The 144,179-nt window shown below is 38.2% G+C and overlaps 1 protein-coding gene across 4 annotated transcripts; it reads right to left on the bottom strand.

Annotated features, from left to right (window-relative positions):
* Positions 1 to 9,840: 9,840 nt before the first annotated feature.
* LOC121320410 (T-lymphoma invasion and metastasis-inducing protein 1-like) lies at positions 9,841 to 114,118 on the bottom strand. 4 transcript variants are annotated; one of them, XM_041258711.1, is made up of 27 exons: positions 113,999 to 114,118; positions 54,543 to 54,615; positions 52,021 to 52,993; positions 50,481 to 50,931; positions 49,806 to 49,978; positions 48,266 to 48,490; positions 46,089 to 46,274; positions 37,618 to 37,764; positions 36,451 to 36,525; positions 35,152 to 35,322; positions 31,375 to 31,479; positions 30,566 to 30,647; positions 30,366 to 30,452; positions 28,030 to 28,242; positions 26,647 to 26,747; positions 18,982 to 19,161; positions 18,315 to 18,383; positions 17,756 to 17,881; positions 16,629 to 16,737; positions 15,851 to 16,030; positions 15,297 to 15,415; positions 15,028 to 15,136; positions 14,182 to 14,240; positions 13,871 to 13,973; positions 13,374 to 13,461; positions 12,032 to 12,204; positions 9,841 to 11,362 (listed from the first exon to the last, which is right to left on the bottom strand). In XM_041258711.1, exons 3-27 carry the CDS (start codon positions 52,981 to 52,983, stop codon positions 10,881 to 10,883), a joined length of 4,776 nt encoding a protein of 1,591 aa, XP_041114645.1. In that variant the 5' UTR covers positions 52,984 to 52,993; positions 54,543 to 54,615; positions 113,999 to 114,118; the 3' UTR covers positions 9,841 to 10,880. The 4 variants fall into 4 exon arrangements, with proteins under 4 accessions (XP_041114645.1, XP_041114646.1, XP_041114648.1 ...); XM_041258712.1 differs by lacking the exon at positions 113,999 to 114,118 and adding an exon at positions 72,814 to 72,944; XM_041258714.1 differs by lacking the exons at positions 26,647 to 26,747; positions 28,030 to 28,242; positions 30,366 to 30,452; ... (10 more) ...; positions 54,543 to 54,615; positions 113,999 to 114,118 and adding an exon at positions 23,049 to 23,078.
* Positions 114,119 to 144,179: the final 30,061 nt, after the last annotated feature.

Below are 144,179 nucleotides of genomic sequence, written 5' to 3' on the forward strand. Positions count from 1 at the left end.
TTTAAATTGAGCTGCATGGACTTTTGTTCAACCTTTTCCATTCTCTTTCATTAGATCTGCATGTACCCCTCTAATCGTTGTAATGACATAGGGTCCCAAAAATTATTGATTTATATTTTACAGGGGTTTCTTACCTCTCCTAAAGCAGTACTCTTAAGTTAAGGACCATCAGGTTGAGACAAACCCTAATAATTCTTTGGCCTGATGCTGTGCGATATCAGTTTTTTTCTTGGTCTAAATCTTCAGTAATTTATGACATGTAATTTGAATGTAAACATAGAATGCGGCCTATCTACAAAAGAAAAACAAGAATTTTCATAATTTTCACAAAGATGGTGTGTATCTTAAAGCTTGCTTTTATAACATTGAAATGTTTATCACTTTATATTATGTCAGCAAAATATGTTATTATGAAAAAAGGTGTAAACTTTGGTGAGGGGTTGGTTTTAATAAATCATTTTTAACCTAATTTTTTTAAATACTAGCAAAAACAGCAGCAATTTTCTTTTGGCATGTATCATTTATTTTGTACCAGGGAGCCTGCTAGGTTCCAGTCCATACATGTATTATTGTATTCACTCAAGTGCAGTAATTGGTTATTGATAACAAAAGCACAACAGCTGAAACAGTTTTTTTTTTTTGTGGAGTGCTCTGTAAATCATTAAATATGCATTATGCATATAACATTCAACAAGATTGTCAGTTGATAAATACTGCAATGCATTAAAAAATATTACATGGTCTTGCTTGGCACACAATATATTGAAATGCCCTTTCTGCCAAAACAATACAGTACGTTAGTTCATTTTCTCCACTATACCATTTGTTTGTGAATGATATGGTGCAGATAGACTCTTATATTTAACAAGATCCACAGTCTTGTGTTGATCTGCAGAAAACAAAGTACACACAATGATGTAATAAAATGTATGTATACTCATACTGCCCACTATGAAGTGTTACAGTGTAGCATAGTCAGCTAGTAACCTTACTTAAGATTACAAAATAGTATTTATACATACAATGAGTGAAATTCTAAAAGCTATCTCACTTTTGTGTTTAATGTTAGTCTTCATGGTAAAATAATGCATTCAAACTTGAAAAAGAATTTCCAAGTTTTACCTTGTTGACAAATTCTCTCCCCTGGTCAGTCAAAATGCATTTTGGTGCTCCAAATTTATAGAATAATAGTACTATGCAATCTTCAAACTCTGCAGGAGATTTTGTCTTCAAATGGAAAGCTTTTGTCCATTTTGTGCAGTAATCAATTACCACACAAATATACCGATGTTCCCTCTGTGTGTTTGACAGCTTGCCAACTACGTCCATGCCTGCTAACACCCATGGTTCATTTACCAAAACAGAAAACAGTTTGAACCTTCAAGTAGTCAGTCATATGTTTAACCGAGTAGCATGCACAGGTTTACTGATTGAAAGTGACTTAATAAAATAATCTATTCAACCATAAAACAAAATCCATTCAACTGCACTGTAAGACTTTGCACAATAATTACTCTGTAGATTAAATTATATTCTTCAAATAATTGTAACGGTTATTCTATCTTAACCATGATTAGATAAATCTGGCTTCAAAAAATTAGACATGATCTCAACAATACAGACATTCATTAGATTACATGCAAACAGGAATATTTATTTGCTACATCAGTGCAATATATTGTTATACCTGTCTTGTCACTAACTATTTAGCTTTTTAAAAAATGTTTAACAAAATAAATATCGTTTAGTATTTTTTAATTTTCTTATTATAGGAATTGCTATGCTTTAGTACCATACACACACTCACTGTGTAGGGCTGACACTAGCGCTTGGCTGCACCCCACTGGACTCACAAACACTCTGTATATGTGTGCTGGTAGTTCTGGGCAGGCTTGGGATCGCTTGTGGTGGGCTGATCCTCTTTCCCTTTTGTTAATTCTAACTTCAACTTTCTCTCTGTGCTTGAGACTGCTTTGTGGACCACTTTGAGACCGTATTGTCACCCTGTATATGAATTTAGTTAATACACTAGAACATTACGTGTTAGGAAGAATTAACGGTTTATAATCTTAGAAGAGGTTTATGAACAAATACATATACTGTTGTTTAACAAGCTAATAATCAAAAGTAATAAATCAATAAATTATTGTCACCCTTTAAATAAAACAAATTACAGTATCTGACAATAATTGTCAATAATTGAAAGCCTTGTGACAATAATTAAAAGACAATCTAAAAGTAATTGCAAAAAAATGAACTACTGAACTGGTGAATAAAAACCTGCAGCTCTTTGCACTCTGGGTGGGGAGTACAGAGGAGAGTATGGGAGAGCGAGAGGAGAAAGGAAATAACAAATAAAGCAAAGAGTCTAGGAACAGTGACAGCAGCTGCCCTAATAATAGCATCGTATTATTGTTTGTGTTCGTGATTATTTTGTATAAAACTTTTATTTAGTTCTGTGAGCAGTGTTTTTGTTAAAATAGTTTATTTATTTTTGTTGTTGTAATAAATGGTGCAGGCCACGCCTTTTGCACTGCAGTTACCTTGTCTTTGTTTTCTTCCTGCATCTGGCGTGACGTCACCACCCAGCTGCCCCACCGTTGCATTTTATTTAAACACGTTTTGCTGACAGAAGGTCACATTGTCAGGATCGAAAATGCATGACATATGCAAAAAGTGAAGGCTTCTCTGCTTGCATGTCTTATTGGTGTTCACTGCAGACACATTTGAAGTTATGCCTAGACTTACCGAGGCTCAAAGGAATAATGCTATTGTACGCTTGAAGCCGGCGAATCTCAATACACCATGGTAATGAATGTCTCCCAAAGCACTATAGGATAACTTGGGCACTGATACCAGCAAGGAGGAACAACACTTGACCGCCCAATATCCGGTAGACCAAGTGTGACGATGGCAGCCCAAGACAGATTTATATGCTTACATCATTTACATGTCAGGTTCACCACTGCAACCTCTACAACATCTGCAGTACCAGGAATATGTAGAATTTCTGACTAGACTATCAGAAACCACCTATGGGAGGCAGGTGTCCGAGCAGGAAGACCAGTTAGAGAAGTGATTCTTACACCACAACATCATCAACTATGACTTCAGTGGTGTCATAATCACAGAGTATGGCCCATACAAAGATGGAGAAATATGGTGTTCAGTGATGAATCCAGATTTCTGCTTCGATGTGCAGATGGAAGAGCCCGGGTATACAGTGTGCCACAGTTGACAGATTTGGTGGTGGGAGTGTCATGGAGTGGGCAGCAATCTCAAACAGTGGCAGAACCAACCTTTGTCATCTTCAATGCAATCCGACATCCGATCATTTGGCCTCATGTGATCCCATTCATGAACCATCGTAATGTAACTTTCCAGCATGACTATGCACAACCGCAAACAACCTGGGCCACCACAGCTTTCCTCACTCAGAACAATGTTCAGGCGCTTCCTTGGCCGTCTCAATCACCAGATCTGAACTCCATTGAGCATTTGTGTGACAAGCTTGATTGACGTGTGTGACAACACCTTGAGTCACAGACGTTACAAGGACTTTCCAGGCACTTGAGCAAGAGTGGGTTGTGGAGATGTCAGGCCGTTATCGATGCCAATGGTGGGCATACCAGTTACTGATTTCCGTTGGCCTTGAACTTTGTTTGACCTTTGAAAGAGACTTTATTGAATGTCTTAATGATGTATGTGTACAGGTTGAGGGTCTTTGGAAATGTCTATTTTACTATGCAAAGTGCCATACTAATGCTATAAGAAGTACATGCAAAACACCTATGCATTTATTTTTTTTTGAAGAGCTTATATACAGTGCCTTGCAAAAGTATTCAGACCCCTGACCAATTCTCTCATATTACTGAATTACAAATGGTACACTGAAATTTCATTCTGTACAATATTTTATTTTAAAACACTTAAACTCAAAATCAATTATTGTAAGGTGACATTGGTTTTATGTTGGAAAATATTTTTAAGAAAAATAAAAAACTGAAATATCATGCTTGCATAAGTATTCACCCCCCCACACATTAATATTTGGTAGAGCCACCTTTTGCTGCAATAACAGCTTTAAGTCTTTTGGGGTAAGTATATACCAGCTTTGCACACAGTGTCGGAGTGATTTTGGCCCATTCTTCTTGGCAGATTTGCTCCAGATTGTTCAGGTTGGTTGGACGCTTGTGGACCGCAATTTTCAAATAGTGCCACAGATTCTCAATGGGATTGAGATCAAGACTTTGACTGGGCCACTGTAGGACATTCACCTTTTTGTTCTTGAGCCACTCCAATGTTGCTTTGGCCTTGTGCTTGGGATCATTGTCCTTCTGAAAGGTGAATTTCCTCCCAAGCTTCAAATTTTTAGCGGACTGAAGCAGATTCTCTTGCAGTATTTTCCTGTGTTTTGCGCCATCCATTCTTCCTTCAATTGCAACAAGATGCCCAGTCCCTGCTGATGAGAAGCATCCCCACAGCATGATGCTGCCATGGGCAGTGTTAGGTTTGCACCATACATAGCACTTTGAGTTTTGGCCAAAAAACTCTATCTTGGTCTCATCTGACCACAAAACCTTTTCTTCCAGGACAACCTTGTACTTGGCTCGATTCATGCCAAAGCTGCCCAATTCCAGCCTTGCTGAAGCACCCCCAGATCATCACCGATCCTCCACCACATTTCACAGTGGGTGCGAGACACTGTGGCTTGTAGGCCTCTCCAGGTCTCCGTCTAACCATTAGACGACCAGGTGTTGGGCAAAGCTGAAAATTGGACTCATCTGGGGGTGTTTCAGCAAGGCTGGAATCGGGCAGATTTGTCTTTGTGAAGGATGCATGAATCAAGCCAAGTACAAGGTTGTCCTGGAAGAAAACTTGCTTCCTTCTGCTCTGACAATGTTCCCCAACTCTGAGGATTGGTTTTTCCAGCAGGACAATGCTCTATGCCACACAGCCAGGTCAATCAAGGTGTGGATGGAGGACCACCAAATCAAGACCTTGTCATGGCCAGCCCAATCTCCAGACCTGAACCCCATTGAATACCTCTGGAATGTGATCAAGAGGAAGATGGATGGTTACAAGCCATCAAACAAAGCCGAGCTGTTTGAATTTTTGCGCCAGGAGTGGCATAAAGTCACCCAACATCAATGTGAAAGACTGGTGGAGAGCATGCCAAGATGCATGAACGCTGTGCTTGAAAATCAGGGTTATTCAACCAAATATTGATTTCTGAACTCTTCCTAAATTAAAACATTAGTATTGTGTTGTTTAAAAATGAATCTGAACTTATTTTCTTTGCATTATTCGAGGTCTGACAACACTGTATCTTTTTTATTATTTTGACCAGTTGTCATTTGTCCATTTTGCTATTTTGACCAGTTGTCCCAAACACATACCTATAAATAATAAAACCAGAGAAACTGATAATTTTGCAGTGTTCTCTTAATTGTTTCCAGAGCTATATATATATATATATATATATATATATATATATATATATATATATATATATATACACACACACACACACACACAGTGCCTATAGAAAGTCTACACCCCTTTTAAAAATGTTCACTTTTTGTTGCCTTATAAACTGGAATTATTATTTTCCCATTTATCTACTCATCCTACCCCACACCTTCCAAGTGAAAAAAACATTCTAGACATTTGTAGAAAATTTATTAAAAATAAAAACTGAAATAGTTTGGTTGGATACGTGTCCACCCCCCTTTGTAACAGCAACCCTGAATTAGCTCAATTGCCTTCAAAATCACACACCAAGTTAAGTAGCCTCCACCTGTGTTAAACTGTAGTGATTCACATGATTTCAGGATAAGTTCAGCAGTTCCTGTAGGTTCCCTCTGCTGGGTAGTGAATTTCAAAGCAAAGACCATGAGCACCAAGTTGCTTTCAAAATAACTCTGGGACAAAGTTGTTGAAAGGCACAGATCAGGGGGTGGGTATAAAAAAAATATCAAAGACCTTGAATATCCCTTGGAACACAGTCAAGATGATTATTAAGAAGTGGAAGATGTATGGCACCACCACGACCCTGCCAAGATCAGGCCGTCCCTCCAAACTGGATGACTGAGCAAGAAGGAGACTGATCAGAGGAGCTACTAAGAGGCCAATGGCAACTTTGCAAGAGCTACAGGCTTTTAAGGCCAAGACTGTTTAAAGTGTGCATGTGACAACAATATCCCAAGCACTCCACAAATCTTGCCTGTATGGTTGGGTGGCAAGAAGGAAGTCATTACTCAGGAAAGCCCACCTTCAAAGCCATTTGAAGTAAGAAGAAAAAACCACTCAGGAGAATCTGTAGCCATGTTGCAAAAAGTTTTGTGGTTTGACGAAACTCAAATGTAACTTTTTGGCCTAAATGCAAAGCGTTATGTTTGGTACAAAGTATGGTGGTGGCAACATCATGTTACGGGGATGTTTCTCATCGGCAGGGACTGGGGCACTCGTCACGATAGAAGGGAAATTGAATGGAGCAAAGTACAGAGAAGTCATTGAGGAAAACCTGCTGCCCTCTCAAAGAAAGCTGAAACTAGGATGAAGTTTACCTTTCAGCACGACAACGACCCAAAGCACACAGCCAAAGCTACACTGGAGTGGCTAAGAAAGAAAAAAGGTAAATGTCCTTGAGTGGCCCAGTCAGAGCCCAGACCTAAATCCAATCAAAAATCTGTGGCATTGAAGATTTCTGTCCATCAGCGCTCCCCAAGGAACTTGGCAGAGCTTGAACAGTTTTATAAAGAAGAATGGTCAAATATTGTCAAATCTAGGTGTGCAAAGTTGGTAGATCCCAACAGACTCACAGCTGTAATTGCTGCCAAAGGTGCTTCCACCAAGTATTAACTCAGCGGGGTGGAGTCTTTTCCAATTATGATCTTTCTGTTTTGTATTTTTAATCTATAACTTTTTTCCCTTTACAGTGTGGAGTATGGTGTGTAGATAAGTGGAAAAAAATGGTATTATTATTATTACTTTAATCACCTGTTTTTCTATGTCATGACATTCCAGGCTAATACCACCGAGTGGATATGACATCCTTGCTTTTTGATATGTCACAATGAACACCAATAACACTGCCATGCAGTTCTTTGAAGATGTCATTGCCTTCTTGAGCTGACCTGACAACTTTTGCGAATATTCTGTTGACATTCTTTGGATGCCTTCTGATAATAAAACTATCTGAAAAAAAACAGAATATGTAGTAGATATTACATATCATAAATGTAAGTGGAGTTCATAATGTCTGTCATAGCTCAATGACCAATACATTGGCACAGTTTTAGTTTTCTTAAATTGGAGAAAATAAAAATAACAGGGAGAATTGTTGCATTGGGGGAAACATCGGAGGAAATGGAGGGATTTTATGTCCTCTGTTGTGAGCTCCTTAGTACTTTTCCACAATGTTCTCATGATCTGTTGAAAACATAAACCCTGCCTTCTGACAGTGATGGACTACTGCAATAGCCAATAGTATTCCTTTTACCATAAGTCCTGCCATACACTTGACTCCTCCACCATCCATCCATCCACACACACACGTCCAGCATTTAACCTGTTTAAGAAGTGGATGTTGCTTTTACGGTGTTTAATATTTATAAGTATAATCACAAATAATGTACTAGCAATTCATTCAATCCATAGATTTTCAGCATTTTCTATGGAATACATAATCGAATCAGAGTGATGTGCATAGTAATGAATAATTTACATTGTTTTGAACAGTTCTATACTTTCTAAATGAGGTTGGCAAGAACACATGCTCTCTACCCCCATTACCAATACTATCTATGCAACTCCCCCTTTTTGATAAAGGTATTGTGCAAATGGGGACCAATATAGGGGGATTTTATGAGTAACCCTGTACTTGACTCAGTATTACCAATCATGATGTATTCATCAAGACATGATCACTGTTGTCTTGCTGTTAATCAATTGTAACCTTAAAATAGAAAAGTTAATTTGATATAAAAAAAAGCACAGCGAAATGTAAGTACAGCAGCATGTGCACAATTGATCGGACTCGAGCAGCAGCAAAATCAGCTGTACCTGTGGGCTGATCTCATGGTACACATGCGCGTTGTGCCAGGGGTTACAGGATTCCGAAGGGAATCTGAATTGGTTACAACACTGGTGTCCAATAGGCAACGGGGCTACTGGCTAATATTGTAAATAAACGCTGGCCGTTTGAAAGGAGTACGGTAATAATTTTTAGTTGTATATAGCGCCTTTCATAGTGGACAACCATCACAAAGTGCTTCACAAGATACAAGACTAAGGTGTGTGAATTATACATCAGCTGCAGAGTTATTTACAAGAACATCTCACCCAAGGAGGTTAAATGACTTGCTCAGGTACCTGCTGGTTTCAAGCCTGTTTTTTAACCACTTGACCACACAGCCTCCTTGTATATACAGAATATCAATCATTATGTTTGTACCCTTGAATAGCTTGATACATTCAAAGTTTCAGTTCCCAGGGTCACCTTTTCTGCCACTCTTCTGGTTAAGCAGCAGATAATCTTGTGAAGGCGTTGTTTATATATTGGGTCATTTTAAAGATTAAAAAAAAATGTCCACTTGAGTTGCAAGGATGTACACAATACCCTTAATTTTTCAATTAACATCACTCTTGCAATTTCAGACTACTCTAAAAATAATAGAGGGTGACAGTCTTCAGGCGTCATTTTCCAGGCTACTCACTCATACCACTGTTGGGTTGATAAAGGCATACCTAATAATCTAATTGAATCAGGAATGATGTCCACATCTTTCTGATTTGATCAATTTTGCTGCCCAGATTATAAAGTACTGCATAATAAAAAAGCTTATCTGTAAGTTGAAGTAAGTGGGCCATTACCCACGACTGTCTGACTGTACTGGAAATAATGGAGCCTGATAGTAAGGATCATATTTGTCTTGGGGAATAGAAGTTCTCCTTACTGTGTTTCTGTAAACAGGAATAAATTCTAAATCATTTTTGCAGCAGTACAACTGTGTGGACATTCAAGAAGAGAGGCTCCTCAAATAGGTTTGTCTCTTTCTTTCTGAACCATGAGTATTGACTCTGTCAACTGCTTATGAATCAGAAATACCTTTTATCCTAGTGATATTTCACAGTGATATTTCAAAATAAACATATGAATCCAAATTAACATGCATTTATACTAAAGTAACACAAAAATGACTACAAAAGATTTAGAAGTGAGTAGTTTTTCGTTAATCTACGATTATACTGTAATATTGGAAATAGTGATATTTTGAAATATCACTGTCCTGGTCACAAAAGCAAAGTTTGTGGGGAATAATAGCCATTTTCTATACTGCATAAGCAATTAGGAAATAACACTTACTACCCAGGAACAAAAAAATAAAAAATAATTGTTACACGGTGTAATTCAAAATACAGTAGTTTTGTTTTCCATCACATACCATGTTCAATTGAGAGTGAAAGTAGGAACAGTCTGTAGGAACAGGTAACTGCTGGAACTTTTTATTCTGGTTTGTTTATCTTCTTTAGTGTTGTGTTGGAACTGAAGTTTTATTCAAGCTTCATTTAGTTCTCAGAAAGGTGTGCTCTTGATTCATTAGGTTGGCGCGCCTGTACATTTCTAGCTAATAAAAATAGACATTCCTGTCATGTCAGGATTCTTTCTCTAACTCGTGTTTTTCGCAAGAAAGGAAATGCACCTCATTTTGAAGAGAAGAATATTCGAGTCAATTTTTTAAATCACTGCTGTACTAGTGGAAGAAATGCAGCCTGAAACAAAACGCAACATTAAATGTCAGTCTGTTAAAAAAGCAACATTGCAAATCACCATGCTTCTTTCCATCATTTTTATTACATGTTTTGAGAAGCATTTACAACTTTTCAGAACCATATTCCTAAAAACATAAAAATAGACCTTCTTTCAGCTTATAAAAAGAAATATATTAAAGAACCCTTCTGACGTGTGCGTTATAGAATGACATTATGTACAGACAGCTATGGCAGCATGCATCAGCAGACGAATTAAACAAAGAACGTCGTCTTGTGGAAATAGTTGTCCAGATTCTACTCTTTTTGGACACTTACTTCCTATACATGGACTAAGAGGACTAAGCAAAAAAAAAAAAAAAAGGAGTTAAATGCAGAAAGCAAAAAGTACTATTAAAATTACTAGCAATAGCAGCAATGCAACTGACAAAAGGAGTCTTAACTGTCTGACCAAAATATACACATCACAGGATGAATTCAGAAATGTTTACATTTAGAAACATATTCCTTTCATACAGTGTCATTGTGTGTCTTCGGGACAGGACTTTAAATCCTTTCATTATTTAACTATTATGATTTCATCTGCGGTTACCTCACCCAGCACCCCAAATTAACCTCTCGGCAGCCACAATTTGTGTTCTAGTTTCAACTGAAGCTTAATAAAATTAAATAAAGTTTAATCTCATTCTTGGTTTAAATTGACCAAGATATGTTTAGTAAAGAAAGCATTCCCCAAGTGACTTTTGAATGACATTAAATAAAACAAACTGTTTATTGTGCTAGAACTCCCCTTTTACTGCAGAACAGTTGTACAGCATATAGGTACAGTAACTGTGCCAATACAGCTGCAAACATGTCCCACCTTATTATTTAATTAGAACCCCTGATCAACAGAATAAATAACTTACCCTTGGTATAATACTACTCCAAAAGCCATTATTTATTAAAATATCCACCATCTCAAGTTCTAAGCCTAAATTTGGCAAAAATGCGCTCAGAGTGATATAGCTGCCTGAAGCCATGTGCAAACTTCGCCCAACCACAGGTCTATGGCAAATTGACATTTTGCCTTGATAAGAATAGTATGTATTGTTTTATTTGGAACCTTAAATGTCACTGTTTCGAACAGGTATAAAATCTTCCCGTCTCACCCAGATCACCTCTTCGGCATTGTTTTCTATGGTGCAATTGAGTCCTGATACGGCAGATTGTTTCTTAAGGTGGGCCATTTTGATTGCACGGGAATCCCCAGTCTTATGATTATTCCCCCACTCAGGTTTTGTGTTGTCCGTGAGAGAGACTGCTTTTACCTGGGCTGGCAGGTCATACTCCACAGTAGGCTCCTTGACTGATTCGCAGTACTCATCATCGTCGCTCAGAATGTCAGTCTCCTTGACATCCTCCTGATCCTCGTATTGATCCAGATCAAACTGCTCTTCCACCCAGCGGTCAGTGTCAGCGCTAATGGCAGCTTGGGGTTGCTGCTGAGTCTCTGTAGAAGGACTACACTCAAACACACTGTCTGTATCAATGGTAAACCTGTTCCTCACAAGCTTTCTCTTCCCAAGAGTCCTAGACGGCGCAGAAACTTGAGAGAAAAAGGTTTGTTAAATAAAAAAATAAAAAAAAACTTTCAGAATTAGGTAACCCTATAAAATGTTGTCAAATTGCTTGGCATGTTAACTGAAGCTAGTTGGTGGTTACTTCTGTAGCTACTCTTGTTTTAAATATGCTGGTTTTCACTTGGATGCTCCAAATCTATTCAATCTGAATGTAATTATAAAAGAAGCAGGCTTAGTTAATAGCTAAACATTACATATTTCAGTCTTACCCATTGAGAGGGATCCAGCAACCTTTCTGAAGGACACTTTAGCTAACCTTTACAAGATGACCATCAACACTTTACATTCAGTAAAAAACCTTATCATATAACTTAGCAAATCCTTTGGACAAAAACAAACAATTACAGGAACATTTAATTGTGTACAATAATCTATATACACAGCCAAAGATTTTCCATTTTCTTATTTTTGTAGTTTTTCAGAACCTGTGTTTTATATTTAGTTTTTGTATGTTGCCAGTCTACTTTACCAGAGGGCAGGTCTTTCTGGCAGTCCATCTGCTTTGCTAAGGTGGGTTTAACTAGAATACATGCTTCTCTTCCTGTCATTTGGAAAAAGTCTGCCTATTTTGTTTTATGACATTTTCACATTCCAACAACCCACTCTACAGACTGTATTAAAGAAATGTTTTGTACCTGCTCTGTTCATTACAGGTCTTGCTCCCTTCAGGGCACAAAGCCGCTTCCCTCCAAAAGGCACATACTGCTGATTAGGTGGTAAACTTTCAGTTTTGAGAAGCTGCCTCCGCTGTTTATCCCGAAGAACAGAGTGGATTGTCTTTAAAAAGTCTTTCTTACTCTCTGGAGAGCTGAAAAAAAAATGAACACAACTTTAAGAATGCTGCACCAGTGCATTTTAGAAAATGGATCGGAGATCTTCTTTAAGCTGATTGGTCAATGTGGGGTCCTTAAATTGCTAATAAAGGACCTTGAATGTTATCCTTCAAAATATGTTTGATCTCTGTTGCAAATCAGTCCACTGGAAAATATATAAATAAATATTCCTGTTTGTAATTTACCTTTTTCTGCTCTGTTCCAGTACACGCACCCTGCATGTCTTTCTAATCATATAGACTAAAGGCTGTGTCATACACATCTAATCTATCTATCTGAATTCAGTTTAGCAAATAAAGCATTAAAAATAAAAAAAGAAGGAGAATAGTGTTTGGTGAGTCAGCAGTAATACAGTAACTACAACAGCAATAGCAACCAGTATCTGATTTGAATGACAACTTGAAGGAATCAAAACAACTGGATACAGACTGATTACAACACAGACGATGTGCCCTCTTCTCTAAAACACAATAGGCTTTGAATTAATTTTATGAGTAAGTTACTGAACAAACAACATGATCTACATCTATAGATCACTAGATATTTAATTCAACTTTATTTTTGCTAATAAATTTGCATTAGAACTTAGTGGTAACAACCTGCACTCAGATTAAAAAATAAAGCTGCCTGAACTGAGCAGCTGATTGTATGTAGAAGATGTTTTTGGTGTTCATTATTTAGGCTATTGGGAATACCCATGACGCGACATTATCCACCGCTGATACAGCCCACGACCCAGAGATTAACCGTTTCTGTAAATATAGAAACAATACTGAAGAACTCGATTTTAACATTGTAAATGCTCTGAATGAACCATTTCAAAATAGGATATCAACACCCGAGAGCAACCAGACCACACATGGAAACGGCAGTATTCACTGAAAACTGAGGAAAACGTTTGTATTCATTAGCAACTAAAACTAGGGCTGCAGAAAAATCCAGAAAAAGAGAAAAGAAAAACTTGACGCCAGGATCTATACGTTGACATATTTTGATTCTAAATAGCTCCTGCTTCAAAAACTCAGCATGTTGGATATCTAACTGTACGTTGATTTTTTTTTATTATTTATTATTTTCCTGCATTAAGTGTTCAGTGCAACTGGTTTAGTATGTAGAATCTGAAACAAGAGTGTTTACTGCTTACCTGCAACACAGGTGGAATGTTCTTTCTGGTCTTCCTTCAGACTCAGATTTTACATGCACAACTTCACACACAGCACCTCCCTCCGCATCTGATGTGCAATAAAAACATGAACTTCTACATTAATAGCACATTAGGTATTCATTTGATTCTCATAAGACAGAACAATTGTCTCTGCTTCACTCCAAGCAACTACGTTGCTGAAGAACTCATGGCTACAGCAATCACTAACATTAGTGGTGGGTCCCTGCCTGTAAAAACACATCTGTACTAGACAAAGCAACCTAAATCTGAAAAGCTGCTGCACGTTCAGGGTATTCTCAGGTTTACTGCAAGGGGCTTGAAGCACTCCTGCAGTATTGAGTGGAACATTAATGTGTGGCTGCCTCCAAATATCTAAAAGTTGGAATATAATTTCTGGCTGAACTGTGATCTCCCAATCAATTGCAGTCCAGTGAACATTTAACATCAAACATTTACAGGCTGTTGAAGTAGTTTACCTGAACTGGCAAGTGCACGAACTTGAAGAGCATCAGTAGAAATCATGTGGCGGAACCGAAATGGATCTCTCTCGTCTGAGACTGAAGCTCTATGAGACGCCCCCTTTAAGAAAAATAAAACAGTTAGTCTTGCTTTAAAATATTTACAATTCTACACACATGGGTTTCTTTTAAATCAAATTATCTACAGTAAGTATAAATAAATGGTGCAGTTTAGTTCTCTAAATGTAATAATTAAGCTCAGAACTGTAACAGATGTGAATACTGCTTTACTAGATTATATAAATACACATGAAGAATGTAATACTTGCCATTTTTTTCTTCTGCTTTGAGCAATCTTTGTAAACAAATACAACGGCATTTTTAAAAACTGAAATAGGAAAAAATAAATAAAACAAGGTTTATGCACCAGTAGTTTACGTTAACATTGATTATTCATCATCATATAATCACAAGTACAACCATTTACATAACTGCAAAATAATTCAAATACACTAATTGTATATTTGAGTACCACTAGGTGTCACTGTGAACCATTTCATGTTACAAAGGCAGACCCATTTAGAGTCAGCAACAGCTAGATTGCTATTATCTGCAGATTGCTATATTTCCTTTGAATATTTAATGGCAGCATAAAAAGTTTAAGTGGTACTTTGACTATTATGGCTTTAGCTTCACCATCACCTAACTTTACCACTGCAGCTCGAGATTACAGAAATAATTCGACTGCATTCTGTGTTTGTCCACATTAAGTGTCATACATCTTTAAATTGAATAACACTGTCTTTTAAAAAGCATTTTTTTTGCAAAAGCAAATATATTTTAGTTTCTTGCTATATTTTAACACACTAAATGATTTACATAACTTCTAAATAATGCATTGCTTTTCATAAATATATAAAATAAAAATTTCTAAGTGAAAGTTGTTTTAAAATATCAAATTGCAGTTTACATTAAAGTCTTTAAAATGTAACTATTAATTATGTATATTGCTTAAAAGCCTTCGATACCTTGCAGTAATATACAAGCTGTGGGCTGTATTAATCTTTTTCACAAAGTAACCTGAATGAATGCACATTTAAAAAAAGCTTCTATTCTTGAACTCCTCCAGGGATGTTTTAATATTTCAGCTATTTTGTCCTGATAACTTGACGTACCAAACGCTGCTAACTCTGGTTCTTTTTTCCATTTTCCAAAAGAGGAAGGGGGGTTAAGCCAAACAACTGTTGTGTGAAGCAGCAAGTCCCCCATCGACAGATCTGCAACCTGCACAACGGAATCAGAGTTATTTAACTACGCAAACAGTGGTCAATCCTTTTTATTTTTTTTGTAAACAAAAATGTACTCTCTCTTTCTATTTTGGATTTCAATTCAATAAAAATAAAGATAAAATGCATATAAAAATGTATATTGAACAGATACTCGCCTCTTTTTTCTCTCCAATTTGTTCAGCTATCAGTTGGTCAAATACGGCACCATACTCTTCGTGGATTTTTTGCATTTCATTAATGTGGCTCGCTACTTTGTTCATTGCTTTCATTGCAACTAAAGAAACAAAAAGAGGGTGCAGTAGTTAAATAAACGGGCTTGTAACCAGGAGGTCCCTGGTTCAAATCCCAGCTCAACCACTAGCTCATTGTGTGACCCTGAGCAAGTCACTTAACTTCCTTGTGCTCTGTCTTTCAGATGAGACTTTGTTGTAAGTGACTCTGCAACTGATGCATAATTCACACACCCTAGTCTCCTATCTTGTAAAGTGCTTTGTGATGGTGGTCTACTAAGAAAGGTGCTATATAATAATAAAGATTATTATTATTAAATCTAAATGTATGATTTCACCTTAATACCATTTTCATGGGAATTGCTTCAAGTTATCTATACTTTATGAACAGCAGTTTCATGCTGTTGGCTGGAGAATTACTTGCCGTGGCTCTCACTGGAAATTAAGTTGATATCTGCCAGTAGATGTTCATTTCTTACCATCAAGATGATAATGTTCTTCACTTTCAGGGTCTGTTAAGGAATATAGCTCCCTCAGCAGCAAAGGGTACTTAAGCACCCGCTGGATAGGTTTAATCAGGTAGGATTCCAGAGTGGAGGAGTGCTGCTGTTTGGGATTCTGAGCATCAAGGAAGGCCTTGAAAGCAGGGTCAGTTTTAGCTAATACACAAAGACAATAAAAGAGAGTATGATTTTTAAAACACATGGTTTACAACTTTGCATTTACAAATCTTAAAAAAGATTAACAAGCAGAACTGCTAGTAATACAGATTTTTAGAAATTTGAATGAGAAAGGACCCAACGTTTCAATATGCACCATAAAAAGTAAATCTTGTCTCATTCCCATATCAAATTTGGACTGTTGCTGGTTACAACAGGATCAAAAAAATTACAAATGCAGGTTAGCCATCTACCTATGTGTCACTCTTATTTATGTTAATTTGGTTAATTCCTCTATCGGAGTAATATGGAGAAAATGTTTTCTACCAGCACACAACCCTAACTGGGAGTGACAAGCCCCAGTTTAAAACTGCTTGTTCTCAATCTCCTAAAAATTGAAACAGACTGAAACAACTTAAAATTTTATTGGTTGATTTGTTTAAAATGCTTTGGTCTTCATTTAAACGTTCCATTTTTCATAAAGTTCTGAAAAGGTTCAGTTTTGTACACTATTTGGTCTCTGTCCAGCTTTACTAATTAAGAGGAAGAGGTAAATGCTTTAGAATAATGGGATCTTAATATAAATTTAAAAAATTACCTTTTACAAACACCTTTGGAACTTTTGTATGGCTGGCACAAAACGCACTGTAGATCTTGAAGCGGTCTGCGTAGTATAGAAAAGAGCCACCCAGGGAGAACAGCACCTTCTGCAGACAGGACACGTGCAAATAATATCAGGACTAGCCAGCTTTCAGTTTCTTCTGGTCTGGATTTCAGTTAAATGCCCATTAATGAAATTGCACCTCAAAATCTGCAGGCTTCATCTATTTCAAAATCATTTACAGACCATGCATAAGAGTTTAAAGCATGAAATCACATTAGATTGGAATTAATTTGAAGTGACTGGAAAATCCAACTGTGGATCGCATAACATTTTGCATTTAACCAACTACTGGGTTAGACTGTATTTTCTGAACATTACTAATAGGTATTTTAGGACTGTAGATACTGAAATACTTGGTGCATGGAAAACAAAATATGAGAGACAGGACTGTTGTACATAACGCTGAATTTAATACAAATTTTCACAATTACACCAAAGCAGTCCACTGTAAAGCTGGCACCAAAACTGACTTGTCAATAGCATTTGGAAAATGTTGTCTTGCAATGTAGAGTTAACACGTACAGCGATATCTGCAATATTATCTTACACATTTATATTTAAATATTAAAGTTGTCTTGAATTCTGTTATAAAAGCAATTGTAAGATTCTGTGTAAGGAGTCTTAATCCCCTTCTTACTAGTTCAGTCGCAGACAAAAGTATTGGACCTTACACTTACCACGAATGAAAAAAAAAAGTTTAATACAAGCATTTAGTGAACATTAGACACCAATTAATACGATAAACCAAAATATACACATTTCTGTTAGTTTAACAAACTACCTTTTAAAACAATTTTAAAAAAGCACTGAATAATGCAACTTAATTACTGTGAAATGGTTTTCAATCAATGAATATATTTATTTATTTATTTATTTTTACGGAAAATGTAAAAGGTGCCAATACATTTGTCATGAACAAATATCTGAAATTGCTTAAGTGATTTATTTCAAATTTGTATAAAGAATTTGTTAAACAACCAGCAATTGTGTATGTTGGTCTTTGTCAATAATTAGTGTCTAATGTTCAGCAACATGTTTTCTTGAATTTTTTCCAGTTTTACCTTGAACTGATCAACTTTTTCAAGTTTTTCCAAGTCAGGCACCAGCCTTGTTCCATCTTCAAGTGTTTGAAGAAATTCATTTTGGAACTCCAACATTTCTGCCAGGTTTCCAAAAAGCACATCAAGCTATGACAAAGAGAGAAATGCAGCAAGTTAAAATGACTGCTGTGCAATACAAATACTATCTATAAGAAAAATAAGTTTCCATAAGTAATATTTTACTGTACGTAGATAAACACCGTAGTAAAGTGGTCAAAAGTTAAAGAAATTAGGTTGTATAAACTTTTTCAAATACAGGTGTATTCAACCCCCTGCTTTTAATTACATATGTGCTTGTTCCAACAAATCAACAATTGTAAAATATGAGTAAACATATTAAATAGACTACATGAAGAGCAATTAGGGACAACCAACATCAGTCAAGTATATGACGTGTTAAAAACTGGGTCTTCTTAAAGTACAGACATCACTTGAACATCAACACTACACTGAAGACAAAATACTACAACACTTGCCATTTCAACAACATTTTATTTACACAACATTTACATCAACATACCTCATCTTGAGTAAGAAAGGTTTCTTTCTGTAAAGGTGTTAAATACCTATCAATAAGACATTTTAAATCCTAAAAGAGAAAAAAAAAATCCTTTATAACATCCAGACTCAATGTTTATACCAATCAAAACAAAGTTTAAATCTCTAATGTATTATTCATATTGTACATCCTAAGGCAATTTACAATGGTCATTAGGCCCCAGTGTTAAAGCCAGGCTTCCTAATCGAGAATATTGCCAACTATCAATTGACAGCAACATTGGGCAAGACTGTCGTGGGGCAAAAAAAGTCTGTTTGGCAGGTAATATTGTATTTAAATGTTAATAAAAAATACCTGCAATTCATATGAAGCCTTACAAAATGGTAAAAATTATCACTGCAAAGATGTAAACAGAATTACTACTACCAAATATTCAACTACTGAAACGGTGTGCCAGCCAAAAGTCCAGTCATTATAAAACTGATGGTTACCCATGGTGAATCAGACTACAATAAATGTTAGTCCTTTCCACAGACCAGGACTGCCAGACAACAATTATTCCCACAAATAAAAAAAGATATATATAAAATGTGGCATCTGAACTGCAGTGAATGTGTGACAAATAATGGATCTACAATATACCTTATCCAATAAGCACACAACAGTAAAGGCTAAATAAAACACTGACTTTAACATAGGTTCTTTCAGTTTCCACCAGCTCACAGATGACTTTGCGCAGTTTATCTGCATCGGTCAGCTGCCGCAGTATTGCAGGTTGAGGTCCAGAGGAGTCTGGAGCCTGGGAAGAGAGCTCGGAGGGATTCATGTCATGAAGACTACGACAGAAAGCTGCAACCTGCTCGGTACTCTGGGGAGAAGAAAAAAAAATAAAAATGTACCAGATCGTTATCAGAACTTTAAGCTTTTCTCCCTGCAGCACATCTATCCAGAGCAAAACAACTACTGAACCTGACTAATTAGGACTAGAAATTGCTCAGTCATCACTTACATAAGCAGTATGTAGATTTCTATACGTACCATCACCACCTCACTCACTGTTTAATTAGAATGAATAAAACCTTGCTTAATGAGGATTAAAGAATAAAATCAGTTGCACTCTTTGTTCTATTTTCAGCTCTTCCAAGAACAGTCTTTCTTTTCCCTGCTGTGGTGCATTGATCCTTCTGGCAGACTGGTCCAAAATCAAAAGATTTTTTTTCAAGTGAATTTCCATCTATGGATGCCGTTACCTTGGTAACAAGTTTTATGCAGCAGAGGCTCATTTTAATCTTTTCAAGGCTGAACCTGACAGCCACTGAAAACCACTTGATGTAAATATATATTTCGGTAATACTCTGCTCTGATAATTAAAAAAATAATGAGAAAGAATTTGGTATAGGTTTGTTGCTACCATTGCATCTATCTAAACTTTCTCTATGTTTTTGTTCATAGAGAAACAGCGAGGATTGTGACATGTTTTCATTGTGCAAGATGCTATAAAAAGATATTTAAAATTAGGTCAGCAAAGAACAGATCCCCAATTCAGTGATCGTTCTTTGTTTTTCAATAGTTGCTCTGTGCCTTTTATAAAAACACCCAGATAAATTTAGCCATGTGAAGACAGTTCAGCATCAGACTTTCTTAAAATTGTTCTGCAGTGACTTTTGCTACTCCCGTAGGTTTTTAAATACATTATAGGTGAATTTTCAGAAAAGGTGTGGGTGGGGAATAACTAAGGTCAGTATCTTACCCCCCCACCCCCACCCCCCACATACATATTGACAAGCATTTTTTTTTTTTAAATGAAATAATTAAAAACAATAACATCTTTTATCTCAAACACTGTACATCATAAAAATAGGCAACTGCAAATTCAAAAACAGTCCAGGTGGGTAATTTTTGCTTCTGACTATAATGACAAATAAAAGCTGGATGCAAGAATTCTTAAATTAATTTAAGCTTTGCAGCCTGTGTCATTTTAAATGTGTTTCTTTTACTGTATACTGGGATAATCCTCTTAAACCTCATGACATTTAGCATGAATGCACGAGCAGACTCCCATTTTCAGTCGTATCAAAAGAGCTCTGTGACAGGGAGATCATGTCGCTGGTTCTTGGATGAATGCATGCCTTTATGGAAGCAGCTGGGATGCACAACAGAAGATGCATTGCTAAGGAAGGATTGCCCAGCGCCGAGCTGATCGAGAGGTATAGATTGGCTGGGGGTCGTGCCCACTGAGGCTGCGTGGAGCTCGAAAAGTGTCTGTCACAGCTGAAGGCTACTGCACAGTGACAGCCTTACCAATGGATGCTAAGCGAAAGATTGCTGTGTTTTGTTTCTTGTTGTGTTATAGACTTGGGTATTAACCCAGGAGCTGAAGCTATGGAGCCAGCACTAACCCAAGGAACACCTACCCCAGCACACAACCACAACCAAGGAGAGCGCCTGTGCTGCAGGATTAACTACTACAGAACCCTTCAACTGCAAGACTGTGCTCATGAAGGCATTGCCCAGCTGAGGCCGTACTAAGTTGCAGGAGTCACCATGAGAAGGCCAGAAGTAGGTTAGATAAAGAGGTTAATCCCAAACAGTGTATACAGAGTTTGCATAGAGCAGTAGGGGGACCTTCCTTTTAAGTCCATTAAGTCAACTCAAACTCTAAAGATAATTTAAGATAATTAATAAAACATACAATACTATAGGGAAAACCATAAGTCTCAGGCAAGTGAACTTGTCACCTGACTCCTAAGCATCTGCCAAACTTCAAATGTGTCTTTCAAACACACAGTGCAATTTACCCAACCCTAACATGCCCTAAGCAGTGGAGCTCAGACCCTAAAATAGTCAGTCCACTACATATAACATACCAAGACTTAAAAGTTTGTGTGTCTGAACTTGGGGATGGGCTGCTCTAAAAAAAAAAAAAAAAAAAAAAAAAAAAAAGACTATTTAATGTCGATCTTTATAAAGTTTCAATGGTGCTTAACAATGGAAAACAACAACAAATCACAGCCACTCGACAAACTCAAACGCTATATGCAATGGCATATTTTCTTCTGTTATCTGAAAGGAGGTCCTAATTAATACTGATGCAAAATCCTAGGTCAGCTATCAAGAACAGCTGCAGGATTATATAAACACGTTCATTTGACTTAAGATCTTAAGCTCATTAAACTATCAAATACTCTTTTCTGAAAGCCAGAAGTCAGCTAAAAAGGGCGTAAAACCTTATGAAGCATTGCGACAAGGTTGCTCTTAAAAATGCAGACTTTAGACTAGCTTCCTTTGTAACATATTATTGGCATTTTCTTGTGCACAAATCACACTGTCTAGAAACAAAAAAAAGAAAAAGGCTCACCAGGTGAAGCATCTCATAAAAAGATTCAGAGGACCGTTTCACATTCTGAGAACTCGCTCTCTGTTTGCCTTTCCTGAGAATAGACATGATCAAAACAGACCAACAGCACAGACAACAGATCTCCGGATCAACATAAGTACAAAACACGGCTTATCTTCATATCACTTAAGTCACAGACTGAAGCATTTCCTCAGAACTTTAAACTTTTCTAGGACAGCAAATGGGTCCCAATTTGCTCTCCACTATTATGGTACCACTGAAATTAGATTTGCAGGATTAATGGTAAATAATGACAAAAAAAGAACAGCTGCTGCTCCCTGCTTGTCCATTGACATATCCAGTTTCTGTAAACAAGGAATAATCACACCCAGCAGCCGCATTGTGATATGAAAGAAACTGGAAGGGGGAGGCAGTTGTAACTGACAATGGAGTATCACTTGCTGTTCTCTTGGGCTACATTTCAGGCGATTGGCCAAGCACAAACCACAGCAGAATATTAAATATAATGCAGGCACTGCAACCTGAACTTGCATAATAGATGAGCTCAGCTTTATACTATTTCATTATTTATTTATTAACTTTTAGTTACATTCTAAATAATAAAAGAAGTGTTATATTCATCATCTAGGATAATTAAAAAAAATACATTATATTTAAACTATAACAGTTTTAACAGCCTGAAGCCAGATTTTTTGGGGGGATAGACATTATATCACAGGCAATACAACTACATTTCGTCATTAAATATTATACTTGAAACAAACAAAATCAGTTGCCATGTCATCAAAAATATACCACTAGGATTTATTTTCGCACACACATTCCTTTGAGAAAGGTATGTTAACCATGTTGAACGGCTGGGAGTTAGCTTTTCTGGATCAACCATAATATTGTTAAAAAGTATTTGTATGGAAAGTACTTTTTTCTGTATCTACCTTGTGAATACAAAGAAGTTGATTTAAAATTATTTTAAAAAGGTATATTTATATAGGAATACATTTTACATATAATGTCAACAATTTTGATTAAGTATTAACACATTCATCATATCCTCCATTCTTTGTTCCAATAACTTTAGGCACCAACTTTAACTATTAGAAGACTGGCTCATTACTGTACACAATATATATATATATCTCACTGTACAAACAAAAAAGTACATTAACTATTTGACATTTTTGTAGATTTAGCTTTTTTTATTATTACTATTGTTGCACATTTAGATTAAAAGGTTTGTTTAAAAGTTTTTTAATTAGGCAAAGCAATATGTCACAGCAAAGTAGAAGTCAAACCAAAAAGTACCGGATAAATTCAAATCACCATTAAACAATGTATATGTAACATTATCAGTATTTCAGACACTCATTTAATATTTAAAATTAAGACCACCACTATACCTTTTCCATACCTCCAAAGGACAGTGAACATTTGTACAGCTGCACCAAATGCTTAAAGGGTGGAGAGAGCAAGCTCAAACCTGCACCAAAGTGACAGGAATTCTTCAGAAAAACATTCCAAGTAGAGACAATCATTTCTATTCAGATCCTCACCTTTAATTAAAACTTTTACTGTGCACGTTGAAACCTTTGTGTAGCATACATGTACTGAAATCTGAAGCCAAAACTAAAGATTAAAAAACAGGACAACAAAGTTTTGCTACATATTCTTGGCTCTCTTCTAACAAACTCTATAATAATTTGAAATAAGGAGGCACATTACAACTGCTTAGTACAATACTTCAAAACCAAATATGAGATCAGGCATACTTTCAAAAACTGTACTGTTCTTACCAGCTTAAAAATGTCCTGCTGAAAAACAAACAATTTCATGCTGAAGTATTTTGAGAAGACCAACTGCAGTCCCATTGCTTATCAGAGGAAAAGGCAGGGTGCTTACATCACATGTACAACAGGAACAACTGGATGTTTCCTCCAGTATAGGATAACAATCACTATCAGTTAACTAAAGCCTAAAACTACACTTTGCAAACTACGCACATTTAAAAAAACAAAACAAAACAAAAAAAAACAACCACTGGAATGATTGTTTCAAAGAGCTTTCACAGCACAGTTTAATTCAACTTATGTTGAGTTGTAAATATTTAAATGCACATTGATTGTACCTTTTCCTTCCAAAATCACATAAAACTATTTTACAACAAACATTTATTTTTAAGTAATGTCGTTGCTACTGGGCTCCCTCACCACAGCAGATGTGTTGTTCTGGCTCAACTAGCTTCATTATTTACAAAATCAAATTGAAATAAATTGTCAAAGAAAGAACAGTCTTACAAGAGATCCAGATTCCTTCTCACTATAACCCCATGTGGTTTGATTTCAGGAAATTGGTTAACTGACTAAAACATCCTTAAATCAGAAACAATAAAATAAGGTGTGGCATGTGCAACCAAATAATCACTTGGCAATTAACTCAACTGGCAAATAACTGCTTTCAATGAACTGCTTTTTCTTTCACACCTAATCACATGAAGATTTTAAATATACAGATTTTCTCTGAAACACAGGGCATACTTTTCTTACCATAAGTCAGTTTATTTGTCCTCTTTGGAAATGTATAATTTCAATAGTGATGACATAACATCTTACTGCTTTTTTAAAGAATGAAATGGACATACAGGACAAGTTTTCGCTTAAGCATATGACAAAAAAGCAAGAGTGTTTGCAAAGGTTAAACTGTACTGAGCACCCTTTAATGTTTACGACAAACGCACGATTTACCATTGCTGCCTCCTGTGCTGTACTGTATGTAGGTCTATTACTGAAAATGTCACCATAATGATTGTTTTGATATTTTTTATTCATTCACATACTCTGGGTCATAAATTTACTGAAGAATGAAACCAAACAAATGCATCAAATCTTTGCTGTGAATTTTCTGAGGTTGGCAAAGAAACACTGACTTTGTACTCAAAACTAAGCTTGTCCATGCTCTGGCTCCATAGCCCTGGCGCCAGCTCCGAGGCCTGGATGTGGAGCGGAGATTGACAGTGTTCTGCATATTATAGTAATATGTATCATAAGACATATTAGATACTGTACTTTCTAGAACACTGACTCTACCCATGTAACATATATTTATTATACTGCTGGAATGAACATGGTATTTTCATGTTCAGATATCTGTTCAGGATTCAGACATGTATTTTAATATTTGCACATTTGCAAAACGCTATCAAAGTAATTATATGTAAGACTAATAAAGTTGAAAAGTAAGAAAGGCCTTACTTTACCTTTGTGAATTAACTACAAAATATAGGATGCCATATGGTAGTTATGGTTAAAAAATAAATAAATTGCGTGCATTTCAGGTAAAAACAAAGGAGACAACACATATTTTTTAATAATCCCTGCCATTTCAACTTCATGTGTGTGTAGAGATAACTATTTGGTAGTTAGTGCTGCATGCGTAACCTAATCTGGACTTTACTGACAGTCATAAGAAGTAAATAGGGGAAAGAGAGTGGCTGTGTTGATCTTCTGGTTTATTTTGTTTGTTCGTTTTATTACTGGTTGTTTCCCAAAGGCTCTGTAACAAAAATAAAATCAACACCGATTTTAAACTGTAAATCAAGACTCCAACCTGATCATTTATTTACACTGCCCTCAACCATGTCACATTACAATTAGCAAAAGAGCCTCTGCGTATCAGCAGTTTAAACACAGTATACAGATATCAATGGTCTTTGAGTACAATACATCAAAACAAGTCCTCGTGGGTAAACAACTTGTTATATGATCACAGTTATGTTCACTCAAGGCTGCAGATTCCTATTTTACTACAGTATACTTGAGAAGCGATCATCTTGTGAGGCTGCCTTCCTCTAACAGGAGGAAATTAAAAAAAAAAAAAAACGCCATTGACAGCCTCTTTACTCCAAACTCTATGCGGTTTGCGCACAGGCACCCTTTATTTTAAGAGAATGGCATACTGAAACCGGAAATTCTGAAAGTATGTAGGGTGCACATATGGAAGTTTAAATCAGTCATAATAGATTAAATTAATGCTTGCTTTCTTTTTAGGAAATGGAACATTTTTAGATGCCCGATTTGGGCATGTAAGCTATATTTTTACATGCTCTGCCAAAAGCTTTACGTGCCCCGGGGCATTACGGGCAATATACATTTTGAACTGTGTTAGACTATAAGATAATGTAACTTATTTTACATTAGGGGTGAAATTTGGATTCTTGAGGATGGCTAGAAAACAAACCCTTGCTCAAGACACAGACTTTAAAGTCTCCATGATGTATTTCTGTGGTTGTAAACTTTGATTATTGAACCGGTTCAAGGACTTTTCTTCCTGAATAGCTCTGCCTTTGTCCTTGACCAGCATCCTATTCTGTCACTCTCCAATTAACTTTCCATTTCTCTGGACCCTAGAGGGATTCCTTTGAGGACCTGCTGGTTTGTCCTTTAGCATCTGCCATGGCCTTGAGATGCTTATCAAGTGGCTTAATTTACACTCCTGCACATCAACTCTCAGAAGAATTCTTTTTGCATTGTCCTCATGAAGGTACATTACCTGGAGCTTTTCTGTCAACTTCATCATTATTTCACATGCTGATGGAGTGCAACATTCTCTATACTTTGTTTGAAGTTCCTCAAGAAAATTTCTGTTATTTGCCCTGCTTACCACCAAATGACACTGACATGAGTCTATATTTCTCCAAGTTGGCAATCCTCCCAGAAGACTAATGTTATAATATAATACATTAATAGATAACTGTATTGTCTACATTGTCTGTGTGGTGGATACTACCAGGACTTGTGAATGAGACTTCCAAGTATAGGGTTTTTTTTGGTGAGAATTAGTGTTCTGAACCTTAGTTTAACTTTTACCAATTTTCAGGTTGTTTTTCTGAAAACTGACATCTACTGCACAGCTTTCTTTAAATAGGTATACATCATTTGTTAGGTGCATCTTTCATAAAACATCAACCTGTGCATATGAAGGTAAAACAATTTAAGTGATTACCTTGTTTGAATCATCTGTCTCAAGAGAAGTTTCTAACTGCATTTCGATTTCATCTATAGTGCTCTCAAGACCAATGCCTCCCACGTCATCTAGAATATTTTCTGCAATGTAAAAAAAAATGAAAATAATAAATCACAAACTACTCAAATGATGAAATGATATGTGTTTGTTTTACACTTAAATAGTGTAGTACTTAGTGAGGAATTCCGAATTGGACTTAATGTCAAGACAATTTGCAGTGTAAATAACATTTGGGTTTTTCATTCCTCAGCTTTTGAAGTTAAAAAACAGAATTGAAAAAACAGAAATGTACTGTAGACAAATGGAAGGTTTCACAGTCCCCAGTTAGCACCCATTTTGGACAACCTAATGTTAGCTTGGGCAAGGTAGTCTGTGATTAGTGTTAATAGGGATATTTCAAACCAGTTGAAAACAAAAATGAGTAAAACAATTTGTTAGCACTTCTAATCCCAAAATTATTATTATTATTTTAAATTTAATTTTCCATTCATGTTGTTGCCTTGTCTCCAGGTCTCTTAATTATGCCTGCTTATGATAAATGCATCTTATTTGACCTTATCGGTACCAAAATGTATGTTTTCTATTGGAAATGTTGCAAATGTCTAGTAATTTCCTTGCACAGGCATGCATGGCTGCTTTTGCTTCTGTATAATCAAAACGTGTTTGAGCTGTAAAAAGTAGTGTAAAAATACAGATTTATCACCAGATGCAGAGCCAATTTTGCCCAAAACAGCTCTCTAATAAGTGAATTAGAATTTCTCACCAATATTAAGTTTTCCAATGTATTAAGTAAGAGAAGCTGAGGACTGGGATAGATGGTTATGAATTATACTCGATAAATGAACTGTGCCACATTTTTCAATATGCTTCTAAATTGAAATAAAAAAAAAACAATACTGAAAAAGCCAGGACTCATTTTCCAATACCCAGTTGCAACAGTGGCTGATGTTCAATAGTCATAGATTTAGCACTTGACATTTACATTGACCAATCTTCTTTTGATACCCTTTACATCATTCAGGTAAAAAAAAAAAAATGTACCAATGTTGTAAATTGTAGTCAAGTAAGGTATTGCAGTAAAAACAATGGTGACACTATCATCTGTAGCACAGATAAAAGAAAAACAACTACCTATTCCAATATTTGGGAATTGTTTAAAATAAACTGTTTAAATTAACTTCTGTACCTGCTCTCTATTGTGAAGACAACAAGCAGCTATTGAATATTAGCTAGGCTGCATCGAGAAATGAATACTGAATTGCAACCTTGGGAGTAAAAAGGTAATCTATATGCCAAGATCACATAAGGCAAATCCTGGCCAAATTCTGACAGTGAGAAGTCCAATTCAACAATTCAGCATACCTTGGCTTTGAGAAAATATGTCACTATACAGTTGTTCCTCTCCATCTGAGCGAAGAGGTGGCATTGAGCAGTACTTCTTATTCTTATCCATAGGGACTGTGCTTATGACCAAGGAAAGCGAGGGCTGAGAGAAGGCAGATTTCATGTCTGAAACATTCCAATGACTAGCATCTTTGCTATTAAGCTGCAGAATTTCATCACCTGCTTTTAGACCTAACAGAAGAAAAAAGCATTTGAATTTTATTAATTATATACCCATCTTATCCAACAATATTTCAAGTCAAAACTGAAATATAAGCCATGAGATGCCAAATGTTAAGAAGAATAAATAGCCAACTTTATGAGCAAGTAATGTTAACTTGGGCTCCCAAGTGGCGCATCTGGTAAATGCACTCCACTTGGAGTGAAGGATGCGCCCTATAGCTTGGAGCTCGCTGGTTCAAATCCAAGCTATGCCACTGCCGACTGTAGACGGGAGTTCACAGGGGGTGGCACACAATTGGCCAAGTGCAGGTTATCCTGTATGCACCTGCAGGCTATCCTGTATGCAATTAAGTAATGTGTGGTTCTCCGACACTAAGTTCTGGATATGGCTGCACGGCAGGCTTTCAGAATGAAAAAAAGCAGACAGCTGACGGCATTCGTCTCAGAGGATGTGGAGTGCTTGTCTTCGTCTCTCTCAAGTTAGTTCATGGGTTGCTGTGGTGACTAATAACACTATGTAACACAATTTTGGTTCCTGGGTAGTAAGTGTTATTTCCTAATTGCTTATGCCTCAAAAGTATAGAAAATGTCTATTATTCCCCACAAACTTTGCTTTTGTGACTAGGACAGGTAAATTTCAAAATATCACTGTTTCCAATGAGAAAACGGGCGCTTTTGTGTCTTTTCGTTCACATAAAGTCAGAAAAAAACAACATATGAATCCAAATTAACATGTATTTATACGAAAGTAATACAAAAATGACTACAAAAGATTTAGAAGTGAGTAGTTTTTCGAGATTTACGATTATACTGTAAATCACTTTTACAAATCAGCCCCCAAATGTAGTCTCCCATCATGTTCTCGTTATACTGTCCTTGGTAGCGGCGTTCAAAGTCCAGTATATCCTGGTGGAAGCGCTCGCCTTGCTCCTCCGAGTAGGCTCCCATGTTCTCCTTGAATTTATCAAGATGAGTATCAAGGATATGGACTTTGAGGGACATCCTACAGCCCATTGTGCCGTAGTTCTTCACCAGAGTCTCAACCAGCTCCACACAGTTTTTGGCCTTGTGATTGCCCAGGAAGCCCCGAACCACTGCGACAAAGCTGTTCCAAGCCGCTTTCTCCTTACTAGTGAGCTTCTTGGGGAATTCATTGCACTCCAGGATCTTCTTTATCTGTGGTCCGACGAAGACACCGGCTTTGACCTTTGCCTCAGACAGCTTAGGGAAGAAGTCTTGAAGGTACTTGAAGGCTGTCGACTCCTTATCTAGAGCTCTGACAAATTGTTTCACAAAGCCCAGTTTGATGTGCAGTGGTGGCATCAGCACCTTCCGGGGGTCCACCAGTGGCTCCCACTTGACGTTGTTCCTCCCCACAGAGAACTCGGTCCACTGTGGCCAGTCCCGCCTGTGGTAGTGCGCCTTGGTGTCCCTGCTGTCCCAAAAGCAAAGATAGCAGGGAAACTTGGTAAAACTGCCTTGGAGACCCATCAGGAATGCCACCATTGCAGCCTCTTGATGCCATCTCAGAAAAATGCAGATATGTATCCACTTAGGCAGCTGGAACTAAACTGAACTGGTGGGCTTAAGGCCCCTGTATTTATACTACTATTTATATTACTGGAAAGTTCTAGAATGTTCTAGAAGTTACTCCAAGTTTACTCAGCACTGAATCTATCTGGAATGTTCTGGAAAATAGGTACATTTCAAAATATCACTGTCCTGGTCACAAAAGCAAAGTTTGTGGGGAATAATAGCCATTTTCTATACTTTTGAGGCATAAGCAATTAGGAAATAACACTTACCACCCAGGAACCAAAAAAAATAAATAATTGTTACACGGTGTAATTGGACGTTCCAAATTAGGAGAAAATTGGAAAATGAATGAAAATAATTATTCCAAAAAAAAAAAAAAAAAAGTAATGTTAACTTGAAATCATCAGCGACCATAATCAAGCTTACAGAAATACAATATTTCTGTTACAAAATATACTATAATGTGGCACAAAACGAAGAAAGAAATATGATTGTGCTGTGTGGCTCTTTTGAACTGGACATTATATGTAAAATATATGAATGAAACAGCAAATATTATGTGTGTGTGAGCAATATTGACTATTGCATATAATTACCTTTAGCAAAAGCTAGACCCCCTTCCTTTACATCTGTGATGTATATTCGCTGCACCCGATCCTCTTCCAGCACCGAGACTGAAAAACCTACAATTGGGTAAAACAGTGTAAGTAAGTTTAGTTTTCACCTGTAAGTTTGTTGTTTATGGAGTGAAACACTATATATTTTTTTAACTCAACAAAAAATAAATTCTGCTTACCATAACCAGTAGCAGATGAATCATTCTTGTCAAACTGAATGAGACTTGTAACTTTTGGACAAATTTCAATCTCCTTGTAGAACTGAAATTATAAACATTATGATTAAACTCTCATTTATGAAAGCAGTTTAACAAGGAGTCACAATAATTCATATATGAGCTGAGTAGGCACAGTGAGAAAGAGGTTTTCATCATCTTGTTTATTGGTCCTGGGAGCTGTATAAACTTCAGAGGCTTATTTCCTGGGTTAAACATTTGTCTAGGAAAGCCAATTGATATCAGTTATTCTAACAGTGCTTAGATCAATGTTAAAAGCACAGTACTGGCAAATAATAAAAACTGTTGTTGGCTAGTTTACAAAAGTGGATTGTTTAGGCACAAAGTAACCCTAGAATAACAAATTATTTAATTTGTTGTACTGAAAAATATATATATATATATATATATATATATATATATATATATATATATATATATATATATATATATATATATATATATATGAATGAGAAAGAGAGAGAGAGAGAGAGAGAGAGAGAGAGAGAGAGAGAGAGAGAGAGAGAGAGAGAGAGAGAGAGAGAGCGCACAAGAGATTATTTTGGTGTGGAATTCTTTTTCCTGCATACAGGTCTATAGCAATATAAAAAATGTGTTGTCTTAAGAACACGAAACACCTAGAAAGTAGTTCAGTTTATGTCCATTTTCTCTCTCGTCCACATTCACATTTACAAAATCGTGCTGAAAGACTACAGAGGGATTGACTATCCTTTGTAAATATACCCATCAGCTTTCAAATGTCTGGTGCTTACCATATCATGAAGATGTTCTTCTGGCTTGGGTATATAGAATTGTACTTGGTTTTCAACTAAAAACTTTAGGCACACGTAGTATTTGGCAGGATCTAGTTGGTGAATCTACAATAAAATATTGCAAAAAAATGTAAGAGCTTCAGTTCCATTCCCCAAATGTTTTCTTGTACATGTCTTTATAAAGGCTATGAAATAAAAACTATGCTGGATTCTATTAAGAAATATTACAAATGAGTTGGTTTTAAATACTAGTATGAGTAAAAGTGCCGATACTGCATTATGTCTACTTTCTACTATCTTCTATTTGTTTCTGCTAGTATTTTACCAGAACAGTCACACAGATCAAATATCTAGCAAACTAGCATTCATTCCAGATGTATGCTTTATAAATACACACAAGCAGCAAGTAAGCTAAGGATTCACACACTTGGGATTTAGGCTGAAACTAGAGAAACCTGTAAGAAACCCCATGTTGCTTGATATTTGATCATTCACTTAAGAGAATTACTATACCAGATTTGACAGGTTCTTAATTCTGATGGTGATTTGAGGTAACATGATGTTGATCAACAAAACAAACAAATAAAGAAGCAAATTAACTGATATAAAAAAGAAAGAAAGAGAACAAGGTATAAGATGTTATATAAAAGAATGAGAAGACAACAATAACAAAGTCTCATCATACAGCAGTACTAATACTAATACTAATACACTACTTACACTATGAATGGGGTTGCCCTCCATCTACACAAAGAGGAGGCTACATACGTACATAGTATTTCAAATCTGAACAATTCTTAGCACAAACGTTGAGAGCTAGTCGATAACAATATGGATTTTGCACGGCAGGCAGCCGCATCAGCCGTATCTATGTAGTGGATACATACCTTTGCTATTCATACAGTGGCTTGCAAAAGCATTCAGACCCCTGACCAATTCTCTCATATTACCGAATTACAAATGGTACATTGAAATTTCGTTCTGTTTGATATTTTATTTTTGAACACTGAAACTCAGAATCAATTATTGTAAGGTAACATTGGTTTTATGTTGGGAAATATTTTTAAGAAAAATAAAAAACTGAAATATCTTGCTTGCATAAGTATTCAACCCCTGTGCTGTCGAAGCTCCCAGTTTGCACCAATGAAAGAAATTGCCCTAACGGGGACACAATTACCTTACCATTGGCCTCCACCATTAAAGTTGCTGTCACATTTTCTGGATAAAAACCCCACTGTTGAAGGATCATTGGTAAGGCTGTGAATCTGAAGGAAAATGAAGACCAAAGAGCATTCTACAGAAGTTAGAGATAAAGTAATACAAATGCATAGATTAGGGAAAGGGTACAAAATAATAGCCAAGTGTTTGGATATCCCAGTGAGCACAGTTGGATCAATAATCAGGAAGTGGAAGCTGCATCACACCACCCAGGCACTGCCAAGAAAAGGCCGTCCCTCAAAACTCAGCACTCAAACAAGAAGGAGACTTGTGAGAGAAACCACAGAGAGGCCAACAATCACTTTGAAGGAGCTACAGAGTTCAATGGCTGGGAGTGGAGTAATGGTGCACCAGTCAGCCATATCAAGAGCTCTGCATAACACTGGCCTGTATGGGTGGGTGGCAAGAAAGAAGCCGTTACTCAAAAAGTACCATCTGAAAGTACGTCTGGAGTTTGCCAGAAAGCATGAGAGTGACCCAGCTGCGATGTGGGAAAAGGTTTTGTGGTCAGATGAGACCAAGATAGAGCTTTTTGGCCAAAACTCAAAGTGCTATGTGTGGCGCAGACCTAACACTGCCCATGCCTCAAGACACACCATCCCTACAGTGAAGTATGGTGGTGGCAGCATCATGCTGTGGGGATGCTTCTCATAAGCAGGGTCTGGGCATCTTGTTACAATTGAAGGAAGAATGGATGGAGCAAAATACAGGAAAATACTGCAAGAGAATCTGCTTTAGTCCACTAAAAAACTGAAGCTTGGGAGGAAATTCACCTTTCAGCAGGCCAATGATCCCAAACACAAGGCCAAAGCAACATTGGAGTGGCTCAAGAACAAAAATGTGACTGTCCTACAGTGGCCCAGTCAAAGTCCTGATCTCAATCCCATTTAGAATCTGTGGCTGTATTTGAAAATTGCGATCCACAAGCGTCGCCCAACCAACCTGAACAACCTGGAGCAAATCTGCCAAGAAGAATGGGCCAAAATCACTCCGACACTGTGTGCAAAGCTGGTACATACTTACCCCAAAAGACTTAAAGCTGTTATTGCAGCGAAAGGTGGCTCTACCAAATATGAATTTGTGGGGGTTGAATATTTATGCAAGAAAGATATTTCAGTTTTTTATTTTTCTTAAATATTTCCCATCATAAAACCAATGTCATCTTACAATAATTGATTTTGAGTTTCAGTGTTTGAAAATCAAATATCGAACAGAACGAAATTTCAATGTACCATTTGTAATTCAGTAATATGAGAGAATTGGTCAGGGGTCTGAATACTTTTGCAAGGCACTGTATGTATGTGTATATATATATATATATATATATATATATATATATATATATATATATATATATATATATATATATATATATATATACACACACACACACACACACACACACACACACACACACACACACTTTTTTTTATTTTTTTTATTTTTTTATGTTTTTACTTACAAGGCAAGGCAGACAGTTACCAAAATGTCACACTGTACTGCTTCTCATGCCTATCGCCAAACACCGGCATCTTTACTTGAGTGTCCTTGCTTTCATAGAACTAATACTACAGCATTACTAGCCCTAATTTGGAAACTAGTTTAAATGGTATTTGCTTTACTGTAGAAGGTGCCAACATGAGTGAGTTGTTGCTGGTCACTACTTGCTCTGCTAATGCAACATGAATGCTGCTCATCTGTTACTGAAACTTGATATAGCCTACAGTATAATCGTAAATCTCAAAAAACTACTCACTTCTAAATCTTTTGTAGTCATTTTTGTACTACTTTAGGATAAATACATGTTAATTTGGATTCATATGTTGTTTTTTTCTGACTTTATGTGAACGAAAAGACACAAAAGCGCCTGTTTTCTCACTGGAAACAGTGATATCTTGAAATATCATTGTCCTGGTCACAAAAGCTAAGTTTGTGGGGAATAATAGCCATTTTCTATACTTTTGAGGCATAAGCAATTAGGAAAAAACACTTACTACCCAGGAACAAAAATTGTGTTACATAGTGTTATTCTGTGCAGTAGATTCTATACAGTGCTCCACCTTTAAAAAACTGTTGTCAGAATCCATAGTTATAAGACCATGCTATTTGTGTTCTGTCTGAGAACAAGAAAAAAACTGCAAGTACAAAGGAGCACCTTATAAAGGAGGAACACTGCATTTTCTTAGAAGTTCTTAAAACTGTCCTGATACCTTGTGCACTTTCAAAATATACTGAGGATTAGCATGTTCAAAGCCAGCTTTACAATGTGTATGTTCTGCATGCTACTGATAACTTATCTTTAATTGTTTATTCTGTACATGAAGGTTTCTGATCATTTTACAAGTGTTTCTAATAATCTGAATATAATAGATGACCAATTATAAAAAGCCAAACAATGACTGAAAATTCCTTTTTTTATTGGTTAGTAAAACTGTAAACAACATCCTCATTATGCATTCAACACGCACTAATAAGAGCATCTTTATTCTGGCAGCACTTACAGTAATTATATAAAAAGGCAAAGAAAAACAAACTGCAGGCCATTTGTTTAATTCCTACCTTGCAGATCATTTGAAGAATGTCCATTGGTAAATCTTCAGGCTGAATTATTGCCAGCACTGGCTGGTCATTTGGGAGACAAACCCAGGATGGGGTGAGGTGTTCAGGAACCCAAATATCACTGTCTTGGTTGTGCTGTTCGACAGTGTTCAGTGCTGCTTCAGTCTCCTTCTGTATATAAATACAATATGCTATTTCTAGATTGTTTCACTACACAGTTATGTAAATTGTGAATCTAAAACTTCAAATACTCAATATAAAAACCTTAAAGCAAGTCATGTTAGTTTTGGCTAATGACTTCAACATAGTTTTTCTTAATTGGGACAGTTGCTACTCTTTTAACTAAAAATAGAAGTTGATTTTGGCTAATAGCAAAGGTATCTCTGGGTACTATTCAGAAACTCTACTACTAAGGGTAGCAGAAACTACTCAGACTGTCTATTTCGTAGGTCATATTTCTTACACATTACCTTAATACCTGCTCACCCCCTACCTCATGTTGCACATATACGTTCTTGCTCCTACATTCTTTTATTTGAGAAAATTCAAAAAAAGGAGGGACCACGGAACATGATTCCTGATAGGCAGTGAGCACTAATAAGTGTCTACAAGCCAGGGAATATACCTTATCAGTTGCTACAGTAATGAACATATGCATTTAAACTAATTGACATAATGATTAAGAACCCTATTAGAAATGAAGCGTGCGGCTGAAATCCTTAGCTCTTGAAATGAGACAGGACTTACATAATGCATATAATTATGTTAATTCTCTTTAGAAACATATATTGTTTGAAATGTATTATTGCAAAGTGTGGCAGAGCAGAGCTCTGCCCTGTATAAATTGGCAGGGATCGGGTTAAATTCCCCTACTTGCCTGGGTTTATTGTGCTCATGTGGCTGGGGATTGATTGGGGTAATTAACGATTAATCAGCACCCAGCCACCTGACATGAAAGGAGGCCTCAGCTTCCCATTAGAGAGAGGAGGGAGCTGAGGAAGCAAGCTGATAGTTGTGCTTGCAGTTTTTTGGTTTGCTGTTTTGTTTTTGGTATTTTTTGTCCAGTGAAGGCATCGCCCAGCCTGGAAACCTTTATTTTGTAAGTTTTGCTTTGTGTTTTGTTATTTATGTTTAAATACCTTTGTTTTGGACCTTGTGCCCTTTTATTTGTGTTGATTTGATAATAAAATTATTATTTTTTCAACTGCAGGCTGTCTCTGGGCCTCTGTCCACTCGCTAGCCTGTCACACAAAGCTAATGCATTAATTTAGGGTATTAATTATAAACTAACGAGCTTACGGTGCTAACTCCTACAGGGTCATCAAACATTCCATCTAATGATTTCTTCACTGTGTCTTCACCATCAGCAAAAACCTGAGAATAAAATGGTATTGTAAACAAGCAGCCTTAAATAAAATCCTATTATCTGCAAGTACCTGCTCTTCAACTGCTAAATGAGCACTAGGATTTACATAGATTACATACAGTCTGTGGCATTTCATTTTGACTATCCTGAAACCACTGTCTGTGCAGCAACTCCAGTCGGGCATCAGGGTAGCTTCCTCACAGCCACTGGGTTCCAATTCAATAAACTTAACTTGGAAAAAGCCTTTCACAGAAAATATAAATTCACATTGTCTCTTAAACCTAATTTAGGATTTTCCTAAAAACACTTTTTCCAAGCTAAAAGTGAATTTATTTGGACCCTTTAGCAGTGATCATTTCAACATAAACATGAAATCTACCTCATGTCTCCAGGGTAAGTTTTGAACACAGTTCACCACACAAACAGGTTTCATTTCCTCGATTTATAAACACCTCAAAGAAAATGAGTTCACAGAAGTGAACACAAAAAAAATGATTTCAAGCTCCCACAGTGCAACTGGAGCTCTAAAACACTAGACGGCACTCTTAAAGCTCATGTTAATCTACAGTGCTGTGACGGTGAAGCCAACACTACCCTACACTACACATACATATTAATAGAGGATAATTCCACTCTGAACTCTCATCACAGTCATCTTAAACACTATATATCGAATCACACAAGTGTCTGGCTTTAGAGACCTTATCAGCACTAACATGTGACTACCTATTCTAAGACAACATTAGGTTTTCTAAGATTAGTGCTTAACTAGGTCTGTGAACCAGTAAAGAGGGAAATACAGTTATTAATCTTACACACTTCAACTGTAAGTTAGTTTCTGTTTTTTGTTTTTCAAAACATTCAACACTAACAGTATTTATTTTCTTACAAACAATGGTTTGTTCCATTGTTGAACTTCTTCAAAAAGTTCTCTATTAAAAGACCAGTTAACCACTTTTTCGTGGACCTAAAAAAGGGATTCCCCTGTACTAAATTTAAGAAATAAAATTCTACAGTGCATTATACTTCACGACCAAAGACTTAACATTCTCATTGTTCCAAAGTATTGTGCCTTGTGTAGTTTTTTCAAACATGCAAACCTGGCTTATGCTGGGCCTTCCCTTCGTCTTTTTCTTTGAGGTAGTGTCTAGCCCCCAGAGAGATGAGAACCTGCTTTTGCGTTTGCTGGCTGACCGAGACATCACCTGTGTCCTCCGTCTCACCCCAGACTCTGTCCGCGCTGCCACCTGGCACGAAAACAATAAAATTCATTGAAACCAGTGAGTGAAACCAATCATTATTTTTCAAATAAATATAATTAGAAAGAGTCCCCTATATAAAGGCATAATAACTTTTACAAAGTTATTAATAGGCTTGCTTCTTTTCAATTTTAAATTGGTAAAGCTTGTTAAACATCAAAATTCCCCAAAAACATGAGTTCAACAAATAAATTTACACAGGATAAATGTCAGTAAAACCACTTGCTATTTTCTTTTTTCTTACAAAAAATAATAATTTGGAAATCGTCTCTAGTTTGTGTAGTTTTTATACTTGCTGTCTGTCCCGTCACCGTTCCACTCTGAATGGCTAGGGGTTGCTGTCAGTCATCTCAGTAATCCCTTAGTAGGCTACTGTAGTTTCGCTGTTAGTCATTTCATCCTTTTCTGACAGATCTCACTGACTGAAGCAGCGCTAGAATACTCTTTCGCTGTGACCAAACATTATTTCAATTAGAATGCTGGTAACCATGGTTTTGTTGCATATATATATATATATATATATATATATATATATATATATATATATATATATATATATATATATATATATATATATATATATATATACACACACACACACACACACACACACACACACACATACACAGTACCAGTCAAAAGTTTGAGTACACTTGCTGGAAACTAGTTTTTTTTCATAACTGACAATGTTTTACGTCGTATATGTTTCTGTAAATACTTGAAAATGAAAACACATGTTACATATATACAAAACATAAGGAGTATCAAAGCAATGTTCAAGAAAATTAATAATAGCCTCACAAACATGAGGCATTCGGTTAACAAGTTTCAGCAGGAAATTGCCCAACATGTCTTCTCAGCTCTTCAGTAGCAATTCCCAGAGATGTAGGAAACTTGTGGGTAGCTTTGCTTTTACTGTTCTGTCCAGTTTGTTCCATACAAGTTCTATGGGATTGAGGTCTGGAGACTGGGCAGGCTAGGTCATTAGACTGAGTTGTCCTTCACTTTCCTTCTTCGCCAGATAGTTCCTGCACAACTTTGAGGTGTGTTTCGGGTCATTATCTTGCTGAAGAATTAAGGACTGCCCAACTAGCTGTAATCCTGATGGTATGGCATGCCTCTGAAGTGATACGATAGCCATGCTGGTTGAGCTTGCCATGGACTTGGTAAAGATCACCAACTCTGTCACCAGCAAAGCAACCCCAGACCATGACACTGCCTCCTCCATGCTTGACAGTGGGAACCACACATGCAGAAGTCATGCGCTCACCCTCTCTGCGTCTTACAAATACTTGGCGGTTGGACACAAATATTTCAAATTTTGACTCATCGTTCCATAAGACCACTCCTCAAACATCCAGTTTCTGTGTTTTTTGGCCCAGGCAAATCTCTTCCTCTTATTCTGCATGCTTAACAATGGTTTCTTTGCAGCAATTCTTCCAGTTAGGCCAGCTTCACGCAATCTCCTTTGAACAGTTGATGTTGAAACATCTGTACTTCTAGTAGCATTTAGCTGAGCTTGTATTTCAGGAGCAGTTAATCGCCGGTTTCGCAGATTTGTAACTCAAATGAACTTGTTCTCCGATTCTGAAGTAACCCTTGGCCTGCCTGACCTTGTTCGGTCCTCATGAGTGCCAGTTTCTTCAAATCGTTTGATGGTCTTGGCCACAGCAGTTACAGACACTTGCAAAGTTCTTGCGATTTGTCTTAGACTGACCTTCATTTCTTAAAGTAATTACAGACTGTCTTTTTTCTTTGCTTAACTGAGCGTATTTTGTCATTTTCTGCTCCCTTACATTCAGGAATGACAAACCTGTGCTTATGCTACCTATATTTATAGTAATCACGGACCCTCACCTGTTAACAATAATTGGTAACAAAAGGTTAATTAGGTAACATGCTAGTTAACTCAGAGAACATCTAACAAAGACACTTTTATACTTAGGCCAGTGTTCTAACACTGTGTTATACACATTTCAGACTTTTAACTGACTTGGGCTTCAGACTGAAATCCAATTGCTTTGGGTGACCATTTCATTGAAATTGACAAGATTTACATTTTCATTTACAAATACAATTTTTTAATGCAATTCATTTATGATTATCAGCTTATATAAGTACATGTATCATATAATGAAATATTAAGTGTTTATAGACGAGTTTATACAGTTAAAAGCATAGATAATCATGAAAAATCTGGTTTTAAGCAGGTGTACTGAAACTTTTGACTGGTACTGTGTACTGTAAACTACTGACAACATTTCTCCCAAAGTTCAAATAAAAATATTGTCATTTAGAGCATTTATTTGCAAAAAATGACAACTGATCAAAATAACAAAAAAGATGCAGTGTTGGCAGACCTCGAATAATAAAAAGAAAAGCTCGGCTTTGTTTGATGGCTTGTGACCATCCGTCTTCCTCTGATCACATTCCAGAGGTTTTCAGTGGGGTTCAGGTTTGGAGATTGGGCTGGCCATGACAGGGTCTTGATCTGGTGGTCCTCCATCCACACCTTGATTGACCTGGCTGTGTGGCATGGAGCATTGTCCTGCTGGAAAAACCAATCCTCAGAGTTGGGGAACATTGTCAGAGCAGAAGGAAGCAAGTTTTCTTCCAGGACAACCTTGTACTTGGCTTGATTCATGCATTCTTCACAAAGACAAATCTGCCCGATTCCAGCCTTGCTGAAGCACCCCCAGATGAGTCCAATTTTCAGCTTTGCCCAACACCTGGTTGTCTAATGGTTAGACAGAGACCTCGAGAGGCCTACAAGCCACAGTGTCTCGCACCCACTGTGAAATGTGGTAGGCGATCTGTGATTATCTGGGGGTGCTTCAGCAAGGCTGGAATCGGGCAGATTTGGCATGAATCAAACCAGGTACAAGGTTGTCCTGGAAGAAAACTTGCTTCCTTCTGCTCTGACAATGTTCCCCAACTCTGAGGATTGGTTTTTCCAGCAGGACAATGCTCCATGCCACACAGCCAGGTCAATCAAGGTGTGGATGGAGGACCACCAGATCAAGACCCTGTCATGGCCAGCCCAATCTCCAGACCTGAACCCCATTGAAAACCTCTGGAATGTGATCAGAGGAAGATGGATGGTCACAAGCCATCAAACAAAGCCGAGCTGCTTGAATTTTTGCGCCAGGAGTGGCATAAAGTCACCCAACATCAATGTGAAAGACTGGTGGAAAGCATGCCAAGACGCATGAAAGCTGTGCTTGAAAATCAGGGTTATTCCACCAAATATTGATTTCTGAACTCTTCCTAAGTTAAAACATTAGTATTGTGTTGTTTAAAAATGAATATGAACTTATTTTCTTTGCATTATTCGAGGTCTGCATCTTTTTTGTTATTTTGACCAGTTGTCATTTTCTGCAAATAAATGCTCTAAATGACAATATTTTTATTTGGAATTTGGGAGAAATGTTGTCAGTAGTTTATAGAATAAAACAAAAATGTTCATTTTACCCAAACACATACCTATAAATAGTAAAACCAGAGAAACTGATAATTTTGCAGTGATCTCTTAAATTTTTCCAGAGTGTGTATGTGTGTGTGTGTGTGTGTGTGTGTGTGTGTGTGTGTGTGTGTATATATATATATATATATATATATATATATATATATATATATATGTTACGGCCAAAGACTGAAAATCGGCCAATGCTGTCACTGGCCGTTGCTCTTGTGCTCTGACAGCACTGCCCAGTCATTCACGTCAACAACCGCTCATTTTGGGCAATGTTGTTTTCTTAACATAAATGTAGAGTACTTCGGACATTAACCGGCCATTGTCAACAATTCCCAGTGAATCTTGTGCAATGTGTGTAACTATGCCGATCTGTAGCAAATGTTATTAATTCATTAATTAATTAATTCAGGGAATTAACCCATTGAGGCCGAGCCCTCATTTACAAGGGGGTCCTGTCATACACAGACACAATCATACAACACAATTCATATGTGTGTGGTCCAGCCTTAGACAGCAACAACCAATAAACAAAGGAGCAGTAATACAGCATTTTTTTTTGTTTCAATGTGGACTAAAAGAAAAGCAATAGCAAGGAGTTTTAAGCCAATCCCTAATACGCTCTTTAGAACCAAAAAATGACAGGTTATCAAATTCCATTCCAACCCAACTGAAAAAGTGTTTCAGGTTTTTGGGAGTCAATAAGAAAAAGCCAATTCTCCTAATTGTGTCCGTATCCTTGGGACTACCAAATTACCAGAACCATGAGATCGCAAACTAGAGCCAGTATTGACCTTTTTCACCAAAGTAATGAGATAATCAGGAACCATGCCTTTAATAACTTTAAAAAACAAAGCAATACCAGTTATAAAGCCTTGGATTTGTCAATGAGAACCATCCTAGCTTTCAATATATCTGGCAATGATGTATCAAAAAATGCCAATCTAAAACAAAACGGCAGCATGAATTATATATTACATCCAATTTTTGAAAAGACTGCTTGGAAGCAAACTGATAGATAAAATCACCTTTGTCCAAAACCAGTAGAATAATAACTAACTTTAATCTGCCAGCCCGAGAGAAAAAAAAACAAACAAACAAAAAAAACCTTATTCCTAAAAAGGAAAAACTACTTTTAGTCCTAATTTTGAAAGCAGTTTATCAATGTGATAATTAAAAGTAAGATGCTCATCGATCCATTTTTCTTTTTAGAACAATATAACATGGTTTGAGTCTTACTCGCATTTAGCGGTAGCAGTAATAACTATACATACATACATACATACATACATATATATATATATATATATATATATATATATATAGTGAGCGATTGGTTAAAAAAAACAAACAATGTAAAAGGACAATGTAAGCTAACTGTAAACTAAATAAGTTTGGTTTAAAATAAATATTAGGGGACAAGAATAATACCTCTAAGCTTAAGGACCCTGGGGAATTAGGAGGGAACACTCCACTTTGGGAAAGCTGAAGTTATCAGGTGGCCATCTTGGTAGAGGCCTCCTAAACTGGACAATTTATGGGATAATGAATGATAACTGAGAAAATACTAAATCAGCTGTGACTGATCATGGTGGTGAATAAAAAGGCCACACGTTGTGTGTTCTGCTGGTTGGAGACAGAGTTTGGGTGTGGTGTATTTGAACAAAGGAAATGAGGTAAATTAAAATAGAGTTGTTTGGTTGGAGACCAGTAAAACGCACTAGCTGTCCGGTGGTTAGTCAGGTCAGTGGGAAAAGTTTAGTTAGAGCTCTGAAAAGTTTAGTTAGAGCTCTGAAACGTTTAGTTCGGCTTTTTGTTTTAGTTTATTTTTTGGAAATAAACAAAAACACAGGCCCTGTCCTGTTTCACGGAAAGCAATTGTGCGAGTGCCTTATTTACCTACAAGAAGGGGCTGGTGAGAGCAGACACCTGTAACAATACATATAATTTATAAAAAACTAAACAAAAGCTCTTGAGCCTCTATTTAAAAGTTTCAGGCAACAAAAAAGTAAACAAACTAAATCGTGTGTGCATGCATAGTGATCTCTATGGAATGCCATCTGGGTCAAAAATGCTCTGAAGACACTGCGAGTCAGAATCTCGTGGGACAGAAAAAAGGCAAGTATGTTATTCTGAAATGCCCAACTTGCTGGAAATGTTTAGTGATTTTTAAATAGCTTTTATATATTGTATATTTTGTGTCTCATGTAATAAATGAATCAAAAACTGTGAGTTTTTCCCTTCATTTTACAATGCCACTTAAACATTTGTTTTATTTGAAGTGTTTAAGGTAAAATTTCAGTTTTCGTTTGCTTGTTCAGCTATATATGGATTCTGTTCAGATATAAACTGGATTATGCAGCAGTCTGCTAACCAGACAGAGACCGAGAAAAACTGCTAATTATACAGTATGAACATTTTCTGTTTATTTATTTACGTATGCTATATCGACTATATTTAAATAAAATACATAATGTCGTATTTACTATCCTAGTAGCACCACTTTTTTTTTGACTGCCTTTTATATTAAATATGTACTGCAGACTCCGCCATAGTGGAAAGACTATTTTTACCTGCAGCGGCTTCAGGCATTATAGCCCTGTGTCGATAATAATAGTCTTACCTGCTTGGGGCAATCATTTTCTTCTATAGCCCTCCTCTCCAGTCCATATTTACTTTATATTGGTTTACTTGGTTTACAGTCGATTTGGTTTTAAATCAAAGTTTCAAGAAGAGCTTTCTCAGAAATAACCGAACTGACACAGGAAGGGAAGCGATATACTCACCACCTCCAACATTCAAATTATGAAAGGTATCCGTGGCTTACCAGTAGCTGCATTTTGTTCAGTACAAAAAAGGCGACATGGAACAGCACTGGCTACAGCAATCTAGGGAGTCAGCACAAAAAAGTAGTGTTCCCAAAGTCATTTGCAAGACACTGTAAAACTCAAAACTTTGACAACCCGATTCATGGAGAACTGGATGAACTGATGCGTAGGGATACAATACATCACAATAAGCAAGTAAGAAACAATGGTGTGGAATTTACTTTCTCTGATTTCTGCCTACAACAGTATGTTAAGAAACAACTTGTCAATAGTCACAGTATTCTCGGGTATCTGTAACAAGATTCGAAAGGCTTAATATCTTTGGCGCCTCAGGGTCTGCTAGAAACATTAGTGAAAATGGGTTACATTTACTAAAATAATAATAAAAATGCTTTTAAAAAGACCAAATTACCATTAGGCTTATTTTTATTTATTTTTTTAGATTCTACTGATTTTTTTTTTAGTATTACTATGCAGGCCAGCTGCTATAACTCCTTGAACAGAAACAAAGCTATACACAGATTGTAAACATTTCATGGCAAACCATTGGGTGTCCAAACAGAGCAACGACCCACAATTGAGTCTGTATGCAGCCCTGCAAGAAAAAGCACAACATAAGGTGACCTCACATTCTTTTGTGATAGCCACATACTTTTTTTGTGTCGGACATCTATCCAAAAAAAAAAGTGCAAATCCCATTACAATGGGGGATGAAAATGTGAATATGTTTTGAACGGATTTATATTTTTACACAAAACAAAATGCAGGTACACTCAGTCACCCTAGCGACTGGAATGCTACTGTCCACATCTACCCCAGGGGTCAGTGCATACTGAATTTCAAGCAAATCCGTCAAATAACTCAAAAGGGCATTTTTGAAATCCCTTTTGAATGTGATAACATGAGGGGGATAACATGCTTACCGGCACTAGTTTTGAATGTCTTTGTTTAGATTCCAATCCAGCGATGTGCTGCTGAAATTCAGGATGGAGCTGTGCTTCGGCAGCTCAAAAGAATACAGCCACCAAGAAGTGTTTATAGAAACTTTAAAATGTCTGAAATAATTTCAGATTGCTATTATTTTAATTTGGACCCTGATTTCCTTGCAAATGAGTTTAGTCAAGAAATGCCTGTTACCGATCTGCCTGCACCCGATTTATCCGAACAGCCTGTAGCCCCTTCATTAACACTGGTGAGAGGCTGAAAATCTAAAAACACAGTTATGAAGCATAGTCTGTTGACAATTAAGGTAAAGAGCCACCTGGTAAAATAATCCCTGAATGAACTGATCTAATAGAAAATATGTACATGGAGGTCATGGCATTGTCTGTAATGTTACAGAATATTTAGTTTAAAAAATTGTTCGCAATCAATTCAGAATTTGTTACTGAAAATATATATTTGTTTTCTTCCAGAAAGTTTACATTTCTATTTTTTGTTGTATTTTTTTTGTTTGTTTGTTTTTAGCCTTGCTTGTGCTATACTGATGTTATGGGTTTGTTTGCACTTTGGGTTTGTTTGCATATAAACTTTGTAATGCCTTGTTTATGCTTTATACTTTTAGATGCATAATTAAAAGATGGTACACAGCCAAACACTACAATTTTCACAAATCAAAAATGCATTTGTCCCAAAGGAACATTGTTCCTTTGGGACAAATGAACACACAAACATTAAAATACTAGTTTACTGTAAACAATTAATTTAATTAAAACATATAAGCAGTGACATGATAGTTTGCAAGGTATCCAGGAAGTAACCAACCAGCCTAGGTTACCATTGCTTCAGGGTCCACACTGTGCTAATAAATGTCCATAAAACGTGTCATTACAACTGGATGATTGGTTCAAGAAAGAACTCAAAATGTAATGGTAACAAATTGTACATATGTACAGTCGCCTCAACTATATTCCTAACCTCTGGGATCAGCACACCTGCAAAGTATGATATACCAGCAGTAAATGTGTGTAAAATAAAAGCAATTACTACTAAGATACCAACAGCAAACTTACCAGAGCATGAAAGGAGGACACCGAAAAAATCCTGAGGCGTCCCATGGCATGTTTGGTCGGGCGACTAGCAAATGCAAGAAGCCTTTTTGGGTTTGGTAACTCTCCTCCTTGAAGACTTGATAAATAACAGCGAAAGCGAAAAAGGTCCATCTGGAACTGTTCAAGGTTTTGCTCCCATAAAAATATCTATCAATGAACACAAACAAACAAAAAACAGAATTTATTGCTGGTAATTACTGGGACAGGTGCTTTAAAAAAGTGTAAAAACAGCCGGCATAATAACAATGAATCTCTTTAATAGCTCGTTTTAGGTTGAAAAAATATTAGGAAAAGAACATAATGAAATGTATTTTGCATGATTTGGAAAAAATAATAAAATCACACCAGGAATGACCGTTGACAAACGTTGTGTTAGATTGTATTTAATACTTTCACTAGGAAAAGTGCCCTCTGCCAGGGATCTCAGTTTAACATGGAACAGTATGTGAAACACCACAGCAGAATTCTGAAGTGGTGTGCAGATAGTAAATGCTGAGTTCAAGTTACGATTATTATGATTATGAGTTATTAGGATCCTCACATAGCTTGTTAGATCTAATTTGATAGTACGGTATATCTTTGTGTGCCTATACATGTACAAGTAAACAAGATAAAACTGAAGAGAAAGTCTTTCAACCTCAATTATGGCTTTACAACTATTTACAAAATAACCTGGAAACTCTGCTGTTCAGTTAGAGGTGACTTTCAAGATCTTAAATGATTTATTTTGTAACTGACAAATACGATGGACAGCTTCAATGCCTGACCCCTCAAATGAAACAGCAACAGATGATTGAAAGCCCAGCTTTCAAAAGTAATGGAAGTGCTCAAATCCCTAGCACCACTTGGCAAGCAAAATGTTATTTTACATTATTTAACCATTTAGATACTGTAGTTGGAGATTACAGTATTACAAAAATTGCTATAGTGGTACTTTCATATTTAAAACCAGTTCTAACAGAAAGAAAGTTAAAGCATACATCTCACCTCACTAAGGGTATACATATATTAGAGGCAAAGTAACCAGGGATAGTTTTGTCAGAATGGACAAGTGGTTCCCAAAGATAAAGCCTGCCACGTACAGAACATGTACAATTTACTGTACATAGGGCCTAACTGCAAATGAACCAGATTGCTACAATTAACTAACCAAAACTCTTAAAATACTAAAATAATGTTAGTTTTTTTTTCAAGGAAACATTTCACCTGGAATATTTGTAAAAACCCTTTAATCTTTCAGGATGCATTTGTTAGACCATCATTTTCTTGTTTACTGAAAGCTTCAACCACACCTTGGTTATAAAAACAGCAGGACAGGCGGTATAACTGTTGTTTCGTCCTCTAAGATTGAGCTTTTACCTCTATTTCACACATATGTTATTGTGCAGATAATTGAAACTTGTCCCAGTGGTTGATGGTTTCCTTCCTGGCAAACATTTGCTTTGGTCTTTCATTATGATCTGAACTCTTTGATAAAGAAGGGTATGCTGATGGAGTTGTTTCTTTGTTTGTTGTTAATTTGTTGTTACTCTCATTATTTTTATTAAATCAATACTTTCTGCATTTAGACAGAACCATGTGAAAGGTTTGCAGCAATGTATCAGTATTGTATAAGGCAACCATGACCAGCCAGGGCAGCCCTGATTAGACTTGACAAGCCTGCAAGGTTTTTAAATTGATCTTGGAGGATACGTGATCATTTCTCAATGATTATTGACTGATCTCTAGAACCGAGGGTCAGCAGTAATTTGTGCAGTCTTGGATACAGAAGCACCTGCCAACAGAGTGCCTAATCTCTGAGCTATTACATAATTGTCACCAATACAGACTTGCAACAAGGAGAATGAATATTGATACAATACTTGTCAAGGATGTCATTTTCCAAACTAAAACAGACATACGAGGTACAACTCAGTTACACAAAAGTGCATGCTTGCTTTTTTTTTTTTTTAGATATTTGTAAAAATAAATAAATAAATAAATAAAAACAACTATACCTATATATTAAGAATTCCCACAAAAGAAATGTATAGAATGATTAACATTTTTCAGTACTGACTATATTATTTTACTCCCTGTAGTGAGTTAGACAGAAAAATGTGTTCTGATATTATAGAAGCCTTTGATCTCTCTGTTACCTGCTCTAGAATGGTTTTTCTTTTCTTGGTGTCTTTTACAGATGACAGCTGCATCTCCCCCATCTTCTTCATCTTCTCATCCATGTCAATTTTTTGTTCCAGCTTTTTTATCTCCGTCTTGAGTAACTTGACCGTATCATCTTTGTGATGCTGTCTCGCTACAGCAGTTGCGCAGGCAGAGTGAATCGCGGTTATCCAGTTCTCTAGTTCAGTCTGACTACAAGTCTGATGATTATAAATAAAATGAAACAACATTTTGACATTGTCTAAACCCTTTTTGATCACCTTTATTAGGATTTTATTTTGAAATAATGTATACAGGGTCTTCAGTAGTCTGGAAACACAGGAGAATTGGATGACACCTACCATGCTCCAATGTGTCTTTTGTGTCTGGAATTACTACAGTATTTAGGCAAAAACATGACATTAGTATGGTGACCCTGAAGTGTAAAACACAAACACAAAAAGAAAAGCAGAAATACAAAAAGAAAAACACAACGATATTAAGGAAAACACAACAGCATTAACCGGAATGGGTAGGTACATAGGAAAAGGGGTTCCACACCACTGATTGCAGGAGCAACCTGTCAATCACTGTACTACTCGGGAATAGGTAAAAGCATTTAACCTATTTCGATCATCTTTAAACAGGCATCAATTGATTCCTCCTTGCCAGCTTAGAAACAAGAACCATCTTCTTAGCACTTATTATTATTTATTTATTTATTAAATGCAACCGAACCGCTGGATGTGTCAAAAAGGGATGTGATCGTCTCAAATCTTACACGAATCGATTCCTCCTTGTCCACAGCACACATAGCACTTACAGTTTTTTCTTTGTATGTATATATATATATATATATACACACACACACACACACACACACACACACACCTTACATGAGATTAAGGACAAAGCGTTGGGAAATTATATTGTATTAATATAGACTGTTCGTCACACAGTTCCACAGCACAATGATTGACAGGTTGTTCCTCCAATCAGTAATGTGGAACCCCTTTTCCTATGTTGTTGTCTTTTCTTAATGCTCTTGTGGTTATCTAACGTCGTGTTTTTCTTTTTGTGTTTCTGCTTTTCTTTTTGTGTTTGTGTTTTGCACTTCTGGGCCACTGTACATTAGGGATGTATTGGTTATGTAATTCCAAATGCATGCATACTGGACACAGCCTTGTAATACAGTATATAATGACATTAAATACCAGGCTTCTTCCCTCAATTCCACAGATTTATTTTGGTATGTTTTGCAAATTGATTTAAATCTGCCCGTCTTATCCCTTATGCACACTTTCCAAGTAAACACAACAGTTGCTATTTGGAAGCAAATACAATTTTCTGAGAAGATCCAATTAGCAAGAAACAACATTGTTTCAGGGAAGACCAGTTACATTACGGTTCTTACTGGTAATAAGCTGATTAAATTGCTTTTACACAAAACAGAGCTCAATGATAGATTCAAGTAAGAGTCTTATTTAATCACAATTAAACAAACAAAAAGGAAAAGGAAAATAAAAAGGTACAGACCTGGAAAAGGAAAGCATCCCCAAGTGAATTACTGAGACAGAAAACAAAGTCTTTCTTTGGATGCTCGGGCACTGCTTGAACAATGCTGTTCTCTACCCAAACTGCATGCTTTGGGATGCTGTTATGGTCTATTCCCAACTGACCATCTGCCTCATAAAAGAACAATGTACAACCTAGAAAAGAAGAAACACAATGTTACAGAAACATGTAATCCTGTGAACCAGCTTTTATAACCCTTGGGAATGATTAAGAAGCTCAGTTGTCCATTTAAAAAAAAAAATGCACCTTAATGCTGAGAATTCAAGAGCTGAAAAACAATAAAATTCCCATGAAACTGAAGACATACTGGTTGAATTCAATGTCTTTGAAGTCAGTTGATATGAATAAAAATGAACAAAAGACAGGTAAAAGCAATTTGCTGTATCACTAAATCATTCATATTTGAAACATCTGAATCACACATAGTCCTACAGCATCGAATATACAAAAGACCTTGAAAAAACATTATTGATATGGTATACTGTAAACCCCCCAATTATTACTGCCCTCCATTTTAGCTAATTACACATCCATTTAATCACTACTGTATACAATGCAATTTATCACTAATGAAACCAAGTAAGTAATGTCAACATAACCTCAAAGACATGGTTAAAAAAAATAAAAAATGTCCACCTTTTAAAGAGACCCAATAACGTTTCCACTTCCGTCGTGTGGCCAATTCCACCTTCTTGTTCTTCTTGTGCACGAGGAAGTTTTTCACAGCAAGCGCCCCTGCCTTACGTACCGTCCCCTGTGCTGCAGTAAGTAAGATATCAGACTTCCCAGGCGAGCTCATAGTGCCACTGCTCTGCTCATCACTCACTGCAGACGCTTCTTCCAGGCTCCCTGTGTTAGTGGAGCTCATTTCCAACTCGCGCCTAAAGTTCTCATAGACCCCTTGAAAGAGGGCATCTCCGACATTGCTGCCACTGTCACTTCCAATAAAAACACTGCTCCCGGTACATGTTGATGGAGAGTATGTGGCTGACATAGCTTTTGAGCGTCTTGTTTTGAGATCTGAATCAGTTGTTGTCCCATCAATCCCACTATCTGCATATTCACTTCCTTCCCATGTTGTAACATCCTATGAGTAAAAAGAAAATATTCTAATACATAAAACATAATATCTTCCTTACTGTATGCTGCGTCGCAATATACCGTGGACAGTCTCAATAAAAATTTGAACAGTTTTCCTAATAGTAACCTTTTTTTCTATCTTTCTTATACAGATATGCACCAGAAAATTCATCATTTTTGCAGCTCTGGCCTCAAAGATTTGCACATTTACATCCGTAAACCACAGGAGGTAGACCTAAACGCCACATAAATGTGCCATGTGCAACTAGATCTTCATCCCATATATCACTGAAGTAGCACCTCCCTGATGACTGTAAACTATTTGATCAAGGAAGTCAAATAAATATCTGTTCATTATTTCATTTATAATTACATTCAGGTTAGGTTATATAGAAAAGACCTAGAATGAAGAGCAGTTATAAATGGAAAAAAACAATTCACATTTATTTAGCACTTGGATGATATCTCTGCAAAGACACAAGCTAGTAGTAAAGCTATTCTTCAGACAAAAAGAGGCAAGTTCAAAACTATGAACATCCCCAAACTGCAAAATACAGAAATTGCTGAGCAACCCCCCGGCAGCTTGGGAAAAAGAGACTGAAAGACGTGTTCTACGAAACGTGTTCCTGCTAAGCAGTCATTTTTCACACTGTGGATCCACAGTGAAGCCACCAGACCCATAGTGCCAGAGGACAACACAGATCTGAATGGCTCCACAGCGGACCTGCAGGTGCCCTATCAGCCACAGGGATCGCTGGTGCATGGTGAACTGTGCAATGATTGCTCTGCCAACCTAAGCCCTCCCTACACGGGCGGTGCTCGGCCAATTGTGTGCTGCCCCTGGGAACTCCTGGTCATGGTTGACAATGACAGCCTGGATTTGAACCTGGGATCTCCAGGATGTAGGGCGCATCCTGCACTCAATGTGGAGCGCCTTTACTGTATGTGCCACTTGGGGGGGCCACTGAAACTTGCTTTTAAAAACAGTTGTATTTCGAATCTGGAAATAGGCTTTATTACATGTTTATTAAATGTTCTTTTTTTTTTTTTTTAATTAAAAATAAAGGAAAAAGAGGTCTTTGTCATGCCTAATTACCTGTGTGGTTTTAGCTCTTCTTCCTTGCATGCTGTTTGAATGGGTCACCTGCTGGCTGGGAGCTCCTTCAGAAAGACAGTGAGATCTCCTGCAGGGAAGAGTGTAAGCGCCGTAAGAGGCAGCATCATCTTCTGAAGGAGACAGCACCTTATCATCACTGGTTTCTTCAGAGGTTTCAACCTCCTGTGAGTGAGACACCAGGTTCCGACAGTATTTTACAGACCTGTTCCTGGGAGCACCATTAATTACACTTGGGCTGCTTTGGCCATACAGTTCATCAAGTGAGTTGGCTCGATGGCTGGAATCCAGTGTCTCCATACCTTTTGGACTGCTGTTAGCTTTTAACCTTTCACACTTGTGATAGTCCTTCTCTGTCGTGTCAATGATTTCTTCTGTGCTTGTTAAGTGTTCTTGGCTAAGATCAGAAAGGGAAAACTCTAGGCTGTCTTCCCGCCACATATCTGCAGATTTGGATCTCTTTTTCTTGAAGTTTACACTTTCGTTTCCACATGATCCATTGCGTGTTCTTTGCAAGTAGATAACCTCTCCTTGAAACAACCTACTGTCTTTGGTTTCCTGCATGCTTGGCACAGAAGCTGCTGTTTGTACTGTGTTATTATCCATGCTGGAGTCAACTAATGACTCTGTATGGAATGAAACTGGCCTTAAATTCATAGCCACCCTGTCTACCCAAATGGGTCTGCCAAAGTCCTCTAGGACGTTAGTTTCATTAAAGAGTTCAAGGCCGTTTTCTGCCAAGGACTGAGGGATGCTGGGGGTGCTGCTGGATCGAGTGCTCGTTTCTGAGTTTCTGTGTTCAACTTTTCCTGAGGAAGCATGTCTGGACCGCCGGGATTGTTTATTTGAGATCCGAAGCGATCGGGACATATGCTTGCGGGACAACTGTCCCTGGTTCTCTCCATAAAAAGCATGGTCCCCATTCTGACTTTCTACATTTCCCATGACTAAAAATCTGTCAAAACAACAACAAAAAAGCATTAAATATAAGAAAATCACAACACAAACAAAATATGCCATGACGTAAAAGCAGAGGGCCCTGAATATTCAACTTTTTTATTTTTTATTTTTTTTAACACGTTTATTTCATGTTTATGAATTAGGCCATGTTAGCAGTACATTGTACTTGTACTATACTTTTTTATATATGCAAGTCAGATAGTGAGATAACAAGGCAGCCTGTAAAAATGCACAGACCTAGATTCTATTGTTCTGAAAATATTAGTTTAAAATAGGAACTATTCTATTAACCCCTGCAGCAGGATTCAGGGTGTCAGTTGCACAGGATGAACTTCATACTGTAGTTAATCTCAGCAACTGTAAATTAATAAAATATGAATTTGAAGTAGTAACCAATAATATCAAAGTGTTTAAGAGTTCTACAATATAGACCAAGATTAATCCAGATGCTCTGGTGCACTGAAAACTATCAAATAGGAAAAAACACAAGTTAAAAAGGGGGGATAGGTAAATTCAGCAGATTTAAATATTCTTCCTGCAGTTTCCCAGTGGAAGAAATGAACACAAATCATACCCCCGGTTTTGTTTAGGTGTGTAAAAAGATGAATGCATTGTTTCAATTTGCACATTATTACACTGTGATCACTTCTATTAATAACAGAAGTTCTGAACTGAATAAATGTTTACCTAAATGGAGAAGCGATCAGCTTGGTTTTAAAGATAATGTCATGAGAGAACTTATAATCTGTGCAATTGGGATTTCTACACTGAGCAATATATTTGTTGTAAAAGTATTTTCCAGGAGCTCACGTAAGACTGCTAAAATGAAACTACCTGAACTGTCAAATGATTCTAACATCGACATTCAAATCCATTATTAATAACAAAATTAGTCATCTCCAAATTGACTCATTTCATTTTTAAAGCCACATGACATAAAACCACAACTAAGAGTTTATATTTAAATTTGGCCTACTTTAGGTTAGTAAATATATTATACTTGTACACTGTAGTACTGAATATACAGCATTTCTTGGAATTTTTTTAACAAACTACTGGCACGGTTTGTTCAAATAAGAGGGCACCTTCCAGTCTGAAATACAAGGTATTTTCAAAGGTTTAAATTTTAATGTGATTAAAAATCTGGGAATTAGTTGATTTAAAAGTAAAGGTGTGCTATATTTTTGAAAGTGATAGGAAGTTTTTCTGGACTTGAATTTATCATTGCACTGTAACTTTTCTCAATTCGTATTAAATGAACAAGTTGAAGTAACCCATGGTCATGAAACTAGTTTGAGGTTTTTATAGGCGATTTATTTATCATGTTTTGATGTGTGGGGGAAACCTCTAACCACAGCCATCCAAGCCAAAGAATGACATAACATATTTTGCATGTTAAAGTCAGTAGTAGTAACAGCAGTAGTATACCATACAACACTGCAGAAATACAACTTTTATATATATATATATATATATATATATATATATATATATATATATATATATATATATATATATATAATATCACAAATACCGTACAGTACCTGATGATTCTGTCTGTCAATCCTTCCCATTACTCTCTACGGCACCTTCACTCAGTAGGCTGCAGCATTGAACCTAGGAACAAAATATACAGAATGGGTAAGAATGGTATACTGAGTCACGTCATTAAATTAGAAAACACAAAATACAAAACACTGAAATCAACAACAAATACTGAAAAAACATTTGGATTTTAAGAAATATATTTATATTACACTTATAAAAAGTGAAGCAAATGCTTAATAATCTAACAATATAGCTTTAAACGTGTAATGTATTGTACATCAGCAGCCCATAATGTTTTTAATTTGTAAACTTTTGAAACTATACTGTACAGTAGATTACTCTGGAGGGAGAGCATGGGGCTAGAAAAATGCAAAAGGGAGCTTTCAAAACAAACTTAATACAAAATTACATATACAGTATGACTGTGTTACTGTATATGAATATTTTAATATCCTGTACCTCTCCATGAGTACCCAGTAATGTCACAGAATGGAGCAATCCACTAGAACTGCATGGATGAAGATCTACCAAGTCCACTTCACCGAAAAATGATTTAAGCACTAAACATAAATTGTATATGATTACAAATATTTCATTGGTTGTCTTTATCTCAATGTTACAGTGAGACCAACAGGCACTACAGTAAAACCTGGGTTGAGAGACGCTTGTGTTAGATCTAAATAAACAAAACACATTTTCAAATTGTTTATGTAGATTTAAAGCTATAGAGCAAGATTAGAAAGAAGCAGGGCAATCTCAAGCATCACTGTGGACATCAGAGTTACTGAAACACTAATATTGTGCATTTACTTCAACCAGCTTTGATTCGTTTCACCTTTACTGGAATAATGATGTTATTACTTTATGGGATTAGTATTGCTTCTTAACAATAAACACATTTTAAAACAATGAAGGTTGTCCATCATGATTTAGCTCATTCATAAACAATGAAAAATCAGGCAAGATAAAACACGAGTAAATGGATTTATTTGAAGATTAGCCTACAGTAGATATTAACAACCCTTTGAAAATTCCTACCCATTAGCAATGAGGTGTTGGCTCCATGCTGGAATAAAATAATGATTCATCTGGATACTCTGGCAAGGGCACAAGATCAATACCTTTCTAGTTCAAAATAGTTATGAGAGAAAAGCTTGCTAGCAATTTATGTAGAATTTCTAAATTGTGGTGCACGTCATTATTCTCTTCACTGTGTATTACAACTTATTTTACACTACTTTCCTAAATTTAGCCTCCTTTCTACTGTACCTCCATCATGAGCCAGAAATCTCCACATGTGCTGTACAGGGCAGCAATACATTTCAATCACATTGTTGACCTACTGTAACCATGAGTGTTCTGTTTATTACAGGAACAATACAATCGCTGCAGAGGTTAATCAAGAACACCATTGTAAATGAGATGGCATCCTTTTTAAAGGGATTATCCTTGTAAAACTTAATAAAAAAAAATAGAAATACAAAAATACAATGTACTATAACTACTGTACTGCAGGAGAATAGAAGAGGTTACTATCTTCCTTGTAAATTAAACTAAAACATTATGATGACACTTGAATGCTGTATATAACCTGCCCTGGCTTGTAGCCCCCCGAAAGAATACACCTTCTTATTGTCAGCTCCTCAACCCAAACCAAACCTTAACTCCACCCAAGCACTCTCATTTTCATATATTTTTAATTCTCCTTCCAAATGCAATTGATATTAAAAGTAGTAAGGGTCTATATAAATAATTCTACCCAAGTTGCAATTTGGGCTTGCGTGACCATGATATCATACAAGTGCAGTCTGCCTCATTTGGCAACCACAAAAATGTAATAAAAAATATAAATAAATCCGATATAGCATTACACAAAAAAAAACACACACACACACACACACATTCCATAAGCAAGAGCTGTGTAGCTTGTATTTAGCTTGTATTTGCTAAACATTTTTTCACTGCATAGATATTATAAAACGTACATATAAAATATACTGTATACAAGATTTCCTACACAACCGTAGCTTCAGCAATTCTGATCCTTAGTCTACGAACACAGTTAAAATACCAGCACTTCAGGTTAATGATATAAAAAAGATATTGTCAAAATGTTTAGTACTGTACATTTTTACAATACTGGCAGTGAATCTACCCTACTCGCCCACAGTTCCCAATACATAATATTATAATACTACTACTATATCACAAGTTTCATTGTCTTCATGATTTGTAGCTCCTCTAGAGCTCTGTTAAACATATAACCACACAAACATACTTAAAACATTTTAGGACCGATGTGTAGCAAACAAAGAAATATATTAAAATGTGTTTTACGATTGATGATTACTGGAATAATCTTACATCGATTTTAAAACTGCTTAATTGATGATACGCACACACTGTCCTCTTAGGGGATGAACCGCGCTGTTTAACTATGAAGAAGAAGAAGAAGATCTCAATACAAATTCCACAGGGACAGAGCAAGGCTCTCGCCGGTAGAATGTGGTTCTATAGATGCTAATTAAAGACTGTGTACAATGAATTGCATCTTATTGATAAGGGACAGAAAAATATAGGCTAAAGAAAATCAACTATCTGATGACCAATCACGAACATAACAAAAGTGTAAAGGACAAATAAATATCTTTCTGTGCTTTGCAAATTATTACTATTTATTTATTGCAAAGGGTCATTTTTTTTTTTTTTTTTTTTTTTTTTTTTACCACAAAGGGTAGTAGCTTCAGTACTTTTTTATAACCTTGCTTATAAAACAACTTCAATATAAAGCCCTACAGCCCAACAGATCTCACATAATAAAGGAGCTTGGTACCAGTGTTGCCAGATCTGAACAATGAAAATATCGTACTGCAGCCTCAATATTATAGTATTTCACCAAAAATTGCCATACATCCCAAAAATGTAAGAATACAAATGTAAAAGCTGTTTTCGTCCTTATATGATCCTATTGCTGTAAATAGCCGTTAACCTTGAGTTATGTATGATAAATATTGTGCAAAGAGATGCATTTATTAAGTATATCTGTATATGTAGTTAGCTAGGATTATTGCTATTGTGATATACAATTTACAAACACATTTAATTCACAATAAATTCTGCCTACACAAACATATTGGCTTGACTCAAGGTCTGCACCGTGGCTAATGTTAAACAGTGAGCTTTGCAGGCAGCCAGGAGAGACTTTTTTTTATTACTCCCAAAAAATAAAAGGAAGAGGGAGCATCAGACCATCATTAGAAGAAATGTAAGTAAGAGAGAGTATCATACCATTATGTTGCCATGGGGCCAGGAACAAGTACAAGTTAAATTCCCTCCAAAATATTTTATTTAACTCCAATCAAGATTAAATTATCTTTATTTTTATACAGTGCCTTTCATAGCAGACCACCACCACAAAGTATTTTACAAGATACAAGACTAAGGTGTGTGAACTTTGCATCAGCTGCAGTCACTTACAAGAAAGTCTCATCTGAAAGACGGAGCACAAGGAGGTTAAGTGACTTTCTTTAACCACTGGACCACACAGCCTTCTATAGGCTCTAATAAGTTTTTTTTTAGTTTTTTATTAATGTTTCATACCGGTAGTAGTCGTCCACATCGGTACAAACAACATTGGAAGAGACAGACCAAAATCCCTGCAAAACAAATTCAGAGAGCTAGGAAGGAAATTAAAAGAGAAAACCAAAACTGTGGTATTTTCTGGTATACTACCCGCACCTTGCAAAGGACCATATGGACAGCTGGAAATAATTAATCAAAACGAATGGCTGAAGACGTGGTGCACACGGGAAGGCTTCACCTATCTTGATCATTGGACCACTTTCTACAACGAGGACTATTTGTATATGGGATGGACTGCACTTAAATAACATATATAGTATACTTAGAAATATCCTATCGGAAGCATTATATATATCAACAAAAAAACAGAAGGGAGACGCATCAAAACAAGAACAACAACTATAAGACAACCATTAAATGTATTTATCTTCTAGAAGTATCAGAAACAAAATTTAGAACTTGAAGATACTGCACTAACAGGTAAATATGATGTGATAGGTGTTACAGAAACATGGTATCTGAGAGTGATGGGGACGAATATAATATTTGTGGGTATACACTAATGTGGAGGGGTAGGGCTATACATAAGAAACAGTCTGGAAGCCCAGGTGGTTGACCACCCTTGCCTTCAAAATAAAACCGAATCATGGGTCAGAATAACAGACAAAAATTCAAAAGGCATAATAATAGGAGCAGGTATTTATACAATGACATTAGAAATGTGTGTAGCAGCCAACTAATGGGGGATTTCGAAGGATGAAATAGAAATGGTGGGATTTTGTAGGCATATAGTCATGCCTTGTATGATTAAACAATTATACCAAACAGGTGCTAGTGATCATCAACAATTTTCAATATGTAGAGTTGATGTAACACAATCATTAACTAAATGAAAAGCTATGTTGCCAAAATGGATTAAAATCAATTAAAAAAAAATATTCAGCGAAAAAAGGCTGTACTTTACAGAATAAAAAAGGACCAAAAAGAAAGTACGTGCGTCTAGAAAGAGTAAACAGGGTGACGCAACAGCCAAACTCAAAACTGCTAAAGTCAAAAATGTTATTAAACTAAGAGATGGCAAAACAGCACAAGTTTTTACAAAGCAAGACTGACAACATGCCCCCACATGTCATCCAGTTCCTATCCAGTTTTAAAAAGTCATAGGTGACATGAGCAAGAACTCCCGGTGAGCTAACAAGATCATTCTCTTGACACACAGGTGGTTTACAGACTGATTGCAAGCGTAATACCATCCACAAAAAAGGTCTACAGACCAGGGACTTCTATTATATGCAAACTTATGATGGGTAACAGGGTACTGGGAGAGCAACATGGTTTTAGGAAAGGGAGACTAACTTGCTTGATTTTTTTGAGGATGGTGCAAAGCATATGCATAAACATGGTTTATTTCAGAAAGCTTTTTGACAAAAGAGGGCGGGTGTTTTCCATTAATAGTCTTTCCTTGCGGTCAACCCTAAGTTCCTTTTGGACGATTGGCCTAAACCTGCTCACGGTTTTAACATCTTTTGTCTTGCATGACGTAATCTCAGTAAAAGATGAAGAAGTGGAGTACACATAGGCAGCTTAGGAGGAGTGGCAAACACTTGCAGCAGCAAAAGTCATTCAAAATGATCTAGACAAGATTCAACAAGGCAACCCTGGAGTTTTTGTTGACCGTCTAGACAATGTGGGGAAGCTATAAAAAAGCAGATGCTCTGATACATTGTGAAAAGTGTTGAATTTAAATCAAGGGAAAAAGTTAAAACTGTACAAAACTGTAAGACCTCATCTTGAAAATGTCAGTTCTGGTCACCTTGCTATAAAAAGGTTAAGTTCTGGCTCAGACCAGAACGTGGAACAGTGTCGACAAAAGGGACTTTTTCAGCCTGAAAAAAAGAAACAAGGACCAGGGGTCACAGATGGAGTTTAGAAAAAGGGGCATTCACTTTTTTACCACAGAGAACTGCTGGGATCCTTCAAGATGAAAGACACTTATGTATAATATTTATAAGATAAATATATCAAATATATTAGTTCGATTGTTTTACGTTTACTACACTCAATTTTACTGTCCATGGTTGAAGTCAAAACAGCAACAAAGAGGTACACTTATCCAGCAATTATACCATCAGCTCATTGAGGTTGGCAGAAAACTTATAAAACCGAACACAAACAAGGTTGCTGAAGCAGTTTACTGTCAAAAGTCATACACCAGCAAGACTGAGCACAGCAACAAGACAAATGGTAGTTATACTGCATCAGCAAGGTCTCTCCCAGGCAGAAATTTCAAGGCTCAGGGGTTTCCAGATGTGCTGTCCAAGCTCTTTTGAAGAAGCACAAAGAAACGGGCAAGTTGAGGACCGTAGACCTGGTCGGCCAAGGAAACTTACTGCAGCAGATGAAAGACACATCACTTACTTCCCTTCGTCGGAAGATGTCCAGAATGCCATCAGCTCAGTGGCAGAAAACAGACCCTGGCCATCTACTGTCCGGAGAAGTCTGGTCAGAAGTGGCCTTCATGGAAGACTTGCGGCCAAAAAGCCATACCTCCGACGTGGAAACAAGGCCAAGCGACTCAATTATGCACGAAAACACAGGAACTGGGGTGCAGAAAAATGGCAGCAGGTGCTCTGGACTGATGAGTGAAAATTTGAAATATTTGGCTGTAGCAGAAGGCAGTTTGTTCACCGAAGGGCTGCACAGCGGTACACTGAAATCCCCAACTCCATTTCTGCAAATGGAGTTGGGGATTTGGTCAGAATTAATGGTCTCCTCAATGCTGAGAAGTACAGGCAGATACTTATCCATCATGCAATACCATCAGGGAGGCATCTGATTGGCCCCAAATTTATTCTGCAGCATGACAACAACCCCAAACATACAGCGAAAGTCATTAAGAACTATCCTCAGCGTAAAGAAGAACAAGGAGTCCTGGAAGTGATGGTATGGCCCCCACAGAGCCCTAATCTCAACATCATCGAGTCTCTCTGGGATTACATGAAGAGAGAGAAGCAACTGAGGCTGCCTAAATCCACAGAAGAACTGTGGTTAGTTCTCCAAGATGTTTGGGCCAACCTACCTGCCGAGTTCCTTCAAAAACTGTGTGCCAGTGTACCTAGAAGAATTTATGCTGTTTTGAAGGCAAAGGGTGTTCACACCAATAGTGATTTGATGTAGATTTTTCTTCTGTTCACTCACTTTCTTCTGTTCATATTTTGTTAATTGATAATTATAAACTATTAACATGTCTATTTTTGAAAGCATTCTTACTTTACAGCATTTTTTCACACCTGCCTAAAACTTTTGCACAGTACTGTGTGTGTCACATACATGTACACATATATATATATATATATATATATAATAATATATATATATATATTATATATGTGTGTGCGTGTGACATAAGTTGATACCCACACGCACACTGTATTCAATAGTTTTCATGTACCTGGTTATCCTATAGTTTATGAAAAAATTAAATTAATAAATATATAAATACATAAATAAATGTATGTTAATTAGGGACCCAATTAATTTGCATAATATTTCTGTGTGTCAAACTTGAGGTTTAGCGACTATTCTCATCTTTCCTGGCCATTTTAAAGTTGGGAAGCTGATATTCAAGGCTATTATGCCCCTGACATTACTCAATATGGAGTTGATGATGTACTGAAATCTCTTTTGGAGGAATTGCAGGGTTAGATACTAACCTGCCCCAGTGGTGCATCTGTTTTTATTTATTTTGGTGCCCAAGGATGCAGAAAGTGGGAGTGCTGCCGAGCTCACAACGTGTGAGCAGTGACAGTGAGCATGATTCATCTGCAGGGCCTGTAATAGAGCCTGCAACGTCTAACAGGCTTGGGTACTTCAATCCCCCCAGTTGCATCTTGAGTCAACTCTGTTGGTGTCACGTCCGTCACCACTGGACTCAGGGGTTCCCCAGCTTCATCTTCCGGGTCAAGGTCAGGTGGTGTCGTGACCTCTTCCTCCCTCTGCTCCCCAAGGGCCACAGGGACATCCAGGGCAGTGTCTTCCTGCTCCCCTGACTGGTATGTTATCATCCTGTCCTGGTGCAGAACTACCTTTCGACGGTGACCCGTCTTCTGAACTCTGTAAACCACACCAGAGAGGACCTCCAGGACTGTTAAGGGACCCTCCCAAGGACTCATCAATTTTGGGCACTTCCCACGTTGTCTGCGGGGGACAAATCCAGACCTTATTCCCCGGTTGATAGCGCTTCCCATGGGCTCGGACATCATACTGGCACTTCTGTCTGTCAGATTCCCTCCGAATGTGATCCCAGGTGAACCAAAGCACTTTATCCAGACGATCTTGGAGCTGGTGGACATATTCTGGCCCTGGGCCCCCCGTTACCTCCCCTGGAGGCCGCCCATACAGCAGCTCAGTAGGTGTGCATAGCTCCCGCCCGAACATTATGGCAGTAGGAGTATATCCTGTTGCCTGGTGCACTGCGCTCTGGTAAGCCATTAGTAACAGCTGCAGGTGGGCGTCCCAGTCTCTCTGATGTTCTTGCACAAACAGGGACAGCTGGACCTCCAGCGTGCGACTGTACCTTTCAACCATACCGTCACTCTGGGGGTGCAGCACTGTGGTTCTTGTCTTCTGAATGTGCAGAAGAAGTCGGCACATCTCTTGAAACACCTGAGCTTCAAAGTTACGACCCTGATCACTGTGTAATTCGCTCGGAACGCCAAAACTGGTGAACATTTCTTTGACTAAAACCTCGGCTACAGTGGTGGCTTCCTGATCTGGGATGGCATAGGCCTCCGGCCATTTGGAGAAATAATCCATTGCTATCAAGATATAACGATGGCCTTTCTCCATGACAGGGAGGGGACCTAATACATCAATGGCCACTCTTTCCATGGGGGTGCCCACATTGTACTGGTGCATCTCCGCTCAGGGACATTGCTGGGGTCCTTTTCTGGCTGCACAAGCGTTGCATCGTCAGCACTAGCTTTCCACATCTCGTCAGGCCCGGACTCAAAAGAATCTCTGCCTCAACCGGTGCAGCATCTTGTTGACCCCAAAATGACCAGCAGTGAGCAGGTCGTGTGCCACCTTCAAGATGGAGGGTTGGGTGGCTTTTGGCTCTACCAACTGCCAGACAGTATGACATCTCTCACTTCAAGCCGATCCTATTGTGCCCACAGGGCCTTCACTACCTCCCACGGTGGTCGTTGTCCACTGGTCTGCCACCTCAGCACTGGTAAAATCTCACTGTCTTCAGCCTGTGTCCCATTCAGTTAACTCAGCGGCTGTCTCATCACCCAGGGTCACTACCCAGTGATTCTCCTCTTCCCTTTCCTCTTGGCGGAGACAGTGCTGGCAATTCTTCTCCAGGCAAGGTCTACGGGAGAGTGCATCAGCATTGGTATGCAGCCGACCTTCTCGATGTTGAATCTGGAAGCTGTACTGGTCAAGCTTCTCTAGCCACTGTGCAGTCTGTCCCTCTAGATGCCGGAAATTCCTCAACCACTGCAGTGAGGCATGATCAGACCTGATAGTGAACTGTTGACCATATAAGTAAGGATGGAAGTGGTCTATGGCTTTGACAACTGCCAACAGTTCCCTCCTAGTCACACAATAATTCCTCTCTGGTTTAGACAGGGCCTGGCTATAAAATGCCACAATACACTCTCCTTCCTCCGTGACCTGGGATAAAACGGCACCAACACCTAGGTCGCTGGCGTCTGCATCCAAGATGAAAGGGATATCAGGAATGGAGTACGCCAGCACAGGGGCCGTGCTCAGGGCCGTCTTCAGTGCTTCGAATGCTTGCTCACACACCGCTGACCACGGAAAAGGCTGTTTCTTCTCTGTCAGTCAATGCAGAGGTCTGGCGACGTCTGAAAAATCCTGCACATAGCGTCTGTAATAAGAAGCCAGACCCAGAAAGCTCCTCAGCTGAGTGACGTTTTTGGGGCGAGGCCATTGTTTCACTCCCTCAATCTTCTCGGGGTCAGTGGATATCCCTTCTGCACTCACTATGTGCCCCAGAAATAAGGTATTTTGTAGAAATAGGTGGCATTTTTCTGGGTGGAGCTTCAGGTTGGCATTGCGCATCTGCCCAAAGACCTCTTGCAATCGGTTTAGCTCCTCTTCAAAGCTAGTGGCATGAACCAAAACACCGTCCAGATAGACAAGACACTCAGATGAGGGCAGGCCGTCCAGCACGCGCTCCATCAAATGCTCAAAAGTGGCTGGAGCGTTGCAGAGGCCAAAGGGCATTACCGTGAATTCCCAAAGGCCTTGCCCGGTGAAGAATGCCGTCTTTCTTCATGCCTCAGGGTCTAGCTGGACCTGCCAATACCTGCTCTTTAGGTCTAAAGTTGAGAACCAGCGGGAGCTTGCCATTGCATCCAGTACATCGTCTATACGTGATATGGGGTACGAATCTCGCAGTGTGACGCTGTTAAGGTGACGGTAGTCCACATAAAACCCAGCAGACCCGTCCTTCTTGCTGACCAGTATTGCTGGGGATGTCCATGGACTGCTGGAAGGCACAACGACACCGGCTTCCCTCATCCACTTTAACTCCTTTGCAGCTACCCTACGACGATGAATTGGTAGGCGTCTAGGTGGTTGCCAAATAGACGCGCATTCCCAGTGTCTATTATATGCTAGACTAGATCGGTGCAGCCAATGTCATTGGGGCCCAAGGAGAAGACATCTTGATACTCTTTAACAAGTTGTTGCAGTGCCACCTGTTGTTCCACGAGATGTGCACTGCCCCGCATGCATATCTCTTCCAATACTGCTGGCAGGGGGTCTTCTAGGGTAGAGAGATGGGACATAAGGACCCCTACACTTGGCTGCTTTCGCATTAGCCCCACGCGAAACTGCTGCCCATGTGGACCCAGCATCAGTCTGTCTTCATCAAGATCTAGTCAGCTCTTTGATGCGCGTAGAAAATAGAGCCCCAGAATCAGGTCATCCTGTATTGGGGCTACCCAGGTGTCTTGGTCCACACTTACATTTCCTAGCTGTATTTGGAATTTAATTCTCCCAGCCACTTGGGCTACATCTCCTATGGCAGTCCGCAGCACACCCCCAGCGGGCTCCAACCGATTTCGCCATGCTCGGCCAACCCGGTCCAGCACTTCTGCACAAATAACTGTAACAGAGGCTCCTGTGTCTAGAAGGCCCTGACAGTAAATGCCTTCAACACAGCAGCCAACGTAGAGATGATCGCTGTGCCCCCGCTGGGATGCTTGAAACTCTAAAATGTTGGGCCGGCTTGTGGTGTGCACGATGTCCCCTTGTTTCTCCGCTTGCACTCCTGGGGTGCTGCTGTTGATTTCGGTTGGCCCTTTCCTCTTCCAGCGTGGTCCCTTAGTGGCAGTCGACTGGGTTTGTCACTGGCACCGTTCTACTGGGGGCTTTGGAGGCGTGTTGGGGGATGCCAACCCCCTGGCGACTTCCTGGAGGGTTTGCGCTGTACTTTTAGAGCCTCGTTGGGTTGTTTCTGAGCCAGGCACTGCTCCTTGCACCTGGCTCCACCTAGTTTCCCGACAGCTCCTGGGGGGCCAGGATCCTGGCGGCCCACCCTTCTTGTTGCGGCAGTTTCTAGCTAGGAGATCCTTTCTGCCACAAACCCAGCACACAGGTCTTGGATTTTCAATGGGAATGCGGGTTTGTCTATCAGCTACTAGGAGATCTCCCACAGCGCAGACCACAGCGCTAAGCTCCTCCCCCCTTGTCAAGCCAGTTGCAGCAGAGGTGGTTTGGTGTGGTAGCTCGGTCACAGTTCTTATATCCCCCCTTGCAGGATCTTTGTGCTATAAAGGACACAGTTTCCCTATTCCATCCAGTGTGTGGTGGTACAGCTGGCAGGGCTGCCCTGCTGGAGTGCCTCGGAGCCCCTCTTCTGGTCATGCTCTACCCCATCTGGTTTGTCATTGTCTGAGGTTGCATGTTATCCTGCCCTGGATGCACAGAGGGAGTCACTATATAGGGGCTTGGCTGCGTAATAGCTGCGGGGTACCCCTCAGGTATGTTTGGGGTCCCCCATGCTGCCACTAAACTACCCTGAGGTGTTCCTGTGCCAGGCAGTGCACTAAACTGCCCACTGCTTTCTCCAATATAGATAATTGTGCTGCTTCCCATAGGAAATACCATAGGCTGCATTACATCACCACTCAGTCTTAAAACAGCATCCTGAGAAGTCCTATTTATTGCAGTGGGGGTTTCCCTTCCCAAAATGGCGCGTGGAGAAGTTTGCTGCTGCCAGGCGTCACTTCCAGTAAGGTCAGTAAACGGTGTCATTTTGCCAGTAATGGCGGCGCACACACTAGCTTCACATGCGCCCGTCTTACCGTAAACGCTTTGCTCTCTCCAAAACACCGTTTCGACTTCCAATCGGGTAACAGCGCTTCCCTTAACGTCTCCCATCGTCTTACTTTAACCTGCACCAGCAATTCAGTGTAATCCAAGCCATCCATAAACTGTTCAGCCATAACTCTCTCTCTTGCAGCACGTTATCTGCATTGGGATATGCTAAAAACTAAATAATTCCAATTCCAACAAGTCTCTCCAATTCCCCGGCGAACTTAGGCAGGGTTTCCCTCTTTTCTCTTTTCCTCGCCCAAAACTGAATTCTAGCGATCTCCACTTGTTTCTCTTCTCCGAATCGGAGAGCTAGGATTTCACACAGTGCTTCATAAATCACAACGATTGTGCACAGATAAAGTAGCCAGAACGGTCATTGCATCCCCTGTTAAACTTGTTGCCAGGTAAGCTCCCCTGTCTTTAACTCCAATTATTAAGCTCACTAACAATCTCAAACAGAGTTTGGAAAATTTCCCAGCTGGACTTACCATCATACACAGGCGACTTCCATCTACGATGAACCCTGGCTCTCTGTACATTAGACTGCTGCATCCATCTGAGTCTCAGTCCGGAGGGAACTTCCCTTTGTGGGGCACCACGGGGTGCGAGGATACCATCCAGTTCCTCTACCAGGGACTCAATTTCACGCTCTGTCTGTTGCAAAAGTTTCTCCAGCCTCCCTGCTCCTTTTGAACGTGTCTCCAAGTTGGGCTGTAAAGTTACACCACCCGCATCAGCATTAACTTTTCGCCTCACCCCCGACTGTTGCGGATATTCAGGCCCGGACGATTCCAGTGCTTCGCTCCCCCAAGACGTGGGTTGATTTGATCAGTCCATATCCCACTTCTTATGCCACTGAAGCGCCCTGGTCGTCCAAGCAATAACGAGATCGGGACCACATTACTTTTGATTCAATAATGTTTTTATTTTTCCTTCCAGTCCTGTACAGCACAGTCAACCACTCTAATAGCCCCTCGCTCTCCTGGCTCCTCCCCCAAATCCCCCTGGGAGTAGTTCTCCTATCCCTGGGCCAGAATCACCTGAAGGAAACGCTCATTGGACCTCTGGGCTGGCAATCATCTCAGTCGTGCACAAGTCATTATTGTCCAGGACTGCAGGGGGGGCTAGCACACTACAATATCTGTGTTGTCTTCTGGCACTATAAGTCTGGTGGTCTCGCTGTTGATCCTCAGTGTGAAAAATGACTGATTGGCAGGAGCATGTTTCGGCGGACACGTGCTCCAACCACCGTTTCCCAAGTCGGTGGGGGGGGGGGGGTTGCGAGCGGTGTGTGCCGAGGATACAGATAATAAATGGGCATACAAAAGTGGGGAGAAAAAATGGGATAAAAAAAACATTTTTTTTAACATTGGTCAGCCAACTTACTTAACTACATTTCTAAAATGCAAGTTAATTAACAGTGGTTTTATTTATTTATTTATTTATTTTTACCAAACTTTGACAGGCACAGCCAAACACTCCCCAGATTCTGTTAATCTCAGTAGCCAAATAATAGTTTAAGTGTAATCATAAGTCTGTACATTAGTGCTACCGACATACAGCAAGTACATAGTGGCACCTCCACAAATTCCTGATTGACACCTAGATTCAGCTGCTGTTCAATCAGATCAGATTGCAGACAACACTTAAACTGTGTACGAGAACTAGAAAATTAATAATCTTACTAAATAAATGTCTATCGTATTTGTATTATTCAGCACGAAACTCCTCAGTGTCAATAATCATGTAGTTTTTGAGTTGAGATGTTGTCACAGTAACTACTGTATTAGAGAGGTGATAGCAACTATACTAACAGTGGCTGACAGTTTCTTGTTTAAACCCTATTTTGAGGGTTATGTTTTCTCAGCCATTTCAAAACCAATCGTAATGCCATTTGGCACACTTGGTGTTTGTGTCATGGAGAGTTTTTTTTTGGTATAGATTCTGAAAATCTATACGGTAGTTTAAAAGTTACAGAATGGAGTAAAAATTAGTTTTTGCAAATTATTCAGACAATTTTTTGCGCTCAGACAACAAAAAAAAAAACCTGTTGCGAGTTTAAATACCTCCTTTGGTAGGCTGGTACAAGAGGTTAATGAGGAGTGCCTTTTTGTGGAAACAACTAAATCGATCAATTAATTTCCAAGTTATTTGGACTTTTATTAGCGCATACATGGTTCATTTTTTCATAACTCTGAAAATACACCTGCGCACGTCGGTCAAAGGTCAGAACGTTCGGTCATCCCTGTTGCTTGTTATGAATGAGCCACTGATCTATAGCCGAGCCAAGGAGTGATTACACAGTCAAGTGTAAAGCTATGCAGTACCTCACTTCAATACCTTCTCCAAACAAACAAACAAAACAATAACTACAACGTGTAATGATAATAGATTTATCAATAAATACTCCAAACAAACAACTACTAATGTGTAATAATAATAATAGATTTATCAATTGTTTATCGTAGTCTATAGCAGAAATGTAATGCTAAACAATATAGCAGCAGTGTGACTTATGTTAATAGAGTAACCTTTTTATTTAGTTTTATTCGTATATTGTAACAGAATCGGTAACTTTTATTTTTGTAATACTACTGTAGAAGCCTTAGGGTTTTGCAAGTCGACTCTGTAAAGTGTGGTTTAGTTTTTTGACAGGAAGTTACTTGTGGCAAAGTACTATTACAAAGGACAGTAAACTAAAAGAATAAAAGCCCATTTCTGGTTAAATAAAGACATAGGATACACATAATGGTCTACAATCATACTTTCCTATGCATATACAAACATATATTTTAATCAGCCTTCTAGTGAAAAAACTATGGAAATTAAATACAAAAAACTATGTTTTAAATGACAGTAAGAGCTGACAAAGCTGACAAAGAAATTGTCAAGTAAGACCACGACTGCGCTCTTACTTCACCCATGTTCTGAAAAGGCTTTTCCAACACACACTGCTGAACTGGTACAACCATGTGTAATTTCCAATACAAAGATGACCATTCTGTTACAGTCTACATAGATATTCAAGGTGTGTCCACTTCTTATAAACCAAAAAAAAAAAAAAAAACAACTGTAAAATATAAACTGTAATGATTGACACTATTTTATGTCCTTTCAATGATCCTATTACTATGCCTCACATACACCAAATTTATTTTCCAGCATATTAAAACATGAGTATGGCTTTTGTCAACAAAATAAATAAAAAATAGCTCAAAGGGTTGAAAACAAAGGTTATTATTACAAATGTGACACACACACACACAAATATAAATATAAAGGTTTCAAAGATCTGAAACAACTTTCTGAAAATGTGAATGTCCATTAAATGCTTAACACAGCAGTGAGAAGGTCTCCATTTATAGGTTTCATTTTGTTGACTGTCAGGCGTGAATCATGCTGTTTTGGATGTTTCATATCTGACTATGAATGAACTGAACCATACCCATGTACTTCAAATCACATCATCACAAAAACTAATCATGTATTTACTTTACCTTATTGAGTGTTTTTGAAGGTCACATTTCTACACTTTAAATCCATTTTAAAGCTATTACAGCTGTGTACACTATATGTAAAATACTATAGGACAGTTTGTACGTACAGTAATGTAGGTATTGTACATTTCAGAAATATATTTTTTTAACCCACTGTAATATGCAGGTAACTCCTTTTACATTCTGTCAGTACAAGAACAAGCATGAATGCTGACGCTTTTCCCCTTTTATTCTGTTTTGCTTCCTGATATACTTAGATTTCCTTCAAAGTCATCCAGCTGTTGGGCCCAGCAGGTGCATGTTTGTTTGACTTACAGAATGATAAAGTGGCAAACAGGTTTCAAGGAGGTGGGGTGGGGTGGGGTGGGGTGGGGGGGTGGGGTGGGGTCCCTGCAGCTGAATCTACTTTTAAAGGAATGCAAACAGACAAGAAAAATCTAGCCTTCTGTGCATGTCATTCTTCAGAAGCAAAACTACGGATGAATGGGAATGCTGAAAGAATATTTAAACATGTGATAAATAAATATAGCAAATCAGCACTGATCTTATGTTGCATCACAAACAGGAGATCGTGCTTGTACTTATCTATGACACAGCTAGATGTGCATATCGATGTGAATAAGTAATACTGTGTCAGTAATACTGCAACTATACCACTCCCCAGACTCAGCTAGGAAAGTTCAACCTGTGACAATGGTGTAAAATGCCTTGGGATTAACTCCTTCTAGCACCTACACATGCCTGTTTATTAAAACACAGAACAGCTGTTCTAATTATTCTCATAAACTGACTTTGTTGTATTCATCCAACAGTAACGTGTTAGGAAAAGACTTTGGCTTTAGTTTCATCATCAGACCACTGCATAAAGAAAGAGCCTGACCATTTTTTTCAGTTGTCTATTGTATCATATGTTAAATAAAATGATCAATATTTCAGAACTATTACTGTCAGAAAAAAACACACTGCAGGATATGTTTATTTTTTACTTCTTCTCCCAGTAGATTTTTCCTTGTAAAGCTGCTGCAATCCAAGTTTTTTTTTTTATTTTTTATTTGTTTGTTTTTACGTTGGGAGACTACGAACCACAGCTATGAAGAGAGTATAGTATTGATCTCTTTAAAATCGGTCTTAAAAGTGAACATCTAAAAACATATTCATTTGTGCTTCACAGTGTAAAAGCATGCTTGAAATCTCTTCACAGTGGCTTGTTTTCTTATATTTCCCAAATACAGAAGCCAAAACTAAAAGGATCTTCCAGGCAGGAAAAATAATTACACTAACATGCTTTGTCCTAGGTTACAGTAGCAGAGGTTAAAAGGCCACTGTAACACAAAACCAAATACCTACAACCTTCACCCCCCCCCCCCCCCCCCCCCCCCCCCCCCCCCCCCCAATACTTCATTGCTGAAATTAAAAAAAGAAATGTGTGTTGAACAAAATGTACTGAATTACAGAACAGCACAGGTGCTTACATTAGAATACTAATCTTTATGAAGCACAGCGAGTAATAGTGCTATATTTTAAAATACATAAGAAAGTTTACAAAGGGAGGCCATTGGGCCCATATTGCTCGTTTGGTTGTTAGTAGGTTATTGATCCCAGAATCTCATCAAGCAGCTTCTTGAAGGATCCCAGGGTGTCAGCTTCAACAACATTACTGGGGAGTTGATTCCAGACCCTCACAATTCTCTGTGTAAAAAAGTGCCTCCTATTTTCTGTTCTGAATGCCCCTTTGTCTAATCTCCATTTGTGACCCCTGGTTCTTGTTTCTTTTTTCAGGCTGAAAAAGTCCCTTGGGTCGACACTGTCAATACCTTTTAGAATTTTGAATGCTTGAATTAGGTCGCCACGTAGTCTTCTTTGTTCAAGACTACAAAATGTGCTGTACAAATCATTACTGACTCAGATATCAGAGTAAAACAGCAACCCAAAGGGTGTGAACCTTTCAACTGTCACTGCAGGGTTGGGCAAAAAACATTAAAACAATTTTGTTTGTCAAACTTTAAATGTTGGCTTCTATTCTACAAAGAAACTGATTTTTAAAAAATGTAATTGTACTGCAGATTAGATCATGGTATTGTATTTCACAGTTCTGAAATTCATCAGCCAACAAGGCATACTGTACATTACAAAAATAAATAAGTACTGTAAAGTATCATTAAAAATATCAGCTTCAGTATATGGGTGGCTCTTAATATTACAGAAACAGCTGTTACAGTAGGTAAGGCTTGAATCAACTATGGTGATGTATGGTAGTTCATTGCTACAGTAGTTAAGACTACTTCACATCAAATGAAGTAGCAATGCAAGCTTGTTCTGACCCAGTTACAAGTTTTTAACCTCCCCCTTTCCCCTCACTCTCAATAATACAATGAAAGCTACACCACTAACCAAACACAAAACACTGCTAGTATCGCCATACCACACCACTTAGACACGTCTGGGTTCCAGTCTGACAGACACAGATGGGAACTGAACTTCCGCCCTCCCAATGCAGAGGGTTAAAAAAAAAAAAAAAAAAAACACCACACATGCTCACATTAGCTCTTTCCCAAGAAAGATTTCCTAAAAATTCAACAAGAAAACTAATTTTGCAGTCAACTCTGCCTCTAAAGAGACCATCTAGGGTTAGTTAACAGCAAATGCGCCCAGACAGCATAAATCCTGACAGTGTTCACTGTAAGTTGTCTAACAGTTGTCTTCCATGACATATCAACCAAGTTTACATCAGCTGTGGTGCCTTTCTTTGTACTGTATTTAACCATTTTCAATGAAATAACAAATAATAAATAACAATAATGAAATAAAAAATAACAAATCAAAAGAGCTTTACCTTTACACTGTAGAATTCAAGACACCCAATTCCAAAAACTGTTTACAGTAAATCCAAGAGAGAAGCATTTAAGTTCCATTTCAATTGTTTCTAACACTGTTGTTTCAACTCCACTGTGAGGATGAGACTAGTCTCTCTCTCTCTCTCTCTCTCTCTCTCTCTCTTTTCTCCCCCCCCCCCCCTCCTAATTTCACACTCCTTGCAAACAAAGCAAAGCCATCAGAGCATGGAGTATTTCCCATCTCATGTAACGACTCTGCGAATGTTAAAAGGCAGCTTCCTGTACCTGGGACCCTAAATTCAGAGAAATTACTGTAGCAAAAACAGGATTAGGCCATATAAATAATAAACTTTCCTTCTAAACAACCACTGCTGACTGGAATAGCATTTTGGCATCATTCAGTATTTGTAGATTTCTACCACTGGAATAACATATTTTATATTGAGGTCTAACATTTCACTCAAAAACAACACTGGCAAACAGTCAGATTCCTTCAAATTAGTAAAATATAGGATTCAAAAAAGGCATTTCATTTCTAATAAATAGAAATTTTAAAAAAGGATTCAACATGAAACTATTGATGTTTCCCTACCTACTCTAAAAACCCAAAAAGCAGAACTCCTTAATTACAGACACATGATTAGGTGCCAAAGAAATCAGCAGATTAAAGCAATTGTTGTATTTGTTCAGATTATTATATTGCCAGTATACTGTAGCTCTGTATCGCCATGCCAAACTAAGAGCAACACAGTGGATTGCTGTTTTTAAATAGAAACTCCAAATGAATGACGCATTGTTGTCATAGCACCAGAGAGGTAGCTTCGTCAGTGATGACATCATGGCAGGCCAGTTTAAAGGTGTACAAGCCAAGAATTCACTACAGTAGCTCAATGCCTCCCAGCACGCTGTGCTGACAATTAACACAATTACATCAACTTGCAATTACAGTACTAACTAGTTTTAACAACAATATGATATTTACCTCCTTCCTACAGCAAATGTGGGATTAAAACAGGAGTTATGTCACAACTCAGTTTATAGAATTTCAGAAACTGCTGTGAAAAATGAGAAAACCTCACAGATCTCACTATCATTCCTGTAACTCGTTCTCAGCAGCATTCTTTATTTATTTATTTTTTTTAATGTTTTGACATTTGGTAAATGGAAAAAAGCAAGTCAGACATTTAGTCTCAATCTATGACTGAAGAGCAGTCTAGGAGCAGGAGTAAGTGAAGCTGTGGGATTCCAATATCCAGAAAGCAGCATATAGTTTCTTGTCTCACCGAGATCCTAAAACATCAAAAGACCCTGCCCCCTGTCCCACAGTAAAGTCTGCAAAACTAAACTATTTAAATCTCAGAAAAAAAGCAACCAAAAACAGGGGTTACTGCAGACAAATATGACACTTGCCACAACACTAATTATTGAAACATCAGAAGTTTTGCATGCAGTATGTCCATCTACTGTCTGACCCCTAAATAACCCCTAAATAAGCAAATAACGTTTTAACATCCAAAAGACACAAATTAAATTTTAACTACAAATTAAAAATAAATAAATGTACACATAAAGTATATACTGAAATTAGTGCTGTCATTTGATTAATTTTTTTTTTTTGACCGGTAGATTCACCTGTGCACATTTTTAATAAAGATAACGATCTTATAGCGGCTATCCTAAAATACTTAAAAATCAATAAAATCTATTAAAAAAAAAAAAAAAGCCAAATGGGAATCTGGTCTTTTTAAAAGCACTTGTAGAATTATTTTTATCTTAGTAAATGTCTCCCTTTATAATAGTGCTGCACTATTGAGATGTGCCTGTGCTGTACCTGTGGGCACAAAGGGAGTGACTTAGCCTGGATTCAAACCTGCGATCTCCAGGCTATAGGGTACATCCTGCACTCCACGTGGAGCACCTTTACTGGATGCGCCACTCGGGAGCCCATTTTTTTAAATTTATTTTTAAACTATTTTGAATTAATATTGGGGAGAATAAATAAATAAATAAACTTATCCTATATGTGTTCACATGGATGTAATGGGCTAAATGTCAGTCGCCACCTGGAGCGTTCTGTTTATTATGGAGGTTTGCTTTTTACTGCATTCAGTAACTCCATCCACAGTAATTTCTGAATGTTTTTGTTTCAAATGGTGAAGCATTGAACGTGCTTTTGTGGTATTGCAATTCTGTTTGGCATAATTTACATACCACATTCTCATCTGTCTTTGCTTTGTTCCTTTGTTTATACATGCCATTTTATTAAAAATATAACAAAACTTCAGAAAAAAACGCTTGTCATTAACTTTATTACTCCATGGAGGTGATACCATACCACGCCCACTACAGCAATGAAGCGCTAGATCAACAGAGAATAAAAACCGCCCCTGCGTCAATCTTTCTGTTGCACCAATTAGAAAAGCTACTTGGAGGCAACTGCCAAACCCCTTCCTTTTTATAATATCCGCGCTTACTGTGGCACCAGAGAAGGCAGGTACACAATAGACTGGCTGTATATGATGATAAATTACTAAAATGAATACCAAAAAAGGTGTTTGGTGAAATTTGTCACGTGACCGATTTACTAGCATATTATTTTAATCGCTTCTTTAGAGTTTACAGGTTTAAATGTTTAAAATTCCCTAATTACAAGCACATCACCCATCACACTACCTCAATGCAATAAGCAGCTAGGGTACATTCTACTGGATCCTGAATGAATAAACAAAAATCACAAACATAAATTCATCAGTCTTGCTTTCGGAGTTAATCAATTAAACTGGAGTTACTGGCTTCATGTTTTGCATTGTTGCGATACGCTAATAACCACCAAGTGCTTCCAGACTAAATACAGAGCTGTAGCCGAGATGCATCATCGCATCTTATTTTAGCAACACAACTCACACTTCAGTGCCGTGTTCAACACTGAAAACAACATAAATCGACTTAACGATTTCACTTTAAATTAATGGGAGTAAAACAGAATAGCAGACATGCACACTCCCTTTTACTTTTTTTTTTTGAGGGATTCTAACAGGGCGATGAATAGTGTGTTGTTATTGTTGATTTGAATGGATGTTGTGTTAAAAATACAATGTTTTCTTTGTTATTGTTTGGTTTGGATGTGGTCTGGCAGATGCGATGGTAGCCAGACGTCTCGTGACAATGTGGCTGGTGCCGTTTATTGAATTATTGTTTAAGTGTTTGTAATTATTTTGTTAAAAAACACCTGCATATAAACCTGAAGCACTCTCAGTTTCGGGTGGGAGTTCAGAGAGATGAGAGCAAGAGTAGTTTAAAAAAAAAAAAAACTCAAATTATATCGTACACAGGATCAGTGAAAGCGATCTGCCCAGCCTGACTTGTCTGCTTAGTTTTTGCGTTCGTGATTTTTGTTTTTGTTTAAACTTTTATTTTTGCTCTGTGAGCAGTGTTTTTGTTAAGCCTCTATTAAGATTTTTTGTTATTTAAATAAACGGCACACGCCCTGTCTTTTTGCCCCGCAGTACTGCCTTGGTTTCTTCCTGCATTCTGGCCTGACGTCACCACCTCTGCTACCCTGTCACAGGGATAAATACCCAAATATATGATGATTATTCAACTATGTAAAAGCTTGCCTCATTTTCTTTATTGGCAAATGCAGAAAGCTGGGTGGGTATGGGGGCTAGTTTTTGTGGTAAGACACAGTACTGCACAGACTAGGATAGTTCTACTGCATGTTATGGTTTCATTTGCGTTTGATTAATTGCTTATTATCCTAAATAAGAAAACTGAATATTTTTTTCTCTCTCAAATCAACACGAGTAATGTGTTCAGCATTAACAGAACAGCTGGATCTCTCACCGAGAACTGTCAAGGTTTTATTGATGTCTTTACTATTCTTGTAAAGTTTCAAATCTAAAATCAGAGTTGAAAACAATTCTTTAAGAAATTAGTGTCCCGTTCAGAAATGTCATACGGAAAGGTTGACGTGTATTCACAGTTCAAACAGTGGTTCAGGTGACTGGGAATCATTTGAATAATATTAAAAAAAAAAAAAAAAAAAAAAGATACAGTAAGATGATTAGTATTAAAAGTATTCAAGAACATCTTACTGTCAACACCCAGTAAAATGGTTAAAAATGTCAAAATACACAAAAAGATTTTCGGTTTACAATAGCATTTCTATTGTCTGCAGTGATCATTAACTGTAGATAACTGGCCTGGTCTTTGACGGTCTACAGTTCAGGACACCCAGAACCACTGTCACTGAACAGGCTGCTGCTTTGTGCATAAACCACAACTTTTATCCACACTCAATTCCAATGAGAAGCTTTTGTTTTCAAAAATAAGTTCAGCTAACATACACAGTATGTTGCCATTCTTTTTTTTTTATTTATTTTTTTTTTTTTTTTTTAAAGTATAGCTTGGACAAAAAGTACTGCAACAGGTTTTCCCAGCAGACAAGACTATACATGTACAACAGATAAGTTAGCCTTTTTACAGAAAGTTAATGAAAAAGTAAACATAAAATAAGCTGCACACCATATATATTACCTGTAGACATGTCACTGAATACATTAGCTGTTTGTACTTAACTAATAAAAGGACTGGGTGAACACACCTTTATGCCTTAGGGGTTCAACAAATTCCATTACTGTCAATGCAGACAATGGAGAATCTATCATGTTTTATCTGCTACGAGCCATTTCTTTTGTTTCTGAGCTCTTGTTACACACAGTCCATGCCTGGGTGTGACCTTTGTCTCAAAGAGGAGCTTTTACTTGCAGTTCTGACTTGCTGAAAAGAAATCAGTGACTGGATATAGCATTCAACTGACTGGTTGGAGTCCAACATATCATTAGAGTTACATTTTGACATACATTAGGTAGTGTGCACAAGTAGTTGTGGGTTTGTCATCTTTATAAACCAAGTGCGCTTTGAAGGAGCAACGGTGAAGTAGTTTTTCATTCAGTGTTTCGGCTGTGCAGATGTTTGATATGAAGTGCTTGAATAAAACTTTTGAGTTGTATCCGATAGTTTGTCTTTCATTTTAATATTGATGATGATGTTTAAAATGTACCGTGGTAATGACTGCCGTTGGCGATTGTAGGTATGAGTATAACCGCAGCGATTCTGCTATTAAAGTAGTCCATAAATGTAGATTTTGTGTGTGTGTGTGTGTGTGTATGTTTTGTACGGCCTTTCTGCTGGAGATTACGTGAGAATAAGACAGAACGGGATTTTGACTCTCGTGAGCCACAAGCATGATTCCTGCTCCAGTTTACAAGGGTTTTTACAGCTATTTTCATCGTGAGAAAACAATTGACCCTGCCGTTAAAGTCGTGCTGCCACAAGGACGTCCTTTTGCCGTTGCACAATGTATTCTCGTGACAACATCACTCAGTCATGACTAGAGTCGATTTTCACATGCACGTAAATCAAGCCATAGTTGATCATGTTGTTTTTCATTTTATTTATATATTACATTTTTAGAGTCTGCTTTGCATTATTTGTTTACAAGGCAAGTTTATTAAAAAAAAAAGACTTCAGATTCCGAACAGCCATTTAGGAGTCAAAATGCCTGAGGCTACTATCAGCATATGTCAACTTTGAAAGCAGAGTGCAGGAAACAAGACACTTCCCAGGCAAAAGAAAAATACTGACCTTGATGTTAACTATCTAATGATGTCATGATGTATGAAGAGATGCTATCATTTTTGTTATTTTTCTATTTATTTATTTGAATGAAAATCTGAATGACTAAAACTCAAACCTTTCAGGTTAAATATTTATTAAGCTCTATCAAATAAAAAGCTATTTGAGTTAACCGATAAATGTTTTGATTTCTTATGAATAATCCCACAGGTCACTGCTTTTTTCAGTAACTACCAAACAGATATTCATGGAGCTACTTCTCCAAGTTCAAGCAGCATACAGTAGCCAGGGGATAGACATGCTGTAAGTAAAGCCAAATGAAAAAATTACAGGTCAGCATTGAAAAACAGTTATATGTAGCCCACTAATCTATATTCAGCATTAGCCATCTATTTTAAAAATAAATTTATCAAACTTACTACCAATAAGACTACAAGCCTAGATTTTAAAAAATATCGATATGGATTTACTTTACAGTACAGTCTGCTTTTCAATATTGTATCATCCATATGCATTAAGGTAGTTAAAATACAATTATTTGTTTGACACTGTACATTCATTTTTGGTAGAATATGCTGGTTACAAACTGGGAAATGTAAACGGTCAGGTTTTCATTAGTAAAAAAGGAAAAATTAATAACCCAAAAGTTTTAGTCTGTCGTTACCATTTGAGTACCACTAGGTAGTCAAAATTCCCACCTGTAGCAGATGTATACTTCATCTCCTAATCTATTGAATTTTCTTATGGTATATTGACAAGTACTGCAGTTTAGCACTATTAACACAGCTTTTAAAATCTAACCCAATGTCAACTTACTCTGACAAGCACCCTTTGGCAACAGCCATCACCACCTTGGTACAGTAATGCTGGTGTGAATGACTGGAGCGGCTGGGTTTAAATCAATGGAATAGATCCTTTTGTCCTGCGTCACACGGAGCATTTAAGCTTCCTAACGATTGTCTGTTAGGACCTGCTGCAATCAAGAGCTAACATTATGAACCAGAATCATATATTATTCGGTATCTTCAGCTCTTACCTTATATTAAAACCAGTGCAGGCACAAACAAACAGAGGGTCCTCATAAATCACATACTTAGCACACAGTACGTGGAAGACTACTGTCAAATATAAACCTAAACATATAGAAGGCTAGGATTGAATAATAAAATAAAAGTTTGATTAAAAACAACATGCAATGAAAACACTATTAATACTAATGTAAAGATTACACAAACATGTAAAAAAAAAAGTTATTAACAATTTTCATGACCTCTGGAATAAGAACTGTAATAATGATATTTACATATGACTTGTATTTTGCTTCTGCTGTACTGTATCTAACTATTAATTGAATTACTAGAAATAAATAAATAAATAAATATTGGTACAAAATCAATGCAGTTATTGTGTTCACAGTTTTTGACAAAGAGTTCAAATGAAATGTATTTAATGCAGGGGTGTGCAATTCTTGAAAAAGATGTACTGTCCAAGTGACAAAAATGCTAGAAAAATCTACTTGTCCCTACCTGTCATGCAAAACACACACAACAAAGTTGAATATAACTTGTAGGATTTTGGTTTTATTTATCAATGAATACAATCAATGAATTAGTGATTAATCCTTCAGATTTCCTTCAGTGCAGTTTGGAACACATTTGCTAGTATATTTAAGCGACATCCCATACAATACTTGGGAGTTATTCAAATATAAAAATAGCTTGCCTGTTTATCCCACTCTTTCTTTATACAGGTGTTTTAGTTTGTTGCATCACAGATATTCAATTTTTTCTTGCTGTTCTTTCACTTTTGTAGCTGGTGAACACCAGATTTTTAAAAGGACTTGTGTATAATGTGTCAAGTTTCTCTGCATTTTTTCAACCAAAATTCATGCAATATTTACAGTAGGTTCCACCAAATTCTGCAAAGACAAAATGTTTTTCTTTTGTTTATTTCTACTATATACAGTAGAACCCCAGACTTATAAACTGACCGGTCTACCAAACCCCCACTTTCAACCCGAAGTATGCAGTCACTCAATCATGCATGCAATGAAACCAGATAGGTGCTCCTACATAAGCGGCATGCTGGTGGTCATGGAGAAGGCAAAATTACTGTAGCAACAAATGTACTCAGAAAGGTGAGGCAGATTTCAAAGCAAGTAAAGGCAATTTTACTGAGAACATTTTAGTTTTAAACAAAGCACACGTTTACTTTCAAGCCAATGGAGGCTGAATGACTGAGCAAGCTGCACGACTGCATTTTGTTTAAAAACAAGCACATTAACCCAGGTTTTCAGGGACATTTAAATCTGTGTTTTAGCTACAGTTACGATTTCAATGGTATCTTCAATTTAGCCTTTTTCCACTGAGCGATCCCTGACCGCTGACCGCGGTCTAGACGCAACAGGAGGTCGTGATATCCAGCACTACCGAAGCGATGGCTTCGGAGTCGCTCAGCTTTGAAAAAGACGAGCCGTATCCCCGATCAAAGCCTCCTGGACTCGTGTGGTAGCCACCACACCCAGTTGCCGGTGGTAAAGGGTTCAACGGCCCAACAACGTCGTCTTGGAGCCCCATGACACTGACCCCCATCGGTGACTCCTCACTGATCGGTGACTCTGAATGTCACGCAGGCATGGAGGAACGCTCTTTTAAGTGACGTGCTACCTGGTTCTCTAGCGTACGCTTGGAGAATGGAGCATACAAATCATGAAAAGTGACGTAGGTCAAGGCGCTATGCGCATGCTCTGGGCCCAGACAAAAGTGTATTTTTCATGTCCAACACTTGCAGGAACACACATGCTGTGTTCACAACAGTGTATAAACCACACAGTGGAGTATTAACACATGCTCAGAGCCAACACTTGGCACTGATCCGGCTGCACTCGGTACCGGTCTTTGGTAGCGACCCAGTTCACTCGGTACTGACACGGAGCCTCGAAACTGACAACTAGTACAGACACAAGGCACTCTGCGCCAACATGGGTCCTTGGTACTGACACGCAGTACCAACACTTGGAACCAACACTCAGAACCGCAACAGTAACCTCTAATTCGCAAGCGAGAACAGGGGTGATAAACGCGATTACTGCTAGTGGCACGTTAGCAGGGATGGCCACCTGCAAGTCAGTCACTGGCTAAACTACTAGTCAGTACAACCACAAGACTAGCAGTAGGTTAAACCAGAACAACAACTCGGTCCCTTAGCTACGGTTATGTAGCGAGTAGCAGGGATGCACACCTGCACAAGCCACTGGCTAATGTACAAACTTAGTCAGTACAAACAAGAGACTAGAAATAGTCTGCTTGCGAACAAGCCTTTGTAATAGTGGAGCTGAGATAGCTGCAATAAAACAGCAACAAGCTGCTAAGTAGGCAACAAGCCACTGGCTAATTTCTTAGTCAGTACAAACACGAGACTAGAAATAGCCTGCTTGCGAACAAGCCTTTGTAAAAGTGGAGCTTAGATAGCTGCAGTAAAACAGCAAGTAGCTGCTCGGGTTTCAATACTTCCCTTCCTGCAAGAAAGAAACACAGTATATGTGTGTGTATGTGTGTGTGTGTGTATATATATATATATATATATATATATATATATATATATATATATATATATATATATATATATATACACACACACACACACACACACACACCCAAAAGTAAAACGCAAAGCAAAAGCACACAGTAAATAAAACTGTAAATTAGTAATTAGACAATTATTAAATAATATATTTTCAAAATATTCTGATATGTAAATTTAAGCTGAACAAGTTATCAACTTGGTGCCCTAAGATCCCAGGAGGGACGGCAGTAGAGCCACAGGCTTCCCACTGCACACAAGGCCGCGGCTCCTTCAGAGTTATCTTTGGTCTCTTTGTTGCCTCTCTAAATAATGTCCTCCGTGCCTGGTCCGTGAGTTTTGATGGGCGGCCCTCTCTTGCCAGGTTTGTTGTGGTGCCATATTCTTTCCATTTTTTAATAATGGCTTTAATGGTGCTCCGTGGGATGTTCAAAGTTTCGGATATTTTTTTATAACCCAATCCTGATCTGTACTTCTCCACAACTTTGTCCCTGACCTGTTTGGAGAGCTCCTTAGTCTTCATGGTGCCACTTGCTTGGTGGTGCCCCTTGCTTAGTGGTGTTGCAGACTCTGGGGCCTTTCAGAATAGGTGTATATATACTGAGATCATGTGACAGATCATGTGACACTTAGATTGCACACAGGTGGACTTTATTTAACTAATTATGTGACTTCTGAAGGTAATTGGTTGCACCAGATCTTTAGAGGCTTAATAGCAAAGGTGGTGAATACATATGCACGCACCACTTTTTCGTTATTTATTTTTTAGAATTTTTTTTTTTTTTTTTTTTTTTCATTTCACTTCACCAATTTGGACTATTTTGTGTATGTCCATTACATGAAATCCAAATAAAAATCAATTTTAATTCCAGGTTGTAAGGCAACAAAATAGGAAAAATGCCAAGGGGGGGTCAATACTCTCACAACCCACTGTATATGTTGTGGGTGGTATTGCAGTTGTATAAACAAGGAAGTAAAGCTTAAAACGGTTTTATTATTTAACATGGTAATGATATATGATGTGTCTTATTTCAAATGTCTGCGCTGGTATTTCATGTAATTGTTTTTAACGTATGCTTGTTTTTATCTAAACGCATTTTGTACCATATATTGTTTGTTTCTGTTTACTTTCTCTGGCAGATGCTCCTATGCTCCCATTCCAAAAAGTACTACAGTATACTATAGTACTAATATAATACATCATATTTGTACTATAGTACTTTATAGCAATCCTATATTACTTTATAGTATACTATAGTACATCATAGTAGTACAATAGTATACTGTAGTACTTTAGCATAGTAGTACTATAGTATACTGTAGTACTTTATAGTAATACTATAGGACATCATAGTAGTACGACAGTATATTTTAGTACTTCATATTGACACTGTCATAGCATTTTGTAGTAGTACTTTAAGAACTACCTCTACTTAAATGCACTTCTTAAGAGTTTCTGGGTTACCTGCAAACACCTGTGCACCACCTTCTACCTCAAATCTATTACACAAACACCTCTGCACCTTCTACCTCATATAAAAATCCTTCACACAAACACCTCTGCACCTTCTTCTACCTCATATAAAAGTCCTTTACACCCTTAGCAAGTTCACGATCACCAATTGCAGCACACTTACTGGTCAGAATTTTTACATGTATGAAAGAAACAATTGCTGTTGGAACTGTACTTAGTAAAGTTTTACCTTGATCAAGGATATTATGTCAACAAATCTCCCACTCTCTGTGTGTGCCTTTCATATAGGTGTATATATATATATATATATATATATATATATATATATATATATATATATATATATATATATATATATTTCTTTATATATATATATATATATACAATGATATAAAACAATTTTTAGCCATGGCCATATATATTATCTTTAAAACAAATTTTTAGCCATGTTTATCACACGGAAATGTCTGACAAACAAGGACATCATTAGTTGCGCAGAAATCCACAGAGCACCAACTGCAGTTGTATTACTGCAGTTGTAATACACACACAATTAGTTCACATTAACTAACCAAAGTGAATTAATAACAACACTCGATACTTGCTCTAAAAAGGATTAACTAGTGTGGTTGTCACTGCCTTTGTAACCGAACTGTGTGTGTATACATACCATATTAAGAGCAAAAGGTGAACTCACAACCGCATTTAGCCTGTGTGTGTACGTAGCCTTAGGTCACAGGAAAATTGTTCCAGTTCTGATAAGTTTGTTGGTGGGTTTTGCGCCAGACATAGCGTTTTCCTTGATTGCCAAAAAGCTCAATTTTAGTCTTTAAAAAAATTTAGCCTGTTTTCAAACTGAAATGTCGACAAACAAGACATCATTAGTTGCTGGCGCGAAATCCACAGAGCACCAACTGCAGGTTGTATTACGTGGCAGTTTTAATACCACACAATTTAGTTCACATTAACTAACCAAGTCAATTAAAACAACACTATCGATACTTTGCTCTACAAAGGATTACTAGTGTGGTTGTCACTGCCCTTGTAACCGCACTGGTGTGTGTTAACATACCTATTAAGAGCAAAAGGTGACTCACAACCGCATTTAGCCTGTGTGTGTACGTAGCCTTAGGTCATCTGGATCGAAATTTAACTGAATTCAAGTCAAGACTTGGATGTGACAGAAAGACAAGGATTCTTGGTGGTAAATCTCCCTCCCGACTTTTGAGGGCACTAAGTAACGGGAACAGAATACTCGACTACTTGACCTGACACTTTGTTTTGAGGGTTAAAAGGAAGTCGGTCATGTAGAAAAGAGCTGGAGCTTTGGTACACTAACTCATTGACCCGGATGGCAGATGTGGCAGCTGCAGATCATAAAAAGCAGCTGCAATCGTTTACCAAGGGGTCATGAGTGATGGTATAAATAGGGGCCGAAGCAATGTTATCTGTTCCTTTGTTTTGGTTGTGTCATTGACCTGGAAAGACCTGTACAGTTGGTTAAATAAAGTGTTTGCTTGTACTGTCTATTGTTGCATGTAATAAACTGTATTGCACCACAGTCACCAATTCACGCACTAACCAGACTTGTGTATGTGTTTTGTGTTTAATGTGGGGATACAAGAACGGGATTGTTATTTCGGGACCAGCTTGGAGGATTATATATGAAAGTAATACACGGCACTGTACTACTTCCCATCATTATTATTTCCTGTTTGTTTTGCCATCTGGCACTGGGCAAAAACTAATAAAAACAAACCTTTTCACCTGGATTACAAATGTCTGTCTGTTCCTTAATCACCTGCACCTGTACACTCTTAACCACTTTGCCACACTGGGCCATCAAGCACATTAATTCTCTTCTTGTTCAACCACTTCAGTGTGGCTTTGGCTTTGTGCTTCGGGTCATAGTCAAGACTGAAACTAGTGAAGAAATTCACATTTCAGCAGGACAGACTCAAAACAGGTTTTCCTCAAGGATTCGCCTATACTTTGCACCATCCATTCTCTACTCTAGCCTGACAAGCTTCCCAGTCCCTGCTGAAGAGAAGCATCTCCATAACATGATGCTTCTTCTGCACCCTTCTCCTTCTCTGTGCCTCTCTACCACTTCATCCCTGACTTGGTCTTCAGGTTGCTTTCTTGGATCACTATGCGAGTTGCAGCTTGAAAGTCTTTATATACCTGAGGGAAATTATCTACAAGTTAAACCACTGAGTACACACAGGCTGAAACCATTTCACTAATGTTGTGACCTTTCAAACAAATCATTTGTACCTGAGCTGATTTAGGGCTGCATGTAGCAAAGGGGTTGAACACTTAAGTAACTGAGATTAATCTGTTTTTTTCTGTAAATCTTTCTTATTTATATTCTATACGCATTTATCAAATGTGGAGTAGTTTTTTGTAGATTCTACATGTAAAGTCTAATTTGAAAGTGGCACGGAGTACGCTCAGGTGCCAACAAAATGTGAAAACTTTGCAGGGGGTCAAAACTTCTGCAAACCACTGTATATATAAGCATTTCATTTCTATCATTATAAACATATTATATCTGTCAATCTTCATGTTTTAACAGTTTCACAAAGATTGATTGTGCAATTCCAATAAATAATATCGCTTCTGTTTTTAATAAAGCAATAAAATGGAAAAAAAAATGTAAATATGGTAAATAGCAAACTAGGTTAGTGCTTCTAAACAATAAACTTAAAGTTTTTTTTTTTTTTTTTTTTTCTACCTTTACTAGATTACTGCATTTAAAATGTCAGGTTAATGTATGAACAAAGTAGTACCACTTAATTGCGAATTTACAAAAAAACGCAAATACCAGCAATATCTTAAAATAAAAAAAATTAGCCTGTGCGTTGCCAGAATCTCTCAGGCAGCCATTTCTGGGTTTCTTTGTAACCAACAGAAGATCAACTTCTTCCATAGCGAGCCAATCAGAAGTGATAGGGGCGGGATGTAAACACTTCCATAATTCAGTTTTCAGAAACTTGTGTGGCTCTCTATAAAATACATCCAGAGTGTCTTTCTAGCAACAGAACAAACATAGGAAAAATAAATAAATAAAAACCAATGTGTCTGACAGGCGAACTATAACGGCAAAACTTGTCCATCACACAAACTTCCCTGTCCCGGGCGTCGGGCGGTATGAATTGCTTCAATATATGCTACCTGTTGGTTACTGTACTTCTAAATAATCAATTCACCTATAGTGTGCCAACAGTATACATTTGTTGTCAATTTTACATACTGTAGTTCCTCCAGAAAAAAAACACGATTCCACGATCGTTGAAAAAATACACAGCCCCTACTTGCAGAATTTCCAACGCATAGCAAAAAAAATGAAAAGTTGTACATTTTTCTTCAGTGGTACCTACTACTTCCGTTAAGTGTCACTAAAGTAGCGCAAAAACACTATCTGTAGCGTAATGAGAAGTGTGAAGCAACTTATATATGCCATACAACCTCAAATAAAATGGCTTGGACACATTAAACACTGTGATTGGCTGAATAAGATCAGATGACCATGCAATCACCTCTGAAGATCGATGTGCATCTCGGTCACCTTAAAATAAAGAAAGAGAAAAGAAAAACTTTACCACCACACTGGCAGTTAAGGATTTAAGTTCAGGCCACATAGGTATTCAGCATTTTTATATTTCATTTATAGTCAAACACTAAAAGAAATGAAATTGACTTGTAAAAAATGTAAATGATGATCAATTTTCTTTGATTTATTTTCTTTAAAATCTCAAAATAACTCTTCGGCCACGGCGATAGTTCCTGGAAAGCCCCAGGCTGAAGTGCCAAATTCTGCTGGACTGTAGGATCTAAAAATCAAGGTGGAGATCAGTTGCACTGGCTCTTAACTAAGTGGACATGTATCACCAAAAAAACAAAAACAAGCCCTAGTTCACATTTTCAAGAATATGGTTTAAAAAGTTAAATACATTGAGATAATTGGATTATAAATTAGGGTTTTTAAAATGAAATAACACCAAGCAAACTGTACAGTAAAATAGCTTGCTTTATTCTCCAATGTTGTTTGTTTTCATAGAACAAAATACAAAAAGGGTCCTAACACTCTACAGTAGAATTCGTGTGGGGGGAAAATGCACAAAAAGACCCTTTGTCTTCAAAAAACGATACAAGCATTATTCAGACCGAGAAACAGGAGTCAGTTTGTTGTCAAATGAGCCAAAACAGACTCTAGACAGAATACAATAAAACAGTATACTAAACTATGGACAATTTAAATGAAGTCTCTCAGACAGTTTGAAAATACACCAAGTAAAATATTTTCAAATCATGGATCAGTTCCAATGTATGTAATGTACTGTACTGTATTTTAATTAAAGGTGTCTTTAGTAACAAAAACACAGTAGTTTAGATGAATCCTACAATAAAAATAATATAGGTACATTAACATAGCTTTATTCTAAAGTTGACTTACTGTACTTCTACCTTCAAATGTTGATGCAAAGTTTCAGATTATGTCACGTAGTTCTAAAGATGCAGTTATGAAGCACTTGTGATTTAAAATGTATGTTTGTATGTGGGCATAGGGAAGTCACAATTAGTTCATGTGCAGACTGTTCCGAGGCCAGATTGAATGATTAGCAATTTAGTCCCGGCACAGCTGCATATAAAGAGGCACGAACCACTCACTGGGGTTAGTGTGTTCAGAGGCAGAACAAGAGATGCGAGTTGTGAGATAAAGAAAATAACATAGAAAGTAACTGCTGTCCATGCTGGTTTTACACCAGCACGATACATTTTTGTTCTGTGTCTGTTATGTCTGTTTATTTTGGCCCCTGTGCTGTTTTGTTTAAATAATTTACTTACTCCCACACACAATCTTGGCCATACTCTAGACCTGGTAATCTCTCATGGTTTAGTTATGGTATCTTAGATGTGGTAGCGCCAGTCAAAACTCGGAGGGTGTTTTTAAAAAAAAGCACACCGTGGTTTAATGATGCTACAAGCAAATTGAAATATGAGGGTTGGAAATTAGAACGGACATGGCGGGTAATGAAACTGCAAGTTCACTACACTATATGGAAGGACCTCCTGGCTAAATATAGGAAGGCTCTGACATTGGCCAGATCAACATATTACTCTAACTTAAAGTGAAACTAATAAAAACAATCCTAGATTTCGTTTTGCTACAATTGATAAATTAATGACTCTTTCCCCAAACAGTTCCACCCTTGAAACTGGTTCTATACCTAGCTGTACTTTAAAAATAAAATACTACAAATACTACAAATCAGAAATCAGATTCCATATATTCTTTTAAGGAGGCTTGTTAACTATTAGTGCCTCTAAGGCTACTACAGAGGTCTTTTCTTTGATTACCCTTCAAGAGTTTACAGATCTGACTCAGCATATGAGAACTACTATGTTCTCTTGACCCCATTCCTACAAAATTATTAAAAAATGCTGTTGGAGTTATTATTACCCACATTTTAAAAATTATAAACAGTTCTCTTTCTTCAGGTATTGTTTCCTCAGCACTTAAAGTAGCTATAGTAAAGCCAATGCTCAAGAAACACAACTTGGATCCTAAACTCATTAATAACTACACACCCATCTCCAATCTTCTAAGTTTTTACAGAGGGTTTCTGCAGTTCAAGTACATTTTAACTCTTAATGATCTGAGAAATTTCAGTCTGGATTTCATGCTGTCAATTGACATGTTCTACAAGGTTTTATTCTGGGCCCACTGCCATTTTGTTTATATATGTTACCATTGGGTGATGTCGTTAGGAAACATGGTGAAACTATGCGGATGACACCCAGCTTGTATTTAAAACCTGCCGATACATCTGTTGTGGTGTTACTTGCTGCTTGCCTTGCTGATATCAAGTGCTGGATGTTTCACAACTTCCGAATGTTGAATTCAGATAAAACAGAGGTTTTATAATGTTTGTAGGCTCCCATAACCAACTAAAAAAATTAGGATTGCATGAGTTTGACTCTAGCAGTCTTTTTTATCCAATCTTAAAAACTGAAATAAAAAATTTGGGGGTGATCTTTGATCCTGAGTTATCATTTGAGTCTCATATTAGGGAAGCTACTAAAGTATCCTTCTATCACTTGAGAAAATGAGACTTATTATCTCCTTAGCGGACGCCAAGAAACTAACACATGCCTTTGTTTCTACAAGAATCGATTACTGTAATGCACTCCTCTCTGGCATCCCAAAACATGTGTCGTCCCGCCTACAGCTTGATCAGAATACCACTGCTAGAATTTTGACAAAAAACAAAAAAAAAAAATCACCTCTGTTTTAGCCTCCTTGCACTGGCTCCCTGTACAATATAGAATTGATTTTAAAATCTTAATACTTACTTACACTAGCGTAGCCAAGGTGTGGCCGTTGCCCCGGTCGCCCTGTCAAGATTGGGTCATGCATTTTTTTGTTTTGTTTTTGCCAGGTGGCTATTCTTATTGGTTGGATATAGGCTACCAACTCGCCAAACAGTTACCGTAAAATAAGAAAATACTGATAATGGAATGAGCAGGCCTCACAGTTATATTTGGACAACCCCCCCCCCTCCCCCCCACAATACTGTGATTTAACCCTGAAATGAGCACATTGAAGTCCCTGGGGCATCTCTGTTTTCAGAAGCAGCGTAGCAGCACGCCACGCCTTGACCAAAGATTCTCCATTTTCAGTCACTTGCAAAATATAGCTCTGTGCTGCTGCTGGGAGTTGGGCTACGCTGCTTTTAATTTATATATTTATATATAATATATATATATATATATATATATATATATATATATATATATATATATATATATATATATATATATATATATATATATATATATATATATATATAGTTGTATGCAAAAGTTTGGGCACCCCTGGAAAAAATGTATGTTACAATGAATCTTTCAGTGAACAGAAGTTTACCTGACCTCTACATGGTACAAAGTTAACATAACCCTTTCCTGCAAAATTTAATACATGATTACTATTTATTTGCATTTATTACAGATTCAAAATAATAAACAAAAGCGAACATGGCATGTGCAAAAGTTTGGGCACCCTGTCACTTACTACTTGGCAACACCTCCTTTGGCAGATATAACTGCTTCCAAACATTTCCTGTAGCCAGCTAAGAGTCTTTCTATTCTTGCCTTTGGAATTTTTTCCCACTCTTCCTGGCAGAACTCTTCCAGCTCAGAAAGATTTTTAGGTCTCCTTGCATGTACTGCATGTTTGAGATCTCCCCACACATTTTCAATAATATTTTCAGCTTCAGTGTCCTGACTGACTTTAGGACATTAGCTTCTAGGATTTGTTGATATTTAGTTTAATCCATTCTTCCTTCCACCTGCACAATATTTCCAGTTCCACAACCCCAAAGCATAATAGAGCCACCCCCATGCTTAACAGTTGGCAGGGTGTTTTTTTCTTGAAATTCTTCACCCTTTTTTTCTCCAGAACATACCTTCTTTGGTTGTGGCCAAACAGTTAGATTTTCATTTCATCAGTCCAAAGCACATTGTTCCAAAAAGCTTCAGGCTTGTCAAAGTTTTCTTTTGCAAATTTAGATGCTGACTTTTGCGATGAAGTCGTAGAAAAGGCTTCCTTCTGACAACTTTCCCAAGCAGATCCTTGTTGTGCAAGGTACGCTATACTGTGGACCTGTGAACAACTACTCCAGTGTCACCTAAACTGTTCTGAAGGTCCTTTGCAGTGACCTGTGGCTTCTGTTGTGCAGATCTGACCAGTTTTCAGGCAAATCTATGTGATATTTTTCCAGATCTTGCCTTGACTTTAACCGTTCCATTTAACTTCCATTTCTTGACAATGTTTCTGACAGTTGAAATTGCTAGCTGGAAGCATTGAGAGTTTTTTATAGCCTTCTCCTGTTTTGTAAAAGTCAAACACCTTCATTTTCAAGTCCTCTGACATCTGCTTAGAGGAGCCCATGGTTGTTGAAACCAGGCAGAACAACAATCACAGTCTGACAGATTAGAAGGTATGAAGTTAGTTCAGAGTAATAGTTGAACACTGGAATTGACTTCACCTGACTAACTGAAGCCCTAACATGTGAACCAACCTTTCTGGGCCTTAGTAAAATCATCTTTTTAAGAAGTAATAAAGAATGGTCCAAAAGGGTGCCCAAACTTTTGCACGCGCCATGTTCACTTTTGCTTATTATTTTGAATCTGTAATAAATGCAAATAAATAGTAATCCTGTATTAAATTTTGCAGAAAGGTGACATGTTTAACTTTGTACTATGTAGAGGTCAGGTTAACTTCTGTTCATTGAAAGATACATTGTAACAAATTTTTTTCCAAGGGGTGCCCAAACTTTTGCATACACCGATCGATCGGTGTATGCAAAAGTTTGGGAACCCCTTGGAAAAAAATTTGTTACAATGAACAGAAGTTGAAATCTCTCAATAAATCTCTTACTATGTACGTGTGTGTACGTGTGTGTGTGTGTGTGTGTGTGTGTATATATATATATATATATATATATATATATATATATATATATATATATTACACACACACACACACACACACACACACACACACACACACACATGTTACAATATACAATATACAAAACATAAGCAGTATCAAAGCAATGTTTAAGAAAATTGAAAATTGTCTCTAAATCTTGGATTCCTCAAAATAGCCACCCTTTGCCTTAATAACAGCCTCACAAACACAAGGCATTCGGTTAACAAGTTTCAGCAGGAAATCACCCGACATGTCTTCCCAGCTCTTCTGCAGCAATTCCCAGAGATATAGGGCACTTGTGGGTAGCTTTGCTTTGACTCTTCTGTCCAGTTCGTCCCATACAAGTTCTATGGGATTGAGGTCTGGAGACTGGGCAGGCCAGGTCATTAGATTGAGTTGTCCTTCACTTTCCTTCTTTGCCAGATAGTTCTTGCACAACTTTGAGGTGTGTTTCGGGTCATTATCTTGCTGAAGAATGAAGGACTGCCCAACTAGCCGTAATCCTGATGGAATGGCATGCCTCTGAAGTATGCTATGATAGCCATGCTGGTTGAGCTTGCCATGGACTTGGTAAAGATCACCAACTCTGTCACCAGCAAAGCAACCCAAGACCATGACACTGCCTCCTCCATGCTTGACAGTGGGATCCACACATGCAGAACTCATGCGCTCACCCTCTCTGCGTCTTACAAATACTTGGCGGTTGGACCCAAATATTTCAAATGTTGACTCATCGGTCCATAAGACCGAATTCTAATCCTCAAACGTCCAGTTTCTGTGTTTTTTGGCCCAGGCAAGTCTCTTCCTCTTATTCTGCACTCTTAACAATGGTTTCTTTGCAGCAATTCTTCCAGCTAGGCCAGCTTCACGCAATCTCCTCTGAACAGTTGTTGTTGAAACATCTGTACTTCTAGTAGCATTTAGCTGCACTTGTATTTCAGGAGCAGTTAATCGCCGGTTTCACAGATCTGTGACTCGAATGAACTTGTTCTCTGATTCTAAGGTCATCCTTGGCCTGGCTGACCTTGTTTGGTCCTCATGAGTGCCAGTTTCTTCAAATCGTTTGATGGTCTTGGCCACAGCAGTTACAGACACTTGCAAAGTTCTTGCGATTTGTCTTAGATTGACCTTCATTTCTTAAAGTAATTACAGACTGTCTTTTTTCTTTGCTTAACTGAATGTATTTTGTCATTTTCTGCTCCCTTACATTCAGGAATGACAAACTTGTGCCTATGCTACCTATATTTATAGTAATCATGGATCCTCACCTGTTAACAATAATTGGTGACAAAAGGTTAATTATGTAACATGCTAGTTAACTCAGAGAACATCTAACAAAGACACTTTTATACTTAGGCCAGTGTTCTAACACTGTGTTATACACATTTCAGACTTTTAACTGACTTGGGCTTCAGACTGAAATCCCCTAGCTTTGGGTGACCATTTCATTGAAATTGACAAAATTTACATTTTCATTTAAAAATTTAATTTTTGAATGCAATTCACTTATGATTATCAGCTTAAGTACACGTATCACATAATGAAATATTAAGTGTTTATAGACAAGTTTATACAGTTAAAAGCATAGATAATCATGAAAAACCTGGTTTCAAGCAGGTGTACTCAAACTTTTGACTGGTACTGTGTGTGTGTGTGTGTGTGTGTGTGTGTGTGTGTGTGTATACACATACACACACATACACACACACAGTGCCTTGCAAAAGTATTCAGACCCCTGACAAATTCTCTCATATTACTGAATTACAAATGGTACATTGAAATTCCGTCCGTTCCGTTCTGTTCAATATTTTATTTTACAACACTTAAACTCAAAATCAATTATTGTAAGGTGACATTGGTTTTATGTTGCCACCACCATACTTTACTGTAGGGATGGTGCGTCTTGAGGCATGGGCAGCGTTAGGTTTGAGCCACACATAGCGCTTTGAGTTTTGGCCAAAAAGCTCCATCTTGGTCTCATCTGACCACAAAACCTTTTCCCACATCGCAGCTGGGTCACTCTCATGTTTTCTGGCAAACTCCAGATGTGCTTTCAGATGGTACTTTTTGAGTAACGGCTTCTTTCTTGCCACCCACCCATACAGGCCAGTGATATGCAGAGTTCTTGATATGGTTGATTGGTGCACCATTACTCCACTCCCAGCCACTAAACTCTGTAGCTCCTTCAAAGTGATTGTTGGCCTCTCTGTGGCTTCTCTCACAAGTCTCCTTCTTGTTTGAGCGCCGAGTTTTGAGGGACAGCCTTTTCTTGGCAGTGCCTGGGTGGTGTGACGTAGCTTCCACTTCCTGATTATTGATCCAACTGTGCTCACTGGGATATCCAAACACTTGGATATTATTTTGTACACTTTCCCTAATCTATGCATTTGTATTACTTTAGCTCTAACTTCTGTAGAATGCTCTTTTGTCTTAATTTTCCTTCAGATTCACAACCTTACCAACGATCCTTCAACAGTGGGGTTTTTATCCAGAAAATGTGACAGCAACTTTAATGGTTTACAGGTGGAGGCCAATGGTAAAGTAATTGTGTCCTCGTTAGGGCAATTTCTTTCATCAGTGCAAACTGGGAGTTTCTACAGCACAGGGGTTGAATACTTATGCAAGCAAGATATTTCAGTTTTTTATTTTTCTTAAAAATATTTCCCAACATAAAACCAATGTCACCTTACAATAATTGATTCTGAGTTTCAGTGTTTAAAAATAAAATAAGAATGAAATTTCAACGTACCATCTGTAATTCGGTAATATGAGAGAATTGGTCAGGGGTCTGAATACTTTTGCAAGGCACTGTATATATATACATACATACACACACACACACACACACACGTGTGTATGTGTATTTCTTTACAATTGAGTGTAAAAAACACAAACCACAGCACCCCAATTTAATTGAAAACAGTGTCACTGAAATTACTGTTAGTGATTTTATTGTTTTATTTGTGTTTAGATTTGCCTTTTACCTTTATGTACAGTTTTTAAAAATCCTTTGGCATTGCTTTATGAATTCAGTATTTTTAGCAGCCGTTTTGTTCAGTATCGCCATGTGCCTCAGTCTAATAAATAAAACTGTTAAGCATTATTTAAACCAATGATTATTATTATTTCCAATGTGGATGTAAAAAAGTAAAGGATAAAGCTACAGTATAGTTAAATAATAATCTATATTCATAACTAACTAGAGACTGTATTTTGTTTTGTAAACATTTAAACTCTAGGCATTGACATCTAGGCACCACAAAAAAGCTTGCCCAGAAATAGTGTTTGCATTATTAAAGAACTGAAACTGTTACAAGATTGTGCCATTTGAGATACAATAATCTCTAATTTAATATCTAAACATTACAGTAAAGGAAATGTTTCATACAATTAAATAGGGAGGTGTGTACATCTGAAACAAAACAAGAATAAGAAGACTGCATTAACACAGTCCAAACATGTTGGGCACATGGCAACGCATTTGCTCAAAATAGTAAAGCATGCATTGAACAACCTCAATGAAATTACAATTACACATAGCACTGTATAAAAAAACTTTTTGGCAGTATTAATATTTTTGCCGAAGTAGCAAAAAAACGCTGGCTATGCCAGTGCTTACCTATGAAGCCTTGAATGGAGCAGCACCTACCTATTTGCAGGAGCTATTGACCGCGTATCTCCAAGATCGCACTTTTAGATCACAGGAAGCGGGTTCCCAGGGTCAATAAAATCAACACGCGAGGTAGGGCTTTTTTTTTTTTTTTTTTTTTTTTTTTTGAGCCCCTAAACTGTGGAATGATCTACCTCCATATCTGTGGGTATTTAACCCTTTGCAGTCCATTTATTCAGCACTTGTCAGGAGCGTCAGGTCCAATTTATTTTCACACACGCTGCTTAATTTTTTTTCCCCCCCTCACAGTAAAAACAGGTTTAAAAGGCACTGCATATCAAAAGAACACTGCATCTCCAGCCAAGCCCCAGCCCTTGTTCACTGTATTTTTCACATACCTCTTCATAGTCGTGCATACTGATAAATCCTCTCCTGATCCGACCGTTTTTTTTTCCGGCTTCTCTCGGCTCCTATCGATCTCACTCGGCCATTGAATAATCTATGTATTTCCTGGTCTGGCGTCACCCACAAGCTATCCTTTGCACAGGCCCTTTTCATAAAAGCAATTTGTGCTGAATTGCAGCTGCAGAAACATTGTAGATTACAATTTAGGTTTCATAAAACTTTCACAGGACTGCAGTAATGCAGATTTCCAGTGAAACTTGCAACAGCCAGACAGCAACCGCAAGTAGCAATTTTCATCGCAGATCCTGTTTGGGGTCATACCATGGCACTCATAAAACTAGCTGGACGTCGGTACGGCAGAAGCGTAGAGACTCAGAATTAATATCTAAGTATCGATTGCGAAAAGGAGATAACTAATCTGTGTGACTTTAGATCAAGACAGATCTCAAATACCAATTTTGTCCCTTGGCTATGAATGAGCACCTGTACATGATGCAGGAAAGGTTTTCATTCCATTAATATTCAAGCCATGAATGATAATATTCAAGCCATGAATGCCGAGATGATAAAATGAGTGTAGATCCTGTCATTCGATATCCTGGGAGTAAACTGCGGTTTCATTTGGGTGAATTGTGGAAAATACAGCTGATGGATGGTTTTTGGGAGACTCTGTATAATAATAATAATAATAATAATAATAATACAAATAATAATAATAAATTATAAATGAAATATTTATACAAAACTAAAAACACGAAACAAAAGGCAATATGACCAAGATAAACGAACAGTGACAAACACACTCAAACAAACAAGTGCCGTGCAAGTCGAAATCCAACACCAGTATCAACTGCAGCTTATACACTGGAGCTGCAAAAGAAATACTTGAGCATCAAAAAAAACTGTATTACTTATTTGGATAAAATTCAGCAGATGTGATCAAAAAATGACAAACACTGTTTTAGAGCATGTACAGTGACTTTTTACTGTGCTGATTAACAACTGACATCACGAAGGTGCTGCAAAATGGTCTGTCGATCTTGGGCAGGTGTTGTGACTCTTGGTCTCCCAGTTTGTGGCCTGTCATCCTATCATTGACAGTGGGCGTTTGGTTATACCGTCTCTCCAGGTTTGAAATTGTTGGCTGTGAGCAGTGTTTTTTTTTTAGTTGTAGTCATGATTTTTTATTTTATTTTATAGTTATTAGTTTAATTTTAGTTACAGTTATTACAGTTAACTAAATATAATTTTCATTATTACAGTTGTTATTACAGAGTTGTGATGTCCCTGAAATCTGTTGAGGTAAAAATAACTTGTAATGCCAGGCTCTACACCTCTTCACAGTACACTCCTTAGGATAGCCAACCACAGAAATGTATTGATCAGAGATTACCATTTACTAGCCCAAACTTGCTGTACAGCCCTCCACACACTTTAATACTACTCAAATAGATTATGTGTGCTGGAAACAAGTAGTTAAAAGCAGGCTGTTTATTTCAGCTTGATTTTTACTTCACAACTTCAAGCTGTATTTAGTTTTCTACATTAAATTTGAGGAAAAACAATTAAATCATTTAATTTGCAGTTGTAAATGTTTAAGTAGAACCTCAATGCCTGATTAAAACAAGGCATATAGACAAGTTAAACATATGAGCAATTTACCTGAATCAATGGTACCCATGAAAAAAAAAAAAGAAAAAAAAAGAAAAACAGAATGAAAAAAAAAATGGCCTTTTTCTGTACAAAACAAAATGTCCACGACTCACAGGCTTTCCAAGACATCTGGAGAAAACATACGGTAGTCATATTTATAAAGCATTTACCTTTTTTCCTTGTTGGAAAATAACACAAAATAAGTTAGTGTCAGATAAATCTTTCATGTGCAAATTTAACAGTCCCTATAGGCAAGTCAAAAGCTTATTTTTTATTTTTAGATGAAAATGCTTTATCAATATGGACATGACACATTTTTTTAAACAAATTTCCCAGCAAAAACAACACGAAACTAAAATAACTATTCACACTGTTAGAAATGTGATATTAAAAAAGGACAAGAATAATCGAACTTACAAATATGAACAAGTAGATCGGTTTATACCTTCACTGAGACATGCTTTCACTGCTGTTGAAGTTAATGCTGAAACTGATGACACTGATGCTACTGGAATTGGCAAGACTGCTGCGGACACTGGTAACACTGGTATTGACACTACTGGGACTGGTGCTTCCACTGCTGAAACTGGTAAGACTGGTGATACTAGTGCGAAGACTGATCAGCCTACTGAGACTGTATGACCCCGTTCACACTTGCGGTTTAGGCTGGCCCAGGGCCGTCTTATCTCATGTGTGAACGCTCGAAAAATGAAGACGGCCCTGGGGCGGGTGAAATTTAAACCAGCTTTTTGATGCGGCCTAAAGTAGGCAATGCTGCCTCAGGGCCGGCCTATCTGTATGTGTGAACCCAACACAGGCCCTGGGCTGGCCTTATCGCGTCAATGCGGTGACGTAGCTCAAACCACTCCCCTACTAGGTCAAGCGTAGTAATCAAACAATGTTGGTTTTAAGAGATAGCAACTGGGACGATGCAGAAATTAACCCTTGGCGGTCCATTTATTCAGCACTTGTCAGGCGCGTCAAGCATACTGATAAATCCTCTCCTGATCACTCGTTTTATCACCAAACTCCTCAACAGTGCAATCCAAGTCATTATTTTATTACTATAACATCTCCAAAAAGCTCTGCAAATGTCTGTGATATTCTTTGAGCGCTGGATGCAGAAGCAGCTATCTCCTTTATGTCTGCGTTTATATATATATATATATATAAAATTTCATTTCAGATTGTAGCTAAGATTGTAAATATATTGATAAATAATGCACAGAACATTGCACATTCAGTCACCATTAATATAGTAATCTGCATTGTGATTAATGTAATGTACAGGTCCTTGTTTGCTGCATTTACACATGATCCAACACGATCGCTTATTTCCACAGTAACCGACTGCACTGTTAACACACCCTTTTATTGTATCTTATGCAATAAGTACAGTACCAACAGTGTTGCAAAAGATAAGATGGTCATATTTAAGTTTACAAATGTCCCAGCTCACTCTCTTCTGTTAACTTCCAGGAATGGAGTGTTTACATCACTGTTTATATTCTCGACAAGCACTTCGCCGCAATTTTGCCACATATAGCTTCCTTTTCAGCCACATATGTGAATGCGCTTGGCCCCCTAAAACCTCAACTGTTAATGGAAATTTGAGGCGGTCCAGAGACGACCCAAGGCAGGCTCAGTAAGTGTGAACGGGGTCTACGATGCCACGATTAAAAACACTGATTTAGAACGCTTTACTTTAAATAGAGTTTGCCAATCCTCCTATGGCCTGTCTCTGTGGACATATAGCACGGCAAGGCCATTCAGTCCATTTTTACCCATACTGCTGCGAGAGCAATTAAACACATCGAAAGGATGCACTCAGTTAAACTCTCTCATCATGAACAGGCACCCTAGGAATCAGTTTGCTGCGGAAAACACGGACTGTCTCTGTGCTGTCCGAGAATTTTTAGTTTTACACTTGGGGCGGGGTAAAAAAACATGTAAGGCTTTTTGTTTGTTTGTTTGATAACCAAACCAATACACTTATCATCAACACAGACAATGTTGCTTTAAATTTACATAAATATAGTTTAAACTGCTTCTGGTGTAGGTCAAGGTTGAACGGGGCGCGCTGTCACATTCATGCTGGAATGTACAGTTTACTTCAATATCCACTGCGTTGTTACCACTGAACAAGCTGTTTAAAGATTCCAAAAACGGTTTAAAAAAAATAGATGCCAAAAACAATTTAAAAAAAAATCACCTTTTATCTCTTACGAAAACATTAGGGAAAAAAAAAGTGCTTGAATAAAATGTTTGAGTTGTATCGGATAGTTGTCTTTCATTTTAATATTGATGTGGTTTAAAATGTACTGTCACAACTACCGGCACCAGTTGTAGATATGAGAATAACCTCAACGGCTCTAGTGTTAAGTGGTAATTTTTGTGGCGCATATGTACAATAATACTGTCTGGCATTAGGTTCAAGTACTCAAGTAATCCAAATTTTTAACGCTCCAGTACTCAAGCACTAAATGACTCGAAATGCCCACCCCTAAAAAACAGGTGGTAACAACTGTTAAATTAATAAATGAAACAGCGTCTGTCTTTATTCATTTTCAGCGGCTCTGAAGTTGCTATGCGGTTACTGTATGCGTGTGCACCAAATTGCCCAGATGTCTGCACAAACCTATAATGCAACGAAGAAATGCCAAATTAAAAAAATAATATGAAAACATGTCAATTATATGTAAGTGGGAACATTTTTATAAAAAAAAAAAAAAAAAAAAAAAAAAAAAGAAAGAAAAAAGCCTTGATATATTTTTGTACTTTTTTATTTTTTTTAAATGCACCTAGCTGATTTTTACCGGGGCGACCACCTCTGCTGTCTCAGTGTACACTAAGCCTCTGTTAAGTGTTATGCGCAACAGGATGAAGTGACTGACAGTGAAACTGCAGTAGCCTATTAAGTGACAAATGAGTTGACTGACAGTGACATCTAGCCATTCAGAGTGGAACGGAGACGGAACAGACAGCAAATATAAAAACTACACAAACTAGAGATGATTATTTTTGGCAAGAAAATAAAAAATTGCGAGTGGTTTTACATACATTTATCCTATATAAATGTATCTCATTGAACTCATTTTTGGGGAATTCAATGTTTAACAAGCTTTATCGATTACAATTGAAAAGTAGCAAGCATAACTATAACAACATTTTTTTTGTTTTTTTCAGTTACTATTTCGTTATCGTTTTAAATTATTTTTTAATTATAGTTACAGACATTTTCATATTGTTACAGTTAACTAAAGAAACACTGGCTGTGAGAACCCAAAACGGCAAGTACGCTGCTCTAGTCCAGCCTCCAACATACTGACTGCACGAAGGCGCTGCTCAACAATGTGGCATATTGGGTTTTTTTTTGTGATTTTCTTTATTGCCTTTATGCAAGCTATCAAATCAACAGCTGAAATCACTCCATATCCAGTATTCAATCAACTCTCTCATTAATTAGGTTGATTAAGTGCAAGTGCAAGTCATGGTCAAGGATGAGTGACCGAGTGATTAAAAAGAAACCAAAAACATTTAGTCAATGTTCATCATTTGCATACCTTATTTTAAAAAAAATAAGTGTTATAATAGTGCTAAGTTTCTTTTGATGTCGGTGTATTTTCTCAGTTTTTACTTGTTTTGTTCCTCCTCTGAACAACCCAACTGAGAGGCTCCTGCCTCCTACGCAGCTATGCCCGAGCTCGATTGCTTGTTAATTCAAGTCGGGCTCAGGCAGATTCTGCATGTGAAGTGATTTGGCAGGGAAGGTAATTAACCCTTCCCTCATGACCTAAAACAGTGCAAAATAAATTACAATACAATTAAAACCAGTATGTACAAAGATACAACCTGAATTGCGCATACACATAAGAACACGACGTAGGGAGGCAGTTTGCGGCCGTCTGCTGTCATTCAGAGCATTACAGGTAGGTGCCTCGAAGGAGAGTTCTGCTTGCTGCTTCTCATGAATACTAAATCAGTGAAACACAATCTTTCTGCATTATTTAGAAGTATACACAATACAAAACAAATACAAATCAAAATACTTTTTTGTTTTGGTTTTATTTCCCACAACCATTTCAGAAATATCATCATCTCAAGCATTCTGAAACTTTGCAATTTTTTATTTTTTGCTTGTAGTGTCTTCCAGTGATCAAGATTTTTTCGCACTACCCTTATTCAATCTCCAGTTGTTGCTGACTTTGAATAATGTTTGTATCGTCAATGAAAAGTAGGCAGTCTAGGCTTTCTAACTGTATAGGCCCTTGACCATAAGACACTCAAAGGTGAAAAAAAGTATTTCTTTCCTTTACTCCGAGATTTCAAAACCTAAACCAATCAGGGACGACGTAAGATTTAAACTATGTGCTCTTGAAGGTGTCTACAATGTATCTGAACCCTCATAAGGTAGCCTGGGGTCCAGTCGGACCCACAGTGCTTTAGTATCAGTTGTTATGTGGATCTAGTGACTTGATTTTTGTTTCCTTTTATGCAGCTGTCAGGCACCGATCCTGTTACACTATTTAATTTCCGAAATTGTTTTAGGTATGGACCCCAGGCGTAGTGTATCAACAGCCCTGAACTTCTTGCATGCATATCTCTGGCACTGGTTCAGGCTTGTTTGAAAGTACATTGTATCTCCTGAACAGACGTTCCTAAGCGAAACTAAAGCTTGAGTCATGTGAGAGGAGTCAGCTCCTAAGTTTCGTTTGTTGCCTACTACTCTTCACTTCAACAGATAGCGTTCCGGTTTTAATGTCAGGCAGGCTTTGTGCTTTCTATTGATGTCAGGCAGGCACATGTGTGTACTTTCTACCACCCCCTCATTCAGTGCTCCAGTGCTGTGATGTGCAGAAAATCGGTAGGTGTGTTTAAGTGCCTGTAACTCAACAATGGAAAGAGGTAGGAACACAATCAATATACAAAATGAAAGAGGTGGCTTGGGCCTTTCCAATGACATCTCACATATTCCTAGAGTAATCTACAGCATCCAGAATATAATGGTGCCTTTACTTGCTAGGAAACAGCTGTGCGCATTGGGCATCTTAACTATTCTTCATTGCATAAAAAACACATTATACTGTACCAAACTAGAAGTAAAGGAAAAGCAAACTAAAAGTGTTCATTTTCATTCACTCATTAACTCCAGTTGTTAGCTATATGTTGTTTTATTGCTGGGGTCTGGTTGGACCCGAGGTTACCAAGAAAGTTCTTAATTCCCAAGAGCCTATCATGGTTTGCAATATAGTACTGTGGGTGGAAATTTTTCCACCCACCTCATTAAAGGTTCGGTGATTTAGGATGGCCACTAAATCCTACACCAGGGCTGCGCTTGAAGTGAGTCCCACGGGATACTATGTCCCGAAAACTTCAAGTTTAAATGTCAATAAATTTTACTAACGTCGTGTGCCCTATTATATAAATCTATATATATATATATATATATATATATATATATATATATATATATATATATATATATATATATTTTTTTTTTTTTTTTTTTTAAATCGACTAATACATAGTAATATTTAAAACAAGGCTTTTATAATTGCGTTTTGATATATGGTAAACAAAACTCCTTTTAAAAAATGCCTTTAAGTGTCCGTATCATGCTGATCTTGCCAGTCTGCCCACAGAGAGCAGCTTGTTTTTGGGAGGCTTGCTTGTGCGCTTAAAACTTTGATCTTTCAATTTAAAGCCATCACCTAGCTTACAAGATTTTATTTATTAGTAAAGCTTTGAACCTTGTGTATACCTCTTATTTATTATTTAACTCAAATCCAAGATGGCCACCACACAGGAAAAATAGATGAATTAGGTGCGTTAAAAAATACTTTTATATGATTAACACACATTTTGATTTCAGATATGTTTAAGTTAGTTAATGGAATGTAATAATGTATTTTTGATTTTGTTTGTTGATATCACACCATAATTACAGTCATGCCCTGCTTCTCATTTCCAGTTGTGACAACTCACACTGTTTCTTCCCTTTTTGTGAACGGTGTTATTGCTTGGCATGTCAAAAAATACAGGGGTCTGATCAGCCTTTTCGATATGTCCAAACTGGTACTGTTTGTTAGAAATGCTGAAATTGTAAAAGCCTCTCTGAATTCCTCAGGAAGCTAATGGCACTTCTTTGAAAATGGCTGCCTGTATGTCATGGATGATTTGAGATCGGGCAGTGACGTCTTTGTTTGTCTTTTCTCGGCAGAGTTAATGCACATCTTTTGTTACCGATTTTAATACACAATATACTCAAATTCTGTGCTCACTAACACTTTTCCATTACTTTCTTTTCCCAATATATAATATAATGGGAAACCATTTCAATGATTGTATCAATTTCTTCTTTCAAAAAATTGTCTTTCCTTGGCAAACCGCCATTGTATTTGATTACACAACCGGTCACTGCTTTAAAAGTTGATTACCGTAGTTATTGATTTTCTCAATCCAGATCGCAAAACAGTGTTCGCCAGCGACAGCACTTGCAATGTGTTTTATAAAAACACTTGCAGCGATGACCTCTGCCAGGGTAACAAAGACAACGTAAAAAAAAGTTTTGCATGATTAAGCCTTTTCTTAACTGATAGGATATCAATGTTTTACAGAAAACAATAACACACAGCTAGTGGCAAGTACACCTCAATAATAATAACTGTGGCGACTGTTCTTCTCAGGAACTAAATCGGAAAAGTCGTGTGGCTTCCAATATGGAATGCTTTATCTACAGTTATTGCACAGATATGGTTTCTTACCAGTTAATTTTCTTACCAGTCAGTTTCTTATAGCCTTTATTTAAAAATAAATAAAATAGAACTAAAATGAACGTGGAGCACATTAAGTATGTGTGCTTCCTCCTTTGAATGAAATATTCCCTTGGCAGAGTTTGCAAATTCTGTTTTGTCCTCCTTGGTAAAAAAATTCCACACACTTTGCTTGGATGCCATTGTTTTGTAATCAGAGGACAGAATTTAGTGATCAGGAACGGCACTTTATTGTTACAACCAAACAGACGCACATGTCTCTTCTGTGACTGCCGTCAAAACCCAGATTTCTCAATTTACGGTAGATATTGCGACAGTCCATAACATAATGCCGGTGCTGTCCTACTGCATTAGTTTTAAAACTGAACATAACAGCCATATGAACAACAACAACGACAGCGGAACATGGCCAATTTATGTCGCATAGAATCCTGCAGCATGATGCGCATTTAACATTAATAGCTGTATTTAAACAGAGATGTATTATTATTATTATTATTATTATTATTAGGTGGATAAGGAATGGGGAGAAAATATAAATCAGTTTATAAATATTCAAAATAAAATAAATGTTTCGAAGTACTGTATACAAAAAGCAAAAATAGCAGCAGTGGGTCACATGAGGCAGCGGATGCATAGCGGTGCAAATACTGCTGCAAACTGAGGTACATGTTCGCGCCGAAAAATAAGCGACACGTTAAAGATTCAAGAAAGTGAACTGAGAGACAAGCAATCCATGTATCCATTTGATAAAAAGAAAGCACAGAATGACTGTATTAATGAGTTTGTCAGAGCGCTGTGCTTTGCTGGACAGTATTGTTGACTTCGTAGGACTGTCTGTCAATCAGATAAAACGCTGCCGAACGCTGACAATCTTAAATCGTAAATATCTGACAGAAAACGGATGCATTAATGTAAATGTCCACTGTGATTATTGATGCGTCTCCCAATGGCTTGCACCAACCAGTTCCGTCAATATTCTTTTCAGGATTTCAAGGCGAACAAACCAGGCTTGTTTTGTGCTGATGTCCTGTTCATACCTTCTATTTCCAGCACAGCAACTGCCCAAATGTTCGCAAAGTACCAGCTAATTTGGGGAAATGTGGCTTTGACGGGTTCTGCTCATCACACATCCCAGGGACATTAAACTTAATCAGAAACCAGAACTGCTAGTGTGCATCATATTCCACCTGTAAAGTGTGTATACGGAGATTCCCCCGCCCCGCCGATCTTTACCAATGTTTAATTTAAAACAATTCTTTACTGATTTTATCCCTATTTTAATATAAGTAAAATAAACTCCCAAAAGTTCCTGAATTTTTTTTTTTTTTTAAAGATAAAAACCGAAAAAGCGGAACACTATATAGTTTTTTTTTTTGTTTGTATTGTTTTTTTTTTTTTTTTTTTTTTTAAATCGCCATTACCCGAAAAAGATCCGGGTACCCAGTTTGGATTTTCTACTCGTACCGACCTCTTCCCCCATTTCTGACTCACTTGCCAAATCTGATTCACCCTGTTTTTTATGTTAACCCCACATATTACTTGCCATTTTGGTAACTGTCACATAAATTCTTGCAAGGTGGTAAATCAGTGCAAAGCAAAACACATTGTTATACGTATTTCTAATATCTATCAACTATGTAATTTCATGGTGGGCACGTATCCTATGTTTTATAATATCCAGATAGTTCCATACCGCTGTTTTCATGTGGCACTACTAAAGTCTTCTGTCGTTCATTAACCAATGAGCACAGACAAAGTGAAATGGACGCAGATTTGTGACATGTGCCAAAATGAAATTTTATCAGAATGAAAGTTCTTCCAATCAACATGCAGTGATTATACTGACGTTTTGGCTACTATTGGCCAGCAATGAGACAGAGAAGCAGTATGAGGAATCAGAATGCAAGCAGCATGAACTGAGCTGAATGAAAGCTGCACAGCGGCACTGATAAGGTGAAGGCTTATTAAGAGAGGAGTTGCTGTGGGGCTGCTGGTGGCCGCATTTGAGAAACGGTGCTCTAGAGCACTATTAATAGACCAGCTATTGTAACATCTAAATAAATCAAAATGTAATATGTACTGCGTCACCATCTAGGCAAACATTTCCATTTCACTGTAATCAAACTTAATTACGGTAAATCCTAGTATTTGTAGAAGAAACTGAAGCATGTAAAATGGCATCTGACATGTCACAGCAAAAGAAGCTTGCTTGTGTCATGATGTCTCATCTGCCCAATATGGAGGTAATTTAATTCCAGCTCAAGTGATAACGTCATAAATAACTTCCATTTTTCTCATTATCTTAATAAGCTTACACCATTGCAATTCAAGGTCAGTTTCTGTAACAATTCAATAAAACAAACTTGAACAAAGAAAAGCCTACTTTATGAAGATTGCCAGCTCACACATTAACCCAAAGGTATACTAACTGACCAACCACATCATTTGGGTGGGGCACTTAAGCCCACAGCAAAAAACTAACTCAGTAGGTTGATCACTTGTCCCAAGGGTTAAATTAATCCTACTTGAATGAAAATCCCCATGGGGAGGAGGATCTAGCAGCTACCTCCTACTGGGGAGTTAAGACACCATCAACAGTATTAGACCACGGAAACCAAGCATGCAAACATCGCTGAATGCCCTCTATACTAGTGACACAGAAACAACTAATGAGAAATGTATGTTTAGTGCAAGAAAAACTTCATTTAAAGCTTAATGAATGCTTTTAATATCACATATTTTCAAACAATTATATGAATTTGGTGACCAAAAACAAAGTATACTGCTGAATTTCCAAAGACTAGATGGCAACATTAGGCCACCTTTTTTTTTTTTTTTTTTTTTTTTAAATAGAAAATTCCAAAATCCATTTAGAAAATACAAAGGTTTGTCTGGCAAGGTTTTAATAATGGGTTATCGCTTGACTTGAGCAAGCTTTTTTTTAAAGCTTTGAATCCAGCAAAAGAAACATGGTTCCATTTTCTAATCCTGTAACGTTTTGGGATTTTTTTTTACCACTTCCAATGTAAATAAATGGATTCAATATATATGCAAACTGTACCTATGAAATGACTATGTTAATATTTTAGAACCACAAAAGATTTGAGGGCAGGTGTCTGGGACCACTACAACATGTCTCCTCCATTCTTAGAACCATTCCCTTTTACCTCAGAAAACAGATTACCACCACACACCTTATTTTTTTTCCCCTTCAGGCAAATGGGCATACATTATTTCTTCTAACAAACCTTTTTACCTCAGTGCTAAAGGCAAACAAATAACTTGGCAAGTCACAGCATGTTCCTCCAAACTGCTGCAAACCAATTTCCACCTGCGTGAAGAGCTCACACTCGCATGCAAGGATCTTCCCAGTCACCTCTACACACTAAGCAAACCCATTGCCACTTCCACAGGAAATTCTTTAGCTCCATAATCAAACATCAACTTGTAAATGGAGACAATTCTTTGTTCTTTCGGCCCCTAGGTTTAAATGTAGCACCTTTAACAATCATACGTCCTTGTGTACCTAATGACCTACTACAAACAGGAAGCATCTGTTGTCCAATGTGTTCTCCTAGTAAATCCCTACTTCTTCCGATAAACCCAAAATTCCACAGCAATCCAATTTTCCCCATATTGGTGCCACCAGTCATTAGGACATCAAGGCAATAAACAGAAAAATATGAAAGTCTAGCTTAGAGTAACCCTTACATTTTTCAAAGCAGCGCAGTACCAATGTCCTGATTTGTATACACGTAGGAAACTCTACTATCCAGGGCTACATTTGAATAAGCTCTTTAAATAACTGGCATTCAAATAATTAGCTTGGTATACAAAACAATGAAGTGCTTTTTCACTCTCAAGTTAACACAGCATCAGAATACCAGTGCATTAGCATGCACAAACCTGTTAGACCACAGCACTGCCAGCAATAGCAGGACAGAACAGTGATGCCAGTTACTGTAAAGTACCTGATTATAGCCCAGTTGTACGGTACTGCAGCTGATTGTTTGCTTTGTTCATACCACACAAAGGAATCCCAATCCAAAGCAATAAAATATTAGGAGGACTTCTTCAGTAATTAAGCTACAGCATTCTGTTCTTGACTACAGTGAAAAGAGATGGCTCAGTCAGGAAATGCACATCATGACTAAAACATAAAATTATAGGTAATGCTTTGGTTAATTGTGTTTCTAATATACAGTATACGTCATTTTCACTGAGAGAGAATGTGTTCATTTTATTTAATGTGCCATGACAACTCCTGCTGCAAAATAAATGTAACTTGTACATAGTATTATTCTGTTTCATGTAGTCAGTAATACAAACACGATACTAAGCATGCTATTTCTAAAAATAATTCAAAACAATAAATATATTAACAATTAGCCACTGAACCAGATACCTGGCACAGTTTTTTGGTTTCTTTTTGAAGAACTTGCATAAAAAAGGATCCTGATTTTCTTTTAAGCTTCAAATTAAGATCCATGGCTCCGCAGAGCTATTACAAATCTTAGCAACTAGGCCTACATCATGCAGTTATACTGACTAATAAAAAATAAAACCTACAGGGCTCTTCAAAACATGTTCCCATTGAGGGTCCAGGACTTTCAACTAAGCAAACTGAAGGTCCCAGAGGAAAGATGGGTGGCTCCAATCACAGTCTTAATGTTCTGGCACACACAATTTTTTTTTTTCACAATAAGTAATACTAAACGTTTTCTCTGTCTAAAAGAACAAAGAACAAAAATGCATGGCAATATAATTCACAAAAGCTAAATTATATAATGATCACAACGGACACCCAACCATTCTACTCAACAAGGCACCCCACTGCTCTCCATACCAAAAGAGATCTAATGCATCAGTAGGGCTGTATTTACTCCCCATCAAAATGCCCATTTCTGAAAGAATTGTGTAAATATACATATTTTGTATCACTTAAAAATAATTACGGCAAAAGTTTACCTTATTACTAGACTACCTGTTACTGTACACTGCATTTAGGAACCTGGCAGTCGGTTTAATTTGCTTCCGGTAAATGATTGAACACACTGCTTAGAGTGCTCTAAGCTGCATGATTGAGATTTTTAAACAACAAAAAAAGACACCAGCTGCATCAAAGAGCAGAAATATTTCTAATAAAAATTGCTCTGTCCAGTACATGAAGGGGACATTTCACATGTCTTATTTTTACATTTTTTTATGTTTTTATTTTGTTTGACAATTCACCGATGGTGAAAATACTGGAGAATGTTTTTAAAATGTGGACATAAAAAAAATAAATGCTCTACAATTTAGGATTTACTGTTTTTCAGGTAAGCATTTAAATATTTGTTGTATAATTATCAATTTTGAATGTGACAACGCTAATTTTTTCTGCTTTAATACTCAGTTTAATTGTGAAATACCTATTTTTAGACCGTGAAATGTCATTAAATAAGCATTTTTTTACAGTGAAAGAATTACAGCCCTACCTACAGTATCAGGTTCTTAAACAGTTGCTTATGCTTGTGAAGCAGACAACTGCAAACCTGAGAATCCCCACAAACCATGCCTTGAGTCCAGTTTGAGTCTTTCAGTAAACAAGATTCATACTGTAGCAATCAATGTAAACGTAACAAAGATAATAAAAAAAATCAAAAGATTCAGCCCCTCGCTTTCATACTGGCAGCTCCAATATTTCTCACAACACTTCAAACAATTTAAAATAGAACCAAATGAAAGTGTAATGTGTTACGTTATTATCAGCCATACAGATCATATGACACATCAGGCAAATCTTAATTGTAGGTGTTGATTAGAAAACAAAACAAAAAAAAAATAGGTTTAGATTTTCAAGCAGTTGCATTTGGCATTGTCTGCAGCAATCTACTCCCCTCAGCAGCCTAATCCAGTACCAGAGGCTCCTGTCTTCATTTATTGTTACCACTACTTTCACTGCTGGCACTAATGAATATTATATTAAGGGGGGACAGCAGGGTATTGATAGCTTATAGACCTATTTCAACAAAGAAAATGGTTCGTCATGCACGATACAAGGCTGTTTTAAATGGATACTCTGTATATTTCAAAACCTAGCCCCCTTAAACGATAAAGACAAAGCCATCAACTTGCATTGCTTCCCAATCTTCTCTAACTGTATATCGGTGGGGTACTTCATTTTAATAGCTCTCTTACTAGGTAAATATTTCAACTGTTTAGTTCAGAGTACTTAGACGAGGCCCCAGGGGATAGCTAAGAAATGTACAAGTAAAACAGGTCCTCTGGCTTCAGTTCTCTGTAAAATATAATACTGTACAGATTATGGAACATAGGGAGTTCATCGTTCTAAGCAACTTCAACAAATTGTATTAGCACATATATTTATACACATATTTATTAGCATTAATTCCTGAACAGTACTTGTCATCTCTCAATGCCTTCTTATGTCTTCTACAGGCTCATTGCCATCACGTCTCTTTGGCTCATTGCCATCACTATTCAGTTCAATCTTCAAGCAGCACATCCTGTCATGCTGGGGGGGGGGGGGGGGGGGGCATTCTGTTCGCAAATCTGCTCCTATTGCCCCTAAGTCTGTAAAGGCTGCTCGATTTTCACAGCCTCCAAACGAAGGATATAGTGCATGAGATAGGTCTTACGTAAGTGTAATCATCACATTCTACAGCTGTATCTCTTCTGCTCTTGGCCCAGAATGATCCCCTGCTGAAAACATCTAAATGAACTATTGTTGCTAAGAAACCAAACAATGATACTGGAGAAAGTAAATGGTAAATGATTTAGTCATCACATGGAGGAAAAAAAAAAAAAAAAAAAAAAATCAGTACCATCATCTATACTGTACAAGCAGGGTCATTTTCTTTTTAGGTGGTTATTGCAATTAATATAACAACTGTATATGTTCTGCATATTTAATCAGTTTCTCTGTTTTGTTCCCATTTCACACTTTTCTGTATTTTTTTTATAAGCATGCATCATAATCCTTTTCTTATAAATCAAGCATTCATGACCACATTTCTGCAAAAGGTGTGGTGCAACTTGATATTCCTGAAGAATTGCAGGCATTCATACCATTCATATTATAGGTTGGCTTTTCAGGCTTTGCTAACAATAAAAAAAAAATGTTAATGATTTGCACAATACTTCCCTAGAGGTGTAAAGTAAAGGTCAATATTATAGTAGCCAATATAAAACACAGGCATACCGTGGGAGGTATAAAAGAAAAAACACAAGCAAAGCAAACAAGACATGGCAAGGTGTCAGTGTGACTCCTGCGGAAACCATTTCATGTCCTCTGAGCACATGGTGTTCATCTTTGTTTTTTTTTTTTTTTTTTTTTTTTTTTTTAAATAATGGGCTGCTGTCAACTTAAACAAAACCACAACCTTTTGAGAATGACAGGGGTTTGCCAATTTAAGTAAAGCTGCATTACATAGCAATGTTTAAAAGTTCTACCTCAATTGTATGTTGACAGTGAGTGAAAATGATGTCGTTCATGCTTTGCTGCTGACTACAACACCTCTGCCACTTTTCAGAACTCCCTACGGTCCCACAGACGGTTTTCAGTACAAGGTGGCACATCAGAAGTTGTCATCTCTGTTGTGGGCTAACGCTGAATAAAATACGTTTAGATCTATATATATATTTTTTTTATATATATGTAGAATCTCAGAAATGGGCTGAAAACAAAAACTTAGGCTACAGTATACTGTATCTCATGTATATAATTGTTGCCATATTTTGATTCTGCGCACATTGTGACTACGATTTCTGTGGGGGGAAAAAAAGATATTCAAACAGGCCTCCAGGTTAAATAAATAAATAATACATTAGAAGCAACTCAAACGTATTCAAGGAACTTGAATAAAATGACAACATGCAGTAAACAATCTGTCTGGAGTGGAATACAGAGGATGCTGCATGTCTGGATGAGAAGCAGCAAATATCAGCAAAAAATAACATCAATGTGCTTCATCCTAACAGTTTTAAAGTACAAATCTGACAGATTAACCCATCTGGCTGAATATAAAAAGATCCATTAAACAACAGAATGCCTAGGCTATATCATTCTCACATAAAAAAAGGATTCTCACATTCCAAGACTTCACTCGGGGTCCTAATGTTTTGAAACTGTTACCTATTTAACCAATTGCAATTACTCCCACTTTCTGCAATTACAAAACACAAGGGAACAAAACAAATACATCCTCTACACCGTCCTTCCCCCACAGACCCCCGCCCATCCTATGCTGTCAAATTCCTGTATTTTCTTCCTTTATCTCCTAATTCCCAGCCTTAACTTCCTCTGCAGCCCCAACCTCCTGGGATTGCTCCCCAACCCAAACTTGCATAAAGGCTTAATTAAATAAAATAAAAAAGCAATAAAAACCTTGGGACAACAACATATTAAAACTGTTTGCCAAAGGTTCTAAGACCCATAAAGTACAAAACATTTATTTTTTATAAACTTGTCCTGGAGCCAGCTAGACAAGCATTAAACGAATGACATGGTTTATTATAATTCATACATCTCCTTTATTACTGTAGTATTTTCAAATGCCATATGCACTAGAAAGGCTAAAAAAGCTACTGCATGTGATGCATATTAAAAAAGTAATAGTAAATAGCGTGTTCCTACACTGCTGCATGCCGAGTCCCTACCTCCATAAGAAAAGAAGTTAGCCCACATGCAACTTTTTGAAAATGTTTGTAGCTTGTTTTGGCAAGTGTTTACTTGAGTGCCTGCGTTATCTTTCCAAGGAAACTCAAAATAGAAAACCCTTTTCAGTGCATCTCTTAAAACTCACCGCCGTAAAACTAACTGTATTACCTGACTAGTACTATCCTACTTGTTTCCTTCTTTATTACGAATTCCAACACCGGCTCACAACTGCGGTCCACTAAAATCATATTTAATTTGTAGCTACAGTGAATATAATTTCCTTTGAAAAAATATTAGATACACAGTAACAATTAGTTTAGTTTTGTAATGTTCTGTCAAATTGGAAGTTAAAAAAATACAGCTAAGGAACAAACCTCAGGCGGACTTGCAGATCAGAGACAGCAAGCTTTATGACTAGGAAACCCCAAAACACCAGAATTTGAAGAATCTTGAATATTTTTAGAAATATCCAAATAACCAAAATCGCTACACTTTAATAAGCTAACATCATACCTTTTTAAAAAATAAATATCAGTTTGCCTACCAAGAATAACGACTCTTTGCTGTAGCCCACTTCAATGTTTTTGCCATTTTGTGTTTATTCAAAAACAATGACTCAATGGGTTCACTTAGTTAAATCCAATCTCACCATCACAACCTCCAATGGTATACCCATGCGAGATTAAAACCAACAAGTCAATGGATATGTGGAATCGTTTTATAACATCTGCAAACACATGTACATTCTTCTTAAAACGCTGCCAATCAATCCGGCTGCCACTAGGACCCGGGAGATATTCTTTATTTATCAAAGGGTATAACACAACACAATAAACTATTCTTTTTCATATTAAAAAAAGCCATACTGCTTGAGATGTCACTTACCTAAAATTGCACCCATCTCTTACTAAGCCGCAACAATAAGTACACTGTAGAAATAGGGTCCTGCCACTGCCGCTGGCTCACTGCAAAATCAGGCTCATAGAAGCTGCCATGTTGTTTCTGGAAACGCTGCGAAGGGCGGAAACCTAGCCCCTTAGAGACCGAATCTTACTGGAAAGACCGCACGCCACTCATTGTAAAACAGCCAATGCGCCTCAGCTCCTAGTTGAAATTCTGGGGTCTGCTATTGCAGTATTCAATCTGACATTCAGAAATCAGCAAAATGTGGCAAATATTATTGGCGAATTTGTATGTAAAATTATTCATATTGAGGAGGCAGTACTTACATTATAGATACACCATTATTCCAAATGTTATTGGACAGCCATTCACAATTAAATCCCTTGTTAAAATGGGGGCGTAAGAGGAGTGTTTGTTTTTTATAAACAAAAAATGAGCAGCTACAGTAATATCGACATTTGACTGCATGGATGAGTTATTAGTACAGTACGGCATTATCTATCCTAAAGCCACAGTGGAAACAGAAATGCCCAAACCATTTTTCAGTGTTCCAAATCTTAAAAAAAAGACAAAAAAAAACTGTCAATGCAGTGTGTTGGTCATTCTACCAGTAGAGTGCCTTTTGTGTCCCAATGCCATATTTTGGATAAATAATTGATTCTACTCAAAGTAATTAATACATCATATATTATTAAGTAGTTCCTATACATAATCACTGGTAAAGCATTTAAAGTAAAAAAAAAAACATTTTATTTTTAAAGGAAAAATTTGCATTCTGCCCTATGGTACTCCCTTCACCGCTGTGGCGGTCCACTCGGTCGGGCAGGCTCCAGCTATGGGTCTGGCCCCTGAAAGAGACTGCTGGTCAGCCTTAGGGCTTTCAGACGCTGTCGTGGGTATGCTGCAAAATTCTAGGGCTCATTCCACTAGGTCACTGTATGCCTGTAAGTGAAAACGGTTTCTCCTGTCCCATGCCTGCCATCTTGCAGTTTCTGTAAGATCTGCTTGAGGCTGGTAGATCACCTTCCACACTGAAGGTTTACCTAGAAGCTATTTCTGCTTGTCATGCCCCCGTTGACTGTGTCCCCAGCTGCACATTTTTTGGCTACCCGATTTCTCCGAGGCGCTCTAATAAAAATATGTTCAATGCATAAAATTGAGATATCTGTATTACAAATGATTATTATTAGGCTTCCAAGCCAAAGGCAGCACTGCTGCTGTTTGAAAACCGTTTGTCCAACAAACTACAAACTTAGTAGTTATCATCCCAGTAACAATGGGATACAAATATGTGAAAATGGTGATGTTTTATAAAACAAGATGGCCGCCACATATACGTTTAATTTGAAATTTAAACCTGCATCAGTTCACAAACGATTTACTTGACTAACTCCAAACTTAAACAAGCATCTTCCCTGATGCTGTATCAATACAACTGACTTTTAAAAAATTGTGTTGACCGGAAACAAAAATGGTCGTTTGACACATGTCAAAATGGCTGCCACAAATCTTATCAAAACGTGCCCCTAACAACAAACTGCTGCTATTTGAACACCATTTGACCAACAAACTCCAAACATGGTAGTTATTGTCCCAGTAACAATGGAATACAAATATGTCAAAATGGTTATGTTTTATAAAACAAGATGGCCGCCAGGTGTATGTTTACGTCTGAAAGTTAAAACTGCCTCAGTTGACAAACGGTTTACTTGACTAACTCGAAACTTCACAACCATCATCCTTGACACTGTATCAATACAACTGACTTTCAAAAAATTGTGTTGACCGGAAACGAAAATGGCTGTTTAATGCATTTTTTTTAGAAATCTTTCGAAATCTTCTTCCTGGGAACCGGTGAAGCCATTGATCTGACACTTGGCATATATCATCAGCATCCAAGCACGCATCAAGTTTGCGAAGCAGAAGTTTCTGCGATAAATTTTAATGTCGAAATGGCTGCCACAAACTTTAATGAAACGTGCCCTTAACAGCAAACTGCTGCTATTTGAACACTGTTTGATCAACAAACTCCAAACTTGGTAGCTATTGTCCCAGTATTATTCTATTACCCCTAGGCCACAATCTGCACAAGTTTATTCATTGTGTGACTGCCGGCTAGTTTAACAAAGCACTAGCTGACAGCCACACATTACCATAAGGTTTTAAATTAGCAACTGGCAGAGGACAGGCTGCCAATCTCATCTCTGCCAGCACAAAAATAAAAACAAAACAATAACCAGTCAAACGCACAGCTATGCCATCATAAGTACAACACATAATAAACACAAATAAATAAATCATAATACAAAACACAAAATAAACTGCACAGGGGCGGAGGGGGAAACCCCCGCTCTAAAAATAAATACTGTACAGGGCTGCTCGCCCTATTACAAGCTTAAATACTTTGTCAAGAGAGTTACTTATGTGCCCATCACAGAGTTGACGCAAAATATAGTTTAAACAGCAATTCAGGGCTATTTACAGGTTTTTTATTGTTAAGCTCGGCAAGTATTTTTTGGTACATTTTAAACGTTGCTTTTATGCTAAAACTTTTTTTTTTTTTTAAAATACACTGTGATTTTCAAAAGGCACTCTGGTAGAATGACCCGGGAAACTCTCAAGGGGGAGCTGAAGTTGAAAAAACAAGAACAAAAAAATGTAATACCACGGTGGGGGCACTAGGGGTCATTGACCAAAGAGTTTCAACAGTTTACAGTACAGATTGTTTTTGAGTATGTAGTTGGTCAGCTTTATATGTCTGCTATGACATGTGTCTGCTTCAGTATTTATCCATGTATTTTACATTTGAAATGCCCAGAATGTCCGCTCCTGAGTAACCCTCCTTCTACTGTCCCTTTCCACGTGGAGCCCCTACCCTAGCTACCCAGTGCACAATCCTGCTTCTGATGTGAAACCATACCAGGGTCAGCAGTGGCCCACCTCAGGATGTGGGTTGAAACAAAATGCATGATGAGCGCTTGTAGTTGATGAAATAACAAACAGCAAAGGAACTTGCAAGACATTTTTGTTTTTTCACGGTTTGTTGATTGAAACACCATGGCCCTGAATATCAAAAGTGTATACCAACAGTCCGAAACTCGCTGGCACCATTTGTTTTAACTGACTCTTATCCTGAATGTTGCTTCCATCATAAAATGAAAAACTTTTCCTCTGATGTTTAAGACAGGTGGAATGGGTGAGAGTTACATAAATGTGGCAGAATAACTATTCAGTAGTTAAATGAGAAATCTATATGTTAATGACGCAAATTACAGTTTTTACATCATTGCAGCATTTAAATCAATGGGCAGGTGGGATTGAAAGGTAGTAAAGACGGAAAAAACAAAGCAGACATGTGTTTCAGGAGATATGGCGAAACAAGAGAAGGAACATTTAATAAAACATAATAAATCAAGTACATCAGGACAGAGAAAAAATAGTTAGAAAGCTAATTTTAATGTAATTTCATAAATGTATGTTCTGCTTTAATTAAATTATAGTTTCATGTACTTTTTCGTTGGTCTCCAACAACAAACAACGTTAGACAGCTTTTTTCCACCTGCACAAAATTACAATTTATAACTATTAATAATAACAACAACAACAACAACAACACATAATTAATAAAAGGGGCTGGCATCTTGCCACATACGCCCCCTTTGTGCACAGCACATGGCCTCAACGGCCACCTCTTCCCCTTAAAACTCCAAAAGTCCTTTTTATAGTTCAGGGGTGGGAACGGAGGCTTCCCTTGACCTCCCAGTGGCAATTCCATTATTAAGCCGACGATATCCCCTGGCAGGGGCGTGCAGACATCCTCAGACGATGGTGATCAGACATTCCCAGGTGACGGCAAGCAGGTGACTCCATGTGAAGCAGAGCCGGCAACCCCAGGCAAAGCAGAGCAGGCAACCCCAGGCGACGGAGAGCAGGCAACCCCACAAAGCAGTTCTGGCGACCCCAGGCGAAGTAGACTCGATAGCCCTGGACGGTGCAGGACAGGGTAGGAGCATGTCCTCAGGAGGTGCAAAAACAATTACATCTCAAAAGTAGACGAATCAAAACTAAACCAAAATGGACAAAATGGTTTAATAGATCTGTGACAGGATGGATGGCGTGTGGTGATATCAGGCCAGATGCAGGAACAAAAACAAACCAAGTACTGCAGTGCAAAAAGACGCACTGCACGCCATTTATTAAAGACAAAAATAAATATTGAAACAAAATATACCTTGCTCACTGAGCACAAAAGAAAGAGATAAACAAAACAAATCACAAACACAAACAACAATATGATCCTAGGTCAGGCTGGGCAGTTGCTGTCATTGTTCCTAGAATCTGTATTTTAGTTTTTTCTCTCTCCTCTTGCTCTCCAGTTCCTCCTCCGAACACCCACACAGAGCAGAGAGAGCTACAGGCTTATATACTGTGGAGGAGGGGTTTAACTAGCTGGTAATTATTCTATTACCCCTCGGCCACAATCTGCACAAATTTATTAATTATGTATGACTGCTGACTAGTTTAACAACGCACTAGCCCACAGCCACACATTACCACAAGGTTTTTAATTATCCCTTGCAGAGGACGAGCTTCCTACCTCACCTCTGCCAGAACACATTTAAAATAATAACAAACAAAACTCACGGCAATGCCGTCATATTTAAATCCAATAGATCATAATAAACAAACACAGGAGACTACACACCTCTGCCACCTCCACCGGCAGGAGCAGAGCAGCAGGAACTGCCTCTGCCTCCGTCACCTTCACTGGCAGGAGCAGAGCAGCAGGAGCTGCCTCTGCCTCCACCACCCCCACCAGCAGATGATGAATGCCTGCTGGTATCACTTCCCCCACAATCACAAGGAGAGCAGCAGGAGCTGCCTCTGCCTCCGCCACCTCCACCAGCAGAGGGTGAATACCTGCTGGGTCTCCGTCCACCAGCAGAGGATGAATGCCTGCTGGTATCACTTCCCCCCACCAGTGGAGGATGAATGTCTGCTTGTAACACTTCCCCCACCAGCAGAGGATGAATGCCTGCTGGTAACACTTCTCCCACCAGCAGAGGATGAATGCCTGCTGGTATCACTTCCCTCACCGTCACGAGGAGAGGAGCAGGAGTGGCCTTTCCCTTCACCAGAAGGGCCAGGACTAGATGCTGGCGCTCCTCAGCAGCCTATGCAAGGGCAAGAAAGCATGGGGAAGAACCTCCCAGCCACAGTGGCAGAGAAGAGGGCCAAAACCCACACCCCAGCTTGTCCTGACTCCCTGCCTCACTTCGCCCAAGGATGCCTGTCTCGCTTCGCCCAAGGATGCCTGCCTCACAACCTGCAAGTTGCTCCGCATCGCCTGGGGTTGCCAGTTGCTCCACATCGCCTGGGGTTGCCAGCCGCTCCACATCACCTGGGGTTGCCAGCCGTTCCGCAATGCCTGGGGTTGCCAGCTGCTTCGCATCGCCTGGGGTTGCCAGCTGCTCCGAATCACCTGGGGTTGCCTGTCACTCCGCATGCCTGGGGTTGCCTGTCGCTCTGCATCGCCTGGGGTTGCCTGTCGCTCCACATCGCCTGGGGTTGCCTGTCGCTCCCCATCGCCTGGGGTTGCTGGAACTGCTTCACCAGGGGTTGCAGTCAGCTCTGCTTGGCCTCAGGGGTCAGTGTGGATGGAGCCCCACCAGAGGAAGCTGCTGGCTATGAAAAAGGGGGGAGAGGTCAGGAGACTACCCTTCTCCGCAGCAATTCCGCTGCAGGAGTTCTGGGGTTCGGAGTCCCCCCAGAGGGAGCTGCCGGCAATAAAGGTAGGAGAGGTCAGGAGACCACCTTCCCCCACAGCAGTTTCACTGCCTGAGATCTTGGGAGAGGTCTCCACCAACCCCAGCAGCTTTTCTGCAAGTCTGCTGACAGCCGCACCATTGGCAGCATTTCCGCTGCCAGTGGTACACTGGAAGGAGAGATTCGCTCCACTGTCAGCACATCTGCTGACAACATGGCCAGTAGCAGCCTGGCTACTGGCAACCTTGCCGCCCATCAACCCCTTGAAGTCCTAGTTCTTGGCCCAGGACTTTGAGCGAGACTTGTTGGATTTTAAGGGGGGAGGTGGCCATTGAGGCCATGTGTGCCTTGCACGGGTGGAGTATATGTGACAAAGTGCCCGCCCCTGTGTGTACTTTCTGTTATATATTGTGTGTGGTGTTATATGTTGCCGTATAGGCATTGGTACACGGGATATAAACGGGTCTGAGTCACACGTGTGTTTAAAAAATGTATATTTGTATTTAGGCACGAAGATTGCACAGCACTTCACGTGCAAGTAAAAAGTAATACTATGTGAGCATGGGGAATTGCACTTTATTAATTCACGTGCAGTTATACCGTGACTCCAACTGAATGATTGATTAGCAATCAAGTCACAGTACAGCTGCATAAAAGCTGCATGTTTTCACCCACACGGGTTGGGTCTTCGGTGAATGGAGAACGGGATAGGTGATGGAGGTAATAATTATGATCATAATAATAGAAGTAAAATATCTGCTCACCTTGTTTTTGTTTAGTATTAGTCCGTTTTGTTTGTCTCTTTGTTTTGGCTGCCAGTGCCGTGTCTTGTTTTTGTCCTGTTTTATTTTGTAATAATAAACTACGCAGCAGAGCATCCATTTATCATTTCCTCTCTGTTCTGTGTGTTTCTTCTGGTCTGACGTCCCCACTACAGCTGTCTTTGTGACAGTGTGTCATAGAAAAGGGGGTGAATACTTATGCAATTATTATTTTCTGTTTTATATTTGTAATTAATTTAGAACAATTTGTAGATTTTATTTTTCACTTTGACATTATGGACTTTTTTTGTGTTGATCATTGGCAAAAACTCCTAATTAAATCCATTTTGATTCCATGTTGTAACACAATAAAATGTGGAAAAGTCCAAGGGGGGGGGGGGGGGGGGGGGGGGGGGGGGTGAATACTTTTGAGAGCCACTGTATATGGTAACAGTATCCTCGGAGGCAGTCAACATGGTTTTAGGAAAAGGAGATCGTGCCTAACAAACCTGCTTAATTTTTTGGAGGATGCAACATCGATAATGGATAATTGTAAAGCATATGACATGGTTTATTTAGATTTCCAGAAAGCTTTTGACAAAGTCCCACATAAAAGATTAATTCTCAAACTGAACGCAGCATGGGCCCGATCTTCGAAAGGTTTGCGCACTGCACAGAGGGGTATACGCGTCGCAAATGGCCATTGTGCCGAAATTGTGCCAAGTTGCCATATTCGAAATGTCCTTTTGCATGTCACAATCCATTCTGTGCTGTGCAGAAATAAAATGTATGCATCGTGCAATATGGGGGGTGTGGCCGACAATATGCATGATCCTGGTATATTCTAAGGTATGCGCCAAGCACAAAACCAGGTTTGTGATATGCAAAATAAGGATTGTAAAAGGACTGTGTTAACTCGATGCACACTACCATTCCAGCACTGACTACAAACAGGCAATAATGGGAAATGTGGGTATCATGCAATGAATGATGCAAGGCACACCCAGCAACAGCAACCCCGACATAGGTGAAGATATGCTGAAAGGGTGTACCGGCCTCGGCACACATATGAGGAGCTCAGCAATGAGCAAATCATGTCCAGGTATCTTCTCGACTCATTTATGCCACATGCTGCATGATGACCTGGCCAGAACAAACTTGCGCAGTCATGCCTTGTCTGAGCAATTGATAGTGTCTGTCTGTATGTGTATCCTGGCTACTGGGACCTTCCAGAAGGTAGCAGGTGAAACAGTGGGGATCACCCAGTCAGCCGTGTCCCGCCACCTCGACCGGTTCATAACCACGTTGCTGCGACGTACTGAGGAACATATTAAATTCCCCAGTGCCAGAGCAAACAGTGAGGAGATAATGCAGGGTTTTTATGAGGTCGCACACCTGCCGCGTATGGTAGGTGCAATTGACTGCACCCATATTACTATCTGGACACCTGTTCCAGTTGTCCTGTTCTATCAGGATTCCAGTTCTATTAGGAATAGTGGGAAATTTGAATAGCTATTCCATACCATGTAAACAGGGTATTCCGAATGAATTCGTCCAAATTCTGGATACCAGTATTCCGAAAACGTGATACCGAATACTCACTTAGTATTAGGATACTATCGAAATACTAGCCCTTCTAGACACCTTATTCAGAAACCCTTTTTTTTCTAGACACAATATGTATAATCTATAATATATAAGACGATGGCTTGTGTGCCCAACAAAGCCTTTGCAAAAACTGTGCACAAATATATTATTACTTGTATGACCCAAAACTGGTTGCCGACTATACAATATCCTCCTATTTTTTTTTAAAGTTTTTTAATAGATCAACAGTCAATACCAGGAGATATATATATATATATATAATTTATTTATTATCCTTGTAGTCACATTGAGATTAATACCTCTTTTACGAGTGAGACCTAGCCAAGCAGTTAGCAGCAAGTTAATCGGACAACAAGAACAAGTACACAATAAAATACGATTAAGACACAGGCAAAACATGTTTAAAACAATAATTGAAATACACAAAAGTAGTCAACTATTTAAAACAATTAAAACTCTCCGTCACGAAATCATGCAGTTTACTCTTAAATTGCAATAAAGACATCTGGTTCTGCAGCTTTAGTTTGGGCTGGAACTCATTCCAGGACCATGGGGCATAATAAGCAAATGATCCTTTACCAGCCTCAGTATGCACATTTGGGATTTTAAAATGCAAAAAAGAATGAGATCTGAGGCTATGGTTACTATGGGAAGCTATAAGATATTAATTTAAATAAGTATATTCATATAATTTACATTGAATAGCCTTATATACCAGTGCTTCAACCTGCGTAAAGCCAAAGAAGTCCAGCCTACCAAATCGTATAATATACAATGATGAGTATTAAATCTTGTATTTGTATTGTACCTCAATGCTGCATGTTATAGAGAGTCCAGTTTATCTAAAGTTGATGGTGATGCAAACCTGTACACTGCATCATCATAGTCAATTTGCGACAAAAACATACAAGCAATAAGCCTCTTTTTTTGTTTTCATAACATATATAACATGTTCATATCATAGTGACGTTTATAGCATATTCCCATGCCCAACAGATGAGTGTGGAAACATGCACTCACCTCTGTCCAGCAGACTGCCTTCCTTCTGTTCCTTTAATGCAGTCCTATTAGCATATGGTAATGCATCGGTAAGTAGAAATATGTGATGCAAATGTAATCTAGGTGGATATTCAATATGCTTTGCAATTTGATTTGGGCGAAAGCCCTAATTCGTCTGAATATAGAAATATCTGTGCGATAATTGCGATGAGCTTGTTCCAATAACTGCACACTGCTAGTTCCAATAAATGCGCACCGCTGGCTCAAATATTGTCGGAGTAACAGTCAACTCTGCAGTTCTGTACAATAGTACAAACGTACAATAGTACAGAACCCCAACCACCCCCCGTGTTTTATCACATATTGATATGATGGACAGCGGTAGTGTGTTTACATATACAGTTATATGTGTTCTTCACTTCTCCACAGGCATATTGGCATCGAACATGTGCCATCAAAGTATAGAAATGAAGATTGAGAGAAGGATGAAGAGGGGAGGGGGGTCCTGCCTGTTATCTTTACTGTGTGTTGTCACACATCTGTAAATTATTTGAATAAATACGTCATACACCCATCTTGTGGCCTGTTACTTTATTTGGCTATTCTATAGTATTACGGGTGTAGGGGTGGGCAGTTGTACTTCGGAGAGCCACTTGCACTCTTGCTGTGAAAGGCATGCTAATATTTTCCTAAAGCCAGACCGCTGATACGATCAACCAATCAAAGACCTGTATTTTCTCTGCAGCAGTCCATTCATAAGTTAGCTGAGGCGGGACAAACAGTTCTGTTAACTGTAATTTCTGGCTGTTTATGCAGCTGTCCAGTCTGCTGAATGTCGATGTTGCTAACTGTACAAAGACTGTTCATTTATTGAGAAATCATATTAGGCTACAATTAACATTTTAGGTGCATATTTATAATTAATTATTATTCTTACAAAAAAAAATGTCATAACAAAAAAACTCCATTCTGGCGACACTCAAAACATTACAAACTGGGCTTAATCATGATGTTCAAATGGGTGAATAGAATGAATAACATAACACGTTTCTAAGTATTGTGCATATAAAAATGTTTGATTGATGTTTACTTTGCAGGTGAATGAACTTGTTACATTTACAAATGAGAGAGTGCGCTACCACAGTAGACTTTGTCACGGCACGACTTATATTAAAAAAAAAAAAACATTTAGAAGAAAAAAAATAGACAGTATCCAAAGCCTTTTTTTTTATTTTACTTCAAAAACATACAACTATGTTGGATCAGCTGGCCTTTAAAGAAACCTATGTAGTATTTCCTTGTGATACAATACTGTCCGCATTCAATAAAACAGTGGCGTTATCAGTTCATTAATTTGAAAACTCAACGCTTGTATATTTGAATGGTCCGTATGTATATGTGCACGATATATTGTGTGGTCTTTGTTGTTATATCGGTGCATACTGTGGCAACACCAATGATAACAGCTTGTCGGGGTAATGTCATTACTAATGGTGACTGGCCATCATTCTTCATTCTCGCTTGGCTGTTGTGTGCAGTTGCTATATTGGTAGTGAATGAGCAGACGGTTTTGTGAGGCACAAACAGATTTGCAAATTGTTCAAAAAACTGCTATATCCAATGTCTCGCAACTGCTTTGTGATGTTTTGGAATATCTCTCATTTTGTGCCAAAGCACTATTTTTTTGCAAGGCATAAATTTAGCGAAGGGATTGCATGAAGATTGAAGATCATGCCCTAGGGATTCAAGGAAACGCATGTACATGGATTAGGGAGTGGTTAACATGTAGAAAACAGAAAATACTGATGAGAGGAGAAATCTCATAATGGAGTGAGGTAACCAATGGAGTACCATAGAGATCAGTATTAGGTCCTCTGCTATTTCTAATCTACATTAACGATTTAGATTCTGAAATTATAAGCAAACTTGTTAAATTTGCAGACGACACAAAAGTAGGAGGAGTGGCAAACAACTTTGCAGCAGCAAAGGTCATTCAAAATGATCTAGACAAGATTCAGAACTGGGCAGACACATGGCAAATTACATTTAATAGAGAAAAGTGTAAGGTACTGCACGCAGGAAATAAAAATGTGCATTATAAATATCATATGGGAGATACTGAAATTGAAGAAGGAATCTATTTAAAAAACCTATTCCAGGTTTAAAAGGCATGTCATATGATTCAAGTATTCAAAATTCTAAAGGTTATTGACAATGTCAACCCAGGGGACTTTTTCAACCTGAAAAAAAGAAACAAGTACCAGGGGTCACAAATGGAGCATTCAGAACAGAAAATAGGAGGAACTTTTTTTACAGAGAATTGTGGGAATCTGAAACTAACTCCCCAGTAAAGTTGTTGAAGCTGACACCTTGCGATTCTTCAAGAATGCTTGACGAGATTCATGGATCAATAAACTTCTAACAACCAAATGAGCAAGATGGGCCAAATGGCCTCCTCTCGTTTGGAAACTTTATGTTTTATATAAATAATTGGGCCAAGAATCGAGCCCTGTGGGACCCCACATGCAACCTTTAACAAAAAAGAAGTGTTCTCCTCAATTTTAACAAATTGAAGCCTGCTCCAATTACCATTGAGCTGTTGAACTTCTACATTTTCTTCCCCATGTCAAAAACATTTAATGTTTAAATGGTAAATAAGAACCTATTGTAATCCATCATGCTCTTTTTGCAGGACAAACATGCTGTACCATCCAGCTTTACAGAAACTTGAGACCGATGAATGACACAAAGTTAAATGCTTTCTCTGAAAGGGCAGCTTGTACAGCAAAGAGAGAATGGAGGGCTATAATGTGTGCATACAAACATAGAGAAGAGAGCTGCTCAATAGTGTTTTACCTTAATAAACGTTTCAGAATTAAGAAATGAAAGGTTGACCATCAAATACCAAGCCATTTGCCTATCTCATATAATGAAATAATTACATTATAAGTTTGGTATTCATTTATTATTTTGTATTTGTGCAGATGTATTATTATTATTATTATTATTATTATTATTATTATTATTATTATTATTATTATTATTATTATTATCCTTTGTACAATACAGTGCAAAATCACAAACCCCTGGTGAGTGTATTGCTTCAGTTTATAACGTAAAATTGACAAAGGTACATTTTTAATAAGAGTTATTTAGATATGGTAGATTGTGACAGAAAGACAATGATTCTTGGAGGAGCGGCTGCAATCGTTTACCAAAGGGTCATGAGTGACGGTATAAGTAGGGGACGAAGCAACATAATCTGTTTCCTTTGTTTTGGTTTGAGGAAAAGAACCCAGAAGGACCTGTGTTTTGTGTTTCCATATAGCAAGTGTTTATTTGTTTTGTTTAATTGTTACTTGTTATTATTAGACAGCTAACACGTTCCGGAGTGGTCACCAGAGCTCGGCCCAAACCCAGAAAATCACTGCACTTTTATCACAAACAACTGTATTTGCACCACAAGCACTAACTCACGCACCAACAGACTTGTGTATGTGTTTTGTGTTTCGTGTGGGTGTACAATTAACAGGACTATTATTTTGGGACAAACCCGGGGATTACAAACTATCATTTATTGTTTACTGTTTGTTTTGCTTTCAGGTGCTGGACATACAAACCCATTATACAACTTTGCACCTGGATTATAATTATTTGTCTGTTCATTGATCACTTGCACCTGCACACTGTTAACCACTTTGCCACACAGGTATACTCAAATTACTTCATATTAACATATACATAATTACTCAAAGAATATACACTGATTTTTAAGGCAAACACTTTTTAAAATGTCTCTATGCGCTAGCCCCCTCACCCTGTTAAACAACAAAATAAAAACTGACATCCCCACATGTTACTAAGCTTGCTGCTGACAGGGTGAATTCAGTATGATTAAAGAACTGTCAGGTGGCACAGCTGTTTGCTTTCAACAGAAATTCTCTTGGCATCACAACACATCAAGCATTCTTAATGAATTGTAAAACTAGCAGTGCTACTCTTGAACTTGAAATTTCTTCATTTAACCAGGACAGAACCCTTGAGATATGTATATGATTTTCAAGGGACATCTGCCAAGAAATGTGGCATATGTTTAACAGAACAAATGCTGACAATATCAGATAGGTTAAGATGAATCGTTACAGGACAAAAATTACAAAATGAAAACAACTTAGGCAAACTATTACAGTTCACATGGTCCACATTTAACAGATGCAATATTTATTATGTATTATATTATGTGTGTTCTCTGTTATTATTTATCATGCATACAGTCTATTGCAGCAAAAATTAGGTGGTATTTCTAAAACAACCTCACAACAGAAATTCCACTCTTTGGAGTTCTACTAGTTGTTCTACCCCTATATACTGTTTTTCTGGTACTATGCACACTAAAGAGGTGACCTGTGATGTATCAATTCATATAATCTGTTAACATCTTAAATTCATCATGAAAATAATACACAGAAGGTTAAATTGCATATTCTAACACAGCACCATCTGTTAGCAGGTTACATTTACTGGTAAGTGTACAAGTAATATAGCGTGGATATTTTTTATTGTCCTTTTAAAACAAACTGTTTTAAATACATCTTAAAACAAACTATTTTAAATACATCTCAAAACAAACTGTTTTAAATACATCTCAAAACAAACTGTTTTGCTGAGGGGCACTTTGTTTCATCCAAGAACATAATTTATTATTTGCAGAAATCACATTCCGCGTTGTCTCCAATTCTCCTGTGCGAACATGTGTTCCCTTCTAAACCAAGCGTTCACACATTCCAACAGAAAGTACAGTGTGTGATTTATCAACACATTAGTTTGCATGAGAATGTTAGTCTTATCACACTTCTGACCTTGCATATGATTGTTTCCATGTGTTAGAATAATGGTACTGCAAGATAAGTCAAACTTCTATTATAAATCAGCTAAATATCTGAAATCAGTGCAATATGTTAAATAACGTTCACATTGGGTTTATGTATTGCTGAAATATCGATGTTTGTCACACATACACTGAACAAAAATATAAACGCAACATGCAACAATTTCAAAGATTTTACTGAGTTACAGTTCATATAAGGAAATCAGTCAATTGAAATAAATTCATTAGGCCCTAATCTATGGATTTCTGACTGGGACTACAGATATGCATCTGTTAGTCACAGATACCTTAAAAAAAAAGGTAGGGGCGTGGATCAAAAAACCGGTCAGTATCTGGTGTGACCACCATTTGCCTCATGCAGCGCGACACATCTCCTTCGCATAGAGTTGATCTGGCTGTTTATTGTGGCTGGTGGAATGTTGTCCCACTCCTCTTCAATGGCTGTGCGAAGTTGCTGGATATTGGCGGGAATTGGAACATGCTGTCATACACGTCGATCCAGAGCAATAAAATGCAATTGTGTTCGTTGCCCGTAGCTTATGCCTGCCCATACCATAACCCCACCGCCACCATGGGGCACTCTGTTCACAACGTTGACATCAGCAAACCGCTTGCCCACACGATGCCATACACGCTGTCTGCCACCTGCCCGGTACAGTTGAAACCAGGATTCATCCGTGAAGAGCATAGTTCTCCAGCAAGCCAGTGGCCATCGAAGATGAGCATTTGCCCACTGAAGTGAGTTATGATGCCGAACTGCAGTCAGGTCAAGACCCTGGTGAGGACATCGAGCACGCAGATGAGCTTCCCTGAGACAGTCTCTGACAGTTTGTGCAGAAATTCTTCCATTGTGCAAACCCACAGTTTCATCAGCTGTCCGAGTGGCTGGTCTCAGACGATCCCGCAGGTGAAGAAGCCGGATGTGGACGTCCTGGGCTGGCGTGGTTACACGTGGTCTGTGGTTGTGAGGCCATTTGGATGTACTGCCAAATTCTCTAAAACGGCGTTGGAGGCGGCTTATGGTAGAGAAATGAACATTCAATTCTCTGGCAACAGCTCCGGTGGACATTCCTGCAGTCAGCATGCCAATTGCACGCTCCCTCAAAACTTGAGACATCTGTGGCATTGTGTTGTGTGACAAAACTGCACATTTTAGAGTGGCCTTTTATTGTCCCCTGCACAAGGTGCACCTGTGTAATGATCATGCTGTTTAATCAGCTTCTTGATATGCCACACTTGTCAGGTGGATGGATTATCTTGGCAAAGGAGAAATGCCCACTAACAGGGATATAAACAAATTTGTGCACAAAATCTGAGAGAAATAAGCTTTTTGTGTGTATGGAAAATTTCTGGGATCTTTTATTTCAGCTCATGAAACATGGGACCAAACTTTGACAAATTTGAGAGAAATAAGCTTTTTGTGTGTATGGAAAATTTCTGGGATCTTTTATTTCAGCTCATGAAACATGGGACCAACACTTTACATGTTGCGTTTATATTTTTGTTCAGTGTAATTGCATACATGCTAACAGTCCCTATATGGTCGGGACAGTCCTGATTTCTTAGTAAATGTCTCGTGTTCTGATGCATTGGAAGAAAGTCCCAATATTATTTATTCTGCACAGTACAGTTAGTGAAACCCACAGGCTGTGCTCTTCGTACGGCTGACAGGTTCATTTCAAAACATCCCACAGTGGTTTGATGGAGTTAAAATTTTCAACATTATTGTCCATGAACCACTCTCCTAACACTTGGCGTCTTCAGGTGGAAAAAGAGCATCTAGGATCTTGTGGCTCGGAGGACCGTGGAGGTCCGGAGCTCATCATGCTGACAGGAGGAAGCCCAACTGAGAAATATGCATTGCTCGATTGATATACATAGACTTAGGCACCACTAAAATTCGGAAGAAAACAGGGAACACTAAATAAAAATACATTTTAAAAAGTGCCTGTTCTCCATAAATTCTCCTTTTACAAAACAAGTTTCTGAAGGAAGTCCTCCAACAGGCAGCCTCTTTGGGGTCTAAAAATCAGCTCAGCAAAAGAGAACAGAGGCTCAACAGGAGCTTTGGTGTTGCTAGTTGTTGAGGGAGTCATTATCTGGGAAACATCTTTGCCATGACTGAAAATAAAGAAGCCATCCTCTTCCTCTTCACTGGGCTCCCACAAGCAGATTTAGATAAAAGACCCAGCTCTTCAGGAGCATGACGCATATGTTGATGGAATCTCTTTGTTTCTCCAGCAAAATGGTGTGTCAAAATTAATTAATTAACCTTAGTCTTTAGCTCAAGAAAACTGCGGATTTATTTCTGGAATCCAGTTATGGTAGCCTGTAGTAGATTGGAGCAGTAGCGTAAGTACATGGCCTGCAAAATGAACGGTATATAGTCACCATAAGAACTCCATCAACTGGGGAACTTTCTCACAGACTTCAATTAGTGTGTTCAGACTGCCATACAATTAATTCCATCGAGTAGGGCATGGACTAATCAATTGACAATGGCTGATTTCCAGAATTATTTCTGAAGTTATTGGTTTAGCAGATGCATTCCACTTGAGCTGTGCAGAGCTTTCTCTCCTTAAATCAAAATACGGACTTGAGCAAAGTATGGTATCATTGTCTTTTAGTTTTCTACTATTATCTATGTATTTATCTGTTTATATTTTCTACCCACCTTCTTTGAGGGAATGTAATCAGATGTATTATTTTTAATAAAGAACATGATTGATATTAACTCACATTGGTCTTTGTTATTATTAGAATGAAATTAAAAGTACAAATAGCATTAGCATTTACATTACATGTATTTTCAGTACTGCCCATCCTTGCTTATTAGCAGCCCTTACTTCTGAGCATTAAGTTGAAATGAATACAATGAATACAGTGTGCAGGCCCAAAGGCAGTGTAATAAATAAATACCGACACCCACAAAACTACTGTAAAGTAACAAATGTACAAATAATGTTTACTTTCAACCGACTGGACAATCTTTCATATATAAATGTATATTGCCCTGAAGTTGGATTTTTTCTTGATTTAATATGAGTTTGATCTTATCTTGCAGTACTATCAGAGTCTATGAACATTCTCACTGACACAAACTTCTGTATTGATAAATCCCATGCTTTCTGTGTGGATGTAGTATGCACGGTTTACAAGAACACTTGTGCATGCACGAATGATAAATACAGAACTGGAGAGGAAGAGGACTGCAGCATTCCTGTACTGCATATTTCAATTATTTTAGATGTTTTCTTATATTTTTTCTTCATTCTATATTTGTGTATAATATAATAGAACACTTCATATGAAAATTAATGGGCACCTTTTACAGTACATTTTCAAATAAAACACTTTAAAAGATAATACTAAGTTACTCTTTCTGCACTGAAGGGAGTGAGATATAGATGTCAGTTACATTTATATAACACTCAATGTGCAGATATTCAGCACCTGAATTTGAAAAGAATAGCAGAAATTAGAAACGGTCCCAATTATTGTCTAAACAGTTGTGTAAATGCATAACCATGTTTTATTTTAGTACAAGTCAATGAAATCCAGCAAAGGCTGTTTGCAAACAAATCATGTAACCTTTTAATCATGTAACATTTTTATCAACAATTACAATGGACGGCATCTAAATACAAGTGAATGTACTTTTTTTATTTACATGTTCAGAATTATGTTAAAACAATGTTTTATTAATTTACAAAGTAACTGCTTGTTTAATATGTTGAAAACACACATAGTTCTATTCCTATATAACAGGTTAGTGCAGCACTTAGTCTAAAGAATCCCTGGACTAACTTAATACTTTGTTTTACAATCCTCTAGGGGTAGAAGATTGATACACTGTGTTCTTTGCAGTTGTCAACATCATAAAACCTAACCTGCAGTCTATCTGGAAGCACTCAATTCAATAAGAATTGTTTGGTCAGAATGAGGAAAAAGACCATGATAAAAAACAGTAAATGCATCGATCATAAACTGTGGCAAGTTGAGCATGGCTGGAAGACAGTTCCCCTACCTAGTAAACAATTCTGCATGGGCTGGAAAGAAGATACTGCCCCTGTAAAATACAATCGTCTCCCCAGTGTAAATACTCTGTGAATGGAATAGTTGTAAATAGTTTGTTTAATTACTGTGTAAGTTAGCAGTGTCCATTCTCATAACTAAGTGGAGTTTGCATGGCTGTGATTGAATAAATGGCTGTTCTAAGCACTGGGACACTCATTCAGAGCTGTAGACTGTAAACTGGCTTGTGCTGTGAAGTGCAAGCTGATAAAAGTGCCACTTGTTAAAAATAATAGTCAAGTCTGTGTTAGCTATATCTTCATCAGGAGAAGCTGTGTCTCCCATTTAAGCCTGAGAACCTGTTTGTTTATTTTGTGTTGGCAACAAAATTGTGAAAAGCACTTGATTCTGTGGGCCCTATTCTCAAAGCTTTAATTCATGGGGGTCTGTTTTTATTCACTAAACTATTCTATTCTGTTGATGGATTATTTAACAACAGCCCATGACACTTACAATTTTTTTTCACAAAAGCAGACTTTGAAAAAAACATTATTTAAATATCAACTACCCCCTACCCATTCACAGTGACAAAAGATAAAATATGGATTTCGTGGGGGAGTCAGGTGAAGCGGCTAGGAAGATGGCTGCTTAGAATGGGAGCTCCATGCGCCACTACTTTATTTTAACCAGAAACACTGTTTTCTGGGCAGCTAATTTTACTTTTTTTGGCTTCTTGTGTCTTCTTTGTCACAACGACTGAACAAGCAAAACTTCAGCCTGCTTGTGAACAGGATGGCTGTAGTGAGGACGTCAGACCCAAAAGAACACACAGCACTGCGAGGTGAAATGGTGAATTAAATGCGCTGCTGCGCTGTTAATTCAACAAACAGAAAATAAATAGTTTGAACAGAAAACAATAAACAAAACAGCACGTTGGCCAAACAAATAGACAGACAGACAAACAGTGGACAAACACTAAACAAGTACAGTGCTCCTGCTTCCAGAATTTTGTAGCAATTGCTTTTATAATAAATCTCCTCTTTCTCACACGTTCTCCACTCACCGAACACACAACCCAGAGTGAGTGAAAACATGCTGCTTTTATGCAGCTGTACCAAGACTCGATTGCTAATCAATCATTCAATTGGAGTCTCGGTACAATAGCACGTGAATTAATAAAGTGCAATTCTCCTTGCTCACATATTATTACATTATACCTGCACGTGAAGTGCTGTGCAATCCTCGTGCCTAAACACAAATACTGTACTGTATACATTTTAAACACGTGTGCTCGTAACCCATATTCATATCCCATGTATTTTATACATAAACACCAACATTAACACACTACATACAACATAAAACATTAATAAACACAAAGGGGCCCAGTCTCTCAAAGGCCCTACAAGACCAGAGGCAAACGTCGTGTGAAGATTGCTTTGATGTATCCTGCCATGCTGAGGATTGGCACCACAGAGGGATCACAACGGTTCAAAGATCCAAAGAAAGCCATGGACTACATTCAGTTGTTACCAAAGTGAATTAGACTGGGGGAAACGTGTGTAACTCGGATGGACTGAATGTCGGCATCAACTCATTTTAAACTCGGACCCTGTGGCTCAAGTAAGGTGTGGAGAAGAAGTCTTTGTTTATATGCAACAGAAATACTATATTAGAATACTTTTGTAAATATGTTTTTATTTGTAAGATTAAACACTGTTAGAATCAGTTTTATCAGTTTATTTTTTTGCTGCCCATATATATTAAGGCACATAGCTACATCTGTTTTGTCTGTTTGTTTGCTTAGCTTCTTACCCAAGGAACTGATTGGCTGTAGTATTCCAGATTATTGACTTTATTAATTATGCATTTTGTATGCTCAAGACAGTTTAGTTTTAGTTTCACTGTCTTCCTATTATGCATTTAAGCTCTGCGTCTGTCCTTTTCGCCTACCCCTTTTTTCAGAGTCATAACCAATCTCGTTCATAATATAGCCTATTCATATATAATGGATTGTAGCTACTTTGGTTGTAATGTGTTCTACAGGTAAAATATGCTGTGACGTGATGTGTTAAGTTCTCAGGATGTGACTCTGTGTTGCGGACACTTCTTATAAACGGAATACAATTCAAAAGGAAATTGATTTCATTAAGTAACAGTATGTATGGTTTGCTTTATGTATGATTAGGTTATTGTTAATTGATTTGATAGTTTAAGTATGTATCCTTCAGGGAGAGGGGTGCTAGTGCTGAGCTTAGAGCCCACTGCACCCCTTTTCAGTTTCAGAAACCGCAGTCTGTGCAGGTTGTGTTGTTGATGCTGTCACAGAGAGGGAACCAACCTCAGAACCGCAATATGCGATTGTGGCAGGAAATGGCGTTGCGGTGACGTGAAGAAGGAAACACACCCAGGTCAGGTAGCTGCGGTTTACAAAAAAGATGCGGAGTGCGCCGTTTATTAAATACACAAAAATAAATAAAATATTTAAACAAAAGAAACACTGCTCACAGAGCAAAACAAAAAGATGAACAAAAACAAATCATGAACACAAAATAACTATAACTAAGGTCAGGCTGGGCATTCGCCTTCACTAATCCTATACACACACCCAGAGTGCAGAGATCTGCAGGTATTTATACAGGTGACCATCTCCCAATTAGCAACAAATTAATCACTTTTTAATGTGGATGGGGCTTTCCACACTGCAAAACAATACAAAATGCACGGTGTCTGAGGCTCTCCCCTTGATAGATATTGCCCCAAATCTTTCTTTCAAGCAGGTTTTTTTCAATGACCAAAAATGGCATACAATATCTGGGTTACCCCACGTGAATGAATTGGTAAAGAACAATATTGAACCTCTACTGGGACAGATTTCAGCAGATATTTTAAGGTGGTCCCTCTTTTTTCTCTCTGTGGGGTAAAGCCAATGTCTTAAAAATGAACTGCATACCAAAGTTAAATTACTTACTGTAAGCATTAGCCATAAAGATTCCTCTAAAATATTTCTTACAATTTGACAGGCTGAGCAACCAGTGCTTATAGAATGGTAAATGCCCTAGACTACATTTGAGAAATTGCAAAGACCAATGAATCAAGGAGGTTTGGGGATCTATGCTTTTACTCTAAGGCATTTGGCTATGTGGTCAATACCCCTAGAGAGAGCTCCCCCTTGGTATGGAATAGAAAGCACTGCCTGTGGTCCTTTCCCTCCACTCAGCTGCATCTCTGCTAAACTGACCCAGACGGGTCAAACCCACCCTATTCTGTTGAGTCTGAAAAAAAATCTCTGAGATCTTTGGCTTTAATCCCTACCTTAATCTCTGTTTGGCTAAAGCCTAAACTATGTTTTGCTAAATTACTCTTTCTCTGGAAGGAATGGCTGCAAAGAGGCATTCTGTTGCTGGGAGATCTGTATGAAGGCGATGAAATCAAATCATTTGAAAAATTGCAGCAATATTTTGGCCTACCCCCATCTCAGTTTTGGAGATATTTACAACTCCAGCACCTACTTCTACAAACCTTTGGCAGCCAATGTCCCGCCACAGTATACAAAATGTTCCTACTGAAATACTGAGTAGATATGGTAAGGGACACGAGGCTTCAGTCTATTACACTATGCTCCTACAACAATCTGAGAAAAACACTTCTGCATTGACATCTGTATGAGAGGCAAACCCACAATTGTTACTTAGTGAAGAAAAATGGGTTAATATACTTAGAAACTCAAAAACAATGTCAAGAGAAGTTCGAACTAGACTTTGCAATTTAACATTTTAAATAGATTTTACTGTACCCCATCCAGGTTGTACAGAATTAATCTGAAGGATTCCCCATGCATGCTGGAAATATAAATAAGTAGGCACTCTCGTCCATGCTCTTTGGAGCTGCCCTAAAATCCAGGCACTTTGGTCAGAAATTTGTAGGATCCTTCAGAACATTATGAAGGTTAATTTCCCCTACTATCCTCATTTGTATATTCTCAAAGATGCCTTACCAACTGCAAATCTTCCTGCCCAAGACGCTGACTGAGTCCAAAGTGCCATATTGCTTGGTAGAAAATGAATAGTGAAGGACTGGAAAAGTACACAGTTCCTTCCCCTGATGAGTGGTGTGTACAGCTTAGCCAAATAGCTGCCTATGAAAAGCTCTCATACAGATGAATTGATAACGTTTTATATTGCTGGCACGTTGTGTGAATGTCGGTTATTGTCTAAGGTAATCGTCAATCTTGACAACACATTCTGTATGAGTTTAGCTCAACCCCACACCAAAGAGAAAGAAAACAAAAAAAATTATGTTTGAATGAAAATCTGGAGCCGCTGTATTTTTTTTTCTTGTTCTCTTATTCTTTTTTTTCTCTCTCTCAATTTGTAATTTATTTAATTGTATACATTTTTCCTTATCATTATATTTCAATATACACTTGTTTCTGTCTGCCATTGTACAAGTGATGTCTGAAACCAAGTGTTAACTGATTCTACACTGACATTGTACAAGAAAATAATCAATAAAATAGTCATCACCAAAAAAAGATGGATTTCGAAAGTATTTCGAAATCCAAGTATTTGGAAAAAATACACAGCAATGTGTAAAACAAATCAAAACCACGGGGTTCAGTCCTGAAATGATAATGATAACACACTATGCACAGACACTGTGACGAATCCCAACAGTGAGTGCTCCTTGAGTAAGTGGTCATTTATACAGTAACAGTGAAACAGTAGTCCAGGGCTGATGCTGGCTGAATAGCGACAGCTCCCAGATTTAGTCTTCTATGAATGATAAGGGTGACAATAAATAGAGAGACAGATACAACACAACAAAAACTCTTGGTTATTTTCAGCTTTACAGGTCTTTCACAACCATAACAAAGGAACAGATCGCTCAACCACATCCCCTGATATACCTTCAGTCACGCCCCCTTTGGTTGTAAGTGCAATCACGTCTCCTCTAATCCATGACTGACACACTGCAGTAAGGTGCTGACTTCTAGTATTGTGGCTTCAACCCCTTTCTGGACGGCCAACTTCCGACTGACCCTGAAATGAACTGTCAAACCATCCAGTCCGGGGCACACTTATGGCGTGCCCTCACAGGTCGGGAGGGAGATTATTAACTAGGATTCATTCGCTCTCTATCACACCTACTTACTCCACACGCCATATAGTGGCTGCTGTGGCTGCCTAGCATTAAAGTGGATACTGAGGATGAAAGGGCAGTTTGTTATCGTGCCCTATTCATAGGCATTCCCTTCCACATTGTGTAAGTTTTGAGTTCAGATAGGAGGAGTCCTTTCTGTAAGTGGTAAGAGACAGTGTAGTGTTACATTTTGCAAAAGGGGGAGGGGGGAGCACCAACACGTTGCTTTGCCTAGGGCAACACTGAGTAAGGGTGTCCCTGTGCTTGAAGGCTTATATTTTTCAAAGAACAGTAATTAGTTTTCTTATCGCTTAGTTAATTACACAATGACTTGCAGTTACAACATATGTAATGTATGGTTATATGAATCCATCCAACTTGCATAAATTGTAACTTAGATTACATCATTGCCTCAGAACAGGGCAAAACTCCTATCACTATATCACATGTCCTTTGTCCAAAGTTGATCATTATTTTAATTTTATTTATGATATTTTAAACATGATTATTTTACAGACAATTAGAGAAAACATAATTATATATATATATATATATATATATATATATATATATATATATATATATATATATATAGCTCTGGAAAAAATTAAGAGACCACTGCAAAATTATCAGTTTCTCTGGTTTTACTATTTATAGGTATGTGTTTGGGTAAAATTAACATTTTTGTTTTACTCTATAAACTACTGACAACATTTCTCCCAAATTCCAAATAAAAATATTGTCATTTAGAGCATTTATTTGCAGAAAATGACAACTGGTCAAAATAACAAAAAAGATGCAGTGTTGTCAGACCTTGAATAATGCAAAGAAAATAAGTTCAGATTCATTTTTAAACAACACAATACTAATGTTTTAACTTAGGAAGAGTTCAGAAATCAATATTTGGTGGAATAACCCTGATTTTAATGCACAGCTTTCATGCATCTTGGCATGCTCTCCACCAGTCTTTCACATTGATGTTGGGTGACTTTATGCCACTCCTGGCGCAAAAATTCAAGCAACTCGGCTTTGTTTGATGGCTTGTGACCATCCATCTTCCTCTTGAGGGGTCTTGAGGGACTTGATCTGGTGGTCCTCCATCCACACCTTGATTGACCTGGCTGTGTAGCATGGAGCATTGTCCTGCTGGAAAAACCAATCCTCAGAGTTGGGGAACATTGTCAGAGCAGAAGGAAGCAAGTTTTCTTCCAGGACAACCTTGTACTTGGCTTGATTCATGCGTCCTTCACAAAGACAAATCTGCCCGATTCCAGCCTTGCTGAAGCACCCCCAGATGAGTCCAATGTTCAGCTTTGCCCAACACCTGGTCGTCTAATGGTTAGACGGAGACCTGGAGAGGCCTACAAGCCACAGTGTCTCGCACCCACTGTGAAATGTGGTGGAGGATCGGTGATGATCTGGGGGTGCTTCAGCAAGGAAGAAAACTTGCTTCCTTCTGCTCTGACAATGTTCCCCAATCCCTGAGGATTGTTTTTTCCAGCAGGACAATGCTCCATGCCACACAGTCAGGTCAATCAAGGTGTGGACAGAGGACCACCAGATCAAGACCCTGTCATGGCCAGCCCAATCTCCAGACCTGAACCCCATTGATAACCTCTGGAGTGTGATCAAGAGCAAGGTGGATGGTCACTAGCCATCAAACAAAGCCGAGCTGCTTGAATTTTTGCGCCAGGAGTGGCATAAAGTCACCCAATATCAATGTGAAAGACTGGTGGAGAGCATGCCAAGACGCATGAAAGCTGTGCTTGAAAATCAGTGTTATTCCACCAAATATTGATTTCTGAACTCTTTCTAAGTTAAAACATTAGTATTGTGTTGTTTAAAAATTAACATGAACGTATTTTCTTTGCATTATTCAAGGTCTGACAGCACTGCATCTTTTTTGTTATTTTGACCAGTTGTCATTTTCTGCAAATAAATGCTCTAGATGACAATATTTTTATTTGGAATTTGGGAGAAATGTTGTCAGTAGTTTATAGAATAAAACAAAAATGTTCATTTTACCCAAACACATACCTATAAATAGTAAAACCAGAGAAACTGATAATTTTGCAGTAGTCTCTTAATTTTTCCCAGAGCTATATATATATATATATGCTGTAAATAGCGGACACACATCATGTTTGATAGGGATATGAAAACTAAGGATCTAAGGATCTAAGGATTTTGTAACCTATTGACGATGCAATAAGATCATTTAATTTACAACATATGGAAGCCTATGTGCAAGTAAATTGGCAAACCTCAGTTCCATTCAATTCTCCATAGCTGCTGTTCACAGCTCACTAATTTCAGATGTCAATAGGATTGCTTGCATCCAGTGGTGTAGGTGGCAGACCAGCAGAAGGTGACTTGATCTGACAAATGCTGTGTCACATTATTTTGAATTGACAGGCATGTTTATGTCTGGGGAAGCTCCAGTGAAGCTTCTCAAAGGCAGCTGGTAAGGGTGGTGATGGCTTGCATGGAGTGGGTTTACAGATTGCACTGCCTGGGAAATTACTGCTGAGCGTTTTTTATGAATTGTTTTAACCCCTCAAGATGTATTTCAAGCTGATAATGCACCTGTCTACAGGGCTATAGTTTTGCATCTGGATCAGCCACCCCAGTTTCCCAATCTAAGTAGTATCATAAAAGACATATAAGGCCCACTTTGCTGATATCTGTAATTGGATTCTGGGAGAATGCTCACTGAGCAGTATGCACAGCACATACTGTACAATCCATGCAATTGAAAACCTATATAAAATGGTTTCTGTTTTAGCCTCTACAATAAGTACATGTGTTACATAATGTGTAGATTACTAGAATAAACCACTTAAAAAGTACAGAACATTCTGCAGAAAGAGGAACTTTTTAAAAAACAAGTGTGAGTTGTTGTATTTAGTAAATACACTGTACATCACAGAAAAAAGATAAAAATGAACAAACTGTTTTGTTTGTTATGGCTGAGCGGTGACGTCAGGCCAGATGCAGGAAGAATAGCAGAGCACTACAGATACTGTGCATTGGCGTTTGCATCTTTTTCTTTTCAAATAACAAAAATAAATAAAAGGTTTTAACAAAAAAGACTTGTTCACAGAGCACAAGAATAAATAATTAAACAAAACAAATCTCAACACAATAATATTATCAGGCTGGGCAATAGCCTTCACTGATCTACTAGGAAGAGGGGTCTGGAATAATCCATGTGGGTGGCCATGGTGTGGAGGTCCTCCTCCCCGCATGTCTTCCTGGCTGGAAGCTCCCACTTCCGGAGCTCCAGCTGGACTGTAATAGGGGGAACTGGTCTCCTGACCTTCACCCTCTCCGTGGCTGGCAGGGCCCTCTGGTGGGCCTCCGGCCGTGCTGTCATAGGGAAATCTGGTCTCCTGACTTCTTCCCCCTTCTTTGTAGCCAGCAGCCCCCTTTTCTGAGGTGCCAGCCCCAGTGCTTCCTATGGTCCTGCAGGACTAGCAGCGACCCCGGGTGAAGCAAGACCGGCTGCAGCCCCGGGCGAAGCAAGACCGGCAGTGACCTCGAGGGACACAAGCCAGGCAACAGCCCCACGGGACCCAAGCCAGGCAGCAGCCCCAGGCAAAGCAGAGCCAGCAGCAACCCCAGACGAAGCAGAGCTGGCAGCGACCCCAGGCGAACCAAAGCCCTCAGTGACCCCAGGCGAAGCAGAGCCCTCAGTGACCCCAGGTGAAGCAGAGCCCTCAGCGACCCCAGGCAAAGCAGAGCCCTCAGCGACCCCAGGCAAAGCAGAGCCCTCAGCGACCCCAGGTGAAGCAGAACCCCCAGCGACCTAAGGCAAAGCAGAGCCCTTAGGATAAAAAGGAGACACAGGGAAATCTGAGCAGTGCAAGGCAGGCATCCTTGGGCAGTGCAAGGCAGGTATCTGTGGGCGGTGCAAGGCAGGCATCCGTGGGTGGTGCAAGGCAGGGCAGCAGTGGTCCCTCGGAAGGCGACGGCAGCAGCAGACCCTCGGGAGGCGACTGCAGGAGGAGAGCCAGGACTAGCGGTGGTGCTGGGGTTAGCCCTCTTTGCAGCCGCTACGACCCGGCGGTTTTCCCCCGTGCTCCCCTCAGCAACCTATGCAGGGGCTGCTGAGGACCAGCAGCATCCTGCCCTGGTCCCTCCAATGATAAAGGGAGAGGCAGCTCCTGCTTCTCTCCCTCTAGCGGGGGTGGAGACAGAGGCAGCTACTGCTGCTCTGCTCCTGGTGGTGATGCAGGCAGAGGTAGCTCCTGCTCCTCACCTCTCGATGGCAAAGGCAGTGGTGATGAAGGTGAAGGTAGTGGAGGTGATAGAGGTGACGGTGGGGAAGGTGATGAAGGTGGTGAGACCAAAAGGCATCCTCCCTCTGCTGTTAGGGCTGGAGGCAGAGGTAGCTCCTGCTCCCTCTGCTGGTGGAGGTGGAGTGGCAAGCAGTCCTCCCATGGCAATGAAGGCAAAAGCAGCAGGTATTCTCCCTCTGCTGGTGGAGGTGGAGTGCAAGCAGTCCTCCCATGGCAGTGGAGGTGGAACCAGCAGACATTCTCCCTCTGCTGGCGGGTACCTGGTCTGTGGACATTCGGCCTTCCCACTCTTGGGCTGGGGACGCACTGACTCCCCCCTCTTGGGCTGTGGATGCACAGACTTCACCCTCTTGGGCTTTGGAAGCACCGACTCCCCCCTCTTGGGCTGTGGATGTTCGGGCTCCTCCCACTCAGGCACAGGACGTTCGGGCTCCTCCCACTCAGGCACAGGACATTCGGGCTCCTCCCACTCACGCAGAGGACGGGCACCTCCCTCTTGGGCTATAGTGGGGATGGGCACAGCAGGCGTTCCTCTGGTGGGAGGGGGCAATTCACTGGGAAATGCCCCCACTCCCCACAGATTCAGTAGCAATTCTGCATTCCCATGCTGTGGAGGAGGGATTCCCAGCTAACCTCCTCTTGTGGCTGTTGCTCTAGTTCCTCCTCCTCTTTCTGAGGTGGAGAGTGGTAGTAGTCGGGCAACACGTGGCCCACCTTGCCAACCTCAAAGCACCACTCCTACCCCTCAAGCATGTCAGACAGGCTTGCTGTAGCTGTTGCTTCCTCCAGCTCCTCCTTTTTCCTCCCACCTTTCGTCTTCTTCCTCCCATATTTCCTCCTTTTCCTCATTCCAAAAAGTTATAACACAAAAAAAACAAAAAGCAAAAAAACTGCAGTACCCTTTTCTGACCCGAGTCCAAGAAGCGCTGGAGATCCCACTTTGAACACCACGTGTGACAAGCTATGGCTGAGCAGTGACGTCAAGCCAGATGCAAGAAGAATAACAGAGCACTACAGGTGTGGTGTAATAGCGATTGTGCCGTTTTCTTTTCAAATAACAGAAATAAATAAAAGGTTTTAACAAAAAAGACTTGCTCACAGAGCACAAAAATAAATAATTAAATAAAACAAATCTCGAACACAATAATATGACCAGACTGGGCAATAACCTTCACTGATCTACTTTTAGTATTAGTTTTAGTTTTTTCTCTCCTCTCGCTCTCCCGTTCTCCTCTTCTGAACACCCACCACCCGGAGTGCAGAGAGCTGCAGGTATTTATGCAAGTGACCATTTCCTGATTAGCAACAAATTAATCACTTAATTAATTCAGGAGATGGCCACCTTCTGCACTAGGTTTCAAATTAACAACTGGCAGAGGAAAGGCTGCCAATCTCGTCTCTGCCAAAACAAAATTAAACAAAACAATAACAAAACAACAAATGCACGGCTACGCCGTCATATCTAAATACATAAATACAATAAATAAATCATAATGCATAAACAACAAAAAACACAGGGGCGGAGGGGGAGACCCTGTTCCAAAATAAATAAGCAAATACATGTACAGGGCTCCTTGCCGTGTTATACATGGCCATCTCCCAGATTAATTAAGTCATTACCAATTGGGAGTTGCATTTCAAAGCAAAGCAGCCACTCATAGAGGGTTGATGAGAATGGAGAGAAAGGGACAGTAAGATACAACTTTGATAACAATTGCTACATGTGATGGATGAAGACCAGCACGATTCTTGTTTGTCTCTATTGATTATTTGTTTTGGCCAATGTGCCTTTTGTATTGTGCAGTGTTTTATTTTGTTTAAATGATTGTTTAAATGAATCTGTTTATTTTGGCCACTGTGCTGTTTTGTTTGGTGTTTCGTTTCTGTTCCGATATTTTACTTTATTTAATAAGTATTAGTGCAGTTGCAACCCCCCCCCCACAGTATTAAAATAAAGTGCCTCTTAACATTTGGACCAGTGTCATCTCTTGCATCTTATTAGGCTGATTTGGTATGTTGCTTTTTCATTTTATGATAGATCCTGTAAAAGAACATAAAACAAGGGATTCTATATTTTCTGCCAATTTGACTTGTATATAAGAAACTCAAATTGTACAAGGGTTCTAATGGTCATTCTTATGTATAAATACTTTCTCAAATCCCCAGCAGTTGGTGGTAGGGTGTACAGATGGTGTGGCGCATGTAAGGAAAGCAACTCAGTCTTATGCAAAATGGGTAAGCAGTGACTTCTTCAAGTGCGTTTTGATTTCCATATTGTATATTAGCTGTAGTCCTTTTTCAAAGTAAATAATTTTTTTCACATAAAATGTAATGCATTAGCATATTTAGTACCTGTCTGAAAAAGGAACCTAGATGCAAGTTTTTGAAAAATGTAATCAGCTAACAGTAACCATTAAGGTCAGATCAAATAAATTCTCCAGACAGGCTTTAAGCAAGGACTTGGAAAGACTTGGAACTGAAGGACATAGTCACTGAATGGTTGTCAAGACCATCTGTAACACAGCATCCTCCTTGTGGCTAAAGAAAAGGGATGACAGATCTAGGGCCATGACTAGATCCCAGGCAGCAACTATTCATCAATAGGGCTTAATGACCTACAGTATCAGAAGATGTGAGAGGAGTCAGCATTAGCAATTTTGTAAACTGAAATCTTATAAACATCA

Source organism: Polyodon spathula, chromosome 9 (genome assembly GCF_017654505.1).
Source record: "Polyodon spathula isolate WHYD16114869_AA chromosome 9, ASM1765450v1, whole genome shotgun sequence".
NCBI lineage: Eukaryota > Metazoa > Chordata > Actinopteri > Acipenseriformes > Polyodontidae > Polyodon > Polyodon spathula.

What these genes read in the sequence shown, in the direction of transcription:
- LOC121320410 (XM_041258711.1), bottom strand. Translation starts at nt 52,983, where the DNA reads ATGGGAAATGTAGAAAGTCAGAATGGGGACCATGCTTTTTATGGAGAG. An exon ending in GAAAAACCATTCTAGAGCAG is followed by an intron (nt 46,275 to 48,265) that starts GTAACAGAGAGA and finishes GTTCATTGATAG; the next exon opens with ATATTTTTATGGGAGCAAAA. An exon ending in ACCCTGTAGGAGTTAGCACC is followed by an intron (nt 35,323 to 36,450) that starts GTAAGCTCGTTA and finishes ATTTATATACAG; the next exon opens with AAGGAGACTGAAGCAGCACT.